Below are 144179 nucleotides of genomic sequence, written 5' to 3'. Positions count from 1 at the left end.
TTGAAAATTGAATTTTAACACACTTTGACTTTAACAATGTACTCTAAATTTTTTATGTAAAAAAATATTTAAAAAATAAAAAATACTGAACAAATAAAGATCTAAGAAAAAAGCAAACAACCTAAGTCAAATTCAAGCAGGAAAAGGAATACACAGAAACCAGCATGGCATCCAGAAAGATAAATCAATAGTCACACCCATAGCACAGTTTAAAAAACTACATGGCTGAAACCTTAGAGAAACATAAAACTGCAAACACAATATATCTAGATTCTTCCAAGTCATAGGATAGAGTAAAAAACATGGCTTCCTTATGGACAAACTCAACAACATAGGAATAAAATAGACAAGCAATCCTTTTTTCAGTAGAAATTTCCAATTACTCAAGTAAGCTACATCATACGTAGTACATAAGAAGAGCAAATTAACATCATGCAACTTCTACCTGCTGAAACAACTAAGTGAGTATAATTTATCAGAAAAATGCCTACATTTCAGCCTAATTTACCTCTACATTAATAATACTACCAGAATACTAAGGCTTCAAAAGTGAACACTAAGAATAATGTTCAGACTAAAGTATAGGGCATCTTGCAAGGGATTATTACTCCCTACATCTACAAGTCAATAACAATTATTCTAAATACTACGAACTTGGACAAAATATAGTCAAATACACAACACACGAAGGAAAATAATTACAAGTAAAACAGCAGACACTCAATATCTCAAAACAATCAGGTAAAAATATTCTACAACAAACTCCCTCATAACATAAAACTGTTAAGTCCCCAAAATATATACAAATACAAGCAATAAAAACTACTTGAAATGGGAAAACTGTCTACAGTCTCACGAAGTTGATGTGAAATAACAGCAAAACTTAGAAGCATGCACAGTCAATAGTGCTCAATTTGCATACAGTTCACATGCAAACTCTCAAGAAAAGGTTCAAAACAGTCTCCCAGCTCTGTTCTCATCTATACATGGACAACAAAATCCTGCAACAAATTCTCAGAAATCCTACCTTTCCTACCCTTGCTTGAATAGCTAAAGTGCAATCTTCATACTAAAATATTGAGAAAAAAAAGGCATATCTATGTACATAAAAGTGTGTACACATGTGTTTGTCTACGCGTACTCTTAGATAAATTGATAAAAAAAGCAATATAGTTATAAATCAAAGACTATACCTAATAATATTAATTTCAAAATAAGCTGATAGAAAAAAATATAATAACTACAGTATACGCTTTTAATTTTTGTTAATTACAAAAAATAAAAGTTAAATACAGTAAGTAAACTTGGTCCCTTACATTGAAAAAGGAACATAAATTGAGAGTATTTGAAAATAAGATCCTTAGGACAATATTTGGCCCTAAAACAGATGAGGAGACAGATGAGTGGAGAAGGTTACATAATTTAGAAGTACATAATTTGTATTCATGTCCAGATATTATTAGAATGATTAAATCAAGAAGACTTAGGTGTGTAGATCATGTGGTACGAATGGGAGAGGAAAGAAGAGTATACAGGATTCTTGTTGGGAAAACTGATGATAAAAGACCAATAGGAAGACCAAAACAAAGATGGAGGGATAATGTAGAGATGGACCTAAAGGAAATTGGTAGGGAAGGAAAGGAGTATATAGATCTTGCTCAGGACAGGGACAGATGAAAGGCATATGTTGCTGCAGCCATGAACATTCGGGTTTAAGAAGGCTAGATAGTTAGTTAGTTATACATTAAATAAGCATAATATTTGGATTGTAAGTAGAGAATATAACAAATGTACAATGCATTGTGCGAAAACTGTCAACTTTGCATTATAAGCAGAAAATTAAACCAGTTTGCCTTAGAAATACATTTTAAGAATAGCCCAAAATAGCATGCGTAATAGAAAATTAAGAAAACTTTCTGATGCATAAAAGTACTGACTAGTGCTGAATGAATCAATTACTGTAAAATATTATTCTCTGATTCAAGTAATTTAACTGTAAACATTATCTTTTGTGTGTAAAATATAATTGTTAGTTGCGCTGATAAGTACAAATATTAACTTTATACGCCTTCCTACACTCTAAATAACATAACTTTGATATATAAATGAGTAACAATTTGTTAAAAATTAAGTTAAACTGTAGAATTGTTTTCTTAAATAAATATAAAGTAGTAAAAATACTAAACAAATAATTCCTTATTTTCCTATTTAAAGGATGCCGAACAGTGTAAACCAGTTGTTAGTGGCTAAATAACATAAAATTTGAAGGCAGTAACAATATTTTTTAAAAATACTGTTTTTTACCTAACTTTGTGAATTAAATACTAGTACATTTTGTCAAATTATAAATAAAATATGCCTATTTCTTTGGTATTTGTACTAAAGTGAAGAAAATGTTACTAAAGCTTGGCTAGTACAGTAAATCTGAGAGTTTTAGCTTTATTTGTCCGTAACTGGATATAATTGTAACTTGTTAATCTCGCCAAACACAATCTTTACCTCAATTTTGGAAGCTAGCTGAAATTTAGCGTTTCGAAATACATATAGTGAAGGCCTCTATAGTGGAAAAATACACCCAGTCTGTAAAAATTTGGAAATGTTGTCTCCTTCTCTGTCGAACCAGATCAAGAGTGTTCTCAATTGTTTCAATATATTTCTTAACATAACTAACTTTTCAAGAAAAGAATACCTTGTGCCCAGATAGCTTAGTTGGTATAGCGTTAGGCTTTTAACCTATCTGTCCAGGGTTCGAGTCCCTGTCTGGGCGATTACAATTTTTAAATTTTGTCATCAGATCTTGTGCAGAATGGATATAAAATATGTTTACAGTCTAACAGATTATTATTTATCTTAAAATTTTGCAATAAGCTTTTAAGTTTCTCAAATATCAGCATCTTTAGCTAACAGTACAGCATAACCAGTATTATTATAATAGAAAAGTTCTGGTGGTAGAACCTACACCTACTGTAATATCTCTGTGGTATTAACTTACATGCAGCCCATAACTTTTGGGACTGTTTCTCCTCCATTACATTTCCTCGCCATTTACCCTTAGCGTCGCGATTAGCCTCAGAAGCAAAAAAGAAGTCAATAAAAATATACTTACATAGAAAAATCTGTTTTTCAGATACTTTAATCGGGTAATCTACTTCCTCAGAAATATACACAATCATAGTTCTTTATAAATTTAGCACCTGATATAGAATAAGTCGAAGTCTAGTTAGAGTTGGCCTGTAAGTGCTTCTGGTACATGTAGTTACTTGAAAAAGCAAATAATGGGTGTATAAAAGATAGTATTCTTGTGAAACAGTAAAAATCAACCTCATTTCCTCGTAATATTAGCTGTAAGTGCTTCTTGCAGATTAGCAAAGCTCTGGCGTCTGGTCCTACGTCGCCTACAATCCTTTGTAAGGTTTGTGTTGTCCTATAAATTGTCGATATACATACTAAATCCCTAGTTACAGCCTAAGCTTTAAGTTTCAATCTGAGGATTTCAGTGTTCAAATAGTGATTGTAGCCTTGTATAATAAACCAAATGGAAATAACCCAGGTGTTGATGCACCCAAACACCAGTAATACTTCAAAAATACCTTGAAAAAGGCTATAAGGCTAAATTATTCTTCTACCATAGAAAAAAGTTTAGCAAATGGACCTATGGTTCATATAGTCAGTCGTGTGTGAACTTCGTCTTGTCCTGTGAATTGTCAATATATTGATAAATGGTTATATTTAAAAAAGAAAAGAAACAATGTTGGTAAGCGTCCAGTTGTGGACCCCTCGGTAAAAGGATTTCAGTCTTTATAGACACACAATAATTTTCGTTACACAAAAAATTTGGCAAATAGTCGAAATGTTAAACATTTCGTGTACTTTATCCAGTAAGCCTTAGCTATAAATACAATAATAGCGTTACAGGCATTAAAATTAAGCAAGCTTAAATATTCTAGTAGCCCATAATAAGTATAAAATATCCTTTAAAATATTCTGACAAATAGTTGTGGGTTATCAGAGATCAAAATTTTCAAGCCCTCTTTCCTGCATAAATAGGCTCTAGAATTCACTAAGTCTCAAAATAATATTAGGGTACATAAGATAAAAAGCAGATGAAGAGTGGTGCTGATCCCATCATCTGCAAAATAGAAAAAAAAGGATATGGAGCCCTATCTGATATATTTAGAAAACTTTTACCTAGTACAACAGTAACAAAATACTCAGCAAACTCTAAAATAAACAAACTTTCGTTGTTATTTGAGTAATAATAAGCCTAAACTTGTAAAATAAAAGGGTAGAACTTGCCAAAACATACTTTTGCATCCAAAATATAATTGAAAACTTTTTCTTGAATAGACTAAGAGGTCTTACTTTGGTAAAATAAGCATAAAATTGAAAAATAAAGGGTAAAACTTGACGAAACACACTCCGTGTGTACAAAATTTAATTCAAAACACATTTGAATTGTGTTATTTGAGTAAACGTGGATAATAATCCTGTAAACTTGGAAAAAAATCTCTCTCTCTCTCTCTCTCTGTGTGTGTGTGTGTGGGTATGTGTGTGTGTGTGTGTGTGTGTGTGTGTAAGTGTGTGTGTGTGTCCAAAATGTAATAAAAAACACGTTCAAATCGTGTTATTTGAGTAAATATTAGAATAAACTTGTGAAATAAACAGATAAAAGTTGAGAACACACACTTTGTGAGTCCAAAATTTAATAAAAAATGTTGCCTGAATAGTATAAATAGTGTTATTTTGGTAAAAAATTAACAAAGTTGTAAAATAATAAGTTAAAAGTTTAGAAAATGTCTTTTTGTGAGTCCAAAATTTAATAAAAAATGTTGCCTGAACAGCTGAAATTGTGTTATTTGAGTAATAATAAGCCTAATAAACAGATAGAAGTTGAGAACACACACTTAGTGTGTCGAAAATGTAACTAAAAGTCTTTCCTGAATAGTACAAATAGTGTTATTTTTGTAAAAAATTAATATCAAGTTGTAAAATAATAAATTAAAAGTTGAAAAAATGTCTTTGAGAGTCCAAAATTTAATAAAAAATGTTGTCTGAATAGTACAAATACTGTTATTTAGGTTAAAAATAGGTATAAAATTGTAAAATAATAAATTAAAAAGTTGTAAAAATATCTTTGTGAGTCCAAAATTTAATAAAAAATGTTGCCTGAATAGTATAAATAGTGTTATTTTGGTAAAAAATTAACATAAAATTTTAAAATAATAAATTAAAAGTGGAAAAAATGTCTTTGCGAGTCCAAAATTTAATAAAAAATGTAGCCTGAATAGTACAAATACTGTTATTTTGATAAAAAAATTAACATAAAATTGTAAAATAATAAGTTAAAAGTTGAAAAAATTGTCTTTGTGAATCCAAAATTTAATGCAAAAATGTTGCCTGAATAGTATAAATAGTGTTATTTTGGTAAAAATTAACATTAAGTTGTAAAATAATAAGTTAAAAGTTGAAAAAAATGTCTTTGTGAATCCAAAATTAATGATGAAATGTTGCCTGAATAGTATAAATAGTGTTATTTTGGTAAAAATTAACAAAGTTGTAAAATAATAAGTTAAAAGTTGAAAAAATGTCTTTGTGAATCCAAAATTAATGAAAAAATGTTGCCTGAATAGTATAAATAGTGTTATTTTGGTAAAAATTAACAAAGTTGTAAAATAATAAGTTAAAAGTTGAAAAAAAGGTCTTTGTGATTCCAAAATTTAATAAAAAATGTTGCCTAACAAAGTTGTAAAATAATTAGTTAAAAGTTGCCAAGACACACTTTGTGTGTCCAAAACTTGAAAAATAAACAATTAAAAATTGAAGAATGCAGTTTGTGTGTTGAAAATATAATAAAAACTCTTGCTAGAATCGTTTAAATTGTGTTATTTGAATAAAAATAAGGATAGTCTGGAAAAATGTTTGACATAAAGTCAAAGTTTGGTAAAAAAATGAACTCGATATTATGTTAAATTGCACACAGTAACATACATTTACTACCTAAATCAATAATCAAAGGGTCCTAGGTTCGATACCCCGTGATAAAAGAAAATAGTGAAAACTGTAGGCCCAGACCCTGATAGCTCTCCCTTCTTCCTAGTACATATAAAAAACCCTTACGCTTCGTTCTCCTTGTTCAAAGTAAAGTTCTCGCTCCAATCTAATTGGGTATCCAAAAATCCTTTTTTCTTGTGTTCTGGGCAAACTTGGCCTACTTAGACAGAAACCTGTTCTGACATGCAAGTGTTCTAGCCCCAAACCCGCGCTAAAGCGTCCTGTGCCTTGGGGCAAACCTGAGCGGAATATTAATTGGCGGCGGAAACCGGTTCTACAAGCGACGCATAGCTTCAAAAATTTGGCCCTTGCTGCGCATTCTCAGACATCCTTTGTTGTCTGGTTGAATCCCTCCCCTGCCCTACAGTATTGCATACCTTTCCCTTGTTATTGCGTACTAGTTAACCTTGGAAAAAAAAACCGGTTCTGAAAATCTACCGACGCGTTCTCTGATTGGTCAATCAGGTTCCTTCTTTGTTCTGACGTTGTGACGTCATTTGACCTTGAACGCACTTCCCCCAAATTCCTTTCTCCTCTACCTGCGCGGAGTTCACCCTTGTCTGTCTGGCATCAGACTCAGCTCACACGTTATACATAGTTCGTCTCCGCTCAATATATTACATGCCATATAACAGTATTACATAGTACTAATTAATAACATTACATATCGCGGGTTCGAGTACCGGGACCGTCTTCTTTCGTACCATTAACACCGTTCATAGCGGTTCATAAACCATAAACTCTTATTTTCAATACTATAAACATTAATTAATAACATTTTATACATTACATACTTTGCAGTAATGAATATAAAACCATATGCATAGCGTTTAGTACCGCTAATTACTTTCTATATACATATTTTTCATAAAATAAATAATTATATATTCATAAAAGTTATAAACATGCAAATACATAAATGTAAAGTAATCTAATAATACGCTAATTAGTTCTAAGTACATGCGAATGCGTTCTAAGTACGTGCAAATAAGTTATAAGTACGTGCAAATTAAAGACCACCCATGCAGCAACATCCACTATCGTATTCTTCTACTACTACGACCATATGATAAGACGATAGTATCACCAAATTTAGAACCCATATCACCAAATTAGGTGAACAAGCAATGGAATTATATAAGCATTTACAACTGCCCTCATTTACGTTCGCATGAAATTAATTTGTAATTATTATACGCATTATATCCAAGGCTCAATACCACAACCATTATCCACCAACACTTATGATTCAGAGACCGGTAATTATCAAAATGTAAATTTATCACCAAATTAGGTCCCTTTACCCTATTTGCAAGAATTGACACTTGTTGTTTCTTCGCTTTCCATGGACGAAGTCAAGTCTGAGAAGTCTGGATGAAAAATAATAATGAACGTAAAAAAACTTGTTGATAACACGGTTGCTAAAATCTTGTATGTCCTGGATGAACTTTCGCTACAAGCATGTCTGAAGAAGGTTTCTGGTAAGTTTGAAGTCTTTACTTATTATATTGGTAGAGGTTCTGGTAACGCAGATATCACCTTTCCTGTTAGATATTTACTTTGGTGCCCTATTTCACACATCAATCAGTCATGTTAGACAGAAAGCTTTTTGTGTTACTTTTACTAGTAATTTTCACGATCAATGCACGTAAATATTCGTTATTATGCTTATCAAGCTGCATATAAATCTCTCTTCTTCGAATTTTCCCCTCTGTTAAGTTAAAAAAAATGCTACGATTAAATCTGTTAGAATTCTATTTTTCCTTCCATCTTTCGTGATATTCGTATTACTGATAAATAATTATTTTATTTATTATAACAGGTGGAAACGTGTTAGACATGGTATTCGTAAAACACGAATATATCAATTTCTAATCACGTTGGCTGTTATACGAAATTCGTCATTACTTACATTACTAGGTAATAGAGCAAATTTGTGACCTATCGCCCCTCCTCGTTGGTTCACCACGAGCCGCCCGCCACTGGTCCACTTTGTGCTCAGATAAGTTATTCGGGACTGGATACAACTTTAAAGTTGAATCCATGTGACGGTGCAATACGCCTCCATCGGGAATCAAATCTAGGACGACTTTATTATAAGGGAACAGCGTTATTACTACACCATTAGGGAAGTTCAAAATGAGCAAAAAGTCTCTGCTGCCTCCGATACCCGGTGGCGCACCGGTGGTTTGGATACCACTTTAAATTGTAGGTCCAGTCCCGATTAGCTTTTCTATGCATAAAGTGGACTTAAAACAAACAATTCAATCAATCTACGGCGTCCTAAAAAATGTCGAGGATGTACGGTGGCACGCCCCCGTTCTCCATCCGCGTGCGCGAGGGCACACACATATACCATACATACCAGAGACGTGGCGTGCATGTAGCCGGTGTTACCGCAGGTAACAGCAAAATGTAAAGAATTAAAAACTTGTTTCAATAAAATGACAAATTGTTAAATACGTTAATGAACCCCGTTGCCGTCGAGTAGATATTGCCTAGGACTTTTTTTCTGCAGATGACAGAAGCGAAGAGGGAGACCGTTCCGCTACCCTGAAGAGGCAACAAGGGAGAAGAGGGCGCCAATGCAAGGAAAGAGCGGGGAAGGACTTTATGGGGTTATTTATATACCTGTTAAGGGGCCCTGTTGCCGTTCAGACCCACCGGAGCAGCCAGTGTTGTCACATCGGATTGGCAGAAAAGAGCTAAATCCCGCCTAAATAGGATTACCATTTCTGTGAAGCAACTAGAGGTAGACTGCAGAGCCAAGGCTGGATTGAACTACAACTGAGACCAGTTAGGTAATAGACGAAAATATAGTTCCTTGGTGCGATTCGTGATTTGGACAAACCTTGCTCCAAAATACTAAGTTGGCAACAGTAGTACGTACAGCTGGGCGCTTCCATTCCACAAAGGAGCGGAGTTCTGTCGTCTGCTCAGTGCTCACCACACAAACGTCAAACTGACCCGAGAAAAGTGTGGATCTTCTTCTTCCCCTTCGCAGCTGATTGCAAAGAAACGGAGACAGATGAAGAATTGACAAGGGTCTACCACTATTCATTGGATTTTCGTGGTAACTGTCTCATGAGTGGTAGTTCTTTGTAGGAGTGTTTGTAGCTAAATCACTGTGCTGATTGCAAAACAAGAACGAAATGAACAAATATCTAGCTCGAAGAAATGTTTTCTTTACCGAAGGGGGGGGGGGTTGTAATAACGTCTAGCAGGCATAAATGTCGTACTGATAGCCGGTAACACCTTTTAAAAAGTCACGCCACGCCACTGATACATACATATATGTATATATAGGGGAAGGTTGCCGTAAATGGACCGTTGCCTAAGTTGGCGACAGTGCCATATGCAAATGACTCAGCGGTCAGTCAACTAGAGACGTTCGACAAAGTAGGAGTGCTGTTATTGTGTTTCCATTGTTAGTGTTGCAATTATTGTGCTTTGGATCTTAAGCTGTTGTGTAGAATGGAAGTAAGTAATCAAATATCCTGTAGTATATATTATAAAAGTGCCATTCATTAACCACTAACTACAACCTCTGACAATAAAGTTCGGTGAATGATCCTGAATATGGAAAGTAGACGAATTCTTAATGAAACCTACCTTACTGTCTTTCGAAGTAGTCCCCTCCCATGGCTATGCACCGTTGAGAACGGCTGTACATATCCTGGAAACTTTTAGAAAAGTCTTCTTTCGGGATGGTGTTCAAGACCCTCGTCACGTTCCGTTGTATGTCCGGAATATCCTCAAATCTCTGACCTTTCAAAGCGATTTTGAGGCGTGGGAAGAGAAAGAAATCTGGAGGATTCAGATCCAAATTTCTTGCAATGCATTGCTACAGAGGATGAGAGCTGGTGTGTGAGGTACGACCCGGAAACGAAACGCCAAAGCATGGAATGGCGTTCTCCTGCATCACTCCGTCGGAAGAAGGCCAAGGCGGAAAAATTGTTGTTCCCTCCGGCAGGAATTCCTTGTGGATCATGCCATCACTGTCAAAGAAAGTGATAAGCACCGTCTTGATGCGTGATTTTTACGCCTTGGCCTTCTTCCGATGGGGTGATGCAGGAGAACGTCATTCCATGCTTTGCAGATACGGAAAAATTATTTTTAAAGGATGAGAAAATTCTGCAATATGTTTTTCAAAGTAGAAGAAAGTTTTAGATTATATTTTATCTTAGTAACAAAATTTCGAATTAAACATTCGAATCCCATATTTGTTTGTAAGTGAAAAGTTTTGAAGGTATTAGTTTTGTCAGAGTAACTGTGTTTAGAAGATGAAAGTGTTTTCAGTTATCGAACTTGTGATATCCCAAGTTGAATTTTGTATTTGCTCTTTCCCAACAGAAGTCAGATATTGAAGATCACAAGGCCATGTTATGCAATTTTAAAGCAATGTTTACTGAAAGGAAAATGTTTGTAGAGTCGAAAGTTTTTCAAGATATTTTTGGGAGACCAGTGGGAATGTGATTTTTAAAACAAATTCGAGAACTAATGTTATAAGCAAATATTTCTGGAAGTGGAGACATGTGTCTATTATGTCGAAAATGGAAACGCTTCTAAAATGCGAAGAGATACCTGTTGTGTTTTTCTGTACAACGAAATACAGATATTGAAGGTATAATTTGTGAACGTTACACAAAGCAAAAATACACACCAAAATCGCAGTTGGTAAATTAAAATTAAAATTTTATAAAATATTTTTTCGGTACAATAATGATTATTATTCTCAATGTTACTCAAAGTGAAAAATATATTTTTATCAAACCCATTGTTTCGAAAGTCAAAAAATTTCTCAGTGTATGCGTTTCGAATTTGAGAAGTTTTGAAAGTTAGGTTTTCCTTTACTTTAGCTACAATTGTTTCGTAAAATGAAAAGTTTTTATAATCAAACTTTGATGGTTAAAGTAGAGCTTCAACACAAAACGAAAACGTTTCCCAAACCTAAGTTGTGATATTCTAAGTTGGATTTGGTTATTCGTCTCTCACGACGAAAGTCAAATATTGAAGAGCACGAGTGCTCAGTGTTATACCGAGTGAGTTTTTTAGCTTGACACAACGAAATATCTCGAAAAGTACCCATCTGATCAAAAAAAGTTCTGAATTAAATTTGTTCGACTCGAAGGGGCTCATCCAATGATGCCAAACTCCACCCCCGCCCCACCTCCTGAGGGTGGGGCGAGGGACAACTGTAAAATCTCAAATCGGAACCCCCATTTTTTTATTGCAGATTCAGATTCTCCAGCCAAAAATACGTAGTTTTGTCTGAAACTGTCTTTTTTTGGATTTATGATAGCTGGCGCTGTAATAGCAAAAAGTAAGATTTGGCGCAATTCTCGAGAACACTGTCCTCTTCGTCAGGCTTCGTGGCGGATTATGCCGTGTCTGTTTGACCAGGAAACAAGGTGTATTTGTTTGTAAGATAAAACATGCGGTCCGGAAACATGCTCGGCAATCTGTTAAAGACGAGGTTAACCAATTATAAAACTGTAAAACGTTGAAGAAAGGGAATGTAGAGGAAAGATGGGTAAGGATGTTTTAAAAAATGGAAGAAGATAAAAACAAATAGGCTTTAATGTAACGAAAGAAATGACACGAGCGTTCATGATGATAGAGGAGTTCCAAGGCGGAGGGATGACGTAATAATGCAGGAGTAGCGGGGGAAAGAAGGGGGAGGGAGGAAGCAAGTGGGCGGGGCCAGTACCAGCCATCGGCAGCACATCAGCAGCGCATCAGCATCACAACATTAGCTGTGAAGACGACTAACTCCACGATTCATTCCGCGGATGTGAGATTGTTTATTTTCACATGGTCAAAGGTTTTTACGTAAATCTTCAACGTTTTACAGTTTTATAAGTGGTTAACAACGTTTTGAACAGATTGCCGAGCATGTTTCAAGACCGCATGTTTTCACCTAAAGACCATTTGACCTTGTTTCCTAGTCAAACAGACACGGCCTGCCACGAAGCCTGAAGAAGAGGACGGAAGTAGTGTTCGTCTTCCTTGACTCCATTAGTGGTGATAGTGGTTCAAGAGAAAATTGAAATGGTGTACATTTATGGAGAAAGTGGCAGGAATATCAATGATGCTGTGATTCTTTATGCTCAACGTTTTCCAGACCGGGTGCGACCGCACGCTTCTTTTCGCAGAGTTGTTCAACAGTTCTCCACCGAGGGAACTGTACAACCAAAAAAAAAAAGGAATCGCCGAAGAACAATTGCTGTAGAAAATAATGAAATTGCGGTATTAGCTGCAGTGGCTCATAACCCCCACGTTAGTACTCGACAAATAAGTCGTGAATCGGGAATTTCGCAGACTACTGAGTGCCAAATATTGAAGCGTAGAAAATATCATCCGTTTTATGTTTCGTTGCATCAAGAACTTCATGGCGATGATTTTCAGAACCGAGTGACATTCTGTCAATGGGCGCTTCAGCAAATACAAGGAGACCCCAATTTCTTTACTCTTTTGTTGTCTCACGAGTCGACTTTTACAAACCACGGTACGATTAATCGACACAACATGCATTATTGGAGTGTCGAAAACCCGCATTGGTTACGCCAAGTTGAACATCAGCGCCCTTGGAATGTAAATGTTTGGTGTGGAATAATTGGCGATAAACTTATTGGTCCATATTTTATCGATGGGAACTTAAATGGTAAGAAATATCGAAACTTCTTACAGAACGAACTTCCAGTATTGCTTGCAGACCTTCCCTTAGACGTGCCACAAACAATGTGGTTTCAACATGATGGTTGTCCAGCATATTATTCCGTTGCAGCACGGGAAGTATTAGATTTCGTGTACAACTGTCGGTGGATCGGAAGAGGTGGACCAGTGTCTTGGTCTGCAAGATCGCCAGATCTTACTTCGCCTGACTTTTGTTTGTGGGGCTACGTGAAGAGTGAAGTTTATCATGAACTGCCAACAACGCGTGAGAACATGATTGAGCGAATCACCAATCCATGTCGAAAGATTACACCGGGCACGCTTCTCAGTTGTGTCCAATCATCGAAGTGGGTGGTGACATTTTCGAGCACTTATTGTAAAATGATTATTCAAAACAAGCACACCGATGTTGAGAGGCGAGGGAACTCACCTAATACAAGCACCCCGATGGTGAGAGGCGAGGGGACTCACCTTAAAAAAAAAAAAACACCCCGATGGGAACAAAATACTGCTACGTCCACGTCGTTGTTACTGGGTTATGCTAAATGCAGTTTCTTATAAAAATTCAACATGCCTCACGTCATTTTGCGATTACAGCGCCATCTATCACAAATCCACAAACACGTTACTAGAATGACAGCACATCGTTCCTACGCGTCAGCAAAAATTTGATGCGCCTGGTGTTATGTTACATCCGGTGGTAGCGGGCCACGAGCGGTTTTATTGTTGAGTCAGCAGAACGTGTCTGATCACCTTGAAGACATCGGAAGCGGTGGGGGGAGGGGGTCAATGGATTTGTCACGTTGTTTCTTGATGTATGCTAACCTAACACGTGCGTATGTTTGTGTGTGTGTGGAAGAAATGCGCGCGCAACAATTGCCTATGATTCAAAGACATGAAGAAATGATTTAAATATGGCGCCGAAGGTGCTTTACCCCGAAAGTTTAGCGGCTAAGGTTATTGCTCTGTAAAACAAGAGGCATCGAGGGTTCGATTCCTGGTAGAGTCAATATTGATTGATTGATAGATTGAGTTAGTTTTTTAAGTCCGTTTTATGCACGGCAAAACTAATCAGGATTGGAGCTACAGTTGAAAAGTGGTGATTCGGACCACTATGTGCCTCCACCGAGTATCGAACCTGGGACCCCTTGATTACAAGTCGACGATGTCAATATTGAATGGTCTCGATTAGCCTGTGTGTAAATAAAGGCAACAAAATGGTTGAGTTCGAAAATCGAGTTGGGTTAGTGGTTAAAGTTGTCACCTGGCAATGAAGAGGTCGCGGGTTCGATTCTCTAGGTAGTTAAATTAGGCCAATTGTTTAGTCCCGCCATTATAGGTTCCCGATTAGTCCATCTGTGCATAAATAGTGTTTGAATAAAATCAATATGGCGGCTTTGGGTTAGTGGTTATTGTTGTCGCCTGGTAATGAAGAGGTCGCGGGTTCGATTTTCTAGGTAGTTAAATGAGGCATTTGTTTTGTCCCGCCATTATAGGTCCCGATTAGTCCATCTGTGCATAAATAGTATTTCAATAAAATCAATATGGCGGCCGCGTTTTGTGTTTAGCGGCGGCGGCGGCGACCGGGGCGCGGCGCGGGCGCGGGGGGTGTTTTTTATTCCGCGAGATGTTTTAACCAAGTGGTTGAGGGTTCGATTCCCAATGTTGGTGAAAATTGGATATTCAATTGTATTTGTTTAAAAGTTCCGATTAGCTTTTTGTGCACAATGAGAAAATGAACTAATTGGAAATAGGATGTTTATGCTGTAATGAAAAGGTCCCGGGTTCGATTCACAATGTCAAATTGGCTGATAATGATGTTGTTTTTTTTTAAAAAAAAAAAAGAAGTGTGTTGAGTCCCCATTAGTATTTAGGCAGGAACAGATATTAAAAATCAAAACAAAATGCCTTTTGATTACAACGCAAAGACTTTACCGCTAATGTATAAAGATAAATTAGAATCTGTTGTTTTGCCGTGTGGGGCCCCAGTACCGATTAGCTTAAATGCATAAAGAGTAGGTAAAATAAGCAAGATGGCCGTCACTTTTGTTTTGTGATCAAAGAGGAGTCACAGGTTCGATTCAATCAAAGGAGGCAAGATTCTATGTTTCAATTCCATGTAAAAGTCTAAATTTATGTTTCGATTAACCTCAATGCATAAAGAGGAATTAAACAAAAACAAGCAAAATGGCGACAGATGTGATAAAAGAAAAATTGAATTAGTTTTTTATAGTGACAAGAAAAAATAGCGAATCATTGTTAGAAATAGAATGAAAATAAAGATACTTGCCTTTGCGTGTCCAGCGCTGTGCAGAAAAGCTCTCATGCTTTATCTCCGACAAGTCCACAATACACATTTTTTTTTATTGTATAGTTAATTATTAATGTTGTTATTAACACAGATTCTTACCAGTGTGAAGAAAAGGTCTCATGCTTTATCTCCGACAAATCCACAATACACACTTTTTCATTATATAGTTAATTATTAATGTTGTTATTAACACCGAGTTTTACCAGTGTGAAGAAAAGCTCTCATGCTTTATCTTCGACAAGTCCACAATACACACTTTTTCATTATATAGTTAATTATTAATGTTGTTATTAACGATTGTTACCAGTAAAAATATAAACCATGAGGATTTTTAAAGGGGTGATAAGTGAAAAAAAGCCAAGACATATATATTTTATCCCTGTTTATTACCAATATTTACAAAATTCAAAAGAGCCGCACACACACACACACACACACATACATATGTAAAATGTTTATATTGTGTCACCAGTTTATCAGCATGTTATTTAACAAGTTTTTATTCTTCAAGTTTGTTCACTCACCCACATAAGGAATTGTGTCACTATCATATCCATTTTCTGCTGCAACCACTGAATTAAAATGTTTCACTATTTTTTCCACAAGCATGTTCTCGCAAAAAACAAACACTTCTTTGGAAAGTCTTTTTCCGTCGATGTTTTGTATAGACAAAGGCTCAGGTTTTGTACATCCATGTAGATGGGAAAGCACAAACTTCTCCTTATTACATGCATGGACAGGGGAAATATCTGTGCAACCGAAACATTGTTCGCGAAGGTCGAGAATGCAAGATTCCACACAGTTTCCAAAATATGATTTCAGATACGGCGACACTGTTTCACACATAACTTTCGCATGCTCGATGCACACAAATATCTTCATAAAGTTCCGCCACGAACTTTCTGCGATGAACACTATCTCCAGGGAACCGTAAGCTGGTTTCTTCCTTATAATGATCTGACGGCGATTGTACAGTGTGGTTATCAGCAATTCATGTTGCTCACTTAGTGGGTAGGAAACACGAGGCTGCTCACCTGGAATAGCGATGTAATTGTCGATTACTGGAAACAATTCCTGAAGAGCGTGCCACTCCTGCAACTGTAGTTCAACACCGGCCGCCCCGCTTCTGTGTAGCCTGACCACAGGTTGGAAATCCAGATGAGAGGAAAGTCCGATTGAGATAACTTTTGTTTTCGAAGCATTCAAATAGTAGACGTGATCAAATAATATCGACTGGCGTATAAGACTAGTTACTTGTTTTTGTTCTTCAGGTAAATGCTGATCGCTCTCTTTCTGAAGAACCCCCTTGAAATTAGTGTACGGTTGAAATCTTTTTTTCAGCGGCATCGAAATAGAGGATTCCATGACTAAGAACTGCGAGATACTGCATGTCGCAGCGTGCAGGTATACATTTGAAGAAATGCGTGGGTGTGTTTTTGAGACGCATGCGCGCGTAGCAAACCAAGCATGTGCTGGGCAAAAAAGGTGGAGGGGGCGGGGCATTACAAAGATCAATGGTGAGAGAAAAATCAGCAGAATATCATAAACGTCATATTGAGGAAATATTGGATAACAAATATTAATTAATTTAATTAAAGCATCAACCGCATTGTCGATCTGAAATTAGGTTTATAGACAGGGGGCAAAATGGAAAATATCGACGATGTTCTAGTATTGGATTGTTTCTGTATTTCCATCGGTATAATCCTCCACCACATTTGAAGCATACTGTTTTATCCTCTTTTTGAATGTAAAATAATCCTGCTTCGGACAGAGCTTCTACAAACGGGAATTCTTTTGATTGCCAGTTTCTGAAAGAGGACAATCTAGCATTGAAAGATCCCATCTCTGGATATTGCGTCATTGTTCTGTAAAGACACAAAACAAGATAAATATTATAAGTAAGCTGTTGTAAACTGTAACGCTACAAAATTATTAATATACTATTAGGACTATATGTAACTTGTATAAAATTTCAAACAGTATTTACTGTCAATATTTTCTAGTATACGTACCGAGTATTATAAATTTAATGTACGAGTCAGCAAATAAGTTGTTATAATATTGTCGTTTTTTATCGGTACTGGGAATAAAATTTGAAATTTATGCATGGGTTTACCAGAGGCTCTATGGAAAAAATACAGAAAACAGTAATGCCCACAGTACACAGACCCGTAACTTTGTATCTGATGAGTGTTGTACGTATAGAATTTAGAGTTATTTTCCAAAAATCGCAAATGGTTATGCACATGTGGAGGTTTTCCGTAACTATCAAAAAATTCCCCCCGGGAGTTACTGTCTATGTAAATTGCTACCCAGTGCTTCCCGGGGCTATCTTTGGGATCTGTATTTACAATCAACGCTGCTGGTAGTTCCACATGTACAGGCAATTCATTAGCTGCGAAAACCCCAACATGATGATTGTCAAAGGCTCTATTTGATATTAACCCGTGAAGCAAATTTAAAGTCGACAGCATTGCTGGACACTAAATAGTAATATTGTGCAACTCACCTTGTTATACAATTAATCCAGATGAATATCTCTTTGATTATTAATTTCCATGAGAGCGTCAAATTCAGAGTAGATAACACAAGTCACAGTAGATTCCAAAGCCGATTTGAAGTGGACTTCCAAGCTAACAGCCCCTTGCCGTTGAAGACTGCAGTGGGATATGGCACTTGCAGCTGCGTCTGTTGTTATATCGAAAACAAGTAATGCGTATCCCTGGGGGTATTCCTCACGCGATATATTGTTTCCTTCATCCATATAATGTATCCCTGTTCCAGAGAATAATGTGTGATATGCTGTTATGTATTTGTTGTTTTCAAAGTCTGGTTGAAGTGGTTTGCCGGGAATTTGGACTCCACCAACATATAAAGTAAAGAAGTTGTAATTGGAATGTTGAAAATTGAATGGGTTTGTAGACAGAGTGCCGTTGAATGCATCGTTGGTAACAAACCCCACAACTAATCGTTTCGGAAGACGTCCAAGTATCACGTTGTCAATTGTTTTTGAAACAATATCTTTTGGAATAGTTACAGCTTTAAGTTGTACTCTTGTTAGAGGGTATTTTGCTGTATGTTTTTGCAATATGCGATTGTGACTAAGTTTGATGGATGAACTGACCGATACTTTTCTCACATATAGTGTAGCATCCAGAATTTCCACTTTGCCTTCACTGTCATCTAATCCCATCAAGCAGAAAGTGTTTTTCGAAGGAATCAGTTTTATTCGCATTTCCACTCCATTGATCAAAAATTTCTCTTGATTGAAAATATCAGAATGCAAGTAACCAAACATATCAAATGTTTTACTCTGTTTTGTTAGTTGGTTACGTTTTGTAAAGCCTTTGTTGTCTTCCGAAACGTTATCAAAAGCGCCTGCTGTATCTTTGTACCACAATGCACTTTGGAGATGAGATGATTTTGCAGATATGTCATAGTTCAGTGCTTTTTCAAAATAAGACCTGTATGGGTGCATGTGAGATGGAAACGAGATGAGTTTGTTATTTAAGTAGATTTGTACTTCGCTGAACATTGCATTGAGAAAATCATTGACAGGTCCAATTGTTTTATCTGTGGGTAGCAATAACTGACCATTCGCTTTTACAATTCTGGCATCTATATTCAACATTGTGTGTGCTAAATCCATATAATCATCACCATGTCCAGGTATTACAAACTCGGTGGGGGCATTATCTGCCAGAGAACTAACAGGTTTGTATCCGATGGTGTGGTGTTCTAAGATGCTTGTCTGAGTAGGTTTTACCGAGAAAATATCCAATTCACTTTTAAAACACTCACATGATTTCTCCCTAATTAGCGCCATATCTAATCAAAAATATCTGATGTTATTTGAATTTTCTTACGGTTGCGTTTGGTTGTTTTCTTGGTGTTTGTATTGGCACTGGATCTCTTCTTTCTCTGAGCGATCCTTCCAGTTCGCTGTCCCGAAGCAGAGTGATTCCTTTTGAAATATTTATGCCCCTGATAACCTGAACCAATCATTTCCTTTAGCTTTGTTTCAGCTTTTCTTTTAAGATTTGATCTGGCATCCGAAATTCTGGATTGTAGTGACTGTTTTAGGGGTGTTTTGTCTACAACATCACCTAACACATTTACCCCTGTTTTTAACATTTCTTTCCCTACAGCTTTCGCTCTTTTTTTGATAAGAGGCAAAGCTGACCGAAAAAGTCCTCCAAGAAAACTTCCAATGCCATGTCCTTTTTGATAGGCAGCACCGTAATATATGTTACCCACACCAGATCCAGCTTGTTGATGGTAGTATTGAAAGTATGGGTCATTCATAATCAGAGCTTTTCACCACAACGTCTAAAATGAAGTTTCAAACACACTAGTCCGAAAGAGAATGGGATGTGTGCACCCTTAAGTCAATTTCTATTTGTTCGAAATTATGTTTCTGCACTGGGATGTAATGTGGTGAATCGAAAATTTGCACACCATCACTTCCAAAAGTATGTTCCATAGGATTAATGTTTATAATACGTAATAGAGGGGCGACAGCATCTCCCACCATATGTGATTCCGCAATATCTGTGTAAATATACATCTGGGAAGGAATTTCTCTCACAACATTTGGAGGCGAGCGTCCAATTTTTACTTCTGATAGATCATCGGTCGGTTTAAAACCTAATATCCGTGCCAGTTGAGGTGACAATCGTACATTTATGTTTCTCTGCTTGGTAGATATATCAACAGTCACATGTTTGTACGCAGGATGATTTCGGAGACTAAAATTTAATGTTTCAGAATATTTATTGATTTCTTCAACAATGCTGTTTATAGATGCGTAATAGCCTTCGGATATTCGAAGTTCGCTCCATTTGACATCATCCATAGATTTATATTGAATATAGTTGTTAAATTTTGTAATGTTTAGTATTGAATAAGGATAATGCACTTCTACCAATGCCATCTCCCATTTGTTGGTGTCCAACTCCACACGGTTCTGAAGCTTTGTGGTGTAATTAGTTAGAGTATTACTTGGGAAATATTTCATGGAACTGTTACTAGGCAAAGTAAGGTAGAAAGCGTTTGCTTTTCTCATGATGTGTTATGAAGGTTATTTGTACCACTGATGAGAATACCTACAAAAATGTATGCCTCTCTCTCTCTCTTTTTTTGACTCCAAAAACGATGCGCTAATCCAACTGTCAAATAATCTGGAGTAACCTTTCCAATGAACTAACAACTTTTTACTGGCTCCTTTACCTTTGGTCGCAAGGATTTTATCAATTTCATGCATATCCGGTAAGCGGACCAATTGCAACTCTTCTGTATAAAATGTTCCATCGATTTTATGTCCTTGTAGATCTTTTAATTCATACACTTGAGGATTTCTTTTCAAAATACGTTCCACCACAAATATTTCTCTTGTCCAATTTTCCATGTAACCTTTGTCAAAGCGTTTTTTGGTTTTTGTTATTCTCACTGTATCTCCTATTTTGAATGGCATCTTCAATGACAATAGTGGAGATGAATCAGATTTGAGTTTTTTGTCATACATATTGTGCCATACTTTCAAAACCTTCTCAGGAGTAACATCTGCTGGTGCCATTTTAATACTCGAGTGAATGTTATGATTATAAGCTTTCAAAAGCTTTGGGAGTACATTAACATAACAGCTGGTTCTTTGCTTAGTAAAATACTTCCACATGCGTTCCTTTAAAGTTCTGTTGAATCTTTCAACAATACTAGCTTTAATATCAGGATTCTTTGTTGTAAAATAAATTACATTTTGTTTTTTGAGATATTCCTGCACAATACTGTTGGTAAACTCACGCCCTTTGTCAGTTTGTAATTTCAAAGGTTTTCTTTTGCTTTGTTTGAAAATTTGCTGGAAAGCCTTTTTTATACATACACCAGTTTTATTTTTTACAGGGACAGCCCAAGCATGCCTGCTAAAAATATCGATAACTGTGAGTATATATCTGTACCCTTTGTTGTGATTCCGCAAACTCTGCATGTCATTCAAGTCAGCCTGCCATTGGTCATCGATATTATGCACAAAATAAAAGTTTCTCGGAAATCGACGCTTTACAGGTCTATGCAAAGTGTATGCAGTTTGCTTTGTCAACCAATGTTTGATTGTTGACAATGGTATGGATTTTTTTACAGCTTTCCATAGTGTTGAAGCTGTAGAATAGGATGCTGGATGAGATGGATTGTACCAGATATTCTCTAATATTTTTTCGCTCATGGTTTGTATCTTGACCAAACTGAAACAGTACGTTTACGTTTGTGCCCTGGAAATGATGATACAAAAGAAATTGGTTCCTTTTCTTCTTCTTCTGCTTCTGTTAATTCTTGTGCCTCTTCTTGGTTAGCTCCGGACAGCGGAACATGGCGTCCGGGGTTGCCAAAAACAATCTGTTGAATAAACTCCTGTCTCCTGTTTCCAATATATTCTTGAGGAATATTAGATAACGCCAGAGCTCTATTGAATAGTTGCCACCCAACAGGATTGCTTGTTTTTCGTGGTCGAATTATATCCGATACTGGATCGACAATATTTGAGCCTTCAATTTTATTATTGTTAATAAAAACTGCCCCATATTTATCCCAATCAATATTACTATTATGTAAAAGACGTTCATACAACAGTTCGGCTTTTCTACGATACATGCTAGGTGTAGCAGCTAGAATTTCTTCTTTCATATCAGTCAACTTCTCAGTAGATTCTGTAATCGGTAGCGACACAGGTTCTCTTTGTTTTCGAGTAATAGACAGAAATTTTTGGAGCACAATACTGTAACGATTCCATTTTTCATCATCCGAAAGACCTTTGAGATTCAAAATTACTTGCATATCCTGATCCAATTGCGATAAGGATGTAGACGGTGCAGACATAACAGGATGTCTCATGTTATCCATAAATTCTTGAGGTATTATAACCATTTTTTTGGCATGCTCCATGTTCAGATTTTTTTTCACTTAGTAAACTTGATAACACACCTCCTATTAAAGGGGCTAATAACGCAGGTAGAAATCCTCCGTGTTGCACTAGTATCTGTTCCTTCTGCTTTGTAGAGTGTCCTTTGGCAGAGAGATTACGTATCACCTTCTTGTACCGGCTCAATCTTGTTTTCTGAGGTGTTGAAAGAGGAACATTCCCTTTTAGAACATTGTAACAACACTCACAGATTGAATTAACTAAGGGAGAATCAGCAGCTTTTAATATCGCTGTGCGAAGAGCTGGTTTAGCATCCGACAAAACTTGGAGCACTTTAGCGTGTTTCACTCTTGGAGCCATGATGACAGAATAAACGATTAGTGATTATGCTTGCTTTTTTTGTAGGAATATATACATAATTGATATCATCGTCGGGAAATATCCGCGACCGAAAACGTACTTCTTCCGGAGTGTTCTGCTTCAGATCAAACAGCAAATATCCATGGGGTTCAGCGGTGGCATTGTAATATGCATCTTTTATAAAATTTGGATTCTCCGGGTATACTTGTCTAGATAAATCATTAATTTGGGCTCTGTCTCTTGGATTTTTGAAGCATACAATATAATGACTATTTAAAGTTATATCCCTATTCCCTTTTCCCTGATGGAATAGATTTTGAGTGATAAAGAAAAGACTAATATCACGATGATGACACCCTTTTGTAAATAAATCTGTGACTCTTTGATCGCATTCCCTCATCTGATCATCGATAATAATAAGATGAGGTCCAGAATTTGGCACAAATTGGTCAATATTAGGCATTCCTTCCCGAAATTGTACAAAACCAGGGAAATCATTGTATGCAGATTGCCATTCCCCGTAGCACACCAAAATATTGTTGAATTTTACATTTACCATTTGGGGTAAACACTGGAGAAAATGCTTCACAAAATATGTCTTTCCACATCCTGATGGACCAGCCAATATTGCAGAGAACGGGTGTTTCCACAAGCACTCCATTTCTCAAACTGTGAAGAATGTTTTAAATTACATATAATATAAAAGTCGAATGTTATGAATATTTTTCTAGTTAGATTTTACTGATATGTTGTATCTTCAAATTACATATATATATATATTAATTTGTATTGTATTATATATATATATATATACACACTTCATCAATAAATAAATATGCGTGTGTGTCTGTATATATATATATATATACACACACACACATACAGACAATTTTCTTATAGTACAAAATTCATTTTACAACAGCACAACAAATGCCTGATAGCATTGTACGCATGCGCGTTTGTAAACCCCGCCTACATATTCCGAGCATCAGCGTTGTGTTAGATAGCTCTGCATTGTTTCAACAACGATAAACAGCTTGGTGGCCCAGATCAAATTGGTTCTGGAATCTACTGTGACGTGTACCGTCTACTTTGAAGTATAAAAAGGTGAGTTGCACAATATTACTATTTAGTGTCCAGCAATGCTGTCGACTTTAAATTTGCTTCACGGGTTAATATCAAATAGAGCCTTTGACAATCATCATGTTGGGGTTTTCGCAGCTAATGAATTGCCTGTACATGTGGAACTACCAGCAGCGTTGATTGTAAATACAGATCCCAAAGATAGCCCCGGGAAGCACTGGGTAGCAATTTACATAGACAGTAACTCCCGGGGGGAATTTTTTGATAGTTACGGAAAACCTCCACATGTGCATAACCATTTGCGATTTTTGGAAAATAACTCTAAATTCTATACGTACAACACTCATCAGATACAAAGTTACGGGTCTGTGTACTGTGGGCATTACTGTTTTCTGTATTTTTTCCATAGAGCCTCTGGTAAACCCATGCATAAATTTCAAATTTTATTCCCAGTACCGATAAAAAACGACAATATTATAACAACTTATTTGCTGACTCGTACATTAAATTTATAATACTCGGTACGTATACTAGAAAATATTGACAGTAAATACTGTTTGAAATTTTATACAAGTTACATATAGTCCTAATAGTATATTAATAATTTTGTAGCGTTACAGTTTACAACAGCTTACTTATAATATTTATCTTGTTTTGTGTCTTTACAGAACAATGACGCAATATCCAGAGATGGGATCTTTCAATGCTAGATTGTCCTCTTTCAGAAACTGGCAATCAAAAGAATTCCCGTTTGTAGAAGCTCTGTCCGAAGCAGGATTATTTTACATTCAAAAAGAGGATAAAACAGTATGCTTCAAATGTGGTGGAGGATTATACCGATGGAAATACAGAAACAATCCAATACTAGAACATCGTCGATATTTTCCATTTTGCCCCCTGTCTATAAACCTAATTTCAGATCGACAATGCGGTTGATGCTTTAATTAAATTAATTAATATTTGTTATCCAATATTTCCTCAATATGACGTTTATGATATTCTGCTGATTTTTCTCTCACCATTGATCTTTGTAATGCCCCGCCCCCTCCACCTTTTTTGCCCAGCACATGCTTGGTTTGCTACGCGCGCATGCGTCTCAAAAACACACCCACGCATTTCTTCAAATGTATACCTGCACGCTGCGACATGCAGTATCTCGCAGTTCTTAGTCATGGAATCCTCTATTTCGATGCCGCTGAAAAAAAGATTTCAACCGTACACTAATTTCAAGGGGGTTCTTCAGAAAGAGAGCGATCAGCATTTACCTGAAGAACAAAAACAAGTAACTAGTCTTATACGCCAGTCGATATTATTTGATCACGTCTACTATTTGAATGCTTCGAAAACAAAAGTTATCTCAATCGGACTTTCCTCTCATCTGGATTTCCAACCTGTGGTCAGGCTACACAGAAGCGGGGCGGCCGGTGTTGAACTACAGTTGCAGGAGTGGCACGCTCTTCAGGAATTGTTTCCAGTAATCGACAATTACATCGCTATTCCAGGTGAGCAGCCTCGTGTTTCCTACCCACTAAGTGAGCAACATGAATTGCTGATAACCACACTGTACAATCGCCGTCAGATCATTATAAGGAAGAAACCAGCTTACGGTTCCCTGGAGATAGTGTTCATCGCAGAAAGTTCGTGGCGGAACTTTATGAAGATATTTGTGTGCATCGAGCATGCGAAAGTTATGTGTGAAACAGTGTCGCCGTATCTGAAATCATATTTTGGAAACTGTGTGGAATCTTGCATTCTCGACCTTCGCGAACAATGTTTCGGTTGCACAGATATTTCCCCTGTCCATGCATGTAATAAGGAGAAGTTTGTGCTTTCCCATCTACATGGATGTACAAAACCTGAGCCTTTGTCTATACAAAACATCGACGGAAAAAGACTTTCCAAAGAAGTGTTTGTTTTTTGCGAGAACATGCTTGTGGAAAAAATAGTGAAACATTTTAATTCAGTGGTTGCAGCAGAAAATGGATATGATAGTGACACAATTCCTTATGTGGGTGAGTGAACAAACTTGAAGAATAAAAACTTGTTAAATAACATGCTGATAAACTGGTGACACAATATAAACATTTTACATATGTATGTGTGTGTGTGTGTGTGTGCGGCTCTTTTGAATTTTGTAAATATTGGTAATAAACAGGGATAAAATATATATGTCTTGGCTTTTTTTCACTTATCACCGCTTTAAAAATCCTCATGGTTTATATTTTTACTGGTAACAATCGTTAATAACAACATTAATAATTAACTATATAATGAAAAAGTGTGTATTGTGGACTTGTCGAAGATAAAGCATGAGAGCTTTTCTTCACACTGGTAAAACTCGGTGTTAATAACAACATTAATAATTAACTATATAATGAAAAAGTGTGTATTGTGGATTTGTCGGAGATAAAGCATGAGACCTTTTCTTCACACTGGTAAGAATCTGTGTTAATAACAACATTAATAATTAACTATACAATAAAAAAAAATGTGTATTGTGGACTTGTCGGAGATAAAGCATGAGAGCTTTTCTGCACAGCGCTGGACACGCAAAGGCAAGTATCTTTATTTTCATTCTATTTCTAACAATGATTCGCTATTTTTTCTTGTCACTATAAAAAACTAATTCAATTTTTCTTTTATCACATCTGTCGCCATTTTGCTTGTTTTTGTTTAATTCCTCTTTATGCATTGAGGTTAATCGAAACATAAATTTAGACTTTTACATGGAATTGAAACATAGAATCTTGCCTCCTTTGATTGAATCGAACCTGTGACTCCTCTTTGATCACAAAACAATAGTGACGGCCATCTTGCTTATTTTACCTACTCTTTATGCATTTAAGCTAATCGGTACTGGGGCCCCACACGGCAAAACAACAGATTCTAATTTATCTTTATACATTAGCGGTAAAGTCTTTGCGTTGTAATCAAAAGGCATTTTGTTTTGATTTTTAATATCTGTTCCTGCCTAAATACTAATGGGGACTCAACACACTTCTTTTTTTTTTTTTTAAAAAAAACAACATCATTATCAGCCAATTTGACATTGTGAATCGAACCCGGGACCTTTTCATTACAGCATAAACATCCTATTTCCAATTAGTTCATTTTCTCATTGTGCACAAAAAGCTAATCGGAACTTTTAAACAAATACAATTGAATATCCAATTTTCACCAACATTGGGAATCGAACCCTCAACCACTTGGTTAAAACATCTCGCGGAATAAAAAACACCCCCCGCGCCCGCGCCGCGCCCCGGTCGCCGCCGCCGCCGCTAAACACAAAACGCGGCCGCCATATTGATTTTATTGAAATACTATTTATGCACAGATGGACTAATCGGGACCTATAATGGCGGGACAAAACAAATGGCCTCATTTAACTACCTAGAAATTCGAACCCGCGACCTCTTCATTACCAGGCGACAACAATAACCACTAACCCAAAGCCGCCATATTGATTTTATTCAAACACTATTTATGCACAGATGGACTAATCGGGAACCTATAATGGCGGGACTAAACAATTGGCCTAATTTAACTACCTAGAGAATCGAACCCGCGACCTCTTCATTGCCAGGTGACAACATTAACCACTAACCCATCTCGATTTTCGAACTCAACCATTTTGTTGCCTTTATTTACACACAGGCTAATCGAGACCATTCAATATTGACATCGTCGACTTGTAATCAAGGGGTCCCAGGTTCGATACTCGGTGGAGGCACATAGTGGTCCGAATCACCACTTTTCAACTGTAGCTCCAATCCTGATTAGTTTTGCCGTGCATAAAACGGACTTAAAAAACTAACTCAATCTATCAATCAATCAATATTGACTCTACCAGGAATCGAACCCTCGATGCCTCTTGTTTTACAGAGCAATAACCTTAGCCGCTAAGCTTTCGGGGAGTAAAGCACCTTCGGCGCCATCTTTAAATCATTTCTTCATGTCTTTGAATCATACGCAATTGTTGCGCGCGCATTTCCTCCACACACACACAAACATACGCACGTGTTAGGTTAGCATACATCAAGAAACAACGTGACAAATCCATTGACCCCCTCCCCCCACCGCTTCCGATGTCTTCAACGTGATCAGACACGTTTTGCTGACTCAACAATAAAACAGCTCGTACACCGCTACACCGGATGTAACATAACACCAGTCGCATCGAATTTTTGCTGACGCGTAGGAACGAAGTGCTGTCATTCTACTCACGTTTAAGACAAAACCTACGTATTTTTGTCTGGAGAATCCGAATCTGCAATACAAATGGGGGTTCCTATTTGAGATTTTAAAGTTGCCCCTCGCCCAACTCCCAGGAGGTGGGGGGGGGGGGGTGGAGTTTGGCATCATTGGATAAGCCCCTTCGTGACGAACAAATTTCATTCAGAACTTTTTTTTGATCAGATGCGTACTTTTCGAGTTATTTCGTTGTGTCAAGCTAAAAACTCACCCGGTATATATGAAGCTAAAATGTTTGTGGAATCGAGAAGTAGTTTTAGTAAAAAAATACGCAATCAACGTTTTTTAAGAAATATTTACAGTTTCTAACATTTGATTGTGAGAACGTGGTTTTGTCAAGCCGAACACTTTCGAAAGTAGAAATGTTTCACAAAGATTATGTCTAAAACATGAAAAGCTTTGAAAGGTAAATATTTTTCAAGTCAGAATTATTTCAACATTTTCTCAAATTGAAACTTTAATGTGGTCAAAATATGATGTACAAGAAACGAATGTTTTCCGAAGATGGAGAAATCTATGTTGTGTTGTTTCGCACAACCCAAAACAGTTTTCGAATAGTACAAATTGCCGGTGTTATTTAATTTTCGAAATCAAAGTTTTGACGTGAAAATATTCGTAAGATAGAAATGATATACTTTTCCGAACAACGTTTCCAAAACTTAATTCGAAATGATTTCTAGATAACGTTTCAAGTATTAAAATAATCCAATCTAACTTTCTGAGAGTACATCTTACATTTCAAAGTTTATTCTCCAAGACGACATGTTTTACCGTGAATGTTTATCCCAAGCGACACGTTTTGTAACCTAAAAGTTGTTTGTCAAAGAAGAGCTTTGTAACAAAGCGAATCTTTATTGAAAATAGACAATTATAATAATTTTCTCGCATAACGAAAGAAAGATAATGAAGATAATAAGTTCCAAAGTGTTATACAATGTTCAAGGAAAAAACAAGTATCAAAATATGAAATCGATATATATGCATAGGCGCCGACTCCATGGGGCTTTGGGGGCTCGAGCCCCCCCCCCCCAATGTTGACGATGTGGGGGCAGAGCCCCCCAAATAATTTTGCTTAAGAGAATCTAATTTATTATTTTGCTTCTCTTGTAAAGTTTACTCTGAATTGTGCCATATGAATTAACTTTAAATACACATTTGAAATGTTCTAGACTAGACCATCATCTTTGGGGGGCTGAGACCGCTAAACCATCAACTTTGGGGGGGGGGCATGACCAGAGACAGCGAAACACATGACTTAACACTATATACTAAGTATGTAATTATGAGTATTGTTAACATTTTTACTAAAAAGAGTTTCAAAAGACGAACTAGGGTAGTGGATGGGACGTTCGGGCTACAAATTACTCTCACATGACATTCAGAACGAGATCATTGATATATTAGGAAGATCTGTTTTGCGCTCCGTGGTAGCAGATATTAAAAGTCGGGAATATTTTGCTATTATGGTTGACGAAACGGGTGACATATCCATTTGTTGACAATTAATATTCTGCATTCGAACTGTGAATAAAAATTTTGATATATTTGAGGAATTCATGGGCTTTTATGAGATTCCGAACACTGAGGCCAAAACTTAAAAAAAGGGAGAGAGTGAGTCATTTATTAATTTATTTCAGTGATTAGAGCCCCCAATAATTTTGACAAGTCGGCGCTCCTGTATATATGTTCTACGAACATACATATCTCAAGTTATTTCTAAAGCATAGTTTCGAAATCGAAATGTTCTGAAAGTTATTTCATAGTCAAAGTGCTGCAAATCCAGATAAGTTGTCGGTTTTTCTATACGATCTCGATCGAGGGTGAGTTATGCCACTGATTTTGGTGAGGTTCGCAACTGCATCATGTATCATGTGATCTAAATTGAGGTTAGAGAGAGAGAGAGAGAGAGAGAGAGAGAGATTAAGACGAAGTAATGAAGTAAACCCAGGTTAGAGTAATTTATGGGCGAGATTTGCAACGCAGGTCAAGACATTTCAAGTTAGGTCAATATCACGAGTCGGTGACAATACGAAACGAGAGGTTAGTTGACGAACGAAGAGCATCCACAATTTATCAGCCACGTAAGCTCGAGAGACTTCGGGTCAAGCTATTGACCTTTGTGAGGTTTGAAAAAATCACCGCGATACCTAGAGTGCCATGAAGCTAAGGAAGTGAACTCACACGAGTCTGCTCACCAGATTGAGGTTAAGTTAAGCCAGTGTAAAAGCCTGATGAGTGCCTGATTTGTGCATGCACAAATCTCACAGAAGTCATTTTCGGCTTCAAAATATTTGCTACTGCGACAAAAATAATTAACAACCGGAGACAAATTCGACATGATAGTTAATTATATAATATTACATAGTAATCTTCGGTGATGTTTAATGTCAGCTAGCTATTGTAGATAAATTTGAAAAGTTGACAAACCAGCATAATAACCGGAGATAAATTCGCCATAATTAATTGTATAATTTTACGTAGTAATCGTCGGTGATGTTTATTGTCAGCTAGCTATTTTAGATAAATTTGAAAAGTTGAAAAACCAACATGACGACCGGAAACAATTTGACCATGACAATTAATTGTATAATATTACGTACTAATCGTCGGTGATGTTTAATGTCAGTTACCTATTGCAGATAAATTTGAAAAATATAAAAACCAACATGGCGACCGGAAACAAATTCGCCATTACGATTAATTGTATAATATTACGTAGTAATCGTCGGTGATGTTTATTGTCAGATCGCTATTGTAGATAAATTTGAAAAGTTAAAAACCAACATTGCGACCGGAAACACGTTCGCCATAACAATTAATTGCATAATATTATGTAGTAATCATCCGTGATGTTTATTGTCACAAACCAACATGCCGACCGGAAACACATTCGCCATAACAATTAATGATTCTCGGATTCCCTGGGAATATTCTCAAGTGTACGTGCTTTAGCGTGGGAACTCAGCTACATAAGCATTCCCACGACTCTTCTACCCTAGCTGCTGGTACAAAGTTAACACGTAAGCGATCCCACACTGTTAGAACACCTGCATGTAGCAACCGGATGCAATATTCGTACCCCGTGGGAAGAAACGTGCCTCAACTCAAAACATATAATCTGACATTGCACAACATGACACCACATTCTTGTCGTGAACATCTGATCGAAAATGATGAGTCGGCTTCCCGTGGGAACCAACGAAGGTCGAACGTGTCTCATCTCCACCTTCTTGCACGCCCGACACATACAGTTCCCGGAATTTGATATGCTTCTCGGAATCCGTGGGAACAATTTCAAATCGTACGTGCTTTAGCGTGGGAAACAAAATTGCTGACCACGCACATTATTACAACGCCATCTGCGATGGACACCTGGTCCGCATTCTTTGTGTTCTATTTGATACTCAGGTGCGCGCGCACATGCATTCTTATTGGTTCACACAGCTGTATATTAACCCTGACATTGCACAACATCTTGCCCAACTTCCAATTTGGATATAGATCAGCACATAGCGCAACAGGACAACTGGCAAGAGTAGTGGACCATCTAACAACAAAATTCAACAGGAAGAATTACTCCATCGGAGTATTCTTAGATGTAGAAAGTGCGTTCGATAGAGTCTGGATAACAGGACTAATCAGAAAGTTATTCCAGATGCTAATCCAGGACACATACATCCATCTCCTAGCAAGCTACCTCAAAGGAAGATCATTCATCGCGACATTTCAAGGAGATACAGCCCTAGCCAGAAACATCAACGCAGGAGTTCCCCAAGGCTCCATCTTGGCTCCCATACTGTATGCCCTGTATACAGCAGATATTCCGATAGTTCCAGGATGCTTCCCAGCCCTATTTGCGGACGACTCAGCATTCTTTGCATCCAGACGACAACTAAAGTTCTGCTACGCAACATTGAGAAGACAACTAAATGAATTCGAGAACTGGACAACGAAGTGGAGAATCAAAACCAATGCGACAAAAAGCATAGCAGGAGGAGACGACAAGAGCAACAAACATTGAAACTCTTTGGACAAGAAATAACAAACGCCAGGAAGGCTAAATACTTAGGACTGACGCTTGATAGCGGACTTACGTTTAAAATCCACATAGAGGAAATGCATCATAAAGGAAATCAAAGAATAGGAGGACTATAGGCCGTACTCAGGAATTTACAACTACCACTAGAAACAAGGATAGGAATCTACAAAACGATGATAAGACCTGCATTACTCTATGCCGTACCAGCATGGCATCATGCAGCAAAAACCTACATGCAAAACTCCAGATAATCCAGAACAAAGCTACAAGGATAATAAGCGGCCACAATAGATACACAACCAATCAGCAAATCCAAGAAGATCTAGAAATTGATAGGATAGATGATGTCGTTAAGAGACTAACAACAAAGTTCTGGACAGAACTCAGAGGACACAACAACCCAGCAGTGAACCAGATTGGCACTGAGATCATCAGGCACAACACTCGCCGCACCCCACGGCCAGAGTAAACTGAAAATAAACCAAAGAAGAAGATAGATCCCTTGAGCGACAGTTGCAGAGGGAAACAACGTAAGATCGCATAAAAATCAAAGAAAATGGGGAACAATGGACATAGAAGTCAAGGAAACGGCACTTCACAAACTAATATCAAGAAAATTCAACTCAACTCAACTCAGCACAGCCAGTCTAGACACATCTACCGACTGCAAACAAGTAATCCATACATATCCAATCAATCGGTGACGTCATCGATAAACAATATCTAACACCCATCCTTTCATCACCTGTCACTCCATCGATGACCATATTTGGAAACTGACGCAGCCGCAACCAACAACAAATAATCAATCGATGACGTAATACCCAGCCACACCCTCGAATAACAAACAATCGATGACCATATTAGGAACTCCATTGTTTACCTGACGCAGCCACCAACAAACAAATATACAATACCTGACCACACCCTTTCATAACAATCAAACAATAACCCTAGTTGGAAACACTTGTTTACCTAAAATATACAAAAAAAACGATTTTTTACCTATAGCAATTAATCAATACCCATAGTTGACAACACTTTTTTACCTAAAATATAGGAAAAATTTACAAAAAAAATTGCCCCCCCCAAATTATTGATCACTTATCGATTATTGGAAAACAATTAAGGTAATCGATACTGATTGATTATCGTGGTATGGCCCCTACTATTGTCTCTCAAATGTGCACGCTCCCTTTCGTCAAAACAATTAATCATGCATTTAAAACAAAATCAGTTAAGACAAGTCTTATTTCTCTGTCTGGTAATTTACAATGCATTACAGTGAACAATGACATAATCCGAGCGAAGCGAGGAAGAAAAATTTTGGATCCAATTTTTTTGCAGGCTGAAATCAGTATTGATATAATAGGGCGCAAATAATTTCACGGGACGCCAATGCATTGTCTCTTTTACAACTTTTGTCCCTCCCCGATGGTGTAGTGGTAACATCGTCACCTTGTGATCAAGGGGTCCCGGATTTGATACCCGGTGGAGGCACATGGCACAGTGGTTCGGATCCCACTGTAAACTGTTAGGTCCAGTCCCGATTAGCCTTTCTGTGCGTAAAGTGGACTTACAATCAATCAATTTTACAACTTATTTTCATTTAGATCGTTTGGCGCTCAGGGCCGACTCCCGTCGCCCCCTAGCTACGGTTCTGAACTTGATAAGACCGAGCGATGCGAGCAAGAATATTTTACGAAAATTATTTTTATTTGCATAAAATTTTAATTTGAATTTGTGGGCGGTAATTGCCTCCTGCAGGTAGACTTGGCCGTCAAAGTTTAGCCCCCCCTCCTTGCCCCCTAGAAATCATTTTCGTCCAAGGTTGGGCGTGCAATGCCCCCCAAGACTCCTCACTTGGGCAAGAAACAAAAATCTTGAATATCCACTCAATCCCGCTCCAATGTAAAGCTTAGGGCAACCAAATGACGAACGAAATCCATGGTTGCGCCATGCACGGAAGCATAACTTATTTGTAAATTAATTAAATATACGTTGATATTCACAAAACATGGTTTGTTAAAACACGGAACAAAATTTTACATTCAAATTAAAAACATGGCATTTTTTTAACAAACTGGTAATAATAAACATCAAATTTCAAAATATAATTTTTCCATCTCTTGGCACCAATGTGAGCCTCAGCCACTGTGTCTCCCTTATCGTACAACGCTGGGATAACCTTGTGTTCTGACGTCAGATGAAAATATCCTACGATGTTAGATTAGGTCTGTCAGGTTTGGTTCTATTAGTGTAAATACACTGTAAATGTATTATTTACGATAAGAGAACTACACCTAGCTAGCTTAACCAAACAACTTAGGCACTTAGCCTAATAATAAAAATATTGCCGGTGACGTCAAAACGCAAAATTGTCCTAGCGTTGTGCGATAAGGGAGACCCCCAACCAGTGTTGCCAAGTTGGCCCTTTTGGGGCCAGAACTGGCCCTTTTGAGTACGTACTCAGCCCCAAAATTCAGCAAAAGCCCCAAGGGGCTTTTTAGCCCTACAGAGAGAAATCTTGCTACAAATCTAGCCCTTTCAGAAATGAGATGTTTTTTGGTATTTTCAGTAAAGTAAACTGCAAATAAGAATTCACTTAACCGATCCTTCTCTGCAACTGCAAGCTCGTCCTGCGACCCCTCTTGGGGAGCAGGTAGCAAGTGCACATTGTCACTTTATCCCCTTGTTTCTGGTTTTGGTATGCTGCGTAGCCCGAGGCGAGTTACAGATAGCGTCGATTCCAGAAAATGCGAATCTTTGTTCAGTTGCATTGCATCTGGTCCTTGAAAGTTCACAGAAATGCGGTGCGGAATCGACGAATCGCTCGTAACAGTGAGGCTAGGGACTAGTTCGTGCGTGCGGCCGTGTGTGTGTGCGAGTGTGTGTGTGCATATACAGTATGTAACATTGTTATTCGTACACATAGAATTTCCGAGGAAAAAATGTCATATATACTAGTAAATATAATCATTTTCATATGTACCTGGAAATTAATGTTAATGAAGGTTTCAAAAACAAATGTCAATAAAAATGTGTGTTCAAAGTATATAAACAGAGCATATAATTTGTCTGAAAAGAGAAAAACACGCTGTTTCATGCAACATTGTTATTCGTACAGTCAAGAGTTTCAATCTTCCTCGCATACAGCGCCACCGCTATTCGGGCGATTTCGTGCAGTTTGCAACTTCGTAACAAGTTTGAACATGTAGGCGCGCTCCCCGTCAAGCTGAATGCTGGCGTAGGTATTGTTGTAGGCCTATCGTCTATCTATCAGCGTGTTCGAAATGGGCAAGGTGAAGGAATTTAGTTCCGATCTGAAGGATGTTATTATAAATTTGGCCCTTAGAGGTTATTCGTTAAGAAAAAATTGGACAAACAGTCAATAAATCACACTCCACAGTTCAATACAAAGTAAACAAATTTAGAAGAAGATTCAACACAGAATGTGCCGAGAAAACCAAAAGAGAGACGGTTGAATAAACGTGATGAACGCTTTATTTTAAAAAGAGTGCGAGAAAACCACCCACTAAGTGATCCTCAGTTACGACCGTTAGTAGAAAATGTTGCTGGTAAGACGATGTCCGATCAAACTGTCCGACGTGCCTTGTGGAAGCATGGATATCATGGCAGAATACCACTACAGAGGCCGTATGTAAATAAGGTGAATCGCAGAAATAGACTTTCATTCGCGAAAGAGCACATCCACAAGGACCAGGAATTTTGGGATAGTGTCATATGGTCAGACGAGTCCAAGATTAATATATACGGGTCAGATGGGATAAATAGGGTCTGGAGAAATCAAATATAGACAATGATCACATTAGCACAGATCCAACAGTTAAACACGGTGGTGGGTCATTAATGATTTGGGGCTGTATGTCGTCCAAAGGTGTTGGTACCATCCAGTTTATTGATGGTATCATGGATGCATATGTCTAATTGGACATATCGAAGAACAATGTAAAGCAGAGTGCCCAAAAAATGGACATTCCGCCCATCTACAGATTCTAACAAGTTAATGACAGCAAGCATAAGGCGCGAGTTAACATGAATTGACTAATATGGAATGTGCCCAAACTACTACAAACACCAGCTCAAAGTCCAGACTTAAATCCCATTCAGCATTTATGGGCTATTTTGAAAAGGCGAGTCCATAAAGCAGGCGCCAAGTCCAAACAAGAGTTGAAAACTGTTGGGAAAGCCGAGTGGAATAAAATAAGCTCTGAAACATGTCGGAAACTGGTTAATTCTATGAAGAACAGGTGTGAAGCAGTAATTAAAGCCAAAGGATACGCATCAAAGTATTAGAACTGTCAGTCAATTTGCTCTGAATATACTTTTTTCTTTTATATTATTAAGTGTACGAATAGAAAAGTTGTACAAAAAATGGCATGTTTCTCTTTCAGTTTCATTTAATTTATTATTGTCATTGGTTATACAGAATGTGGGTAAGATTTTATGTTCCTAATGATATTAGTTATTGATTTGTAAAGAAACAATTTTGATAGAGTGTATTTACTTTCAGATATTAAAGCATTTTCTTTGAAAATCCGGGTGTACGAATAAGAATGTTACATACTGTATATGAACGCGGAATATGCAGCAAATGTGTAATGTTTTTGTGTAATCTACTGCACCACAATTTACGGGGTAAATAAATTATTTAAGGTAAGAAAATTTAGTTTAGTTGAGCGTATGCCCTTCATCTTGACAGTTGATTAGTTGTGGTTCTTGAGTTACAGAAATTTTGCGCCAAAACACCCAAGAATTAAGAACATTTTTTTTTCAGTACGCAGCCGCACCTTTGTGAATCTAGCCCCTTGAATGTGAATTTTAGCTCCATTTTGGGTGCGATTTAGCCCGTTTTTCTCTCGTGCTGTTGGCAACACTGCCCCCAACCATTGGGCATTATTTGGATTTTGAACAAGTTAACAAGTGTTAGTATTTTTTACGTGAGTCCGTTTTCCGTTTCGTAATTTTGTTGCAATGGAAGCTATGAAATCCTAAAATAATACATTTCTCATTTGTACCTCTTTCGTTTTATAATTAAATTTGAAATTGTCTATTTTAGAATATAGAATGCAGGAAAGTATGAAATAGTGTTCTCCCTTGCACTAGATAAATTACAACCAAAACAAATCTCTTCTTGTTGTAAGTTACATATGGATAATAATAATTTTCTAAAAATGGAATGAGTGGTGTGTGTACAAGTAAACAAGAATGCAACCCAAGTTGACTGATATAACCTACGGCAGACAAGGCTGGCAACAGGTGTTTTACCAGAGGGTCGGAGTGGGATGCAATGTTGTTTTTTTTCCCGACTAAAACCATGTGTCCACCATTTAAACGTTCCTCTTTCTTTAAACACTTCGAAATACTGACTTCTCTTCTACAGATCTGGGTAACGGTTTCGATTGTTTTATGATTTTCTTCAAATTCTCCTAGCAGGAAGACCAATTATTATCGTAGAATTTTGGCAATCATTGTCACACGAAATTTGAACCTTCCTTAAAGCACATTTATTTATTTTTACAGAAGAAACTACTTACCGTAATAAGTTCCTGTAGCATTGTCGAACATCGGGAAGGTGTTTGGTGTGATGTGGGAATGTTTCATAGCTGAAATTCATGTTGTTCGTTGAAAATTAATTCTCCAACGGAGAATAGCTAGCCCCATGAACCATTGGCACGTGGATAGGTTAGTTCTGTTAGGTTAGGAAACATAGTTAAAATTTGGTGTCGTGTTAGTATCAGGATCTAGAAATTGGAAATAATTGCGAACCATTGGCGCTAACCCCATGAACCACTGGCGTGTGGTTAGGTTAGTTCTGTTAGGTTAGGAAACATAGTTCAAATTTCATCAAAACAACGTTGATACACCTTCAGGAATGTTCCGCGAAGCAGATATGTAAGTACGAATGTCAAAAATTGACGAAACGAAAAAATTAGAGGTGTCCGAAGGATAGTAAATTTTTACCGCTATATTCACTTGCGCGAAGCCTTTGGGCTGTTCTCCTACACGGTAAAATAACACGCTAAGGTAACAGACTTGCTTTACTTCACAATAACACATTTCCAAGAGCTAAAATCAACTGAAAACGTTCATGAACAACAAAATCTTCATAAACCATGCAAAATATTTCACATTCTCCAGGGGTTACAGAGGGTCAAGGGTACCCCAATTGTTTAATTCTGAATCTATCATGGTGCACATGCATTTTTTACATGGTTCGATTTCTAATTATGTCTGTTAACACATACTTCAGTGTCTTAGTGATTACTTACTGTACGTTATGTGGAGAACAATTTTTCCCTTCATATATTCTTTTCTGAGCAGCTATTCATTTCCTGTCATCTTGATACAGACCGCTGCTGCCATCTACTTCACTTGTATGTGGTATTTCTTTGCTAGATGCTTTTCTTGTAAGGCAGACCAGGTTTATCATTAATAAAATCCCTAAATACTTTCATTGTTAGGTTACGTGGGTCAAGTTTAGGCTCTTATCATTAAAATAACTCCCATCAATGCTTTTAGTTGTTAGGTTATGCGTGACAGGTTTTGGAATCTTAATATTAAAATAGCATCCTTAAATGCTTTCAAGACTTGATTGTATATCTGATCTTGAGCTGTATCTTCTAGGCTGTATAAGATGACTATAAAAGAAGACTGGCTGTTTGCTGGCTTGTGTGGATGGTTGCATAAGCTACTTTTCACATCATTATTTCTCTTGTGAAACTTGTGAAAAATCATTAAACATTCAGAACCATTACAGAATTAACAATCTACTCAGTGGTGCGTGAATAGAAATGGCATTTGAAGAGAACTGAAGTTTGTGTCAACTGCGCATTAATTATGACAAATTGTAAATGTAATGTACACACAATAATTCCTGGACTGTTATCCTTAACTAGTAAAAGTATATTTCTCACAGCACATGTGTTCAAACCTCTCTTTCTATGCAGATTGCAGTTACCATTTATATTTGTTTTGGTAAATTTCTCGTATCGGACAAACGGATTCCTTCAAATTTACAGGAGAAATTACTTACCGAATGCAGTTTCTTTATACTTGTGGAAGTTCGGGGAAGTGTTTTCTCGCATCATTCATTGAATTTGGCCGGTAAATCATCTATTTTTCGATATAAATGTGTGACCGATGTACGAAAGCTCTTGCATCCATTTACTTCCAGGTGGATGTAGCCTGTGTGTGATGACGTAATCCCCTGAAGAAGGCACGTTTCCGCAAATGGTTTGTGGGGCTATGTGTCAATGGTTCGTGGGGCTATGTGTCAGTGGTCCGTGGGGCTATGCGAGAATGGTGTGTGGGGCTACGCATATTTTTTTCCAAACCAATTTTTCACTATTGTAACCTATACGTGACCCTACCTAACCTAACCTTACCGGAAATGGTTCGTGAGGCTATGTATGAATGGTTCGTGGGGCTATGCGTCAATGGTTTGTGGGGCTACGTAGGTATTTTTGGATGCAGTGGGGTGGACACTGCAAGCCGAGTACGATAGTGAAACTGTGACCTCAATTTTGTGTGTTACCTAAGGCAAAAAGAAACGAAGAAAACTTACTCGATATGTCGCAAATAGAGCTTATTTCCATGAAATAATTGAAATGCCACCTTCACCAATGTTTCTCAATGCAGAATACGTAAGTACGAATATTCAAATTAAATGAACTAGCAAATTTCAGCTGTTTGTCCGATACGAGAAATTTACCGTTGTAGTTAAGTTTAAGTATTTGGATAATGTACTTGGACTTACACATTTCAAAGAGCCTGCCTTGTGCTGACAGAATATCGGGTACTACTTTCGTATAGGTGTGACACCTATAAATCATTTATTTCACACTTTTTTACATTGCTAATGTACACTTCTGCATTGCGAAACATTTCATTAGGTGAAATAATGAATTTCTAACGAAAATAATGTCTATTTCTTACATTTACGAGTACTTATTGTTATTCGTTATTTTGATTCTGTAACAAACATTATGGCGATAGCGTACTGGTTCATCGCATGTTGTGCGAGTGTTTTGTCGATTTATGCAGTGTTGCAACCTTGTTCACTGAAAAATACCTATTTCATGCCCAGATTTGAAATTATGCTAATACCTCGCAAACCATTGACGTTAGCCCCACAAACCATTCATGTTAGCCCCAAAAAAACATTTTCCGTAAGGTTAGGCTAGGTTAGGTTAGGCAAGCATAGTTCAAAAACATTTTAGAAAAATTAAAAATACTCGATACGTCATGTTATAGTGAAAACACGGAGAGGTTTGAAACACTGACTACGGGGTTTACGTTATCTAACACATGGAACATTGTGCTCTCGTGCAGAAAGCAAATGGCGGCAGCAGCAACAGCATGTCGGACAGAGATTTTCGCAGAAAACAACATGCATTTGCATTAAAATGGATCAAAACTACATTCACGAACTTCCACAATGCTACAGAAAATGATTTGCGTAAGTACTTTTTCCTGTAAAAAGTAAGAAATCTGTCTCACCTATATGAAAGTGTTACCAAATATCCTTTAATGACTAGACTTATTGTGTTTTTCCTCTGTTAGTTATACAGTGCTTTTCATGGTCAAGCCACCCGTGAAGTGGCGGCTATAGATCAACCACAAGGAAAAAAACCTTGGGACGAGAAGTCCCTGCACAGCTTTCCTTTCTTCCCTCCACCTCGAGCCATAAGGAAGCATTGCCCACTCTCCCCCTCCCCTACTCACGGGGGTACGGTGCACAGGAGCCGCGGGTCTGCGCAAGTTGCTTTGCTTATGGTTCCACTATAGCACACTGGGCAGTGGGAGCGCATCTGCTGGCAAACTGCATGCAACATCTGCGTAACTTGAACCGATAGCTATGTAATGAAATAAGCTTGTACAATTTCATTGCCAGTTACAATTAAAATGAGCACATACCTTGTTAGAAGAGGTGTTGGAAATGTTTAAAAGCTTGGTAGCTTGCCAAGCAGATGTCATGGATTTTTTTGTGCAAAGTGCTGGAGGGATTTTTGAGGAGTGTGTTCCAATCATGCTCCAATGTTGTCTAGTTTCTCCTCAGTAAGCACATGCCATTTCACCCTTTGCTTCAAGTTTTTTGTTTCCCTAAATTTGTTAACAAGTTTCCTAACACACTTTCTGTGGAACAGGAACATCTGGGAATTCTGCTGCAAGATGCCTTCTAACTTCCCTACAAGAATTTGTAATGATGTAAGAGTTGTACATAAATATTCACTGTTTTAAATTGTATGGATAACGTGGCATTATTAAACTGCAGAAAAGCACAAATAATACATAAACTAAAACAAAACAATCTAAAACACTTGTTGACACCTTAACACTTCATAAACACTTTCAAACTGGACACCAGCTGTCTGGATACTGAAGCACTGATGCATCCTGTGCCAAGGTCAGCATATAACTCGATTGTGAAAAGCACTATAGTAGTTGAGTCCCGTTGTCAATTTTTCACCCTCATTTTTTGACAGGAGGGGAAAGGGCAAACAAAGACACCACAGTAACATTTTCTGCTTTTGCTCAAAACTTAGATAAAGTAACATTTAGTACATGACAGAATTGTATACGTTTTTGTTTCGCAGCATCACACTTTGTGTAGAAGACTCAGCCACCTTCTTGGTGAATGGTGACATTATCCAACACTGCTTACATTCGTCATTCTTCTCTTTGGTTTCATATTTGCAAATCTCTTAATGTATATTTTCACCCATATGTTTATAAGAACCTCAAAATTATTTTCAAATATCACTCGCATATTGTGTTATACTTTACAATTTCCTCCTTAATAGTTTTGTTAATATGTAGCATCTCATTGTAATTTTTTATTTAGCAAATGAACCAAATATTCTTTGGCATGTCTTATACTGTTATGTTACTGTCTGTTGGTCGGTAGTGTATCTGACTTCCACACAGGAGACCAATGCTTGATTCCCGGGGTGGATGATCCAAATCTGGAATTTTTTCTCAACCTTAGATTTGTTCCCACGGAGAACTTTACATTATCTCTTATACTGTGCTATGTTCTTATTTTTATTGTGCATTATTTTATGTGTGATAATAACATGTATTTATCTTATGTTTTAGGATGTAAAATGCATATCACTTTAGAGAGATTGGACCCAGTGTCCATAACGTCGTCAGAAACTGTGCAAAAGCTGGTTATCAGGAAAACAGTAAGTTGTGTCACATTGAGAAATAATAATATATTAAATTTTAGAACTATATGTGATAGTAAATTTAAGACAAATCAATGTTAGTAGAAGAATTCTTTGAAATTAATTGTATTAGGTAAAATAGTTATGATTGTAAAACAATAATGTTAACTACTAAATTTATGTAAGTGGTGTTACGTTTCTAAAATGCTTTTTGGATGTGTTTTTTTTTTTTGTAAGATCTATAGATACTCTATATGTATATTTCTGACGATTGTAATACATGTGATGTTCTCACATGTTTCTACAATAAAAATTATTATTATTATTATTATTATTATTATTAAAGTGTTAGTTCACCTTCTGAGAAATTTGCTGGATAAGCTAGCCTAGTTCATTACTTTGTAGTACATGAGAACATATGACAGCTTGTCCAATGAAATTGCTTATACATGTGTGAATTTTATCATTTGCTTATACATGTGTGAATTTTATCAATATAATGATAAAATTCACTTTGATTTGATGGGCATATATGCTCCTTTCAGTGTGCAGAATTTGTGTAAATCATTCCCTATTTGTTTCATTGTACACTTTTTCGTACACGAAAGCACCCTCCATGCAAAACCATATCTGCCCCAAGGCTAACAGTTTCCACTTTGGGCACTACTTAAATGTATTGATATTAGAGCACACATATAAGAAAATAGTGTCAATCATACAAGGTACAACTATGAGCCTTTTTAACTTAAATTTCTACTCAGTATATCTGCGTGGGTGTGTCTGATGGCATAGTGGTAACATCATCACCTTGTAATCAAGGAAACCTGTGGTGGCACATGTCATAGTGGTTCAGTCCCACTTGAAACTGTAGGTTCAGTTCCAATTAGCCCATCAGTGCAGAAAGTGGATTAAAAAAAAGAAAAACATCAAGACTTAAATTACATCTCCTATGTCAGCCTAAATACTATAAGATATTATATTGCTCCATCCTGTGTGATACTTGACACCATTCATGTATTGCTTCTAAGGCAACAGATCTTGTTGCAGCATCACTGACAGACAGTTTCCACACAGGTAAAATGGTGGAAGCGAAAAATCAAGTGAACGCACAGCTGGCTCAGAAGGTTAGTTGATATAGTACTGACAAGGTATGCCAGAGACCTGGGTTTGAGTCCTGGTCAAGCTTCACTTTTTAAATTAAATTTCTTCATAAATATTGTAACATGTTTACATTGTTTCAGACCAAAAACTTCAAGTGTTGTATCCATGAAACATGCTACTATGCTATATTTGATTAATATGTATTCACATGTTCTTTTTTTATCACATAGTTCATGCTTGTTTTACTTCTATTTTTTATTGTCAAGAAATTCAGTGCATTGGCATGCTACTGTGTTATATGTGATTATCGTATTTGCCGGCATATAAGACACCCCCTTTTTTGTACAAATATTTGAGGAAATTACTGAAAAATCACTGAATATTATAATTAATTTACAGTGTTTCAAATATAAAGTAATATGTAGGTCTACTTTCAAGAAATAACTTCCCTAATCTAACTAGGAAATAATACATTTTAATATTCTTCATCAAAACCCAGACATTTGTCTCTAGAGCTAAATGAAGAGTCACTTGTAAATATTATGTAATTTGTAAATCAGAATCTGCATAACTGAAATGCTCGAACACACACTATGGAAGCAAGAAGGAAATCGTGTAACTCATAAAAAAAATTCCAGAAATGAAGATAATCAAAATCTGAGTGTTGATATGATGCACCCTGTTTTTCACACCTATTTTTAAAGGAAGAAAGTGTGTCTTATACTCTGGCAAATATGGTAATATTATATTCACATACTATTTGATGACCAACATAATTCATGCTTGTTTTGCCTTCATTTTTCATTGACTTTCATTGCATTGTTATTTTTAGGAACCTAAGTCAGTCTTTGTAATAGCTGAATCTAAAACTGCACATGTTTATGAAGTTGATTTAGCAACAGGGTACCAAAGATCTGTTGGTTCTCTGCAAAAACACTTGAGAAATGCCGTGGCTTTTAATTGCTCGCAAAATGGTAAGGTATACAACATCTAAATTTATAGATCAGTAAATTATTGGATACCCTGCTCATGTGAATATAAATTCTGTTAGGTAGAAAGAAAATATTTGCATGATGTTAAGAATTACTACCTACTTTTGCTTCTGCACTTCAAAGCTTTCTTCGTCTTTTGATGAGAAATTATTTTATAGTAAAGAATATGTACTTGCATGTTAATCAGGATGTGAGTGAGTGCCAAAGCATTTCCCCCTCCCCCCTCCATTACATGTATTCAAATAAGAGTCATCAGTGTGTCGTTATCTTATTTACTTTCTGATATATTTAACTTATATACCTTTTTGGAGCCTCCCCGATCGCATTGTGGTAATGTCGTTACTTTGTAATCAAGGAGTCCTGGTTTTAATACCTAGTGGAGGCACACAGTGGTTCAAATTCCACTTTAAACTGTAGGACCAGTCCTGATTAGTCTGTCTATGCATAAAGTGAACTTAAAACTAGGGCTGAGCTGATACCACTTTGAACCAATACTGATGCCGATACTCTTACCAATTCCCACCGATACACATACTTGAAAATTGTATTAATTTAACCCTCCATCATCCACGCCCTCATAGTAACACAAATGTCCCACATGCAGTACTCAGTGCTGCCCTATCAAAACCAACGTTATTTACATGAATTATTGATGCAAATTGATGTTGAATAACACTAGCACTTACTGGAAATCAGGCGAAATATATATGAATGCAAACATGTTCATTTCAGACATTTTTATTAGCTATTAAAGGAAATAAAACTTACAAAATGAGAGAAAGTGTCTCATACAAATACAAGCTTATACTCTTGAAGCAAATGCACCAAAATATTATTCTAAAAATAATTAGAACTTTGCCATATAATGAAGGAACATTTTTTCCGGATGAATTTAAATTCGGTCCAGGAACCTTTTTTCCAGAATGAATTTTAATTCGGTCCAAGGAACCTTTTTTCTGGAAGAATTTTAATTCAGTCCAAGAACCTTTTTTCCCCACATCAATTTAAATATGGTACAGGAACCTTTTTTCAGGAACAATTAAAATACGGTCCAGGAACCTTTTTCAATGTAACAATGCGCAACTTGGACCTAATTTAAATTGTGCGAGAATAAAGGTTCTGGTCCTGCAGCTGAACGCAATAGAATCCATTAGAATTTATGGGTTCGTGGACCTTTAACAACCCTGATAAAAAGTAAGTTAGAATTTTGCATAATTTCCAGGATAATTAGACTCCATGAAAGTGTGGTGCAGCATTTTTATGGACACCATGAAAGATCCAAATGCTGGAAAAGTATTGTCTGGCATTGATAAATAAATTCCAACTGATACTTTCCCATACCAATACCACTGATATTGGCTGATACTGTTATATCGACATTGGCTCATCCCGATTTGAAACAAAAATTCAAACAATTCAAACTTTTTTTTGTCTCATCTGCCTAATAGTTTACCAGCATCCAAGCAAAATATAAATAGATCACAATCAACCTGTTAGGAGTAGACACCTTAGGACGTGTTCGTTGGTGACATGTGGGTAAAAATCTTATAATGTAGATTGTAAATTCTGGTATATTGATTGATCAATTGATTTGAATTTTACATAACGTTTCTGCCACTTTTGACTAATTATGATTATGTACAGTCTGACAAAATCACATAACATGTTGGTTATTTGGTGCCATTATTTTATTGTTCAGAAAAATGAGAGTTCCTTCTGTGTCTGGAATATCCATCCAGTCATATTATTTGCAGAGATTGACCGATTTCCTTAGGGATGGACCAATATGAAATTTTTCCAGCTACCAAAAAAATACTGAATTAACATATTTTTTAATACAGTGCGTCCATTTCGATCTGCAGCCGAGAGATCGGGAGAAACGTGGCGGGCGGCGCTGACGGAGATGCCGACATTTGAGGCCTGTAATGCCTGCTTATTTTTGTGGACATCTTGCAAAACGAGCACTAACCTGTGTTATAACACGCAAAAGTTCTTCTGTAATTCTTCCAAGTTCCACCCTTATATACACACAAATAAATATGCTTTAGAAATGATATTAAGAGCCACAGATAATACTCTGTAAAACATTTTAATCATAGTTTTGACCAGTAACGTCCTGCTTAAGTTTATATCCTTGAAAGAGTTTTGTGTCGATGGGGATCGTTTGGAGGTTTCGAATGTGCGACACTGTATCAAGATTACGCTGCAGACGAACCGTTAAAAGCTAATGGTGTTCGTGAGCTTCCTTGCAATCCGAAATCTCCTAGCTCAAGTTTTTTGTTCCTTCGCGACTACAGAGCTGTGAATATAGTGGCAGGCAGATGTAAACCAAGAGCGTGTTAATTTCGTACTGTGCGTAAGAGTGTTATTCTTGGTTACTTGCCGTTACTTGTTTGTGTTATTACAGTGTGTATGTGTGTTGTGTCAGTCAGATGATTGGAATGCCAGCCGCAAGGTTCACGTTAGAACAGAGAATTTTTATGTATGACACTTACGTGAAAACAGACTCGTATCGAGACGTGTGTAGGTAATTTGTACAGAAATTCCCAGGCGTTTCACCTCCACATAGAGATACGGTTAGACATCTTGTCCTTAAATTACGAGAAACTGGATCGTTAAATTTTAAAACACCTAAGCAAAAACGACGGATTCTAACCAAAGCAAAACTCGATGAAATTGGTGCAGCGTTAGAATGTTCTCCAAACAAACCTCTACGCCGTGTTTCACAGGAGATGGGCGTGTCAAAATCATCAGCACATACAGCCACTAAGCTACTAAAATTAAAACCGTACAGAGTTTCTATAGTGCAAGAATTACGGCCCCCTGACAACGTAAGTAGAGTAAATTTCTGTAATTGGGTTTTGCAGAATATTGTAGATGGTATTGTTGATCCACAGTTAATATTTTTTTCGGATGAGGCATGGTTTCACTTACGTGGTCATGTTTGTTCACAGAACAATAGATACTGGAGCACTGAAAATCCCCGAATAATACACGAAGTTCCGTTACACGATGCAAAAATTGGTGTGTGGTGTGCTGTAAGTGCCAAAAGAATAATAGGGCCTATATTTTTTGAAGACACAATAAATTCAAGAGAGGTACCGCACACAAATACTCGCGCCGTTTTTTCAGTTGTTATCAGATAATGAGAGACAATATGGGTATTTTCAACAAGATTCGGCCACAGCCCATACCACCGCTGATTCTTTGGACGCTATAAGGGAGGTGTTTGATGACAGAATAATTTCAAGAGGTTTATGGCCTTCACGTTCGCCAGATCTTACCGTATGTGACTATTATTTGTGGGGAACCTTGAAAAATAGAGTCTACCGAAATAACCCTCATAGCATCGACGAACTAAAAGACAATATAAGGGCAGAACTAGGAAGAATTACGGAAGAAGAACTTTTGCGTGTGAATCAAAATTTCATCAAACGATGGCAGGAATGTGTGAATGTAGGTGGACATCACTTTGAACAACTCTTATAACACAGGTTAGTGCTAGTTTTGCAATATTTATATAAATGTCTGCATATGTCCATAAAAATATGCGGGCATTACAGGCCGCAAATGTCGGCACCTCCGTCAGCGCCGCCCGCCACGTTTCTCCCGATCTCTCGGCTGCAGATCGAAATGGACGCACGGTACAAGTAAACTGATATTCTACCAGTCTGATATGAATATAAACTTGTATTTGTATTTTTGTTTTAGCTGTGCCACTTTTTGGTTAATCTTGAGGATGAATGATGACTAGATTAAATTGATTTGATCACTTTACACTCGTGCCCAAGCTGGAACTCGAACGTGGGAACTTCATTGGTGAAATCGAAAGTTCACCACTTAATGTACTCAGCCATTGAACTGGCAAGATTACAAATGTTCCATGAATAACTTAACCTCTTTAACCCAGGTGTGTGAATTTTACCTTTGTATTCATTTAGAGAAATAACATAACAGAATTTTGCACTGAATTACCAGCTATTTATTGAAAATCTGTCGCATCCATAATAACTAGTATAAGTCATGTTTCTGGATATTATATTACTCAATGAAGTTTTCAACACCATTTCATGTATCAATGCAGAGAGTTGAAATGTAAAGATGCTCTCATATACTAGTTATACTAATTAATATTCTAAATGATTGTGCAAGATTGTCTAATATCTGAAAAAGTGCCTGACATCTATTTTCATAATTTATTTTCTTTTAATGGGCATCTTGTTAAAATGAATTACAGATAGAGGCATGAATCTGTTATATCATAGTTGTAAGTTCAATAAATCTGCAGGCAAGAAAAGTCATAATTTTCTCACTTGTTCCACTTATACACAGGGCAACTAACAAGTAATGGAATGTAAAAGTTAAAAACAACATTTTATTGCATTCAAATGTATTTTCCTATATACTGTGAAAATTATCATTTACAGTATCTATGACTTCATTGTTGCTCAAAAGTTTGTTTCCACCGAGCTATTTTTTTCAGGTTCCAAAATAAATGGAAATGGTATGGGGCCATATTTAATCATTATTCATCCTCATCATAGCAATTGGCTTAAAGAGGCAGAAAATACAAAAAAATTACAAAATGCAAATACTTGTGTGAGTAGAAATTTCACTGAAAATATACAAGTTTGACCAGGACTCCAACCCAGGTCTCTAGCATATTGTTCCATTGCTGTACCAACTGAACTAACAAACCAGCCATGATTTCACCTGATAAAACACAAGAATGAATAATTAGGTGATAGAAGGGCTGGCATGGTACCTCAGTTGGTAGAGCAATGGCACAATATGCTAGAGACCTGGGTTGGAGTCCTGGGTTTGAGTCTTAGGCAAGCCTGCATTTTTCACTGAAATTTCTACATAGTACATCTCCTGTATATGCCAAACAGTAAGGTACTTGTGTGAGTGTGTAGTATAAATGTTGAAATTAATTTCCATCAAGTGTCTGTATTTTTTGCCAATATGTACATTTATGTGTATATTCCAGGAAATCAGATTGTGTGGCTTTTACCTGATGGGAAAGTTTTAATGTACAGTCTGGAAACAAAAGTGGTTTCAGAGTGTGTAAACAAACTAGACTTCATGAATACATGGCATGAACCATCTATTGACTCTATAGACAAGAGTAAATTGGAAAATGAATGCAATATAAGCATAACAGATGATGCACGGAAAATATTTGTTGTGGTTGGAAAAGCAATACATGTCGGAGAAATGGACTATGTATATGAATATTCGGATGTACACAGAAGCTTCTTCTCTACTGGCATGTGGTCTCTAGTTGATTGTGTTTATGATTTCGATGAACCCATTGGCACATTCTTCAAGGATGACCGATTTTGTGAGCACCAGGTAAAATTTTAAGTTCATCTTTCTCTAATTCTCACTTTTAATATATTTACTGATGATTTATCACCATGTCAACCTTTCTATCATTCAAGATGCCCTACAAGCACAACAGAAAACAGTGAAATTAAACATGCCCAATGAAAGATGTAACTAAGGCATGTATATAACTTATGTTTCAAAAGAAGTGTGAGCCTCCCTGATGGCCACCTTTTAATCAAGGGGTCCCGGGTTTGATGCCCGGTGGAGGCACAAGTGGTTCAGATCCCACTTTAAACTGTAGGTCCAGTCCCAATTAGCCTTCCTGCACATTGACTGTAAACCAAAACTCATCTCATCCGAAGAAAAAGTGTGTAGTATTGTTAATAATGATGGTGGTAAACAGGCAAAGTTAATTTTATTTATTACTATTACATTTTACAGGTGCATTTCTTAACAATGATATCAAGCAAGGGAATATGTTTTCTAGTATAAAGAAGTCTCTAATACCAACAGTTCAATCCCCCCATTCATTCCCTGGACAAATGTGAACCTCACTTCCGTTAAGTACACTCTGGACTGCATTTTGCAGACTAACAAGGCTCTGGCGTCTGGACCCATGGCCAGTATGGGACTTGTGTTGTGTGCTCTCTTTATGTGTTTCTGAGTCTCCTTTCATCTATTTCATCATATCACCATTCATCCTCATCTTCACAGCTAGTCAAAATCAAAAGTGGCAGAAATGTGAAGTGAAATAAATGAATTCATTCATTCATTCCCCCAAATGTTATGCAATTTTTGCCCCTAAAGTTACGCCTATTGGATGCAAATTGACAGATGAATTTATATTTAAATTTTTGAAATTGTACTGATTATCTATATTCTTTATTATCATATGGAATGGACAAATATGAATTTTTTGCTGATACTGATAAACATCTGATGCCAATTTTTGTGATATTCTACTGATACCATATGAAAGTGTCATTTTTTGTTGAAGAACTTGAATTTATCATTAACCTCCTTAATTAATTTTTGTACCCAGGTGATTGCAATGGATTTTGCTTTGAGAAAAGAACTTTGTATTTAGACATTTACTTTAAAAATGAGGACATTTCAGTTATATGTTATAACCGTAAAAATAGTAACAAAATGGAAGAATTTTGCACTATATGCGATAGGCATTATATATAGGTATATCAGATTGGTAAAGTGACATACCGATATGCTAACATGGCCCAAGTTTTGATTGTTTAATTCTGATTTCATCATGGTACACAGGCATTCTTTTGATGCTTAGATTTCTATTTATGTCTGTTAACACATACTCCCGAGTTTTAGTGATTACTTACTGCATGCTTACCTCAGAATGTTTTTTCACTTCTGTATACTCTTACATGATTCTTATCTTGCAACCAGCCATTCGTTTACTGTTGTCTTGGTTATGGACTGCTTCTGCCATCTACTTCATATGTGTGATGTGAAGGACTTCTTAGCCATTGCTTATGTACATATGGGACCTCCTCGATGCTGTAGTATCAATGTTGTCACCTTGTAATCAAGGGGTTCCAGGTTCAATACCCGGTGGAGACACATGGCACAGTTGTTCAGATCCCACTTTAAACAGTAGGTCCAGTCCCAATTAGCCTTTCTGTGAATAAAGTGGACTTAAAACAACAATTCAATTCAGTTCATTACATACATATGGATATTTACATATTCAGGAAGATTGGGATTCTGTTAGACATAGACCCAAGAGGAAATAAGATTTCAATGTCCTTACTGTACTAGTGTGTGGCCGTGGTGGCTCAGTTGGTAACATGTCTGACTACCATGCTATAGGTCCCGGGTTCGATCCCCGGCCGGTTCAAATCCGGGAACTTTTCTAACGTTGGAAGCGGCCCCGGCACCCACCCAGCATCGAATGACATGGGCACCAGGGGGAAACCCTGAGGGTAAAGGCAGTCAGGGGCGTGATGCTGATCACGTCACCCCCACTCGGGACCGGATCAAGAAAGTGTGGGGTGTTACCCCCACACCCCCCATACGCCTTCATGGCATGGTGCTAAGCACAGGGGAGCACTTTACCTTTACCTTTTTTTTTACTGTACTAGTGTTGGTGTACTGAAGAATCATTAACTATATGTAACTCAATCCAACATGAAAATGGAATCTAATTAGCATAAAAAGTTAGATTACAATTAGGGCTGAGCTGATACCACCATGTACCGATACCCTGACCGATTCGAACCGATACCGATACTTGTATAATTCCAGTTTCAAATAAAGGCTAGTTACTGAGTCATAACAACTCATCACACCACATTCTAATAATGACATTACATAACTCCCAAATTATTATCAGTTAGCATTACTTTCAAATGTCTTGTGACATTTATTTCCAGAGCGTTGACCACCAGGCAGTTACTTGCCTTCTATGTCATGTTTGGGTGCATGACTTTAGTTCTGCCTTTGATCTTGTCATCTGCTTCCCAGGAGGGTACAGCATTTCTCAGAAATCTACATGGAACTTCCTATGTTTGATTCCCAAGTCATGTGGAAGGGTGAACGAACTTTTTAAAAGGACAAATCATGACAAATGAGTTGTTTCTCTTGCTACCCTTCAGCCACTCATGATCATTGGTATTGGATGGTATCGCTGAAGAAAATTCAACTGATACTTACCAATATCGATACACCGGTCTTGGTATAAGCTCAGCCCTATTTAGAATTAAGGTAGAGATGTGAAAATTATAACATTAGCATGGCTTAAAGAGGAAAGTTGATTCAGAAGCTGTCTGGCATGTTTTAACATGTTATCTGTGTTAAAGCAAGTGTGCAACATTTAAAAATAAAAAAGAATCTTGTGTGTGCATTTTACAATTCACTATTTGACAACATAAGAGGAAATGTTTGCATGTAGATATTAGAACTATTTCATAGCGTTTGAGAGTGTTAATTGTGTTTATCAGCAAGCATACTGAAATATTGAAACATGCTGTCTCTGTTCTGTTTTTCAAATGTGACTTTTTTTTTTTACAGAATTTATACTTATGTTGCTTTGTAGGCTTGACAGATGACAACCTACATATTTTTATTCTAAGATTAAAATGGAGTACTAAGTCTGGTGGAAACTACACTGCTGTAAAGGACTATATTCCATGCAGTCTCCCTGGCATTAAGAAAAATGAACATTGTATTGCAAGGTATTGTTATTTTGTGTTTCTTTTTTTAGTTGAGTATTCCATATGTTTAATTTATAACCATACTTGAATAAATTTATATATTGTGTGCTACCACTTTGTATTGATGCTGCTATTAATGATAACATGCTGGTTATGCAGGAAAGACGACAGAAAAATTTTCACCTGAGATCACCCACACTGAAAATTACATGCATGTCCCCCACAAGACAGAGGAAGTGCAATAGTCTAATTGAGTAAATGCAGCAAGGGCAAAGTTTCTTTAAAGCTTAGAATATATTTACGTACCACCTCTTGCTAAGTTTAAAAGATCCATTGTGGATTTTATTATACTATAATTTATTTTCACTTGAAAAACAGATACCATATTGAAGTGTTTGTGTAATTCAGAATTGTTTAATTCAATTCAAAATAATTGAAGAGCTTGGGTGTAAAACATGGTAAGTGACATTTTTGTCATTTTTGAGTTTCAAAATAAAATGTGCCATCTTTCAATTTTCAAGTGAAATTGCCATGTCATACAATTTGCATTAGTTTCAGTGAAGCCTTTTGAAATTTGCAAACACAACACGAAAACAATGTATCTATAGTATAGCTTTTAATAACCTTTTTACTTAATGAACTCAGGAAAGACCAAAATGTCACTTACCATGTTTTACACCGAAGCCCTTCAATTAATAAGAAAAACGACATTTTTGGCACCTTGAACTTAAATAGGTTTCCCTGTCTATATATGAGGGTTAATCAGTGTATATGATGCAAAAAGGGATAGAAGAAAAACAACTGCACGTAACTTTCTGGTTTTTGGTTTATTTTTCAACATAATCTCCTGCACATTCAGACACTTATACCATCATTTGACCAGCCTTTAAAAGTGGCAGATAAAAGGTTTTCAACTATTTGTGCAGCCAACATGTGACCTCATTAACGAAAGCTTTGTTGTTGTCAAAATAGCAATCAGCCAAGTCATTTTTGAGGCACCCAAAGAGATGAAAATCACTGGGTGCTAAGTCTGGATTATAAGGAAGATGTTCCAAGCATTCCCAAGCTAAAGTGTTGAACAGTTCCTCATTTATCTGGCCTTGTGCAGGTGAGCATTGAGATCTAGCAGAATTATGCCATCACTCAGGTGACTGTGGGGTACTATGATACGAGGCAGCAATGACACTCATCATGAGGCATAGCGTTCACTAGTATGGCACCCTGTGAGTCCTAAAATATGGTTATCATAACCTTGTTCTGATAAGATAACCTTGAACTTTTTAGTGACTGGTAGAAGATATGTTTCTATTCCAGGGAGGCATGTTTCAACTCCAGTTCAAAGTACTGGGCTCATGATTCATCCCCTGTAAGAATTCATTTGATGAAGTTTGCAAGCTCCTCGGAATGACCTGGTTTTTCTTTGTTGATGCTGATCATTTGTTCATTGTTGAAGTGTTACCAGGGTGGATAAAAATAAAAAGCATGATTTTTACTTAAATCATTTTTGTTGATTTTTTGATTTAAATCTGATGTTTTGGATTTAAATCGATTTTTTTTATTTTTTAAAAGAAATATGCTTAAAATTGCTTGCATGTTTTTTAGGACCATGCAAAGAGATATTTGTTTTTTTTAGGGATGGGACCGATTAATCGGTACTCTATCGGTATTGGCCGATATAGGCATATCGGTTTATCGGTAAAATTACCGATTATTTTACCGATCCGATATATCGATAAATATCTTATAATTTAGTGCAAAATTCTGCCATTTTGTTGTAATTTTTATGGATAATCTCCATGCCCTACTTTCTGAAAAAGTAAATGTCTAAATATTCAACTTCTTTTGCATTGCAATCAGCTCTAAAAACTTATTTATTACGGAGATCAATGAAAATTTCAGGGTCTTCAAGGACCATTTCTAATTTTATATCGGATCGGTAGAATATCGGTTATCGGTATCGGTAAATTTTATATCGGTACTGTATCGGTATCGGCCAAAATTTCATATCGGCCCATCCCTAGTTTTTTTTATAGAAAGCCTTTTTCTAGTAAACAGCCCTGTAAAATATTTGAACAGTTCGATTAAAGCAAATAAAAAAAAATATATGTAAACATACATTTTTCTGTTTCTGATACTGTAACTACTATGGAAATGTTTGTTGATTTTGTTCATGAAACTAATAATAATTTCAGTAACTTTTCTTCCAGTGAAACTAAAACATTCTGGATGTACTATATAATTGTAACTTCAAATATTAACTTAAATATTTTATAGACTTCGTACCTGAATTTTGGAGATTTTTTAATGAAATATCAGCTGCCATGTTTATTTACAGTTTAATGATATTGACACTATTTATGGCTTAACATGATTAGTATTTTGTATATTTCTCTACACAAAATGTTTGCTATTTTTGGCCCATAAAATTATTGAATTTTAAATCAAGAAAATCCTGTGTTTACATTTCCTTTCGTATGAGCTTCACACTATCAGTACATATATTTTATTTCCTTTATTTTCCTATCTTAGAACCTAATAATCACCATTAAATGATTATGAGAGTAATGTACTTTCACCAAAAGTGTTTCTATCTACAACATCCTTATGTACATTATTCTAAAATTTAGTGTGATTTAAATCAGAGATTTTTTAAGAAAAAAATCACCCGATCCATCCTGTGTAATATGCACTGGTACATGGCTTTTCATGTCAGACACATATTGCTATACACTCCACATATATATATCTCTCTCTCTACGGCCAATCCTTTGACCCATAGAAACCTCACAACTTCACACTGTTCTTCTTGCATAAAACATAACACAGCCACCATGTTCAACTGACCCCACTTGACTATCCTTGGCATGCAGTGATCTTGGGTTCATGCTGCTTTTGTAGCCACTGGTGCTGCCATCTACAGATAAAACATGTGCCCTAAATTTTAGATGGTGTTCACACTGTGTGGATTTTTGCAACCTATATATTGACGTTCTCTCATGTGTGTGTATGTGTAATTTTGTAACCTCCTTTTATACCACTCAACCAGAGTTTTCTATAAATTATTAGTTTCTTGTATGTGTGAACATTGTTATATTAAAGTAGTTGTTCTTTTTCAAAAAAGTACATTTTTTGGTTCAACAGAATGTTGAACTTCCTGCATTTAACATACCTTGCAGGATATTTAGAGTCAGTGTTGATATAATATCAGAAATATATTTTTATAGTAAATTTTATCATCCATGTAAATAAGACTGTGTAGCAATACTTATATAAGGTGGATGCTCCTGTTATGGCCATGTTCTTGATATGGCCACCCCTGTATTGTGAGTTAGCTAAGAAAAAATCTGCTAGATGGCATCAGCATCCAGTGCGGGGGTCTCCTAATGTGTCACGTGATAATTTCTCATCCAGCCAGGTTGAGCAATATGGCGTCAGTTGCCTGTTTTGTGTTTTTCATGTGACCTCTTCTTGTTTTTCTTTGGTAAGTCTCCTTTGTTTTATGCATGTTTTGCAAAGACTGTTTTCATGAAAACCATCGTACTCTTTTCAGTTTTCAATGATCTTTCAATTGGTGTTGTTGTTGATGGCATATCTTTTACAAGTTGTTCATAATGAGATGATTTTCGTGAAAGCTGACCTGCTCCTGATATGGTCACAGGGACCAACCACGAAACATCCGTTGACCAACAAGCCAAAGAACAAACAGCAGCAACACAGCAAGAAAAAGACTCAGAAAACCACCGAAGCTGAAAGTTGGTACTGCAGTCTTTGTCAGGAGGACAAAGTCAAGGAAATGCGACTCTGCGTAGTCTGTGGGAATTTCTACCACACAGTGTGTATTGGACTCACTGCTGCTGACAGAGACATTTTTATTTGTCCAAATTGCGACCAGTAATTTGTTTTAACAATCTCATTTTTTGTCTTGTACTCTTCTCTTGATTGATTTCACATTTTAGTTTTTTGAAATATGTTAATTTTAATGTCAATTTTGTAAACAACTTCATTTTTAATGGAAAATCCTGTTTTAAATCTGCTTTTGATTAACAAAAAGGATTTTTTAGTATCATGTTTATTCCTTTTACACCAAAATTATTTAATTTTAGCAGAACTGCACTATGAAACTGAAACAAATCACGATTTGTACAACATCGAACAAGGGTGTCCATATCATGTGCACATGTTCCTGATATGGCCACTAGGTAGACTTTTGGAATTTAGTTTTTTTGGACCAGTAAAACTATTTTCATGGGGAATGTAAAATTTTTTTATGAAAGTCCATTAGCCTGAGAATGATTTAAAAAAAAATGGTTTGGATTTTTTCAAAATGGCAGCTAGAAAAATTCTCACACCTTAGCATGGCCATATCAGGGTCACCCACCTTGTTACATTTGTTATATTTGTACTTGGTGCAGAGTCTGAAGAAGACCTTGCTAGAAGGTTGAAATGTTACGTTTAGTTTATGTTTTATAATAAAATAAATTTCTGCCTTGGTCAGCATATTGAGTTTTTCTTATATATATAATGTTGCAGGTTAGACAGATTACTATTTATATCTGGTCTGTTAATTTCAGATTCTCAAGAGATGGAAAGTTATTAGCTGTTGCAATTAACTTTGGAGGGAAAACCTTGCCCACTGTTGCATATTTTGGAGTTGATACAAAATATCCACATTTTGTAAATTTTGGTAATGGCCAATTTGAATTTTTCAAGGAGAGGTAATTATTATAAGTTAGAATTCTGTTATTATGATGTTTGTGTGTTTTTGTAAATGTATAATTGAAACCAAATCATCACTTTTTCTAATTGAGAAGTATGATATCTGTTTCTGGTAAGAATTTAGATTTTGCTAGGGATGGACTCATGTGAAATTTTGGCTGATACCTATAAGGTACCAACATAAAATTTGCCAATAATGATAACTAATTATCTAGTGATCAAATATTAAAAGATATATGTTCCATGAAAAACCTGAATAGTTCATTCATGTCCATAAATAATGTACATATGCAGGTGACTACACTCAGTTTTGTCTTAGAATGACGAACTATGTACAGGGTATTTCATAATTCCTTCTTGGATTTCAGAAGTATGTTGCTCAGAGGCCAACTCACCCATGGGGATGAGAACATGTCAGTGAAAAGAGTAAGTATCAAAGTTTTTAACCCACCTTACAAATGTTCGACATGTCCTCCCTTGGTGACTCAACAGACACAAAGCAAATGGGTAGACTGGGGTCATTGGCTGAGACTGTGGACCACATACAAGCAAGATTACAGAATTGATGTCTGTCGATTCACCAAGGGAGACACGTAGAACATTTCTAACTTGGATATGTATTCTCATTCCTGTAGGTGAGTTGGCCTCTGAGCAACTGACTTCTCAAATTCTGGAGGGAATTATGAAACTTCTTGTATTCAGAAATTTACAAAAGAACACAGAGCTTGAGATCATGCAATTTAAAATCATGCAAGAAGGATGGAGAAATGAAAAAGGAGAGAAGAGGTGCACACATTACAACACAACACAACAAAACCTTAGCTTACCCAACCCAACCCAGTACCTCACTTTGATTTTGCACAGCACTTTCAGATTTGGGATTATCCACCAACTTTTTTTTGCCAACACTGGTAATTAATGCACATATCAGTTAATCAGTTACGTATGCCATCATTGCCCATGGACTCAACCCAGCCACCCATTAACCTGCCTCCACACAGCATGCCCAGTTTTGATTCCAAAACTAAAATAAATTAATTATTAGAACATAAACTAAAAGGGCCGCGGTGGCTCAGTCGGTAACGCGTCTGACTACCATGCTCAAGGTCCCGGGTTCGATCCCCGGCCGGTTCAAATCCGGGAACTTTTCTAACGGTGGAAGCGGCCCCGGCGCCTACCCAGCGTCGAATAACATGGGTACCTGGGGGAAACCCTGGGGGGTAAAGGCGGTCAGGGGCGTGATGCTGATCACATCACCCCCACTCACGACCGGATCAAGAAAGTGTGGGGCGTTACCCCCACACCCCCTATACGCCTTCATGGCGTGGTGCTATGCACAGGGGAACACTTTACTTTACTTTACTTCACTTTTACTTTTTTAAACTAAAAGGGAAGAATTTTGCCCTCAATTGCAAGGCATTTATAGACATATCAATAAATTTATCAACACTTGTACTGATAAATGACCAGTATATATAGAATACTGATTTATCTGCCCTGTCTATAGATTTTAGTAAGAAAAATGTGTACAGGATTCTGCTTATACAGTATGATCAGGAATACCAAAAGTTGGCAACACTGTACACCATTAGTATTGTTTGGGATGTGAGGAAGTGTAGTTGTGGTGTGACATAGGTTGTCACAGAGAACAATTAACAGTGATCCGTAATGGCCTTAAGTATTATTTTGGACATACAGAAATAGCTGTAGCAATGGGCAGAAATCTTATTAAAACATTTATAGTATTTTACAAATATGTTTTGTTTTTTTCCCCATTCTTTAGTTCGTGTTTGATATCTGACATAATGTGGAGTCCGAATGACACCTTTGTTGTCTGTATATTCAAAGAAGGATTTCTTTGCTTCCTGAAAAAATGTGGACATGCAGTTTTAATATCTTCAACATCATCTTCTCCTGCACATACATTGAAAGTGCATGACTCAAAGAGGTACGTTCTGGCTCATAATTTTTGGTTTGCTTTGGATATCTTAATTTATATGTAATCTGTGTTCTTGTACAGTTTATTTTTTTATTTATTTTGAATATGTAGACCCTTGCTGAGAGGGCATGCAAAATGTCAAACTACATGAACTGTTTGTATTTTATGTTTTACAATAATTTTCATTATTGATGCATTGTCTATGCATGTAAACTACAGCTGTAAACTAAATCTGCCTTTTTAATATAATTATATGAGGACCAACAGTTTAACCTTTTGGAGCCCAAGGCCATTTTCACATGTAACCCCCTTGATGCCCGAGCCGATTTTGAGCAAAATGCAGAGTTTCAATTAAATGAGTGTAGATCAGAGGCTAATTGCCCTAGAGAGATGAGTGATATACCGTTGTACACAGAATGAACCAGAGATTCAGACTATATAGAATTTATGCAAATTTGGCATATATGTGGTGGGGGGATGGGGAGAACTCTCAAAATTCCAAAATTTCGGAAAGAATGGGGATTAAAACTTGCATCCATTGATTTCAAGGCACTATGCCATCATGGATTTCTACATAGATTGGTCTATTCTGTACCAGAGTTTTTATTTTTTTTATATTTGCAACATACATGTCTTGCTAGAAATTTAGAATAATATTAATAAGAACAGCAACAAGGCAATACCTCATGGACACTGCACTAGTAAAGGCCATTCTGTGTGAAAGTACAATGAAACTCATATGAGTAAGAGTGAAGAGTGTAGTTGATTGGTGTGTATTGTGCTTCATTTAGAAGGATTATTTTATTGGATCCAATATGTCAGAGCAGTTTTCTAGAAAGTTCATGGCAAGTTGAATCGCATGCATGTATGTAGTATCGTAACTAACATTCTCTGCCCCCCACCCCCCTGCAACTTTCAGTTGTGTGCCCCTATACTGTTTTTTTTTTAAAAATCTCCTTTTCTAAAATATTAATTCACGCCTACATTTATGTGCATACAGATATGAAATTACACACGATTGATTGATTGAGTTGGTGTTTTATGTCCACTTTATGAACAGTAAGGCTAATTGGGACTGGACCTGCAGTTTAAAGTGGGATCCAAACCACTATGTGCCTCCACCGAGTATTGAACCCGGAAACCCTTGATTACAAGTTGACAATGCTGCCACTGCGCCATCGGGGAGGCCTAGTACACACATGAAAATACACTGTTACTACAAAATTACGATATTGTTAAATGCCAATTACCAGTCTTCTGCGTTTTTTGATGGAAGCAAATTCTGCTATTTTGGTCAAGTCCAGTTTTCGAGCCCAATCGCTTTCGATGCTTAACAGCGCCAGTCCACACAATGCCATTTCTGTCATTCTGCTTTTCAAGTAATTTTTGCTTGGAAACCAATCTCTCAGTTGATGGAGACATCACAGGTAGGGTCAAATACAGCATAGAAGTGCATACATCAGGAATGCTATTAGCTATTAGCTAGAATTTTGTTTTCCAACAAGAGAAATTCTGCAAACTTCACTGATGTTCGACATGTTTTTTCTTTTGATTTCAGTGGATACTATATTCCAAAAACAAACAATTTCTGTAGCTATAGTGCGAGATATATCGTCTTCATATTTCTTCCGGAAATTACTAGCTGATTCCACTAATCGTCTGTTGGTGTGTTCTATTAGGGCTGCGGGGCTTAAAAAGGTGAAGCTTTCTTTGATATGTTTCATACTCTGAAACATATTGTTTACTTGAGTTATTAGAATATCCAAAGCACAGTAGAAAATCTTTACTTTAAAATAATCAAGGGGGTCGAGAAACATCTTCTGTCAGTTCCTCGAAGTATTTTTATGTTTCTTTTCCGTTTGATGGAAATTGTAAATAGGGGCAGGGAGTGATAAAAGTCAGTGTTTCCAGCACAATTTCTTGCCTGGTGTCTGTCTACCCTTCGGTGACATAAAACCAATGACTTGAACTATAGAGCAAATGCAGGTTTTCTTCTAATCTGGTAATTTCTACCTCTTCTAGTGATTAACATTTTCTGTTTGCAGTTGTAGGAGCATAAAAATATTTGGTTGAAAATATATTTTAACGCCGAGAGGAAATCTTTTGTAAACTATCAGTCTTTCAAAATTTATCATTCTTACTGCACCCCGTAAGCTCTTGCACCCGTCCCCCATGCTGCGGGGGTGTTGCATGTATGTATTTACATTCAGTATAACATTGTAACTTTAGAGCAAAACAGTGTTAATGAATAATCAGGTGTGTTCATCACTGAAACACAATTTCTGGAAAATGTCTGGTTGTCATAGACATAATCATTACATAAGATATTAGAATTTAGCATTTTCAGTAATGGCCAAGTGTGCACTAGTTTAATAAAATTATGTTTTAGCTAAGTTTATTGGAAGTAACCATCTTGCACATTCATGATGATGTCAGTCTTTTCCACATTACAAGCTCTTCAGCTGTGGGTCCATATGAAATGAGAATAATAATTGAATGTAACATATTTTTATTTTGTTTTTTGTTAGTGTTGGGGATTCAACTCAGGACCCTTATCCTGGACTGGGAAAATTTACATTATTTTGGACAGATGTGCAGCCAACATTAGTTTGTTCATCTGGGCACCTGATATATCCATTTCGTCTTCCTTTTTGGGTTCTGAGGTAATGTGACAAAAGGTAGCATTGTTTAATAGATTTAAAAACGTATGGTATCTCTAAGTAAAACATGATCTTTTGATGCTAAAAAATGGAAAATATTTCTTTTTATGTGCCAAGCATATTAAAAATATGTTCTAAAATTGAAAATATCTGGTAACATATTATTAATTTCTTACTTATCTCAAACACATCTAAAAAATGCCCAAAAGTTGTTGAATTGCAGATTTTCTTTCCAGTATTCCAGATCTGTTTTGATTCTTCTTTTTTCCCCTCACCTTGTTATTTCCCCTACCTCAGTGAAATTGTCACTTATACAGAACTTACTGCTGTTATTGTGCTTAAAACATGTTTTTCATTTTTATTTTGACCTACTGCTCTTTAAATCACCATTGGCTCATTGAACATTTTCTTTTGTCACATATTCATTTAAATTCCATACAATCTGAACCTACCCTCATATGTCTGGTCATAGTCATTACCTTCCAAAACGTAGTCATGAAATGTCGTCTCAAAACTCCTCCATGTCCCTCCAATATAGATTTTCTTTACAGTTTCCACATTTACACCATCAATTCTTTTTCCTCAAGGTGTCTGTTATACATTTTACTAATGCTGGGCTACTATTGTGCCATAGCAGTAAAATCTCATGCAAGCTCATAAGCATATGCAAAACACTAATGCATTTTTTTTATCTTTGCTTCTTTTGTAATTTTTTTTCTTCTTTTTTTTCAGCCATTTAGACTTTGCTTTTCTAACAAGATTCAACCCAACTACATGTTGCAGTAGTGACACATTCTCTGAAGAAAGTGGTAGTTATCTTGAGCTGTCATGCCTCTTATCTTTCACTCCTTTTCCCAACTACAGTGATGCACGCAAATTCATCATTACATAGCAACGGAAGATATGTTCCTTTATCATAATCAGTTTCCTCCTTCAGCTAGGCCTCCCCGTAGCCTTGAAATCAAGGGGTCCTGGGTTCGATACCTGGTGGTGGCACATAGTGGTTCAGATCCCACTTTAAACTGTAGGTCTAGTCCCAATTAGCCTTACTGTGCATAAAGTGAACACCAATTCAAAATCCTCCTTCAGCTTTATTGCAGTCCAAGTGCTAATAACATTTTTGTGATATTTTCAGACCTCTGAATGTATCAGAAATATTACTACTTGAGGCGGAGCTTTACTTGAAATTCCTTAAAGGAAACGGAACACATTTGGATACAAATTTAAAATCTGATGATTCCAGTTTGCCTAAGAAGAGTATTATATCTCGACTTCTGGCTTGCATGAAAGGCATACCAAAATCTTATCCAAGAGTTGCATATTTCATTAAGTATGTAATCTTGAGTATTCAAAAAAAGCTTATTCCAAATTACGAAGAGAACCAAATATGTAAGTATATTTGATTATTTAACACTATGTATAATCTATAATTTCATAATTAATGATATGTATGTAATTGCATGATGGCTCACATATATACTCTGTAATCAGAAATATACGGACACCCACCTGAAAACACTGGCAGTCAATACGGTGTTGGCCCACCCTTAGCCTTGATGACAGCCTTCACTCTCGCAGGCATACATTCAATCAGGTGGTGGAAGGTTTCCTGGGGAATGGCAGCCCTTTCCTTGTGGAGAGCCAAAATGAGAAGAGGTATTGATGTGGGTCGGTGTGGTCTAGCACGAAGTCGGCATTCCAAAACATCCCAGAGATGTTCTATGGGATTCAAATCAGGACTCTGCACAGGTCAGTCCATTATACATGCCGCAAAATTAGTTTGGTATTGAGAGCTGAAGGAACACACATCACAGTGTTGCCATATCGTGTGGTACGGTATTCAGTGCAGCCGTCTGACACTGTGTCGAGGAAAACGTGTTATGAAAAGGAACAAAATGATGAAATGTGTTATTGTTATTGTTTTTTGAGGGAAACTGGATTCATTTACGTGTTATGAAAAGGAACAACAATGATGAAATGTGTTCTTGTTTTCTCTCTTCATTTCCATCTCCCTTACAACATGAACGAATTAACGAAATGAGCGTTGTTTATAGGTTACCTTTTCAATCCATTCTGAAAATATTGAATATATACACTTGCAAAAACCATTTCTTTCCAAAGTCGTCGTTAAAGTCTGCCCATCTTTCAATTATATCGCAACTGAAGTGCACAAAAGTGCAGTTGGTGGGCCGTCTGACTTTCATGCGGGAGACCTGCGGTGGTTTGTGGAACTTTTTTCAAATATCCCAAGCGGCAATCCCATTGTACCCTCAGATGTGTCATCAGTCCATTCTTTATTGACACTGTGAATGACATTTACCCAGGTTTCATCAAGCCAAACGATTTCCTCAAAATTTTGCTTCATAATTTTCCTATGTAAGGTTTCTCCATGAGTATTTTGCGTCCATTAATTTATTTGTACGAGAATCCCAGAGATTTTATGACTGTCCTTAAAGATGTTTCCCCACATTGAAAAAGTCCCAAATCTTTCAACGAAACGCGCAGTTTCTGAACAGTGGGATGATCTTTCCTCCTATAATAAGAGTAAATATGGTGACGAATAGCATCTTGCTGAAAGGTATCTAAATTTGTCATGCGTTTACTGATATTCCCCTGCTTTCCTGGGGTTTCCAATTTTCAAGCCTTGCATTGATTTATTTCCACCACATTATATTTTTATTTCCCTAGTTTAACAACAGTGTTCTAAGACACGCTGTCAGCAGCAGCAGTCCTGTTCAGAAGTTTATTTACAGAAATGATTGGACCCCTATTGTTTTTCTCTTGCTCAAAATATTTGCGCACAGAACAAACGATCTCCTGTGTTTTGCCTTTGAGCGGAATTCCTTTATCGAAAGCTTTCTTTCTTTTAGTGCATGGCCTCTTTGGTACATTGTCATCTCGAGTATTGTCTCCTGTGTTTGACATTCTTCACACAAGCAGAACACAGAAAATTATGTACAAAAAAAATTACACACTAAAACAACACGCTATATACAACAAAGAATACGCTAAATTCAAAACACTACACAAATGGACCGGTTAAAATATCACAGCACCACAATGCAACACAACAAACAAACAACATGTCCTCTCCCAACAACTTGAAAACTGATCACAGGAACTATCACCTGATAAGTGGCAACACTGTGATAAACATTTTCTGTTGCTAGGTAACCAGGGCTTGTGTGAAGCACTGGTAAGATTTTGATTGGCTCGCATGCCAGCAACCCACCCTCCCGCAGTGATGTAGACCCGGTTTCTCCACGTGCTTCACAAGCGTCAATACCAAACTAATTTTGCGGCAGGTATAGTGGGACGTAGTTGTCGTCAAATCACTCCTCCCAGAAGCCCTGCAGTACGGATGGGTGCTTGGTCGTGTTGAAAGACACAATGGTCATCCCCGAACTGGTCTTCGATGGTAGGCAGCATGAAAGCTGTTAAAATGTCAATGTAAGCTTGTGCCGTGACATTGCCATGTAAAGCAACAAGGGGGCCAAGCCCCCTCCAGGAGAAACATGACCACACTGTAACCCCACCACCCCTGAATCTTATTGTCGGTACTATACAGGCTGGTAGATGTAGTTCACCACACCCACACCCTACCATTGGATCGCCACATTGTGTACCATGGTTTTCCACTGTTCTACGGTCCAGTTTCAATGCTCCTTGCACCACGCGAGATGGGAGTTTGCCATTTGCCTGGGTGGTGTTTGGCTTATGGGCAGCTGCTTGGCCATGGAAACCAAGTTGCTGCACCTCGCACTGAACAGTCATGGTGCTTGGAGTAGATCCTGATGCAGTTCGGATTTTCTGTGTGATGGTAGCGATGGATGATTGATGATTACACTGTATGACCCACTTCAACACTCGACAGTCTCTGGAGGCAGTGGCAGCTGGTGGTCTGGGTCTATAGGTGTGCACCTTGGTCTCACGTCCAGAAGAAGTGTTGTTATTCCTACCAAATTATTTCTGCCCATTTGTGCTAATCGCATTTGCAACCCAAGTTATGATGCACCTTTTCCTGATACTGAGATGATAGCAGAGTTATATTTCGTGAAAATTAAAAAAAATAAGGTTTATTAAAAATTCAAAATACCCCAGTAATTTTTTTAATTGATCACGAGAGAAGATGTGTTGTTTGGTCTCTTTTGTGACCTGTAGAAAATTCAGCATTCGATGACCTGACAAAATCACTCACAAAGCTAAACTGCTATGGTTTGTAAGGGTTAATAATATTGCCAGAATTTTGTTTAATTGCCATGTTTTAATAATGTATATTATCTTTCTTCAATGTAAGTATGTCTCATCAGAAACCCAAGTCCTTTGCGTACAACAAAATATCTATATTGCAATCTAATCGTGATTTTAGTATCTCAATCAATGAGTACAAAAAAATATTAAGACAAGTGTTTACAACATAAATTATAAGATTTAGTGTTATACTTAGCAATATATCACTGCATGTGAATAAAAATGCCATGTTTTTTTTGTTTTTTTGGTCTTGTTCTTTATTGTTTTGGGTGAAGCGCTTCTAAATTGCTAATTGGGTGTTATATGATTCTATAGTATAGTTTAGTAATTTATATTACATTATATTTGTGTATGTGTTCTACCTGTGTTATGTCTCGTAAAGTAAAAAAGTAAAGTAAAGTGTTCCCCTGTGCTTAGCACCATGCCATGAAAGCGTATAGGGGGTGTGGGGGTAACGCCCCACACTTTCTTGATCCGGTCGTGAGTGGGGGTGATGTGATCAGCACCACACCCCTGACTGCCTTTACCCCCCAGGTTTCCCCAGGTACCCATGTTATTCGACGCTGGGTGGGCGCCGGGGCCGCTTCCATCGTTAGAAAAGTTCCCGGATTTGAACCGGCCGGGGATCGAACCCGGGACCTTTAGCATGGTAGTCAGACGCGTTACCGACTGAGCCACCGCGGCCACTATGTGTTATATTATGTTTTTCTCTTGTTTTTGTATTTGTATTTTTATTGACTACCTTCTGTAAAAGGAGATAATTTCTCTGTTGAAGGAAATAAATAAATAAATTAATTAATGCCACATAAACATTTCATCGTACACTTAAGTTAATTACCATTTTTAATGTACTTATTCACTTTAGTCATTGTAATGAGGATCCTCGAAACCCTAATCAAATGCAACTAGTTCTTGCCAGTACCTTTACAAAAAAATTGTTAAGTCTGAGACATAATAGTACAAGTTACAGATTCTCATATGCACTGAATAACAAATTGGATTGACTGTTCTGTGACAAAAATACAAGATTAAACTCTGATTATTTGAAATTTTCATTGAATTTCCAAATACAAGTCCGAGCGTCTAAATGCCCCAATTCCTATGACATTGTGAATGTTTTTAATTCAAACCGCTGACATTTTATAAAACTATTTTTCCAGTACCTGTATCAACGAATTCCACTCATCGCATCTGGTCTTTCATGGTTGAATACACTCATCACTACATACCACGCCCTTTCCCCTTCCTTTCCTGACCTACCCTCATTCAGATTTCAATGCTTTGCTCAGAACCGCGTGAAGTGAGAGAGATCAAAATTTCCCTTGCTGAGAAAAAATCCCTCAATTTGCAATGATGCATGGGTTGTTCTCTACTTCGTCACTCAGCAAGGAGTGGGAAGATTGCAACACTACATGAGGAAGAGGGAACAGTGCATGTCCGTAGCTACTATGTCACAATTCTTTGTGTGAACCGAGTCCGAAAGCCCTTGATCCAAGCCATAAGAGTCTTTCTGCTTCTTCGACCCATCGTCGAACACAGTGCCACTTCGATGTGCAGCTGTATGCACTTCCCAATTTAGTCATGGTTCATGCCCATTTGATGCGAGTTACTCAGCTAGAAAAGCTGACGTAAGGAAGTAAATGGAAAGTGATGTGGCCCAGGAACATTTGCTTTTGAAGAAATGGCTTTCAATGAATGAATGAATATAATAAGAACAATATATTCATCTTTCTAATATTGCATTAGACAATGACTCTGATGGGTTTTAATTTACGTAGAAACAAAAAGCTACAAATTTAGGAATTTTAGATTTTTTATATGGCTATGCTATAAGTGCCCAGATATATGGCTTTCATTTTAATATTAATTGTGTAAAATATTTTCCTCCTGTTAGTTTGTGAATGAACCATAATAAAAGTGTATTTTACATGTGAAGTTTGCTGTCCACGTTGCAAGTTTGGATGTTCTCTGACGAGATGCCACTTCAGTTAATGAAGGCAGTGGGCCTTCTAAATTAATCAGCATACATCCAAACTCGCAATGTGGAAATGCCAAACTTCACATACTAAAACCATGTTTACCGTATCCATCATGAATAATGTGTATTGTATTTCAGATCACAGGTTTCCAGATTTGACAGAAGACTGCATACTCTCGATTGTGCTACCCAGCATTTCTACTGTTGTTCAAGCTCATAGTGGAAACCATAGTAATATGGATGCATTGTCAATAGTTTTTAATGATATCTTTGAGAACATGATAGTTGCATGGATTATGGTTAATACAGAGGATGTGTGTGGAAAGAACTGGCAATTTCTTTCTTCAAAAATTGTAGAAGAATTAATAAACCTGTGTAATTTTGAATGTGGTGAGTTCTACTGTTTTATACGTTGAACGATGATTAATTTTGCTGTGGTTCTGTGACAATTGTAATTTGGGTATTTGGTATTTAATACTGAAAATTGATTATGATTTGTTTGCAAGAAAACAACATTTCAGCTGCATGGAACATGAAACAAACACAAATGTCCACAGTCTCTGGTATCTGTAGTGCTCAAGTTGGTTGCAATATTGTCATTTTAGTGTAATTTTTTTCAGCCAGGCATGCAAGCACACGTACCAGAACATCACAAAACAAAACAACACAAGACAACCTAACCTAACCTAACACAACACCTCACTTTGATTGACTTTGCACAACACTTTCAGATTTGGGATTATCCACCAACTCTTTGTGCCAACACTGGTAATGAACGCACATATCAGTTATGCATTCCACCATAGCCTGTGGACTTAGCCTAGCCATTCAGTAACCTACATCTACCAACCTCCACACAGAGTGCTTTAGCCCCAGGTTTGATTCCCACCCTGGGCATATACGTGAAATATAATATACCAATTCAATCAAACCTACATTCATGCTTACGATCCCAAACACATATTTATGATATTTTCCATCCCAAATGCTGTCCAATGCCTGTTGTCTGTCATATTCCCTCACTGGCTACACTGCAGTATAATGCCAATACCATCTTTCTTTCTCAAGTGAAATAAAATAAGAGGCAGCCCATGAAATTTGGAAACTTTCATTTGTTTTGTAAGCGTTTACTGATTCCATCTACCCTTCTCAGCCAGCAGGATGATCTTTTGGCAATTTTCATGACATTGACACAGCTTGGGAAAATGTATGAAGTGAGAAACGAGAGTTACGGTAAATGTAAGACTGAGGTAAACATCCTTTTATTATGTAATCTTATTGTCTTATTATTATGTAATCTTATTGTCGTATTATTATGTAATTATTATGCAATGGCCTCTCTCTGGGACGTGGCTAGCTGATTGGAGGGAAAAAAAATGTAAAATCAGGGTTCCACTGTATTCATATGTTGAGTGTCCCACATGCTATAGTATTTTCTTCTTTAGTATTTTGTTATCAAATATTGCAACATCCAGAGAACTGTTTATTTTTAATTAAGATTATACTATCATAGAAACATAGCAATGTACTAACCACCAGGACTCTGTGGCATGTAGTACCATTACTCTATCCCTGAGCTAGTGAGGCAGCTTCACTTATTTCTGCCTTACAAAGGTCCAATACAGATCAATTGTTAAGTTAAAGATATATCTGTGCTAAAATATAATTTACTTTTCCTGCACACTACTAACAACAGTTGACCATACCATTTTAAACAATGTAACAATCTGCAATGCCTTCTAAATGTGTTCAAGCAATAAGTTGGTAAATATTTGCAATGAAATTATAGTGCCTGTTTCTTGTTTTTCTCCAGAATTTAATAATATTTTATATTTTTCCATTTATTTTAGAATCTCAGAAGTTATCTTTACATAAAGCACAGGCAATATCCACAACATATGCTACTTTTTTGGATCGGACAAATTGCCTCATCCCAACAGCTCATATGATAAGCTATACCCTTATGCTGCTAGACAAAATAGTAGAGATTATAACATCAGTATTCGCCAGTGAGCCTAGATGGACATTAAAGTTCAAATTATTGCTCAAAGAATTTAGATGCATAAAATTATCAGAGAAAATACTTGGAATGTATAAGTTACCAATAAACGAAAATATCCCCTCCAATGTAATGGTTGATTTTGCTGTTCATAAGCAGCAATCTGTATGTATATCTGATGACCAAGGAGCAGTAGTTTTACCATCTGCACCCTACATGCTTGCTTATCGCATGGTGACATTTTGGAGGAATTTGCTTGTCAAACTGAAGTATTGGTACGAAGCTTGTAAGGATAACATGACTTGTGAGGACTTAGTGGATAAATGTGATGAATGCATTAAGTTTTTAACAGAAAAGTTGAAAGAGTCAGCAGATTTAAATGTTCCGACTTGCAGACAGGAGGCAGAACTCATGTATGCTAATGGAAATGTAAAAGAGGCAGTTCACATGTGGTTGGTCGAAATTGAGAGGCTGATGAAGAAACAAGACTTGACTAAGGTTGAACTGAAGACCCTTATAATTCTTCAACACTCAGTTTTATATAGTTGTGTGTTTATGAAGAAACTGTTTGGTATGTCCTTGTTCATAGACTGGGTTCTGTTTTTTCATGCCAGCAAGATGAATGGAACCAATTCAGGTGACGAAATTTTATCTGCCAATGAAGAGTCATACATGAACACTTTGAGACCTGATGTTGATTTACTGTTATTAAGTGTTGCAAGAATAATTGCTACTTATTGTGCTTCTCTACCTGTGTGCATTTCATCACCTTTAAAAGTTCGATTGCAGACATCTTTACTTGATCAGAATATGGGACAAGGTTAGTTTTTAATTTTTAGATTACTAAAATTAATGCTAATTAGAAAGAATTTAACCATAAATACAGAGAAACGTACTACTCACTAGTTTCTCTGTATTCATTAATTAACACGTCTTGCATTTCCCAAAACTTGACCAATTATGTTTCTTAATTAATTTTCAAGCAATTTTGAAAACTTAAGCTTAAGAATAATTTTTCATGTTTTCTCTCCCATTATTTGATAATAAACTTGACAGAAGGTGATAATGTATGGTATCACATTGTGATAAAACCAGCTGTACTGGTACACAGTAATGCATACTTGTTTTTAAATTACAACTATTTAATATTCCTGATTAGTTAGTTGGTTTTCATTGGTTAGTGATTATTAAATGTTGTGTTCAAAGTTTATGTTAAATGTTATTTTCATGTAATAGATTGTTGATTCTTTGCAATAGCAACAACAGTATGTGCTAAATTTTAGTATATAGTACATTATATTATATTAGTATACATGTGTGTGTTGTAATTGTAATGATTGTCTGTGCCATATTTTAACTTGAGATATTGAAGAAGAATGATTGCCAATAAATTAACATGATGTAACACAATACTAATCAAACAACACATTAAATATTACTCATGGATTAATGAAAACCACATTTTCCGTGTCAACTTTTTCCCATCTCAGTATAATTTTTGTATAATTCAAATTGAAGTTATTCTTCACACTAATATAGTATACAAAGCTTACTGGTAATGTAATTATCTGATATGCAATGTCACTGGAAAAAATGCCAGTACTGGTGAATCTGACTTAATGTGGTGCAAATTGAGCCAATTTTACCATAAAAGCTCATAAACCCATAAATACCACAATATATTATTCTTCTCCCATTATTAACTTTCTCTTGCATTCATGAATCCCAGTAGTAAATGGTGCTTTGAATTAATATATCTAGATATTTGGGGAAAAAATTCCCATCTTTTAAGTAGACTATATTCTCTCTTCCATTTATCTTGTACTTTCATGTTTGACCACTCTCATCTTTGAACACTCCAATCTTACATACTTCTCTCATATGCATTGTACACATGTAAGCCATTATCAACCTTCACAACATTTTTTTTTTTTAATGAGTACAAAGAAAGGTCTCTTTCTTTCACCCCACACTTGTTGCTAATTTGGATACATGTAACTTTGATGCTTTCAGATTGATTTTAATTTATTATGAGAACTGTGTAAAGCTGAATATTTCTGTGTATGAATATATATATTTGATACTCAACATGTTCAACTGTGCTTTTATGTAGGCACAAGGCTTGAATCACTTTTGCCTGAATATTTTACTAACTTAATCATGGACCAAGATATGGAATGCACATGGACTCCAAGCACTGTTTTATTTCTCTTTCTTCTAACTGGATCTTTTGAGGAGGGAGCATGGTTTGCAAATAAAGTAGGCCAATGGAAGTCTTCCATTTTAATTGGAATTTTGAGTAATGTAGCATCCACTTCCTCTGGGTGAGTAATTTGCACAAATGTCATACAAATCATAAATTATAGTTTATTATAGGAATAGACCAATATGAAGTTCTTATTGATAGCAATAAACCACTAATATAAAATTTACTAGGGCTAAGTGTATCAATATTGGCTGATACCAGTATCAAATAGTATCTTTTTCAATTTATTTCAAATACTGGCATAAACATCTGTGAAGTTTGTGTATTTTAAAGGTCCACTAAAATGTCATGCAACACTTTTGCAGATTCAAATTATCAGAAAATTATTCATAATTTGAAGTTTTCATTGATTTTGCACAGTTTTGTGTGAGAAATGGATTTTGTGATCAAATGGCATCTCTTAATATCCAGATGTAATTATTGAATAACTTATAAAAACAAAACTCTGGTAAATTGATGCATATAATTACAGTGGAATACTTACATGTTAATATTAATCAATATTTTCATCAACTTTTAATTGCTACATTTTTCAAACATCTGTGTGAATGATAATCTGCAATCAGCATCAGTATTTGTTCAAAATGGTATCAACTCAGCCCTAAAATTTTGACATTGTACCAATCTGATATAAAATTTCAAATGTTCCATGAATCAATCATCCTGGTTATTCACCATCTCATTTGATGTATATAACCAAGTAACTGCAATAGGCTTTGCCTTAGGATTACAAACTGTGTAGACATCTACTTTAGCCTCTCCAATGGCGTAGTTGTAACATCATCACCTTGTCCCGGGTTCGAACCCGGTGGAGTCACATGATGGTTCGGATCCAACTTTAAACTGTAGGTCCAGTCTCAATTAGCCTTTCTGTGCATAAAGTGGACTTGAAACCAAAACTCAAACTCAGACATTTACTTTACAAATCCAGGGTATATAATATTCATAAGAAATAACAAAATGGCAGTTTCGATTAATATGTCTCTCCTCTGGTTTATTGATTAGACAATGTTTTCACAGTATTGAGTTTTTACTCTTTCACTATGCTGAAATTGCAATGAAAACCTTGAATAATTCATTCACCTATTGATAATTGTAAGTGACTATGATTCTGATGGGTTTTGACTTACAAAACAAACTGGATATTTATAATCGTTTAAAATAAAATCAAGGTACACAGATTATATATTTATACTCACAATAGCAAACAACAATAACCAAATTATGCATTCAATAAAGACTATTTAAAGACAGATCAGTAAAATTATGGGCAAGTATATCACTATAACATTAAACAATTATTTCTCTATTAAAAATTATAGTTATGTTTTCTTTATATTTTAAGAATGCTTGTGTTCTTTTTTTACCTGTAGATGTTGTTATTTTCCATCAGATAATAAATAATACATTGGATTTCAGTGTATACTCTTATGGTATGAAAATAGTTTAATGGATAACATCTGATTGCCAAGGAATGGATTGTTTGATTTCCTCAAATCTTAAGATATATAGTCAAGTTTATTTTAATTTTATATTCCACATACTCCTAACCTTCAGTTTTTACTCCAAAAAAATTGTGTGAACCTTACTTTCTTATCAATTATGTGGCACATTCTTTTTTGTCAAATGGTGGTGCATATGTATTATGAAGTGCTCACTAAAATGCCAGATTTTTCCATGGCAAATTTAAAATGAAAATATAGTTTAAGATAAACTTCAGTGTTATATGGAATTTGGCTTCTCTGATCACATAGTGGTCACCTTGTAGTTAAGGGGTCCCAGATTTGATCCCAAGCAACCTATCTGAGCATAAAATTAACTTGAAAGAAACTTGGATTTTTTGCAGCATAAGATGGATTTGAAATAATAATTTACATATTTTTCATTGATATGTAATTATGCTAACAACTAAATTTTCTGTGTACTTCATGTTTAGGGGGTTGTACCAGTTTCCAGAGGATTTAACACCTCAAGCAGTACTGAACGCAAAGTTCAATGGGCTTAAATTTGCACCACTCGAAGATCTAAGCATCATGGAGAGAGGCCTTCCAGATGTTCTGATTGCCAGTTTGTTACTGAATGTCAATGAAGTTCCTTCTATGCTACATCATCTGGTGAAAAACTTAAAGGAGAATGTGTCATCTTTGACAATGCTTGTTGATGAGGACTTATATTTACCTGCTTCACCTATTTATTCCAAACACAAATCTAATGTTACCAACCATGCAGATGCTTTGAAGAGTAAAAATATGGAAGGTGAATCTCTAGTGCGAAGAAATATATGTGATACAGTTCAGCGCATACTGACTCTTCTTCGTGGATCAAGATTGATGTGGTTGTTCTCAGTATGGTATTACACTCTTTTAAAAGGGTGTAACCGGGTTAAGAAACACATTGTAAGTTAGATTTTTGTAATATTTTTGTAGGGGTGGACTAATAATTTTTTTGCTGGTAGCGATTAAGTAGCAATATAAACTAGAAGTAATTTTACCAATAAACTGATATATCTATGTCGGCAAATACTGATAGATATTTTTATATATTCTGTTTTCCTGGATTTTGGTGTAAAATAGGCATAAAATATAAGTATACTTTCGACTGTAAGAGAGGAGAGAAAATTCATACTTCTATTGTGAGATGAAAAATATTGCCAGTTCATTTCAGTTGTGATGTCCAGTTATATTTACTAGGGATAAGACAGATTAATTGGTACTCTCTCAATATCGGCTGATGTAGGCATACCGGTATATCGATTTATCAGTAAAATTTTCAAATTTTTTTACCGATCCGATATACATATCTATAAATATCTTACAATTTAGTGCAAAATTCTGCCATTTTGTTATAATTTTTATGGATAATCTCCTTGCCCTACTTTTTTTAAAGAAGTGTCTAAATATGCAACAGTCACCTCGAAACACACATTTATTAAGGAGGCCATTGAACCATTCAGATCTTCAATGACCATTTTGAATTTCATATTGGATCGATAAAATGTCGGTTATTGGTTTCGGTAAATTTTATATCAGTATTTTAAATGTATCAGCCAAAATTTCATTTCCCAAATATTTATATTGCATCTAGTGATGGGTATAGGAAATATGAATTTTTCATTTTGGTTACAATTAATGCAGCTGTCTGTTGATATGCTATCATTCTGTTCACCAACCCTTCCGTCTCCCCGATGGCGTAGTGGTAACATCATCGCCTTGTAATCAAGGGGTCCTGAGTTTGATACCTGGTGGAGAGACAATTAGTTCAGATCCCACTTATACAGCCCATGGCCAAATTATTAGACGCACCTCCAAATTGTATGCAAAATTTTAAGGATCTTATTATCTTGTCTATTTTTTGGTTTTTCTCTATTTATTTTATTTATGTTTTATTACATGAAATATTACATTGATTTCATGTGAACCTTAATAAAAAACAACAATTACTTGATAAATTAATAGTTACAAATATAATTTCTTACTGTGTTTCTTGAATATTAGCTATATAATATGTACATATGACTGGAAGTCAATTTTAATATTTGGTTTAGCCGCCTTTGGTCTTTATCAGTGCTTGGATTAATTTTGCCATACTATCAATACATGCTTGCTCTGTCTCTTTCATATGAGGATGGTGAATCCACACTTGAATTATTTTTTCAATTAGGCCAATTCTCGTCGTAATTGTTTGCTTTGCCACTTCTTTTTTCACTAGGTACCAAACATTTTCAATTGGTTAAATATCTGGAGAGTTTCCCGGCCAGGACAAGAGAGGAACATTTTCACTCTGTAGAAACTGTTTTATTGATTTATTTATTTTATTATGAGGCTCCATCCTGCATGAATACGAAAGGTTTTTCATTTGGGAACCATTCCCTTGCTTGAGGTTGCAACTTTCTTCTAAGCACTTCCCTATACTGTTCTTGCCTCATTGTTCCTTGAATGAAATACAGACGTCCTGTACCTTTGCCACAAATGACTGACCAAATCATAACTTTTATCGGATGTTTGATAGTCTGCACAACACAATCAGGATTGTATTTTCCACCTGGATGTCTTCTCACAAACAGATTTATTCCCCAAGATTTCAAACGTGCAATCGTCACTAAAGCAAACAGATCTCCAAAAGTTCAAATCTTTTTCTTTGCGAGCTTTTGCCCAACGAAAACGTTTATGAATCATAGCAGGAGTTAATTTTGGCTTCTTAGTAGGTCTGAGTGCCTTCAGGTTCATATCAGGGAGCTTACGCCTTACTGTTCTTTGAGATGCACGAACACCACTCTTTTCAAGTTTATCTTTAAGTTCCTTTGTACTCGCAGATCTATTCATGAGGCAAATGTTCTTCAAACAGCGTAAGGATCTTGGAGTAAAACTTGTTTTACATCCACATCTGTCCTTTTGTGGCTCACACTGTCCACCATATTAAATTTTCTTCTTTATTTGCCTCACCGATGCTTCAGACACATCAGATCGTCGAGAAATCTCACGATTGGAGAACATTTTTGTCTTTATTAGTGCCTTAATTTCAGCCATCTTTCTCGGTGTCAAGTCACTTTTTTACCCATGACTCCCTAAAGTTAATAATTAAATTAAAAAAATATATACTGACAGTGTACAAAAACAATATCACTGCAAAATTTAGAACAAATACGATTCACAATTCTCAAGACGTCCTCCTCTCAACTCAGCTTGAATTGAACTGCGGCATGTTCGTTCAACAACGACGACGCTTGGTGTTGGTGGTATTGTTTGTAACAACAGAACCTCCTCTTTTCATATTGTTCATTACAATAATCAAAGTTCAGCCACAAAGAAACCTATTGCAACATTTTACATGTGAAAAGTAAGCGAACTGTTAAAATTGTCCACTGTGTCGAATTACATTACTATGTATTATTATTACTATTACAATTATTGTTATCAATGTTGTGCAAGAAAGTGCATTTGTACGTATTACTCATATTTGCCAGAGTTCAAATAACATACAGGAAATTTTTCAGACAACTAATGTTGAATTTTGCATAATTTTCCCCTTCAAAACTATTATTTTCAAAAAAAATTGTGGTGCGTCTAATAATATGGCCAGGGGCTGTACTAGTTCCAGTCCTGATTAGCCTTCCTGTGCATAAAGTGGACTTTAAACCTAAACTGAAAACTCAAACTAACCCTTAGAAAGCACAACTGAGGATTTTATTTCAAGCAGTTTTTACTTTCATTCTTGAATTTGCTTTTGGATTTTATTTCTTACATTATCAGTCTTGTTACTTGTTCTGGGATATTATCATGGGTTTGATTCCTGGTGGGAGTCCCCAGTGGAGCCCAGTGACTCAGTTGACCCACTTTAAGCTGTCAGACCAACTGAGTCATTACCACCCATAACAATGCTTGAACATTGTAACAATTAAAGAGTTCAGAATATTGATTAATTTCTCAAGTGAACATGTGACCAAGCTGCGAAATATAGAAATTTTAATTTTGTGTGGTAAGTGTTTATTGCCTCCTTTCATTTTTTATTTATACATGCATATGGCATCTCTATCCAGGCTTGTTGAAATGTGTGACCATTGGAGTGAGACTGCTAGTGGTGGTGGTGGGGGAGTGAAGGGTACAGATAGATGTTTTGGGGGCTGGTATTTTAGTAGGGGAAGTTACGGAGTAGCCTTGTTCAGGTTTCATTCAAACACATTCACTCACACTCTCTTTTCTTTGGTTATCTTTCTTGGGTCTCACCTGTTTGTACAAGGGGGTATCAGAAAGTTTTGCCTGTAGTGTCCTCTACTCAGAGTTACCCTTCCACATAGTTGCCATCACATTCAATGCATTTGTGCCAGCATTTTATCCAGCCCTCAAAACCAGTTTGGAAAGATTCCACAGAACACTCCCTGCCCAACTGTTCAGAGCTGTTTTAACCTCCTGTAGGTCATCGAATCTCATGCCATGAAGCACAGACATTAGTCAGACTTTATGGTATCCCATACTCTCAATCATTGCATGTGCTGACCCATAGGACATGTGCACTGCATCAGAAATTTCGTGGATGGTGATGTGTCTATCTCCTCGAATGAGCTCATCATCCCTGTAGTGGTTATCGTCGGTCAACAATGTTGATGGCCTGCCACTCCTCGTCATGTCTACACTTTCGGTTTCTCCCACTTTGAACTTAACTACTTAAGTCTGAGCTAAGTCTGTGCTCTGTAGCATGAGATTCGATGACCTACAGCAGGTTAAAACAGCTCTGAACAATGGGGCAGGGAGTGTTCTGTGGAATTTTTCCAAACTGGTTTTGAGGGCTGGATAAAACACTGGCACAAATGCATCGAATGTGATGGCAACTATGTGGAAGGGTAACTCTGAGTAGAGGACACTACAGGCAAACTATATGTATGTTCATTGTTTCAATCTTTCCATTATTAAACAAATTATACCTCAACAGGCAAAACTTTTTGATACCTCCTCGTATATACAGGGTGTGGCAACTGAACTTGATGGTTTTTAATCTATCAATATATGTATAAAAAAAGTGTGTGTGTGTGTTTGTGTTTGTTTGTTCCGGCATTAACTCTCGAACACCTGGAGCAATTTCAACCAAACTTGGTACATGTATCACTTGTAATCTGGAAAGAATATTTTTGAGGTAAGACACCCCTGACATCCCTAGGGTTTGGTTCGGAAGGGGTGACATGTAAAAATAATCTAAAATCACCGATATTAAATTCAGCACAAACAGACATTCGTGACTATGCAATCCGCACAACGATACTGTTTCTCGGGTTGTCTAACATTCAGGCTGATATGACTTTGTGTTCCGAAAATGACCGATATTATAACTTGACAAGTTTAAAAACAAGACGCTGCAATCCATTGTTGCGTACCTCACATCACATTTCCCCACTCCATTGTCTGCGGCGATGTTCGTTCGCAGTGTTGCAACCTGGAGGGAGCGGAATAGTCTGAGAATTTTCAACGAAACTTGAATTTGAAAGGCATGAATTAGTATCCCGTCACCTATGATACCTATTGATTATGCTAAATTCTAAATACATTTTGATATTTTCCCTTTAAACCTTAAATGAATTAAGTTATATTAGGGATATTTCTTACCAGCATAAGAAATGTATGAAATAAAACGATAGAAAAATGAAGAATGAAACCTTCTAAATGTTTTCCAGTTCTCCTTCTTCAGTTTCACTCTCCCACTCATCCGAATTTGTGTCTACCGATGAATCTGTGTCCGTGTCTGAATCGGCTTCACCAAGTCTAATTAACAGTTCATCTACACGCTCGTCCATAAGTCCATCTGTTTCAAAGTAAGAATCTTGCAGCCAAGAGTAAAGAGCATGAACATTTCAATGCTTTAGAAAAGAACACAGGCAAGCGTGTTATCAGCTTGCGTTCTCGTAGTGATTGTTGTACGATAAACAAACGAACCACCACTCCACTCAGTTTAAATAAATAAATAAAAAAAAAACCTGCCCACTGCTCGATGTTGCATTCAGAAAATGAAGTCATTCGCCCTGTAGTTTCTCTTCGTTATAAACCTTAACGCATGTGCGTAATACTACAGTTTACGATCGGCGCACCGCATGCATTTTCAAAGGCCAGGTTAAATAAAATGAACCACTGATATAATAGGAGCCTGCATGCACTGTCATGCTAAACAGTGAAAATTGTTTGTCATATTTGTTTTAGCTTAATATTGCTGAGTTGGCAACACTGGTACTCTCAACGCCAGACCAGTGAGTAGAAGAGTGGTGGGGAGGATGACGTAATAGGAAGTGCTCAGTGCTCAGTGCAGTGATCTGCGGATATCGGGACTTAACTTGTCAGGCTATAGTGTGGAATCCATAGTTTACGTGATTGCTAAGATGAATAGTGACACTCCCAATGCCGTTCTACTCCAAGACACCCCTGACACCTTTAGGGGTGGGGGTGGGAAGGGGGTGATATGTAAAACGACCGATATTAGTGTGGAATCCATAGTTTACGGGGTCGCTAAGATGAATACTGACACTCCCAATGCTGTTCAACTCCAAGACACCCCTGGCACCCCAAGGGGTGGTGGTGGGAAGGGCGTGACATGTAAAATGACTGATATTAGTGTGGAATCCATAGTTTTCGGGGTCGCTAAGATGAATAGTGACACTCATTTTACACTATAGTTAGAATTCATTATTTTCCTGTCCAATACAAGATTTGGATAAGTAAATACTACGGCAACATCAGGCAATCAGCTAGTTAGAAATAAAGACAAAACTCTTTCATGCAAGTAAGTCAATTTAATACATGTTGTACCACATCTGAAAGCATTTTACGAAAATAGCACGAGTGGGAGTTTCATGCAGTTTCTTGACAAGGACAATTCATTTTTTGAATAACGCACCTGTGAGGTGGCCACCATTATTGCAAACACATTCGTGTAGATATTCTCTGAAGCTTAGCATAACTCAGGTCAGAGTTGCCTGAGGAATCCCAGCTGCCATAATCTGGATGATGTTCTTCAACATGGCGATGTTGATGTCCTGAGGATGGTTTGATGGTTCTTTGACCATCAGTTTCATTTGCCTCACCTCACAGGTGTGCTATTCACAAAATGAACTGTTCTTGTCAAGAAACTTCATGAAACTGCCACTCATGCTAATTTCCTGAAATGCTTTGAGTTGTAGAACAACATGTATTAAATCGACTTTGTTGCCCGAAAGAGTTTTGTTTTTAGTTGCCACACCCTGTATGTGTATGTTTTTGTATAGCAGAAAGTAACACCCTAACCTAAATCTTTTTCTTTAAAGGTTCAAGATGACATAGCTGCAAGTCTTGAAAATCTTCGAATTAAAATTGAACCATGCGTTGCTGATGCACCAGATTTATCTGAATTACCACATTCCGTTACAGAAACATTCCTCAAAATTAGAACATTTATTGAAATCCTGTGGATTTTACATGTCAGGGACAAATTATCTCTCTTAACAAGAACCTGTCAAGGAAGTCATAATAAGGTAGGATAATGTATTTGTTAGACTAAAAGGTAACAGTAAGTACTGAAAGAACTCTGCAATTTATAGTGTATTGATCTGCAAAGCTGAAAAGAAAGGTACCCTTGTGTGCCCATCACATTCTGTGTTTGTGAAAGCAAATCATGAAATGTTTTGTACCTACTTGGAAAAGTTAATGGGACTTCTGAAAATACAGTGAAATCTCGATTTTATGTTTTTCAGGGGACCACATTGAAAAAAGAACTTAAAATGCGAGAAAATGTAAAAATTCAGGAAAATTTTATAGTATTTTACTTTATTGGCACCATGAACATTGAATGTTATAATGTGGGAAAACATAAACATTTCCTGTGTTAGTTCTGGTGTTATTTTGCTCTGTCTTCTTTTCTTTCCCATTCTCTCTCTCTCTCTCTCTCTCTCTCTCTCTTTTATTACTGTTTTTTTTTTCAAGAGCGCAGACACATTGGTGCCATCACCTGTGGCTAGAATAAGAAGTAAGAACTAATTCAAACATAGCTTGTCAGTGCTAAATGTAACATGTACCACCTGAGAATATGTCATTGTTGTTGTCACTTTTCTAATATGGCAGTGGTTCTGAGTTAATAGTCCACAGGTCAACATTTTCTTAAAAAGGTAAAGAATGCAAAATGGCTTGACTTGGACAAGTTTAGTTGCTTGGGAATCACTGCTCTACACTGCTTCTTTTCCCTGATGTCAACAAATCTTAAGTTTTCAAAATAATATATTTTGAAAACTACATATACCTTTTTGTATTTGGTTTATGTCACGTTTGTTCCACTCTATATTTCTACTTTACCAACAGCTATGCAGAAGTGCTTTTTTATACTAAATTTATCTGCAAATGCAAACTATTACACACAAAAATAAAGTATGTTAGAAAAATTTAACATTGTGACAACTATAGGTGTAACCCAGGTTAAAAATGAGCACTTTTCGAGGATTTTTGAAGAACTGTGCTGAACTTTTCATTATAAATAAATGCTGTCTCAAAATTTAAATTCCCATTTTTGTATGGGAGCTTTTATTGGTCATCAGAAGAAAAGTAATTTAATCTTTTCCCATAAATATCTGTGTGATTGGATATTTTATCGGACATTTTGCTTCGAATTACTGTTAGTCAATTTGATTACTAGGAACGGATTTTAAGATGCAGCACCTTTCCAAAAATATAGCTGTTTTCATACCGATCATTTGAGATATGTATTTTATGACATGAAATCAAGTACAATAAACACAATTTGTTGCACCTTTTTGGACCTTTTCATATGATTAGCACATTTATCCTCTTTTTACCCCTCTCTGATGCTTCAGCACCTTTTTTCGTTCTTTTCTTTCATGTTTTGTTAAAAAAAATGGACAGAAAAGTAAATGATTTTCACTCTTCTTGAACAGTTACATAAAATTCTATAGTCTCATTTTGTAGAGCAGAACGAGAGCTATAAAATTGTATTGCAATCCCATTAGTTCCCAAGATAATGTAGCAAAACCCACAGGAGAAAACACGAACTTCAACAAAATCTATTCGGCAGAACCTCAGTTCTCTATGCAGTCCATGCAGAAGGTGCAGAAAAAGATAGCATTGAATAAAGGCTTTTTATCAGCACCTTTTTAAAAACATTTTTAGAACTTTTTTTTAAAAATTTTTCCTGACCATAATTTTGAACCTTAAAATCCTTTCCCTATTCCTATTTCCTGATGATATCTTTACCTCAACATAATTTTTCCAAATTTGATATTTGTGCCTGAAGTGTGATTGCTTATGTATATATTGCTATTCTTCTAATTACAAATGTTAACTGATGTTTTGGAGAACGAACGACGTGGTAGCAAATTATTATACTGAAATGAAGTGCTCACTTATCCGTGAAGTTCTATTAATTTCGATGGTCACTGTCACCATCTTCTTGAGAACTTGTAGTGCTGCTTGGTGAGCATGTGTTGTTTTTAGTTTTGCCACACAAGCTTCTGAAGAGGATGGTGGCAGTGGCCACTGAAATTAATAGAACTTCTTAAAAAACAGTTTCATGGATAAGTGAGTACTTCATATTGGTATAATAATAAATATTTTACAGTGTAAACATTGCCTTTACCTTGACAAGGTTTCTGTCGGAATATATGAAGTGTAAATTCTGTTGTACTTGCAATTAAATTTTGTTTTTCATATTTTCTGCCTCTGTAGGCAAATGGTGAATGATGATTAGATGTAATTGATGAAGTGACACAAAGGAACATCTTGGACCTCCCTGGTGGCATAGTGGTAACACCGTTGCCTTGTTATCAAGGATTCCCGGGTTCAATTCCCAGTGGAGGCCCATACTGGTTCGGATTACACTTTAAACTGTAGGTCCAGTCCCGGTTAGCCTATCTGTGCATAAAGTCAACTCAACAAAGGAACATCCATGCTCTGGTTGAGATTCAAAGTCGCAACCTTCAGTAGGAAGACTGTGAATCTACCATGCAATGTGCTTGTCCATTGAGGTGGCTGCAATGTGCTTGTCCATTGAGGTGGCAGAAAATAATAGTTAAAATTGAAATGCAATTTTTAAAATTTGAAATTTTTTCCATGTGTTTTTCAGATGTCACTAGCACACGAAAAGCTTACTTCAACTGCATTATTGTGGGTGTACTTTGCTCAGGAATTTGCTGAAAACCATGAATGGAAAGAAGAATTGCAGATATTGGCTGTTTCTCTGGCTGCTGAATGTAAACCATCGATTACCGTAGCTAATGCTCTGGCAAAAATTTTTCCAGACTTGAAACATTTATCATGTGAGGTTCAAAATGTGCTTGATAAATTATTTATGAGTTGGAGAAATATTAAATTTCCTGTTGATAACATTACCAAATACAGAAGCAAGAAACAAGAAAGCCACGCAGAAACTAAACCTAAAAGTCCACGTGAAGTATCTGGGTTGACAAACAAGTCTAGTCAGTCTCTGTACATGTACTTTGTGGATAGCTGTAAGAGCCAACTTATGCTGAGAAAGAAAGTAAAACAAGTATTTATGGATGTCTTGCAAGCAAAACAGTCTTCTAGTGATTCACGCACCCCAAACTGTGTACAAAATATTTCAGACATTATTGCCAGTATTGATTCCACCACTATGAGTGTTGTTCAAAGCATGGAAACTGTGAAAGAGTATGAAACTTACTACAGTTTTTCATGTTTTGTTTCGGATTTTTTACATGATGCTTTCTTTGATAATTTCCAGTATGATCCTGCACAGCTTCCATTAATAAGTTGTTTTCAAGAAAACATCATCACTAAAGAATTGAATAAAATCAAAGAGGACATTTTTTTAAATGAATTCAGTAAAAGCAAAATCTATGATGGCAACGCGAGTGCAATCCAGGAGATTACTATTGAAATGCTTATCAAGGAAATAAATAGTAAGCAAATTCCATGGAAACATTCCAAAGAATATGATTTTTCAAATACAAGAGGTGTACCTTCAATTAATAGAGAAAAGCTGGATTTTATATGCATTGAAACTCCAGATTTCTTAAGAATGCAGATGAAGTATTTAATATGGTGGTATATTTGGCATAAAGGCAGTAGTTCATTTTGTCTTACTAGAGAGAAAGAGAAGACAACTTACATTACATTTAAGGAAGTGTTGCTTTCTTTAATTTTAGAACACCAAAGAATCAGGAAAAACAATGTGAGAAATGATTTTACAATATATACTCCATCTTTGGATAATATTCATAAAAAATTTCAAGATGCTAATTTATTGCTTGATGGCGGTGGTAGTGAAGGAAGTCAAGAAATTGATTTAAGAAAATGTGGTGATGGATATGCAAGAAATATAGCATCTGAATTACAGAAATCATGTACCCGTAATGAGCAAATTGAAATATTTGGTGTAACTGAATCAGATTGTGAAATCGATGGAAGTAGAATTCTTGATGTGTGTGAAGATATTGACTATTTGAATGACATACATATAGGCACATCAACAGTAACAACATTAGATCATCCAATAATACAATCAGGAAATATTTCCTCACAGGAGGTAGATAATGCTTCAACAGAAAGGACAACTTCCTCCACAGAGAAAATAACACCAGAAGCTGAAATGACAAAAGTAAGTTCTATTTTTTCTCCGTTTAGTTATATAATGTATGTATGTGTGTGTGCTAACTCCCAGCGCAGGACCCACATTTCTGGCAGTGACCAGCTGTTGCCATGTTTACCTATGAAGAAACTTGGCAGTCAAACAGCTGATTAGGACTTTGTCCTACCTTTGTCTGCCTCTTTGTGCAACAAGTGGCAAACTTAAGAATCCCTCCTTCCTGAATTGGGCAGCAGGGAAACAGGATTTTGTCAACAACCATTCTGTGCTGTGAATGGGGGCTGGGAGTTAGCTTGACTCTTGTATAATGTTTAATAGAGTGAAATGAGACTTGGTTGCCATCAAATTGCCATTGGAAGAAAAAGTCAAATGTGTGTTGTGGATGTGCCTGTCTTCAAACAAAAATGTGGTGTGAATATTTGTAAAAATTCAAGTTCTATAAGTTTTTTTAAGTGTTCCAAATCTCGCGACTTCATGGCAAAAATTTGTCTTGAATTCCCCACATGTTGAAATCACAAGGTGTTAAGTCCGGAGATCTTGCAGACCACTCCATGGTACCTTTTCTTCGTATCCACTCCCTGAATTGCTCATTTAAATCAAAATGGTTAGTCTGTGTTTACCAGGATTAGAGATTCAATCACAACATCTTGACACCAAACCCAAGAACAGGAAACAGGACAAAACTGGTCATTGCTAGTGGAGGGGCATCATAGAATGGAGGGGATCATGAAGGTCTGTCGTGTCATAGGATGCAGTGGTAAACTGACTTATGCTGACCCCTGTATATGCTATTACAGTTTGATCTTTTAGATTTTTGACCAACCCTATTGACCACATATATCACAATGAAAAGTCACTTGAAAGGTCTGTTATGCCATAGAGTTCAGTTTTAGTTTTAACACAACTCTGATATTTTATTTCTCATTTTCTTTTACATAGTTGTTGTATAAAAGTGATTTTTACACAGACTATTATGCTCATATATATAAAACGTAACATAAACTTCATTACAGGGAGATGCAAGTGCTGAGCCTGAGCTAGATGACATTAATTGCAAGAAACCAAACTGTGCATTTGTGGTTCATAAGTCAAGTCCATTTCACAGTCAGGATGAAAATGTGTTGAACTATGATAAATATGAGACTTCCAGTGAACTACTCTATGCTGAACACAATGAAGCTTTCTGCCAAGAAGAAAAACCTGACAGTTGTGTTAGTTTTTTGTCATTGTTAATATTACTAGCATGCAATGTTAATTGGACATTATACATTATCTAGTGCTTCTGCTACTTATATGTATTCAAAGCACTAGACAATTAGACAATTTTCAATTATCATTATCTGATAGAGAACTATTGTCACTAACATTCATAAAATTATTAATGTTACTAATGAATACTCATATTAGGGTAACAGATATGTCGTAAATAAGAATTGGGAGCACATACGTAATGCAATAGAATCAGCAGCTAAAGAAAGTATAGGATACCATAAACCGAGAAAAAGTAAGCCATGGTTTGATAATGAATGTCATAATCTAATAGAAATATGAAATCAGGCTAGACTTAGGTGGTTAAATAACTCTGATGATACAAATCTAAACAATTATAATAGAATAAAGCGAGAAGTTAACCGCACATTTAGAAGTAAAAAAAGAGATTACTTGAAAAGCAAAATTAACGAAATTGAAACAAACAGCAAAAATAAAAATATCAGAGATTTATATGAAGGTGTAAATGAGTTTAGAAAGGGGTGGCAACCTAAAGTAAACTTGATAAAAGATAAAGACGGTGATTTTCTAGCTGACCCAAGGGATATTCTAAATAGATGGAAGAACTACTTTAATGACCTTTTAAATGTCCATGTAGGAGATAAATCAGAAGTAAATGAAGTACACACAGCAGAACCTTTAGTTCCAGAACCTAACTTGACTGAAGTTAAAGATGCTATTAAAAGGCTAAAGAATAACAAAGCACCTGGCATTGATTTAATACCAGCCGAGTTAATTAAATATGGTGGAAATTCATTAATATGTCAAATTCATAAATTAATTTGTTTAATATGGAATAAAGAAGAAATCCCTCAACAGTGGAAAGAATCCATAACTGTTCCTGTGTTTAAAAAAGGTGATAAAATGAACTGCAATAATTACCGTGGAATTTCTCTACTCTCAACAACATATAAAATATTATCTAACATTCTTTTAACAAGACTAACCCCATATGCTAATGAAATTATAGGTGATTATCAATGTGGATTTAAATGTAACAGATCAACTACAGATCAAATTTTTCACATCAGACAGACACTTGAAAAAAAGTGGGAATATAATCAAAATGTCCATCAGCTATTCATTGATTTCAAAAAAGCATATGATTCGGTCAAAAGAGATAAACTATATAATATATTAGTAGAGTTTGGAATACCTAAGAAGCTTGTTAATATGATAAAAGTATGCACCAGTGAAACAGAAAGTAAAATTCGTGTGGGTATTAATATGTCTGACAAATTTACAATTCATGATGGGTTAAAACAAGGAGATGCATTATCTCCATTGCTCTTTAATTTTGCCTTAGAATATGCTGTTAGGAAGGTAAAAGAAACTAAAGAAGGACTATAATTAAATGGTGTGACTCAGTTGTTAGCATATGCAGATGATGTAGACTTACTGGGGGATGATGTGAATACAATTAAGAATAATGCTAAAATATTTTTCAAAACTGCTAAAGAGATAGGTTTGGAAGTTAACAAAGAGAAAACTAAATATATGCTTACAGGCCGAAACCAAGTGTTAGGTAATAATCAAAATCTAATTATTGATAACAACTCGTTTGAACCAGTTTCCAAATTCAAATACTTAGGAGTAATATTAACAAATGAAAATTATATTAAAGAGGAAATAAAAAGTAGACTTAATTCAGGAAATGCATGTTACTTCTCTCTTCATAAACTTTTATCTTCTCGTTTAATATCTAAGAAACTAAAAGTTAAAATATACAAAACAGTAATTTTGCCTGTAGTATTATATGGATGTGAAACTTGGTCCCTTACATTGAAAGAGGAACATAAATTGAGAGTATTTGAAAATAAGATCCTTAGGAAAATCTTTGGACCTAAAAGGGATGAGGAGACAGGTGAGTGGAGAAGGTTACATAATTTAGAACTACATAATTTGTATTCATGTCCAGATATTATTAGAATAATTAAATCAAGAAGACTTAGGTGGGCAGGCCATGTGGCACGAATGGGAGAGGAAAGAGGAGTTTACAGGATTCTTGTTGGGAAACCTGATGGTAAGAGACCTGTAGGAAGGCCAAGACGAAGATGGAGGGACAACGTTGAGATGGACCTAAAGGAAGTCGGTAGGGATGGAAAAGAGTATATAGATCTTGCTCAAGATAGGGACAGATGGAAGGCCTGTGTTGCTGCAGCCATGAACCTTCGGGTTTAAGAAGGCTAGAGAGTTAGTTAGTTAGTTAGGGTAACAGATGCTCTGTAGTTAAAGTTGGACAGGGGGGAAGCTTTATGAAAATTTCCTTGACTTGAGGGGGGGGTAGCATTCCCCCATCTTCCCCCACTTCGATCATTACCCATAACAATATAATAGTCACATTTGTAACACAAATTTTCCCCTATGCAAAGTGGAAGTACAAATGTGATGATTACAATTGACATGGAAACTTCTGCCATTTCTTTTTCTTTGCCACATTACTTTCTTAACCACACTTGCAAATACATCTGAAAAGCCAAGAAATACCTCATCAAGTCTGTTTTATTTTACGTTCTTTCATTCTCTAAATTTCAAATCTCATTTTGTGTGAATCTTATTTCAATTAATTTTGGTAGCAGCATTCATGAACAAGTAGATAAATCATGACTGATATGCATTGTGTACCTGAAGGAAAAATTGGGCATGTGTAAATATTTTCATAACTCAAAAAAAGTCAACTTGACAAACTTGAAGCCAATTGAGCTACAAGCCTATTATGGAAATCAGTACAATATTATTACTGGAAGGTAAACACTTCTTTCAATTTGGGATAGGTAGGGAACTACTTCGCATTTTTCACAATATTGGGGGAAATTTGTGACAGGATTGGTATACTTGCAACATTAAAATTTTAAAAAAAGGATGCTATGAGAGAAATGGTCCATCAGTTTTCCCAACATATAAATATGTTCTATGTGTGCATGTTTCAGTTTATAAGAATCAAATGAAAAGTAGGTATTTGTGCTGAAATTTTATTCAGCAAAGTGTTTTGAGTACCAAATGGTAAATATGCAGATGATGTAGACTTACTGGGGGATGATGTGAATACAATTAAGAATAATGCTAAAATATTTTTCAAAACTGCTAAAGAGATAGGTTTGGAAGTTAACAAAGAGAAAACTAAATATATGCTTACAGGCCGAAACCAAGTGTTAGGTAATAATCAAAATCTAATTATTGATAACAACTCGTTTGAACCAGTTTCCAAATTCAAATACTTAGGAGTAATATTAACAAATGAAAATTATATTAAAGAGGAAATAAAAAGTAGGCTTAATTCAGGAAATGCATGTTACTTCTCTCTTCATAAACTTTTATCTTCTCGTTTAATATCTAAGAAACTAAAAGTTAAAATATACAAAACAGTAATTTTGCCTGTAGTATTATATGGATGTGAAACTTGGTCCCTTACATTGAAAGAGGAACATAAATTGAGAGTATTTGAAAATAAGATCCTTAGGAAAATCTTTGGACCTAAAAGGGATGAGGAGACAGGTGAGTGGAGAAGGTTACATAATTTAGAACTACATAATTTGTATTCATGTCCAGATATTATTAGAATAATTAAATCAAGAAGACTTAGGTGGGCAGGCCATGTGGCACGAATGGGAGAGGAAAGAGGAGTTTACAGGATTCTTGTTGGGAAACCTGATGGTAAGAGACCTGTAGGAAGGCCAAGACGAAGATGGAGGGACAACGTTGAGATGGACCTAAAGGAAGTCGGTAGGGATGGAAAAGAGTATATAGATCTTGCTCAAGATAGGGACAGATGGAAGGCCTGTGTTGCTGCAGCCATGAACCTTCGGGTTTAAGAAGGCTAGAGAGTTAGTTAGTTAGTTAGGGTAACAGATGCTCTGTAGTTAAAGTTGGACAGGGGGGAAGCTTTATGAAAATTTCCTTGACTTGAGGGGGGGGGTAGCATTCCCCCATCTTCCCCCACTTCGATCATTACCCATAACAATATAATAGTCACATTTGTAACACAAATTTTCCCCTATGCAAAGTGGAAGTACAAATGTGATGATTACAATTGACATGGAAACTTCTGCCATTTCTTTTTCTTTGCCACATTACTTTCTTAACCACACTTGCAAATACATCTGAAAAGCCAAGAAATACCTCATCAAGTCTGTTTTATTTTACGTTCTTTCATTCTCTAAATTTCAAATCTCATTTTGTGTGAATCTTATTTCAATTAATTTTGGTAGCAGCATTCATGAACAAGTAGATAAATCATGACTGATATGCATTGTGTACCTGAAGGAAAAATTGGGCATGTGTAAATATTTTCATAACTCAAAAAAAGTCAACTTGACAAACTTGAAGCCAATTGAGCTACAAGCCTATTATGGAAATCAGTACAATATTATTACTGGAAGGTAAACACTTCTTTCAATTTGGGATAGGTAGGGTACTACTTCGCATTTTTCACAATATTGGGGGAAATTTGTGACAGGATTGGTATACTTGCAACATTAAAATTTTAAAAAAAGGATGCTATGAGAGAAATGGTCCATCAGTTTTCCCAACATATAAATATGTTCTATGTGTGCATGTTTCAGTTTATAAGAATCAAATGAAAAGTAGGTATTTGTGCTGAAATTTTATTCAGCAAAGTGTTTTGAGTACCAAATGGTAAATCTTTATATTATGCATTAATGATCCTGTATGCTTGCATATGATTATTATTTTAGTAAATATTATGTCACTATTGTACAATTCCAGCCCTGGTGGTCTAGTTCGTAGGGTGTATGACTGTCATGCAGGAGACCCAGGTTTGTTTCCTGGGGTGGGTTATCTAATGTCGGAATTTTTCCAGCCTTGTCCCCGCATAAAGTGGCTCCGAGGCTTACTCAGACTCAAATCAATGGGTACCTGGGGGCAACCCTTGGGGGGTAAAGGTGGCCAGAGTGTGGTGCTGATCACATCACCTCCAAAATAGTCGAGATCAAGAATATGTGGGGCCCTACCCCTGGATTCCCTAAAATGTGCCTGCATGGCATGGTGTTATATGCATGGGGAACCATACAATTTTTTACCTTTACCGTAAACATAGTTAACTGTTGTATGTGTTTTGCTGATTTACTTTTTGTTTTTCTTCCAGCTGACTTCCAAAGAAGCTAGGATAGACTCCCCTATAGTGTGTAATGCCAAAATTGAGTGCGAAAAGACTGACTTCATAGAAGGGAAATACAAAACTGAACAACCTATGCTGCTGCACTTACAAGGAGATCATGCTTGTTCAAGTTTCATGACACATGAAGTAAGTGTTAATGATTGATTGACTGACTGACATAAAATTACAGGCACATCAGTGCTAAGAGTATTTGCAAGCAGAGGTTCATACAGGGACAAGCTAAAACAGAGGGCAGGTTGAGCTCCTTATCAAAACCATAAGCAGTAAAAGTGTTGGAGGGATGTAAAGGGTGACCTTGCTGAAGGAACCAAAATGTCAATATTTCTTCCTTGTAGTACAACCTGGACTGCATTTTGCAGACTAATGAGTAGGGAGCGGAAGTTGATGACCTAAAAAATATAGGTATATGACCTATAGAATGTCGTAAAAAATGCAAAAAATGACCATTAAATTTGTTAGTTTTGGGTTAAAAATTTAAATGAAAAGGAAATTAAACAAAATGCAATCTCCTTATCTGATCTTAAATTTGAGTTTGTCCCAGGCGGACACCTGGTGGTTTCCCCTGACACAACAAAGACTGTCACCAGTTCAGCATTTGTTTTGCTCATAAATTGCAATCCTGCGAGAATATTACCAAAATGAAAGAAGTGACAAAATTTGATGAAATAATACACTGAATATTGCGAAAAATGACGGAAAAATGCCGAAAATCGGGAAAATGACCTAAAACCTGAAAATTGGCAAAAAATGCAGAAAAATGCACTTTAAAATTACTTTTTTTTTTGGCTTCTAGACGAAGTGTAATATTGTTTATATTTAATGGGAATTGTGTCCGAGATGTCAGAAAATAGGTGACATTTCATCAACTTCCGCTCCCTACTAATGAGGCTGTGGCATCTGGACTTACAGCCAATATAATCTCTTGAGGCTCATGTTGTGTTTTCCATACATATTTGTGATTGTCCTTTCATCCTTTTAATTTTATAACAATTCATCCCCATTGTTGTGATTAGCCAAAAGTTGCAGAAAGGCAACATAAAATAAACTAAATGAATCAAAAGTATGGGGGGACTAAAATCTCCATACTTATGATGCAGACTAAGACTGTATAGGGACACTCAACACTCATAATAATATAAAATGGACAACACACAACCCCAGAGAGAATTATGCTGGCTGTGGGTCCAGGCAAGGGCCTTGTTAGAAGATAAAATTATCTCCTGTACATTGCACCATGCCAAGAAGGCACATAGTGGGTGTGGGAATAAGACTTCACACATTCTCGATCTTGGTTATAGTGGTGGTGATGTGATCAGCACCATGCTTCTGCTGTCTTTACTCCTGAGCTACCCATTGCTTAGTGTCTGGGTGAGCCCCAGAGCTGCTTTATGTAGGTGCATTATCAGAAAAAATCCCACTCTGGGAATTGAACCGTGGTCTTCTGTGCGACAGTCAGACCAAAGTCTTGGTAGCTTGCTTGTTGCCTCCCTGATGGTGTAGTTGTAAGGTTGTCACCTTGTAGCGATGCCAAGGGTCCCGGGTTCAAATCCTGCCACTCAGGCTTGGTTGTTTGTGAATGTCCATTCATCAATTTCATCATTTCATCACTCATCCCTATCTTCGCAAATTAGCCAAGAGGCACAAAACACGAAGTAAAATAAACTAAATCAATCAATTGTCACCTTGTAATTAAGGTGTACAAGTACATACTATTTTGGATTCCACTTTAAACTGTAGGTCAAGTCTCGATTAGCCTATCTGTGCATGAAGTGGACATGAAAATTCAGTAACTAATAATGCATTATAATGTAACACTCGGAATGAGTATCAGTGCAAAATAATTTAAATTCAACTGAAAACAGACATCATGGCCCATTCATTAGAACATGTGCCAGGCTTGCAGGAGACTTGGTTCAGTTCCCTGGATACTTATGATCTCAGGCAAGACCTTTTACAGATATATCTGCATAAACAACTCCTGCATTTCAACATTTGCTACCTGAGGATCATCTTGAAAGTAAAGGTTGGGGTGCTTGATGAAGGCCTACCCACCAATCCCTGACTGATTAATAAATGTTGAAGTATTGCCTTTGCACCATGCATCCAAAGATTCATGGCTACAAACAATTGAGAACTTGCATCATTGAACATTGCTGTATTTGTGCATATGTGTCTTTGTTTCATCACAGTTACATAAACTATTGTGGAAATAATTAAATGTTATGTTCCTTTTGCCAATTGTAATTTTGTTTGCTTTCAGTTGATTCCAAAAGAACCTAGGACAGATTCTACTATACTTCATCATGCTAAACCTAAATGTGAAAAAGCTGACTCTGCAGAAAGGAAATATAATACTGAAGAACCTAAGTTGTTGTGTTTTCAAGAAGATCATGCTTGTGCAAGTTTCATAACCCATTCTGTAAGTATTAGTCAGAATGTGGTAAAAAAATATTATCATGGTGCTCAAGTTGGATGGTTCTTATGCACACATTATTTATGTAAATGTCATTTGAGGAATTCCAAAACTTGCAAACTGAAAATTGCTTGGTAACCTTTTGGGGGTGGGGGTCTGCAGTCCGGTTACAGCAGTGTTCGATGAACCGTGTCCTGTGAAACATTTTCCTGGTCACCACTGTTGTACTTGTGGGTGATTTCTCGCACTGTGGCCCTGCAGTCGCTCCAAACAAGCCACGCCGTTTCAGAGATGCTGGTACCAAGGTGCTGTGCCATCACAATTTGACCTCTATAAAACTGGGAGAGATCGGCTGCTTTTCCCATTCTGATGCCGGAGACACTACTAACAGCGAGCCTGTAGACCTGACCAATATATACCATGCTGCCATCATGTCACTTACAGCAGTTACTCTTCATTATCCAGGTGTGCTAAGGCTTGATTCACATCTACGCTTAAGCAACTCTCAGGTCACTCTCCCCTAATGCTCTGCTCATGGCCAGGGGGTATTCACACTAGCGGTCAAGCTTCACCCCGGTCAAGGTACGATCAACGTGAGTCTGGTGTCAGTTTCTTCACAGAGTACACCAATTTTTCTTTATAAAAAGCCTGCTGATTGTGCAATGTTTAAGATATTTTCAACGATGGACTTGGCTGTTGGAGCACTGGCGTTAAGTAGAAGAAAATGACAAAGAAGAAAAAGAATTGCGAAAGCGGGGATTCATTGACTTATTTTGCTTTTATGACAGTTTTGACTAATCTTGACGATGAGAATGAGTGGTAATATGATTAAATTGATGAAGGAACATCACAATAAAGATCCATGCCCAGGCCAGGATTCGAACTTGGTGTCGTAGCACACTGTGCTAACCAGTTGGACAGGTGGTCAGCTATTATAAATATAGTAAAGTAAAGTAAAGTGTTCCCCTGTGCTTAGCACCATGCCATGAAGGCGTATAGGGGGTGTGGGTGTAACGCCCCACACTTTCTTGATCCGGTCGTGAGTGGGGGTGATGTGATCAGCATCATGCCCCTGACCGCCTTTACCCCCCAGGGTTTCCCCCAGGTACCCATGTTATTCGACGCTGGGTGGGCGCCGGGGCTGCTTCCATCGTTAGAAAAGTTCCCGGATTTGAACCGGCCGGGGATCGAACCCGGGACCTTTAGCATGGTAGTCAGACGTGTTACCGACTGAGCCACCGCGGCCATTATAAATATAATGTTGTTTATTGATGTCATGCTTTTAGTTTGAAATTAGCAAACATTTATTTGCAACTACAATGTGCAAAACTGTAAATGTCAACAATGGTAACGCTACTTTGTCAGTCTAGGTTTGACATGAAAATTATCGGGCTCATTGTTTCATATCGACATTGTTGACCATTTCTTTTATTAAAAAGTTTCCGACACAACATGTGACAAATATAGAGCAGGTTGTAAGCCTAGTTTCAAGGACCCGATTGTTACGCACATCGTGTGAAAAGTGGCCTCCCTCGACTTACAAAATTAGTCCCTATTTTTTTATTTTTTTTATTATTATTATTATTTTTTTTTATCGTTTTCCGTAAACGAAGAACAAGTTCGTTGTTAATCTTGATTCGGGGCTAGATGTCAAGAATGATTTTTCCCTTGGCAGAGGGTCGACCACCACCTCCTTTCCCTTTGCGCACACAAAAATGACAATTTGTTTGTCCGGGAAATTATGACCGCCAATAGGTTAGCTTTTTGATTTAAGGATTTTAATTGATGCAACGGGTTTGAAAAAGGTTGTTACAACTAGTGTTTATGGATCATATTTTTGGTTAGTCCCCTATTTAATTTTTTCATTTGCTAATTGTAATTGGGTTGTTTTGGTCAGTTTTTTTCTTAAATATCTTTTACTGGGGTTCATGAAATTGCATATGTTGACCGATGTTTTACAAACAAAATTGAGAGGAAAATATTGTGGGATTTTTTTGCTCAATGCCCCCATCAATCAATTTTATCATTATACTCGCCTTTTCCTGTGTTTCAATAGGTCTTTGCCCTCTGACAGCTCATCTTCATCTTCAGGGTTATGTATCCCCTGCAATGGACCTGAAGACTGCTACTGAACCTTATCAGACATTTACATCAACGATTGATAGAGGCACGTTTTTGGTAAATAAAAAAGCAAAATTTCGGTACAAAAACAGAGTCGATATCGGGTTCAAAAGTGGTAAATAAAAAAAAATTTCGCAGTTATAGTGGTGAATAATTACATCAAAAGTGCATTTTGGTTTTAAAATTGTGAATATAATCCTAAATTTGATTTAAAAACTGCACTTATTACACAAAATAAACTTATCCCTTCTAATAGCACATTTATATAGTTACCAGAGTATTAAGTCTATTCCTGTATAAAGGGGTCCATTTTTGCTTCTCAAATATTTACAGCAGAATTAATCAATTTTCCGTGAATTGCATAACTCACAGGATACTTCAGACTTCAGAAAGTGTTGTGTCGGTATATAAACGGTAAATTTCGTGTTTAAGAGTATATTTCGCATTTTGCAGTTTATTTCGCATTATTTCGTGACAAAACAGGGTAGAAAATGCACCTCACACCTTTCAGAAACATGAAAAATGAACATTACAGCATGTTTATTTCGTGTTTTCGTCAAAAACGAAATTTGCAAGCCTCTAACGATCGAGCTTTGCAAAGTGAAGCTCCGCCCCCTCATGCTCCGGTCAAATATTCTTTCAATTCGATCGTGACTGTACCCCAAACTGAGCGCGATCAAACAAACCTTGACGGGAGCACCAGGTGTGAATGCTTCTTTTTTAAAAAAAACATTCAACGATATTTGACTGGACCATGGGGGGAGGGTGATTCGAGCATTACTGGAGCGCAGGTGTGAATCAAGCTTAAATGTTCACAGGTTGGGATGGTCATAATGTAATGGCTTATCGGTGTATATCTTTGTGTAAAGTGCAACAGTCCTTCAATTGAAAGATATTTTGCAATTATATATTGTTATTTTCTATTTTGCTTAATCTGAGAAGAAAGAAAATTCTGTTGAAATTTTTTTATTGAGTATTGATGGTATTTTGTCTTGTTACTGGTAATTTCAGTAAAATGGTGAATACAGTGTCAGGTTAAGTGACATTTGTAGATTTCTTTTTATTTAATATAAAAATAATTATTGCAACAAACTGCCCACACCTAGGATAGTTGCAGTAAAGTGGCAACCTAGAGCCAGGATTAAAAAATTGTAAGTTGATTAGGACTAATTTGGAATGTAGATGTGTGGATTCAATCATGGAAGAAATGGGCACATGTAAGTTTTTCACTGTAGCCACTTTTTATGTTATGATTAAGTAACTTACATTCAGCATTTGTAGTAACTGAAAAGCGGAAGTGAATACAAGAGAGATAAAATGTTCAGCACCAAATGTCCATACACCAAAGTGTGTTGCACCATAATTACATAGCACCAAAATGTCCTAGATTAGCCTATATGTATATAAAATGGACTCAAAACACACTTTTTGGCATGTTGAAACACTGAAACTTCAGTGCCTCTTGTTGAACTTAACCACTCAAAAGTTTGGTGTGTGTGTTGTCTGCTGTAGTTTGGCAAGAAATCTTTCTAGTCCTCAGTTTAGCACAGTGTGATAGATTAGCTCAAGCATGCCATACCCACATATGAATGAGAAAAATCTACCCAATCACACATCGATGGTAAGGCATATGTTTTATGCATATCACATGAATATGTTACTTGGTTTTGCACTATGCATTCAAAAGTTCATGGCTGCAAGCAATTTACCACTGATACATGTTACTTATTTTGAATTACTGTGGTAAACTTTTTTGAAAATAATTTGATGTAGCATGCACATTTGGTGTTTTTCTAATCATATTTTCTTTCCTTTCAGCTGATTAGTAAACATGAAACATATGCTGCTCTACTGAGTGATAATGCATTCAAGTATGAAGGAGGCGATTTTCATCCAACCAAGTCTTATGATAGAAAATGTGATAAGAAATTACCTATGCTATTGCACTTTCAAGAACCTCATGCTTGTACAAGTTCTGTGGAGCATAGAGTAAGTTGTAATTAAAACAAAGTAAAAACTTTTGGTACCATGTATTAAGAAAGATCATATCAGTATGAAATAATTAAAACACAGTTATTCTTGTGAAAATTATAATACTAATTATCATCGTTGTAATTTGAATACAAATCTTTGTTGGTGCATCCATTTATATTATACTCTGTCCCAGGTATCTCTGGAGCAAGGCCACGCATAGTGGCAGAGAAGGAGGAATTGAGTGGGCAGAGCAAAACAGTACACACTGCTTCAAAGTCACTTTCCACTCCTCCATGCAATCCCATTCCCTCTCACATGTTCATTGGTGAAGCCATCTTGCATCACTACTTGCACAGAGACTTGTTTTTGTTAATTGGGACAGAGTATAGTGGACTCTAGGAAATGTAAGTGGGTTGACTTTGCAGTTGTGAACATGTTTTTGAGGTGGTAGTTGAAAGTTGAAATCATCTGCTCAGATTATGTGTAGACAGTGCAATAAATTTCCAATTTTGTTTTGTAACAAACAAACTTTATAGATACACACATAAAATTCAAACTATGTAGCAAGTTATCATTACTCGTTGTGTTATGTTTTAATACATAGAGGTGGAAAAATGACATAAAATAACTAAAGCAATACAACACTGCCAAACATTTTCTGACATGCTAAGAAAACTTCTTGATGCCTAAAAACTATTTAGTGCAAGCACTGATACGTTTTATTTTCTTTTAGATGATTTGCAAAGAAGTTGAAAGAGGAGATTACCAGCCACAAGACTTGATAAGAAAGAAATCCGATAATGGAGGAATAACACTGTTGCACTTCTATGAAAAGGAAACTGTTAGTTATTATAGTAATTTGTATGGAAAACATTCTGTTGCCAGAAGAGATCCTAAATGTAAAAATCATATGATGCATTCAGTAAGTAATTATTTGAATATTGTGGAGGTTAAGTTTTTTGTATTTACTGTAACCGGATTTATTGATACTAAAGTAAAGTGTTTTTATAAAGTGTTATATATATATTCTAATGTGTTTTTACACTGAGTATTGACAATAGTTAAACATGATTATTAAAATAGAAGTAATATTACATTGTGTGAGTAATTGTCTAAGATTGTTCAGTTCAGTAGTATAATTATGATTTAAAAATGATGTTAGAGTTGCTCGCTAGATGGTAGTGTGATCTGCCATGTGAAGCACGTGTCATATGCATGACGTAATAGGACTGAACTCAGTGTCTTCATGTGTGTGAGAGCGAGCGCGGCGCGGCCATAAATGGTGGTACTCCGTCGTTGTATAAACTGTGTTTTTGTCTGTAATATCCATTGTTATTGTGTTCATAAGCCATGAGAGAGAATTCATTCACCCAACATGGGATCAACACACTCCTGGACTTGGGAAAGTTACGTCAAGAGTTTTAATGATGTAACACCACTACAAAGATCTAAGGATAGTACTGTATTTACGTGTGTATAATGCATGTGCACACGCACCCTGATTTTTGATGGGGGAAAAGTGACAAAAGTTACATCTCATATATAATGCGCAGTACAATCCAGGTTCAAGAAATGGCTTTCTTAGTTGTAGGCCATAAAGCTGTTGGCTACTATGCTGATCAAGAGTAAATGACATCACACCTATTCAATGAGTCACCTGTTGCTACAGGGTGACAATTAATGAACTATATGAAATAAAACCGTCATAATTTCTGAATGGTTCGTGTGATGACGTCCAAACTGAGTGGATGGCCACAGGGCATGATGGGAATTCGTATGCGTATGCGCACGCAATGTGTTGATGTTGGCCATTTGCAAGTGAAAATGTCCTGGAGGAGTATTTTGGGGACCGCATTCTGGCTCTGGGGTACCCAGAGGCCACTGGAAGGGGGCTATGTTAAGGACAAGGTGTACAGAAATAACCTCAAAACGATTGCCGAGCTGAAAACTGCCATTCAGGAGGTCATCGACAGCATCGATGTTTCGACACTTCAGCAGGTCATGCAGAATTTTGCTGTTAGTCTGCCCCACATCATCGCCAGAGATGGCAGACATATCAAACATGTCATAACCTAAATCCGAATGTCTGTAGTGCCGTTTACATGTGCAATACAGTTTGTGTACTACGTGGTTTGTCACTAATTTCTGTTTTATTTCATATAGTTCATTAATTGTCACCCTGTATGTTGACCAAGAGGAGAATATCTTCTTGTGTGAACAAGTCCCCAACCTAGGACTCCCCCCTCTTCCTGTATTTAGCATCCCAAAGCTTTCACTCTTTTAACCACCTTATTTATTCTGTAATAGTATAAAGCTAGATCAAAATTACCTTATGGATTTGCAGTGCTCAAGAAGTTATTTTCAATTATTTCTCGCCCAACAAATACCACCAATATGCATCCCATGTGATGGGAGGTGCATGCTCGAATTCTGCCAGAATGGCACTGCTTTTCTTGGTGTCACAGAACATTGCATTGCAAAGTGAAAAATCGTGGAAAATGGCCTTTAAACATTTGTACATTGTTGTGCTCATTCCTTCTTTACTTTTTCTAAAAAAAACAACAACTTCAAAATATATACTTTTTTCTGTGATTAACGTAACATTTAAATGAGGCACATTCAGGACCTTCAAACTAGCAGTTAGCAGCGCAAGAATTGTTCCATTAAGACATTTACATACTCCATATCATATTATTTAGCCAGTAATACATTTTAATTAGTATTTTATTTTTCATAATCTTTTCTTTCATCCAAAGTACCATAAAAATCAGAACGTTCCTTCATTTTGCGATGAGCTTATTTCAACTGCATTGCACATTAGTGTCACCATCTTGAATATAATACTGTTGCCATACTCAGAAACTGCAGTTACATTCTTTACAATGATATATAACATGATAGGGTTCCATAAACATGAAAAATCAATGCAAGTGTCACAAAATCATGGAATGACCCTGTATGGTTTCATGTTGGCTGTCCGAATTATTCCATGCATAATACATGCTACAGTTTTAGGGGCAAACATTTTGGAAAAAAGTGTGCATTATACATGAGTAAATACGGTATATGGTAAAATGCAAAATTACAAAGACTTATCATATTTTTCACAATATTGAAACATATGAAAAATTAACTGATTGCATTATAGATTTTTGAAGAAAAGATAGATATATATTCTAATGGTATGTAACAATTTTCTGGTATTTTAAATTTTATTGTACATGAGAAGTATGTGTGTTGTTTCCCAGAAATATGTCCTGGAAGCGAAGGTTTCATAACTAGATTGCAATATAGAAGAAATGTACAGAGCGTTCGAAAAGTCCCCCACACTCAGAGTTTGAGAATTTTATGCTTATAATTTATTGAACTTGTCAATGTAATGAATACATACGTACATTTGTTAACTATATCTTGAAATACACAAAAAATAATTTGTAAATTAAATGTAAGTAATACAGCAATTTTTGAGGTCAATAACACAATGACAAGATGGCAAACCACTTTCCACATGTTGAAATACACAAACAGAATATTGAAACTAAATTTGAGTAAACATACACTGCACTTTTACCTGAATCATCGGGAAATAGACTTCTTCATTTGTCCACACACCTTTCATGTAACTTAAACTCAAAATATGCTTCCAAGAAAGCGATTTGCTGTCCACGCGTAAAAGGCATTGTTGACAAACTGTGATTGTATGTCTCACCCTGAGAATTGTAACAGAGGCACTGCTCTAAACATAATATAAACTCATATTTATTAGGTATTTATAGGCTGCAATGGTCATATCCCTTTCCTGTAGCTGATTAGAACACTCATTTGTTTCTGAATGTACAACTGTATTTAACTGTATTTAAAAAATAATTAAAACCAGAAAAGTAAATATGAAGTCATCAGAAAAAAGGCAATCACTGCAGAATAGATAAGTTTTGTGTTTCTTCTCATCAATTTAAGGTGTAGAAGTAATTGACTACATATGTAATTTGATGATTTGTTTAAACCATAAGTGTATTCATGTGAATGTACATACACACAATAGGAATGCCTATTTTAAAGTATTGCTTCCCAAAGTGAGGTGTCCCATTTTTCTAGAGAGCATTGAATTTATTTTGGAGGTATCAGAATCAGTATAAATTATCATCTAATATTGGTCAAAGGAGACCCAAGAAAGTTAACAAGCTTTCACCAAATTTGGTGCATGTACAGTCACACACTTCTGGATTGTAACGATTCCATTAAAAGCAAATTAGGTCATTACAACCCAGAAGTGTCCACGACTGCACCAGTATATGCTTTATATGCACAGGGCAACATGCCCCATGGGATGATTTATCTCACCTGCTAGTTCTATAGATAGTCCACATCTGCTTTCACAGTTCTTTCATTTTTTTAAATTCTTTGACAAATGCCAAGGCAAGATTCACATTCATGTGTGAATTTTTCAATGCAAGTTTATTCTTGAGGAAAATATGTCTAAAAATTTAAATATCATAAGGTATCACAATCTATTCAGAAATTATAATTACCAGGATTATTGTTGCAATATTTTACAGGACAAGAAGCCCTACCTTTTACATTTCAATTAACATGAACATATTGACACACAGAAATGAGCGATAGGGTGGAGAGAAGGCATGAATTTGAAAATTGAGAAAATTCTTCTGCAGATAGCAAGGGATGGAAACCATGTCACAGACAAGGTAGGATAATTTTATTTTTGTGTTTGTATATGTAGACAAATTTGTAATAAATTTAGTTTATAAAGAGAGAGACTTGCTGGTGCAGTGTTCCCATTGATATGGGCAACCTGGAAAAGACAGAGAATATTAAATATATTTATCTGAAATTGAACATACACTTTAATGTCATGATCAGTTAGTAGACATACTTTTTTTTTTTTACTGTAAATGACACACTGGCTTGTTAGATAAATTTCCAATAATTTAGTTCTGATATTTCTGTAACATGTGTAACTTGGTTACACAATTCTATCATTTTGTTAATTTCCATATGAATATAAAAGTAATATTCACATTTGCTGTTTTTTAAATGAATTTCTAAATGCTGTATGTATTTTTTTATTCATTAAGGGGTGATTTATATCTTTAAAATTCTGCAGAAAATTCTCGCCATTTTATCACTATTGGTTATTGGTGTAAATATGTAATATAGAAGTAAATTATGGGAAACAGTTGAGTATATCTGTTACTTAATACAATCCTGACAATATGCATGGATTCTATTTTAATTTTTGATCACTAAGCAATGAAAAGCAACTAATGGAACTGACATACTATTTTTATTAGAAGGCCTCCACATAGTTTCTGGTCCTGTTTTACACCCACTTCCAAAATTTCCTACAGGCATCTGTCATCATCAGCAACATCATTGTCATGGAGAGAACACAGCTAGACTGTAATCTTATCGAGAAACAACATTAGCTGTTTACTTTGCCTGTAATTATCATCATTAATTCTTAATTTACCCTGTACTGTATAGTATCGCGATGCCATGCAGTATTTCAGGTCAAAGATGTGCCATTTTTGACTACCAATGAGGCTCGTACCAGTGTACAGCCTGAATGGTGCATGATAGTTTGAAAAGTCAAGCACTTTAGATTGAAACTCACCTATTTCCAACAACTTTCCCCTCTTTCCATTTTTCACTATGTGCAATAATAACTGAGTTGCCTATGGGACTGGGCTTTTAAATCACCCTGTATTTCTAATAACTAGGAATTTAAACATCAGATACATGTACGTTAATTCAAACAATATTGTATTTCATTTCTGTTAGACTTTTACTTTTGAATATTAGGAATTTGTCTATCAAAATATGTTATCATGCATTACTTAACCTACTCTACCGTACACTAACCTAACCTAAATGTAACAAAACTCTGGATCCCATTGGCGTCCCATTTTTAAATTTTGTACAGTTATTGATTAATAGTCTTATGTATGACACACAGTTTTTTGATAAAATTAAAAGACCCATTTTTGAGAAAATGGCTACCAAAGTTTTCTTTACACCACCTTCAATTGTTTTTTTTTTTTTTACCCTGACATAGGCATGCTGTATCTTGTGTGAAAGAGCCCTTCAAGACCTTTCCAACGCTGTCCAAATCATTTCTATAGGTGCCCTGATTGCTGAAATATTCCAATTTAAAGTTAACAAGATATTGGAAAAAATGGTCAAAATCGTTCAGTCTAACAATTGAATGGTCAGCATTGCCAAAACGACAACTTTACGTGATTTTTAGAAAACGTTGCAATTCGACACCTTTCACTAATCGCGACACTCAACTTTTATACACGTCCAACAACCTATTTTTTTACGAAGAGATTCTAGAGCAACGTTTTTAGAGTAACAATCAAAACACATGTCACCGATAGATTGTTATCTCTTCTAATTTCAGTTCACACACAAATTACCAAACAAAGTACATACCTCAAACAAGTGGTCCCTTCTAATCGCCAAATGGAATATCAATTCTGGGAGAGCAAAACACATGCATTCCTTCCTTGTCATCTTATTCTCCATGAAGCCCTTCCTTCTTACTGACTAGATAGTTCAATCTGGTTCTGGTAAATTGGGTTACCAAACTTCCAAATCAGGGAGTTCCGACTACGACTACTCAAGTTGATCCCGACGTGATGTATCTCAACCAACACGTTCTCAGATTCCTAAACGTCACAGGTATTTGTCTTTCCGTGCAGCATTCAAACATTCGTTCTCGTAAAATTGGGTCACCACAGAAGGTATTTTTAATTCTTCATAGTAGCAATCGTCATCGCCATCCGTAGTTACTTCTCTCCTAATGTTCCTTTACAAAACGAGAACATATTCCTACCTTCTTCATAACTTCAGGTTGCAATTTCGTCAAATTCAAATGGCTCGAGTTAAACACTTCAAACAGTATTTTTCCTTCGTACTACCGGTGTCTGTGGTAATAGTACATTCACTCGAAAATATCACAATGTAGAAATTCCTTCCTTTCTTAACACCACCGAAAACTTCATGCTAATCGTAGAAGCTAAAACTGTAGCTTGCGAAAGGGAAAGTTCTTCCACGTCATGTCAGGCAACATGAACAGACACGTTTGCAGCAGTACTAGGTCACAAACACGAAGCGATGATCCAACCGTGTCTGAAGGGTCGTGAGACTCGATGCGTTGTGTTTTCAACCAATTCACATAAGTGAGGAAGAGAGTTCGAGACCTCTAACGGCGACTGGAGTAACCAATATACCAAGACAAAGACATGATGCATTAGCATACCAAAGAGATGAGGAAATATTGTGAGATTTTTATACGTGTCAAGAAAAATGTCACATTTCTTAGATACTACATGAGAAGATAAAAGTTTGTGAAGAGAAAAGTAACATGCATTTCCTGAATTAAGCCTGCTTTTTATTTCCTCTTTAATATCATTTTCATTTGTTAGTATTACTCCTAAGTACTTGAATTTGGAAACGGGTTCAAACGTGTACTTACATATAATTGCAAATTGCAAGTATTACTGTGAAATGTGATTTCACTGCTCTTGACCATATTTAATCCATTTTCTTTCTAGGGGACAAGTGAAACAGAATGTGTTGGAAGTAATGAAGAAACAAGGAACCAAGTGTCTGAGGAATAGGTTTTATCTGAAGTCATTGGTTCTAAAAGTAACTTCTTCTTTGTTAGGAAGATTTATGAATTGCAGTTTTCCACACAAGGATTTCATTACATTGTTCTTCATATGGGTGCATACGTTACTAAGAGAGAATTGAAATTCTAATTATATGTATTGAGCATCTAGATGTATTATTTCCATAAGTTGTTTTTCAATAAAGGTTGCCATATGTGATTATTTTTTTTCATTTCGTGGAAGGCATAGGGGCCACAACAAACCTATGTGGAAAGTAAAACAGCAAGAGTGAAAAATCAGGGCTGGCTTGGTAGTGTATGGTATGCCAGAGACTCTGGTTGTGTCCTGCATTTTTCACTGAAAGTTCTACATAGTGTTTCTCCTGTGTGTGCCGAACAGTAAGGTAAGGGAGGGATTGGCTGTGTGGCACCACTTTTTTCCTATTATCTTTTCTACATATTAGGAGCCTAAATAAATAATAAACTGCTTCAAATTTTCACACTGAAGTCAAACATGTTCACAGTGCTTTTCACAGTCAAGTCGTCCGTGAAGTGGCGGCTAGCATGCTGGGAAGTAAGAGTGCCTCTGCTGGCAAACTGGATGCAACATGCACATAACTGGAATCGCTAACTATGTAATGGAATAAGCTCGTACAATTACATTGACAGTTACATTTAAAATGAGCATGTACCTTGTTACAAGAGGAGTTGGAAATGTTGTCCTCTTGCATTCACACATTTACGTCATCTTTTTAGGAAATTTTCACTAACACGTATCAGTACCTTTTCCGAAATTGCTTCAATTTTTCTCCTGATATATTCTTTCAATTCTTCTAATGCATGGCTTCAGGTTTAAAAGCTTGGTATCTTACCACGTAGATGTCACGGAAATGTCTCTTTCTTGTGCAATGCGCCGGAGGTATTTTTGAAGAGTTCCAATTGTGCTCCAATGTTGTCTACTTTCTACTCAGTCAGCACATGTCCTTTCACCCTTCTCTTTTTATCAAAAACAGACCCTGTTTCCCTAAATTTGTTCACAAGTTGTCGAACACTGTCTTTGCGTGGAACAGGAACACCTTGGAATTCTGCTGCAAAACACCTTCTAACTCCTCTACAAGAATTCGTAATGACATAAGAGTCGTTCATAAAAAATTGTTGTTTTAAATTGTACATAGCAGCGTGGCAATATTAGAGTGCAGAAAAGCACCAGCAATACTTAAACTATAACACCTATTAACACCTTAACACTTCACAAATACTTGCAAATTGGACACCTGCTCTCTGGATACTGAAGCACTGATGTGCTCTCACTGCCCGGCATGCTATCTGTCGCTTCACAAACGACTCAATCACGAAAAGCACTCTAAAAGTGCCTTTACAATTTGTTAATAATAATAATAATAAATTTCTTTATTAAGCGGGCGAGGTTCAGCCTATAGGCTTCTCTGCCACCTAACCCTTGTCAATGTAATGTTACATATATAATAAACTGCATATGGAGCAGTGAGCTATGAGTAAAATAATACATATATACTTGTAAGAGATACACAAAATTAAATGAATACACAAAGTGATTAACTACAAATACAAAAGACAAAATAATAAGTAATAATAAAAGACAAAAGTAATACATAATAATAAAAATACAATTTCATGTAGTGACTTGATACCTTCAATATGTGCCACAACTCTGCCATTGTTCCATTAACAGTATATCTTTTACTTTACCTCTGAAATTTACGAGGTTCTTTATACATGTGATGTTTGCAGGCAATGCATTCCATGCTTTGGGAGCCGAAAAGGAGAAAGATGATTTGTAAGTCGTGGTAGAATGATGGGGTAAATCGAAATTGTTCCGCTTACGGATAGCATATTCATGGATATCCCTACAAGAATGCATTTTTTCGAACAGATACTGCGGTTTACCTGTAATCTGTATTGCATGCTCAGCTGTGAGCAGTGCCAGCTGGTGGTCTGGCTCTATGGGTGTGCACTTCAGCCTCACATCCAGAAGAAGTGTTATTACCCATTTTTGTGTACATAATGATGCTAAATGTATTGGCAACCCAAGTTATGATCAATTTGCACTAATAATCAGGCTAAACCAGAGTTGTATTTTATGAAAAATATTAAAAATATGAATATTTTACAAATTTGAAATACATTGGTGATTTTTTCCATTGGTCACAAGAAGAGCAATGTTATTGGGCTACAGATAATTCAGCATTTGATAACCTGAAAAAATCACTCAAATTTATAGAAATACCGATCTACAATTATTGTCAATTTGCAAAATACACTCCTCACAAAAGGTTTGGAATGTTGTTATATTAGGCACAACAAGTTTGGAATATTATTATATTAGGCAATAGATGATAGGCACAGTGACATATGTTGGCGAAGAGACAAGAACGTCCACCAGACAGATACCATGTGGTGGTGTATTCCAAGGCTGTGTCTATCACCTATTCTCTAATGTAACAATATTCCAAACTTTTTGTGAGCAGAGTATTTAGTAAAAGCTTCCTCCCTCGCTCCACTGATAATAGTGAACAAGGATTATTATAACTAGGGAGTTGATTTTTAGGTGCTAAAAAACTGAAAATATTTATTTTTTATGTTCTAAAAACAGTGGAAATATGTGGCTAAAAGTAAAAAAAAAACATATTTCCATTCAAATAAATAGATACTCACAAGTGACAGCAGGATGTTAGAGGCTTGTTGTACTCTGTTTATTACAATCTTGAAGTATTGAGATGGACAACACATTAGTTTTTGTCAAACTCATTCACAACATAGGCTTTTTTTTTGTTCTGGAGTCCCTAATACAATAACAATTTACTAATTTACAGTGTGTTTCATCTATTTTATGTATTAACTCCAAAATATGGTTTCACAAAGAATTTGGAAACTTTATTTTGTCTGGAATGTATAAAATATGTACATTTTATGTTCTTTCCCTAGAAATATGTGTTTTATGTGCTGAAGGTAACATTATGCATTTTTATGTGAACTAAGACTTCCCAGGTTACATTGCAACTATGTGGTCAGCACTCCTACCAAGCTTGGCAGACTTCTGACGCAACAGAAAAAATATGTTTTTACCTAAAAATGTGCTCCATAATAATAACATTTGCATACAATAAACAATGATGCTGATCTGACTACCACATGCAGGAAATCAATTATAATCTATCTAGCAGTGTCATCTAAAGATATCAGTTTGGTGCAGCAAGACTGTTCATGCCTGAGGAAGCCACCAGACGAGTGCCGAAATCGATCGCTGAAAAAAAAAAAAAAAAAAAAAAAAAAAAACAACCTTTCGCGGAAAAATGAATAGTAAGTGTATCAATGTTAATTATCTAGCAGTTGTTTATTTCTAATGACCGACTGACCAAACCAACAAAATCAGGTGAAATCAACACAATAATAAATGAAGGGTTCAGGTGTAAATCATGGTTAGTGACATTTTGGTCATTTTTGAGTTACAAAGTAAAATGTGCCATCTTTCAATTTCCGAGTGAAATAGCTATGTCATACAATTTGCACTGGACTTGGTGAAGCCTTCTGAAATTGGTAAACACAAGACAAAAACAATTTATGTACAGTATAGCTTCTAATAACACCAGATCGTGCAAAAGGTCTCTGCTCTCCATTCCACTCCACAAATCCAACTTTTATGCAAATTCTTTTACTGTTACGTCAGCAGGCCTTTGGAACAAGTTGCCACCTGAAATTCATGTCTCTTCTTCAATTGTGACATTAAAAAAATTGTTAAAGTTACACATATTATATAATGAAAATTAAATGTTTGACTTCCCTAATAATGTGGTGGGTGCAGAGAATGATAGAAGGACGTAAGGCACAAAAATGATTTAACGTAATAGTTAAGATGAATTATCGTCAAAGTATACCATTTTGGATTGTGCTTAAGTAAGTGTAATGTTATGTATTTGCTTGTACAGTGTCTCTCAAAAGTTTTAGGACAACGACATTTTAAACTAGGCAACCCAATTTACACAAGCCGTTGGTGGGTTGCGTGCAGATTTAGGCTCAATTTCAGGGTTGCCAAATGCACAATAGATATTTATATAACACGCAAAAGAAATATAAACAAGTATTATTGTATAAAATTATTAAAAATATCACTATTATATCGCAAATGACAAAATTCTTTCTGAAAGAAAAAAAATAGGTTTTCTAGTATTTCATCGCTGATGAGTCTACAGTAAGGAAAAGAGGTGAGAGGAAACGAAAGGTCACAAAGGAGAGGAGAAAGAGAAAGCGAGAGGAGAAGAGGAAAAGTAGAGGAGAGAAGAAAGATAGGATAGACGAAGAGAGGAGATGTAGTGAGGAGAATGGAAAAAGATTCGAGGAGAGATGAGGAAAAAAGAACAAAGAAGAGAAAAGAGGAGGAAAACGAGAGGAGAGGATAGGAGGAGACGAGAAGAGGGAAGTGGAGAGTAGAGTAAAGGAAAGAAAAAGAGAAGAACGAAAAAAGAGAGAATAGTGGAGTGGAGTCGGAAATCTAAGACAGGAAAGGAGATAAGAGGAGTGGAGAAGAGTGGGATGGAGTTAAGATGCGAGAAAAGTAGGGAAGGCGATATGAGATAAAAGCAGAACGGAAAGAGGGGAGAGAAGAAGGAGAAGGAACTGGAGAGAAGAGGTAGTTGCAGAAAATATCGTCTGAGCGTCAAGAATGGACGCATTGGTCAAATTATCGACATGAAACATTCAATAACATTTTGAAATGTATTGGAGAATATATTAGATCGGTGCGAAATGCCTTTTGGCTGAGTTCAGAGCAAATTAAAATCATCCATGCAAGATCTTTGATTTTACCTGCGATTACACCACTAAAAAAATTAACGTAATTTTTAATATTTATAAGAATTATTCAATTTTTCTCCGCTTCTCGGTTCGTTGAAATGGAGATTTTGTAATTCAATATTTCCCCTCCCCCCATCGTTAATTCCAAACTGAATCATTCCGTTTCACACGGCGTGGACAATGAACACAATGGGATATGTCTAAAACTTACGAAAACTTTCTGCCAGCGGAAGGGTTTGAACCTACGACCATCAGATTGACAATCCTGAACGGTAACCACTACCCTACAACCTTTAGCTCCTTACACCAGGTAGAAGAACCACTACACTACGCCTTTACCTTCGAATGAAACAATAATTTGTTTTAAGTATTCTGTCCCTCCAAATTGTAAATGTCGTTTGGTATACGTGTAGTTGAACTTTTACTTTAATTTTGATTTGCGTTCTTGTAGTGTAACCGATATCTTCGAGAAATAATTTTCGAAGTAATTAAAAACGAGAATATTGGTAGTTGTGAAAATGCGAGTTATTTCTTCTAACTTATTATTGTGATTAGACATTACGTACTAATGGAAAATATCTAGAGGCTTGAATATTACAGGACGATGTTCTTTTCCTGTGATACTGTAACAGACAAAATGCTTGTTTGCTGATGCAAGTCTTGTGTCCAGAACAGTCTTATGAAATGTATTTGCTGTTGCGTAAGATAACACGAAATAATTACACCGTTTGCGAACTACCAAATCTGTGCAACGTTATACGTAAACAGGCGGAAAATTTTATTCATAAAATCACTTCACATTTGACAATGTTAGTCAAGAGAGACTCGTGGGACACTGTGTTAAGGTGCTGGACTAAATCCTTCTAATTTTTCTTCCTTGAAGAACAACAATTTCTAAGGAAGAGCAACAGTGATGATCTTTCTTATTTCTTTTAAATGCTTACACTTTCCTTTAATTGGGTTAAAAATAAATAAGAACATTGCTTGTATTTCTGTCATTGACGTAGACTAGAGAGAGAGACAGACAGATATTACAAAATAGTTCAAATAGTGCGAACGCCATTAAAAAGTCATGATAATTCTATGTTGCGTACTTAGAATTATTCATACAATAATGAGCATGTCTAATTGTGAGTTAACAAAAAAAAAAAACAATAATAAAAAGACATTTTCGCATCACGATTGCAGTTCGAAAAAGTCGGGACAGGGATTGAAAGTATCGCACTGTCCTGACTAAATCGGTGAATCGGACGTCTGGTAGCCTTGCATCAATGATTATAAAACTAAAACCACCCAATATTGCAGCTTGAAGACTTTTGCGCAAGAAACAGATTCATTTATACAAGAGGAAAATTGAAATTTTTACACATTTCAAAAATCGACGATGTTATTTTCGTATTTATTTATTTATAGGTTCACAGTTAAATATTTTAGGGTTCGAGGGGGAAGCATGGCCCACATGGCCCCTCCCCTGGGTACTGACCTTACGTAGACAGTGGAAGAGAAATTTTGGAGAACCTTTCTATTAAATTTAGTATTTACATTCACCTTATGCTCAGATAGGTTAAACCGTTTATTGACAATCGTGAACTTTTCGTTTAATAGATAATATTTTGTTTTAAACGACGGGAGAACATTGGTCGAATTTCCTTTCTTGCTCTTTTGAGAGAATATATACTTCTACAATAGCAATCGCGTTCGGAAACCGTGAAAAAAAAATGACTTGGTTTTCAAAGGCAGACAAGCTTGGTAGTCTAGCTTGCTCGCGATCAAAGTGACTCACTCACGCTATTCAAGGCCGCTTCTTATCGCAAAACACTCTGCTTCGATGCACAGTGTCTGCACCCAGCACGTTACAAGTGACCAGAGTCGAATTGTAAAGAGAATCTGAAGAATGGTAGATTTCATCAGAGGCGGCTAGGTAGGCACCAGCTCAACATGCAATAGTTTAAGTGATAATTCCTGACAAACAAAAAACCGTATTGAATAAGTATTGGGATAGTAATACGTGTATCCGCTCTTTTTTAACAATGTAAGCTCGAAGACAATCTATATTCCATTTATTTATATTGGCAACTTGGTCAACCGGAGGTTATTTTATCGCCTTCGATAATCGAATTGTCTGATTGATTATTTTTTGTTTACCCAGGAACATGCCCCATAGGAGATTTCCGAGACCGGGTTACGCTACTCACTCGTAGCTCCCCAATTTCTTCACGATGGTGGGTTGCCACCGGTCCCATACACAGGCCGAGAACCTAGAGAGTGAGCATAGGCGGACTCGAATCCATGCCGTCCTGCAGTCGGAGGTCACGGAGGAGGACTTTTCTTATTTTACCTTTGGCTAATCGCGACGATGAGGATTAATAATGAATAGAAAATTAAAGAAGGTCAGGCAAAATTGAAATTTTTACACATCCTTGCATCCTTGCATTCAACTCAAGTGGGAAAAGGGGTAATATTTGCATGTCCTGAATTGCCACACATATAAATAGTTATTTCATTAATATTTGTCAATGTCTTTGAAGCAGTACACAATTATCGTCAGAGTATCATAATTCATGATCTTATATATAAAAATATCCCGTTGAACGTGTGTCAATTCATTTATTTGTTTATTTTTTTTTATAAATTCCATATGCAGAACAATGTAGCCACTAGGCTATATACTGCTATTACAAATAATGTTACCATGCTCTTGTTTAATGGAAGGGATTCTTTTTTAAGGAACATCTAGTATGGAGGATCGAACGTGTGACCGCAATGCTTTCAAGAACTCTAACCAATACATTACGCCCTTTGTTTTGTTGGAGCTACTGTTCCTAATTATTCTGTCGCCTCAATATTGTAAACGTTATCTGCAAAAAAGAAGTTAAATACTCAGATATAGCTCTGTACTTCTTCGTATTAGTATATCTAAGCTTGTGAATATATTTTATTTGTAATTTTATAACGGTTTCATGAACATCTACGATATGAAATGTCTTGAAATTAATTTTCGACCACTAGATTTTGGCATGGGAATTATATGTGATCAGGTGAACGAAAACAAGTATCTTAGCAGCGATGAACACGTGAGAGGAATGGGATTGCGTGGAGGGAGGAAAGCCACTGCAGTTACCAGCCTGCCCAGCAGCGTGCACTGATTCGCTCTGTCCACTCGATCCCCTCTCCCCTCTCTCCACTTCTCTTCCGCTATGCGCGGCTTTGCTCCAGAGATGCTGGGACAGGGTACAGTTAATTGTTTCTCAAAAGGTATCATCTATCTCTTTATGCCACACATTTAATTCTTACTCACATGGAAAAAAATGTAAATTTGTATTCAGGGGTAGTTTCACAGTTACAAACTCTTTTGGCCTTGATGAGAAGTTTAGTTTAAGTAGGCATTTTGTTTATAATTTTGAAATTGAGGTCGTCTAAGGTTGAAATCCTCATATTTAAGGCTTGAACTCGTCACCTAAGAGGTTGAAGATCGTCCTCTACTTTGTGCGTGGCCTTCTTTATTTTTCTATTCATTATTAATCCTCATCGTCGCGATTAGCCAAAGGTAAAATAAGAAAAGTCCTCCTCCGTGACCTCCGACTGCAGGACGGCATGGATTCGAGTCCGCCTATGCTCACTCTCTAGGTTCTCGGCCTGTGTATGGGACCGGTGGCAACCCACCATCGTGAAGAAATTGGGGAGCTACGAGTGAGTAGCGTAACCCGGTCTCGGAAATCTCCTATGGGGCATGTTCCTGGGTAAACAAAAAATAATCAATCAGACAATTCGATTATCGAAGGCGATAAAATAACCTCCGGTTGACCAAGTTGCCAATATAAATAAATGGAATATAGATTGTCTTCGAGCTTACATTGTTAAAAAAGAGCGGATACACGTATTACTATCCCAATACTTATTCAATACGGTTTTTTGTTTGTCAGGAATTATCACTTAAACTATTGCATGTTGAGCTGGTGCCTACCTAGCCGCCTCTGATGAAATCTACCATTCTTCAGATTCTCTTTACAATTCGACTCTGGTCACTTGTAACGTGCTGGGTGCAGACACTGTGCATCGAAGCAGAGTGTTTTGCGATAAGAAGCGGCCTTGAATAGCGTGAGTGAGTCACTTTGATCGCGAGCAAGCTAGACTACCAAGCTTGTCTGCCTTTGAAAACCAAGTCATTTTTTTTTCACGGTTTCCGAACGCGATTGCTATTGTAGAAGTATATATTCTCTCAAAAGAGCAAGAAAGGAAATTCGACCAATGTTCTCCCGTCGTTTAAAACAAAATATTATCTATTAAACGAAAAGTTCACGATTGTCAATAAACGGTTTAACCTATCTGAGCATAAGGTGAATGTAAATACTAAATTTAATAGAAAGGTTCTCCAAAATTTCTCTTCCACTGTCTACGTAAGGTCAGTACCCAGGGGAGGGGCCATGTGGGCCATGCTTCCCCCTCGAACCCTAAAATATTTAACTGTGAACCTATAAATAAATAAATACGAAAATAACATCGTCGATTTTTGAAATGTGTAAAAATTTCAATTTTCCTCTTGTATAAATGAATCTGTTTCTTGCGCAAAAGTCTTCAAGCTGCAATATTGGGTGGTTTTAGTTTTATAATCATTGATGCAAGGCTACCAGACGTCCGATTCACCGATTTAGTCAGGACAGTGCGATACTTTCAATCCCTGTCCCGACTTTTTCGAACTGCAATCGTGATGCGAAAATGTCTTTTTATTATTGTTTTTTTTTTTTGTTAACTCACAATTAGACATGCTCATTATTGTATGAATAATTCTAAGTACGCAACATAGAATTATCATGACTTTTTAATGGCGTTCGCACTATTTGAACTATTTTGTAATATCTGTCTGTCTCTCTCTCTAGTCTACGTCAATGACAGAAATACAAGCAATGTTCTTATTTATTTTTAACCCAATTAAAGGAAAGTGTAAGCATTTAAAAGAAATAAGAAAGATCATCACTGTTGCTCTTCCTTAGAAATTGTTGTTCTTCAAGGAAGAAAAATTAGAAGGATTTAGTCCAGCACCTTAACACAGTGTCCCACGAGTCTCTCTTGACTAACATTGTCAAATGTGAAGTGATTTTATGAATAAAATTTTCCGCCTGTTTACGTATAACGTTGCACAGATTTGGTAGTTCGCAAACGGTGTAATTATTTCGTGTTATCTTACGCAACAGCAAATACATTTCATAAGACTGTTCTGGACACAAGACTTGCATCAGCAAACAAGCATTTTGTCTGTTACAGTATCACAGGAAAAGAACATCGTCCTGTAATATTCAAGCCTCTAGATATTTTCCATTAGTACGTAATGTCTAATCACAATAATAAGTTAGAAGAAATAACTCGCATTTTCACAACTACCAATATTCTCGTTTTTAATTACTTCGAAAATTATTTCTCGAAGATATCGGTTACACTACAAGAACGCAAATCAAAATTAAAGTAAAAGTTCAACTACACGTATACCAAACGACATTTACAATTTGGAGGGACAGAATACTTAAAACAAATTATTGTTTCATTCGAAGGTAAAGGCGTAGTGTAGTGGTTCTTCTACCTGGTGTAAGGAGCTAAAGGTTGTAGGGTAGTGGTTACCGTTCAGGATTGTCAATCTGATGGTCGTAGGTTCAAACCCTTCCGCTGGCAGAAAGTTTTCGTAAGTTTTAGACATATCCCATTGTGTTCATTGTCCACGCCGTGTGAAACGGAATGATTCAATTTGGAATTAACGATGGGGGGAGGGGAAATATTGAATTACAAAATCTCCATTTCAACGAACCGAGAAGTGGAGAAAAATTGAATAATTCTTATAAATATTAAAAATTACGTTAATTTTTTTAGTGGTGTAATCGCAGGTAAAATCAAAGATCTTGCATGGATGATTTTAATTTGCTCTGAACTCAGCCAAAAGGCATTTCGCACCGATCTAATATATTCTCCAATACATTTCAAAATGTTATTGAATGTTTCATGTCGATAATTTGACCAATGCGTCCATTCTTGACGCTCAGACGATATTTTCTGCAACTACCTCTTCTCTCCAGTTCCTTCTCCTTCTTCTCTCCCCTCTTTCCGTTCTGCTTTTATCTCATATCGCCTTCCCTACTTTTCTCGCATCTTAACTCCATCCCACTCTTCTCCACTCCTCTTATCTCCTTTCCTGTCTTAGATTTCCGACTCCACTCCACTATTCTCTCTTTTTTCGTTCTTCTCTTTTTCTTTCCTTTACTCTACTCTCCACTTCCCTCTTCTCGTCTCCTCCTATCCTCTCCTCTCGTTTTCCTCCTCTTTTCTCTTCTTTGTTCTTTTTCCTCATCTCTCCTCGAATCTTTTTCCATTCTCCTCACTACATCTCCTCTCTTCGTCTATCCTATCTTTCTTCTCTCCTCTACTTTTCCTCTTCTCCTTTCGCTTTCTCTTTCTCCTCTCCTTTGTGACCTTTCGTTTCCTCTCACCTCTTTTCCTTACTGTAGACTCATCAGCGATGAAATACTAGAAAACCTATTTTTTTTCTTTCAGAAAGAATTTTGTCATTTGCGATATAATAGTGATATTTTTAATAATTTTATACAATAATACTTGTTTATATTTCTTTTGCGTGTTTTATAAATATCTATTGTGCATGTGGCAACCCTGAAATTGAGCCTAAATCTGCACGCAACCCACCAATGGCTTGTGTAAATTGGGTTGCCTAGTTTGAAATGTCGTTGTCCTAAAACTTTTGAGAGACACTGTACGTGTGCAAGGGCAAAAATGTGTATGTGTGAGTGTGTGTGCCCATATCTATAGGTTAGATTACCATTCTTATATGTATTTTTTATTTCTCTGTAATTTTTATATATTTTTCTTTCTTTCTTTCTTTTTCATTATTTTAATTATTCCACATTCAAATTTTTTTGTAAACATGGTCAAGTGAAAGAAAAGGCTCCACAACCTTAACTTCGCCATGTAAAAGAAGACTAAATAAATAAATAAAATAATAACCTTTTTCTTGATGAACTCAGAAATGACCAAATTGTTACTTACCATGTTTTACACCCGAGCCCTTCAAATATAAAAAGAATAACAGTTATCACTCAGTCCGCACTGTCCTGCATTCTGCTTCAGAATTTTTCTTTCCCTTCCACCATATCTGTATTATTACTGCAGTCTCTGCACTCTTTGTAGCTAACTTCCTTCCATTGCTTCTTCATCAAAAACTTCGACAACATTAAATATTAAGTCTGCTTTCGCTATGTACAGATTTTCATTTCATGATGAAATAAAATACTTCACACTGAAACAGCAACAAGCTTTTGAGATTGCTGAACAATTTTGCAATGAAGGAACAGGCATACAATGGAAACAGGTGACTGATCTGCACTTCCTCCATGTCGGATGATAATTAGACTACAGTGCCACAGGGGCATTTTTTTTTTTTTGGCCAATCTGTACTAAGCAATGGCAATGCACAATGTTATTTAAATCACTAATTTTGTTGCCCCTTCCCCTTTCATTCTTGCCACTGCTATGCTTGGAATATGGTGAGAAGGGCAAGATACCATCAAGATTTCCTTTTACTTATACATACTTTAAGGTTGACATTCATTCATTTTCCAGGAGGGGGCATGGACCCCTTCCTCCCTTTCTGGACATCCATGAAAGTATGATAAATATTTGGTCTAGGAATTAATTCGTGTGGTTGTTACGCACACATTGAAGCTGTAGTTCAAACACAAAATACATAAATACCTTAAGAAAAATATTGTCCATTGTGAGCCACCACTTTCGCCCATCTGTCAGGCAAGTTACGGATTCCGTGGTGAAAGAAGTCCTCATCCTTTGAAGCCATCCAGTCAGAGACCCATTTTTCGATATCTTCTGAAGAAGTGAACCGCTGTCCAATCAAATTGTTATTCATGCAATCGAACAAGTAGTAGTCCGAAGGAGCAACGTCTGGTGAATACGGCGGGTGGGGTAAAACTTCCCATCCGACATTTTCTAAATAGGTTTTGACCGGTTTTGCGACATGTGGCCGAGCGTTATCATGTTAAAAAATAAGTTTATCATGTCTGTTCTCCCATTCTGGTAGTTTCCTGGCCAGAGCTTGATTCAAACGCATTAATTGTCGTCGATAACGTTCTCCATTAATAGTTTCACCCGGTTGCAGCAGCTCATAGTGCACCACACCTTTCATATCCAACCATATGCACAGCATAACCTTTGCACAGTGAATATCTCGTTTCGGTTGTGATGGACCTGGTTCACCTGGCTTCACCCAGGCCTTTTTTCGTTTCGGGTTCTCGTAATGGATCCATTTCTCATCGCCAGTAACAATGCGATACAAAAACCCCTTTCTTTTCTATCTTTGAAGCAGCAATTCGCAAATGGTTTTTCGTCTTTCAACGTCTCTGTCTTTCAATTCATGTAGAACCCAATGTGACATCTTTTGAATCATTCCCATGGCTTTGAGGCGTTTGGAAACTGTTGTTTGATCAACGCCTAATGCTTCTGCAAGTTCTTCCTGCGTTTGACACGAATCCTGATCGAGCAATGCTCTCAATTCTTCGTCTTCAATTTTTTTTGGCTGTCCAGGTCGCTCTTGGTCTTCCAGGCCGAAATCACCACTTCTAAACCGTGCAAACCACTTCTGACACGTTCGCTCAGCTAGCGCGTGGTCACCATACACTTCCACCAAAATACGATGACTTTCGGTAGCACTTTTCTGCATGTTAAAGTAATGAAGCAGAACACCCCGCAAAAACACTTTATCTGGCACGAACTGCGCCATGTTCAGTTGACTACAAAATGCTGTTGTTGACGCGTCAATCAACTGCCCTATACAACGAACAATGCGCTCTCACAGGAGTTTTCAACACATGTGTGGCTACACGGAACTGTGGGACGATATGCTCATTACGCCATCTCTTGTCCAGGTGCACGAATTAATTCCTAGACCAAATAGTTTCCCATTGTAAATACCGTATTCTCGCGTCTATTAGCCGCACGCGTGTATAAGCCGCACCCCCTTTTTTGGCCTTAGATTTCAGGAAAATAAAATTTCTCGTGTATAAGCCGCACGATTGACTTTTTTTTTTTTTTTTTTTTGCGTAGGTAGCCAATTTCAAGTAAGTATTTTAAAAGTATTTTAACCTTTATTTTAGCGCAATGATCCACATATTAATACCGTATCATTCAGTTTGAGTCCTCAAAGCCCTTATTCACTGTCGTTGCTGCTACTCGTTGAAATATTTTCTGCACAAGAGGTATTGTCATCTTCATCACTAACATCATCATCCCACAACATTTCATCCTGGGTACCATCTAGGGCATTGGATATACCGCACTTCAGAAAACCCTTCACAATTGTCTCCGACTTTACACTTTCCCATGCTGCCAGAATCCATTCACACACTTGCTTGACAGTCGGACGTTTGATCTTTCCTGTTGCTGTAAGCTCGTGGTTTCCTGCACTAATCCAGTCATTATACAGACGCCGGAACGCAGCTTTAAACGAGCGAATTACACAAACGTCTAGGGTCTGCAGTACAGACGTTAGACTACCAGGAATCACAGCTACATCCGTTTTCAACTGTTGCAATTTTGTCTGTATTCTGTCTGTTAGGTGACCACGAAAGCTGTCCCTCACCAGCAAACTCTTTTGCTTCAGCAATGCACCAGACCTTCCATTCCACACTTTGTCTATCCAGTCCAATACCAGTTCTTCTTCCATCCATCCTTTCTGCTGGGCACGTATGATAATACCCGGCGGAAATGCCTCCTTTGGCACATTCTTACGCTTCAGCACAACATACGGTGGCAGTTTCCTTCCATCCGCAAGAACACCCAACATTACAGTGCATCGTTGTTTCTCTCCACCCGTGGTCTTGATCGATACGGTGTGCGAGCCTCTCGGTGCAACTGTGCTGGACATAGGCATGTCCCAGTAAATAGGTGTTTCGTCCGCGTTGCCGATCTGAGACAAGCTATAATCATTGGACTTTCGCATTCGAATCACGTATTTGTGAAATTTAACAATTTTCTGATCAAAGTCTGCAGGGAAATGTTGCGCAATTGTTGTCCTACGGCGAAGCGATAAACTTTTCCTACGCATAAAACGTGAACACCATCCCGCACTAGCTCGGAAAGCTTGACGACTGATATCTAACTTTGAAGCTACTTCACGAGCTTCAAAACGTATCATGTCTACGGTTACAGCATAGCCAGCACTTCTTCTCTCATTTACAAAGGCCAAAACTTCTTCTTCTAACTGTGGAAATTTGGCTCCTTTTCCACGAAATGTCTTTCTCTTGCCACTTGTTGCAGCAAGTTGTTCCTTCTGATTTCTCCATCGACGAATGTTAGACTCGTCCACATCGTAATATCGCGCTGCAGATCTGTTGCCGTTTCCTTCAGCATATTGTATCGCTTGAAGTTTAAAATGAGCATCGTAGCTGATTCTTCTGCCAGACATCCTCCCTTTGATAGTACCAAGCTTGACCTCAGGCCCACAGCCTTCTTTAACAACTTCACTTTACTGAATGGTTTCCAGATCAATACGACAGTAAGGATGATTCATGTTCAAAGATAAGATATTATCATATTGTTGGAAAAAATATTTAAAGATAAGATATCATATTGTTGCAAAGCCTGCTACAGATGCATTGTTGTTGGATTTGCTGTTAATGAATCCGTTATGTGATAAAGATAACAAATCAACGTACGTATTTTAGTATCCTAGCAGCAGCTGCACTTTCTTTCATTCGCGTGTATAAGCCGCACATGCTTTTCTTATCATTCGCGTGTATAAGCCGCACCCCATTTTTTGGTCCACTTTTCGGGGGAAAAAAGTGCGGTTATAGACGCGAGAATACGGTACGTAGTACTAACTTTACCTAAAAACTGCCTGATACGTAAGTAGTAACATTCACAAATTATAGGAAATCACACCTTTTAGAAAGTATGAAAGTTGAGCACAGTCCCTAGCTTCCTTGTGGTATTGTGATAACACTGTTACCTAGTAATAAAGGAGTCCCGGGTTTAATCCATGGTGGAGTAGTGGTTCAGATTAAACTAAATCCAACTGTAATCAGGATTGGTCCTGATTAGCCTATCTGGGTATAAAAGATGGACTTAAGGAAACTTGACTTTGTTTACATCAGTGGCATGTTGAAGAGGGAGCTGGTGGGGGTCATAACTCCCCACCCCCCTTTTGGCCCAGTATTCCTAAAAAAAATAGGAATGTCAAAGCTGGAAAAGGTGCCAAAATGAGGACTGACTACAAAAAATAGTGTATGCAACCCCCCTCCCCTTTCCAAAAATCCTGGGCATGCCACTATTTACATTGTGATGTGGTTTTGACCAAAAATATTATGTCCAAAAGCTAAAAAAATCACATTTTTTTCTAGAAGTGTCATGAAAGCAATAATGCAGTTGTAACCCAAAAATTACAACATGCACCGAATTTTCAATCTTCTTCATTAGGCAAGGACAAATGTGCAACAAAGGTGCATTTGGGGGGATACTGCAGCCCCCAAATGGATGAAGATAATTTTTTTTAAAAAAAGAAAAAAGTGCAAAATTAATAACTATTTTCCTGAAGCAAAACTTCTGTTCAAATTGATCAGTCAACTTGCATATTACTTTCAAAAATATATTTTTTCTAGTTAGTAACATGGAAGTGGAGCCTTGGTGGTCCCTTTGGCATGGATATGTTCCTAGGGAGTGTTCCCCTAGATGGAGTAGCTCTGGGATTCACCCTTTCTCTAATAAATGGGTACCTTGGCTAACCTTGGGAGAGTAAAGGCCGCAAATGGCACAGATCGTGAATATGTGGGGCCCTGCCTCTACATCCCCTCATATATCTTCACAGCATGTTGCAATGTGCAGGAGGTAGCTTCACCTTTTTTTGGTAGCATAGGCATTGAGAATGAGATGGAAAGGAGAGCATGTTCCCTGGAAAATAGCCTAAAATTATGTATTTTACACATTTAATTACATTTCAGTTTTTGTTAATTATAAGTAGGGACTTTGATTTTTCGGAAAGGTGATAATGCCGAAAATTGTTAATTGTTGCAAGAAAGTGTTCATGTTTGTGCAGTGACTTGTTCTAAACACATTTTTCATGCATTCGAAATGAAGAAATAATGCAAATTTGAAATGTGGCCTTTTACATGAATGTCCGGGAATTCTGCGCGATTTTTTCTCTGTAGACGTGAAAAATTGCAACTTTTATTAATCCAAATCCCATTCTACACGTATTTATAATAATAATCCTTTGCGCAACAGCCCTGAAGGGCCTTGGCTTACCAACCGACTGCCGGTCTCCCTCCCACGCTTTCCTTCGTTACCTCTAAGCGTGGAGATCTGCAACCAGTATTGGAATAGTCGGGGGGTTAGCCCGATGTATCCCTAGCCATTATAGTAGGTTTCCGGGACCGGATTACGCTTACTCATTCGAAGCTCCCCAATTTCCTCACGATGGTGGGTTGCCACCGGCCCTATACGTAGGCCGAATAAATTCCGACCAGAGCCGGATTCGAACCTACGCCGTCCCGCAGCGAACGAACTTAAGACGAGTGAATGCCTTAACCTGCTCGGCTACGGAGGAGGACACACGTATTTATACATATTTATAAATGGCCTGAAGCAAATTTTTCACTTCTTCTTCCTCTTCGTGCTGTTAGGTGTCGGGGTCCTTCAACAATCTGCTAAAACTCTTCCTATCTTGTGCCATTCTCTTAACTTCCATTAGTGCCTTTCCTTTTTTAGTAACCATCTCTGACAGGTATTGCTCCCATTCTATCCGAGGTCTTCCTCTTTCTCTCCTTCCTTCTGGTCTTGGTTCCATTACATGTTTTCGATTTCTTTCTTCTCCTATTCTCATGACATGAGTAGAACACTGAGCTGATATGGTCATGTGATTCTACTTGAACTTGTTCCCTGATTTTAGTTTTCCTGATTCTATCTCGTCTGGTTTTCCTTATGACTATTCTGAGGAATTTCATCTCTGTTGCTGTTAATCTACTTTTATGCTTAGTTTGGAGCATTAAGCTTTCTATGTCATAGAGCATTGTTGGTGTAATTATGGTTTTATAAATCCTTAATTTAGTATTTTCTTGTACCTCCTTATTTCCTACTATTGTATTACTTATTTGGTAATATATTTTATTTGTTTTTAGAACTCTGTTTTTTATTTCTTCTATTTTTCCATCGCCTGTTATTATTGTTCCCAAATATTCATATCTATTCACTTGTTCTATCTGTTCTCCTTGCCAATTTATTTCCAATCTCTCTTCATTTCCATGCTTTGATATATGCATTACTTTACTCTTCTTTGGGTTCACTATCTATCATTTCTCTATCCTGTATGAACTGGCCCATTCTATTACTGTATGTTGTAGTTCCTGTTTAGTTGATGTTATTAATGCTATATCAGCAGCATGCAGAAGTGATTGTATATAAACTGGTTTCAGTTTCCTATTCCCAACCTTACATTTTTGGGTTCTTCTTCTACATTGTTTATGTATTTGATCCATTAGTATTATAAATGGTAAGGGGCTGAGGCTATCTCCTTGTTTAACTCCTTTGTTAATTTTAAATTATTTTGATTTCTCGCCTCCTATTCTCACTATTCCTTTAACTGTCTTGTAGACACTTTGTATTCTTCTTACTAGTTTTTCCGGTTCCTATTTTCTGTAGTGCTGACCATAATTGTTGTCGTGGTACTATATCGAAAGCTGCCTTTAAATCCAAAAAGGCAACAAATAGTTCTTTCTCTCTGCTAAGGAATTTATCTATGACTTGTCGTAGCGTGAAAATGTGATCTTGCATTTGTCTTCCTCTCTGAAGGCTGCTTGTTCTTCTAACTCCTCCTCTACTTCATCTCTTAGCCTTCTTTCTAAGATTCTTGTGTATATTTTTAGAGCTACTGAAGATAGACAGATTGCTCTAAATTTTCACATTTTACAGTGCTACCCTTTTTGTGGATTGGTATGATCATGTTTCTTTCCCAATCTTTGGATATTTTAATTCTCTTCCATGCTTCAGCCAGACCCTGTGGCCGAGTGGTTAGCACATCACTCTGCGAAGCCAAGGGTCCCAATGGAAATGTTTAGCATTCATTTGAAAACTCTTAACATCGAATGGTCTCTGGACAAAATTATTTTAAAATGTTTATCAGCATTCTCAAGATGTAATAAACAGTGGTCTGAATTATTAATCGGCACTGTTACGTCAGTAGAGTGTACGATGTTTGGATCATCCACTCTGCTTTGCACAGTGCGCCAAGACGACAGAGGTCCCTTGTTCGAATCCCGGTGTGAGCACGGGTGTTCTTTGTCAGTGTCCCTTCATCACTCATATTCATATTCGCAATTAACCAAAAGTGGTAGGAAAGCGAAATAAAATAAACCAAATCAATCAGTAGTTGGATCATCCACAACAATGACGTCTACTGTTGTGCAGAGGCACTTATGATTCAGGTAGGTTTTTAATGACTTGCGTCATGCAGAAAGGTATTAAAAAAAAGTATAAAACACCAGAGTTCAAAACATTTGTGGCATAGTGAGGCATCTAATTTTCTAGCTAAAACCATAGAAAAGTTAGGTTTTCTATGCTAAAACATACATTAAAAAAATCCGTCGCGCAACCGCCCATGAAGGGCCTAGGCATACCTACCGACTGCCGGTCTCCCTCCCACGCTTTCCTTCGTCACCTCTAAGCGTAGAGATCTTCAACAAGTATTGGAAAAGTCGGGGGGTCAGCCCGACGTATCCCCAGCCGTTATAGTAGGTCTGAAAACCCAGCTGACTTCAGGCAAATAAACAATACCTGTGGCGACTAATACCATAAGTAAATTATTAAGCAAGAAAGTGCCGACCCTTCCTTCGGACTTGGCGTTCCCACCCGAAATGTCCATGCTACGCCACTGGAGATTAGGAAACTATAGACTTACTACACTCAAAACTATCACTACGTCGCAATTAAACTTTAGCACATAGCCAGGCGCGGTTGGCCTTATAGCGCACAGGATCAGTGAACTCCCAGTAATATACGGCATTTACCTCGAGAATGGACAATTTTTCGCTAAAATTTCTGCACAAGAAGTTATGTATTTGTGTCCGTAACACGGCAAATTCTTTTGCTGAGAAAGAGAAACCGCCAATCGGCCGCCCTCGTGCAGACCCTCAGCTGAACCCCCACAGGAGAGCCCCTGCCATAGTGAAGGTTTGGCGGCAGGCAGAAGCTCGGGGTAGCTATATGAGCAAAATATATGGCAAAGGATACTGAGGAACCTCGATCTCCAACCAACGGTCATGCGCAGTTCGTGCTCTCTCAGAAGCAGCAGCAGAAGCCAGAAGGCACCGTCCTTGCTGCGAGTGAGGCCCAGCTGGTTCCTCCCTTCCAGTGTTGCCCTGTGAGGTTCAAGTTTGAAGCGCATTCGTTACATATTCTATCTTCTCTGTTGAATAATTTTTGTGCCGAACTTCTTGGCATAAATGCAAAATTGTGGCAGAGAAGGATGAGTAGAAATGAATGAAAGCTGGAATTAGACACGATGAATTAAAATAAAAGGAATACATTACTAAAATATAACTCGTGCATGCATTCAGACTTTTTCCTTGAAGATGGAAACACTTCGGATATGTGAAAGTAAAAGAATGGCGCGATCTTAGACAAGAAAGGAAGAGGTGACAAACCATGTCGGTGTCAATGTTTCAAGGTTGTAAGTTTTCGAAGTGCTTGGATAGTTGTTGCAAAGTATTGATGCTCCAAAGGATGGACTATATTATGTCATTTGATGCAGTGTAGTTGTTGCTGTCTGCGCAGGTAAGAAATGACCGCTAAAATGCATACAATTAACGGAATCATACCTTCTCGTCTGTTGAAAGAAAATTAGAGATAAAGCGTGTGCTGGTCGACCAACTCCAAATTTGAAGAAAGAAAAAAAAGCTGTAGCGTTCCAATGAAAGGGTCTCAGGTTTCTAGTACGTACATGCCATTGGTTGCCATTTCCTTTTAATAATTGTAGGACCATTGTGATTAGTCGTTTTATAATTTTATAATTTATGGACTTCCGGAAGGGGAAAAGGGGCCACACTCGCCTGGAAAATTAATGTCACCCTAAAACTATTTATTACACACATATAATTTCATTTCAGTCACAGTAATTTATGATGATTATTAATTATTAAGACGTTGCAGGGACTGAAGGAGTGTTTTTGAGAGAACAGCACTATTACAAGGAAAAATGTGCCTCGTTTGTCCCCCCCTGGAAAAAAAAATGATCTTGCTTCCCATCCCTGGAACAAATCCTGAGGACGTCCATAAAACCCGAAATTTATTTCATAGATGCACAATTTATTGTACTTAGTTTTAGCCCTAAATTTATACGCACACCTCTACTATGAACCCTCATTATATGAAAAAAAAAATATGTACAAATCTTCTAAGCCCCCCCCCCCCATCCCTTTGTTTCCCGAAGAAAGTATATTTGCGGAAACTGAATATGTGTCATATGACTTCGGTGAACCCCCAGGAAAATAATGCACGAGCCGCGCCTGGGCAGAAACTAAAATAGATTGGCCACAAATGTCGATTTAAAAAGAAAATCTGGCTTTATGGCAGTAAATGTTTTTGTTTGTTTAATTAAGTCTACTTGATGCTCAGACACATTAATTGGGTTTTGACCTACAGCTTAAAATGGAACCTGAATCACTGTGTCTTTATTGGGGATTGAACCTGGAATCCTTTGATTACAAGATGTCAACATTACTTTATGTCATCGGCAGGCCTATACCCAGGGGAGAGACAATGTAGGCCATGGCCTCCCTCGATCTATGAAATATTTAAATGTGAGTCTATAAAAAGCCAGAAAAATAACCGACGATTTTTCACATTTGTAATAAAATTCGATTTTGTCCTTGCATAAGTGAATAGGTTTGTTGTGTAGAGAGGCAGGTTCCAGAAGTCTGCAGTCTAGAATATTGGTTATGCACGCTACTATTTGAAGGACAGTATCAGATTTGTCATCTCCAAACTGATCGAAATTGAGAATGTGTGGGGCCCTACCTTCACATCCCCTAAATGGCACGGTGCTATATGCACGAGGAACTTAATATTTTTTTTTGTTATCTTACATTTAGACATGTTCTATGTTCTAAACAAAGAATTATCATGGCTTTTCAATGATAGTGGTATAAAAAATTAAGGAAATTTAAAACCATTGTGGAACACAGTACTCTTTGAAAACTACTGACAATTGAATGTAAACAATAAGCACCAAGCTGTACGCCATGTGACAGCCGTTGTCAGTAAGCAACTGTATGTTGCTGATTGTTGGGTTGGTTAGGAGGGGGGAGGGTATCGATATTTTCAGTTTCTTTGGTCCATAATACTGCAACTCTACAATTTTATGTTTAACTCTAGTACCTACTCCAACAGCATTTTGCTGACCACTGAGGCAGAGTAGTTAACAAAGTATGATACGATGCCAGGGGGTCCCATGTTCGAATCCCGGCCTGGGCATGAGTGTTCTTTGTGAGTATGTTCCTTCATCAATTTCATCATATCATCACTCAACCTCATCGTCACGATTAGACTTGGCAGAAAAAATGATGTAATATAACCTAATTCAATCAAATCTACAGAATTTTGGATCTTCTCTTTCTTCCACATTTTCAGATCCCCACCCTCCCCCAAGGACATATTTCGGATCCGTGGACTCCACCAACTCCCAAAAGACTTACCAAATTCGAAAGTGAAATAATGAAAATATACTTGTTTAGCATTTGTTGTATAATTGAGGGTTATTTACTTCCGTTGAATTTATTGGAAGGCAAGGATTATATTGAGATCATACGGCTTTGAAGAACAGTATCAGATTTATGCATGCTACTATTTATGCACAAAATATTAATCAGCAACTTTACTTTCGTCAACTGGATCTAACATCCTTTTTTGTTATTCAATAAATATACAATTCTATGTCTTTTTGACATTGAATTTCTTAACTGTGCTGTTGTTTTATACAAATTTTGGTTGTCTTAACTACACATAAGGTAGATAATGAATATGTACTGTTATATCTCTATTCTTATACCTTCTTTTTACCTATTCACATAATAATAATACAGTGTTAATTAATTTATGCATTATGAATAGACCAATAAATTATGTTAGCTCATTAATTTAATGTTTAACTTTCAATAAAAATCTGGCCATTTTCCAACAACAGTACATGCATTTATAAGTAACTTTGGGGTCTAAATCTCTCTTGTAGTAGCATACTGATGTTAAATATTAAATGGAGTGTATATGCATGTAGTAATTCTGCATACATATTGTGAATAGTAAAGTTTTTCTTTATAATTGTCCTGAAACATCTAACAGTTTAGCATTAGCATTTGCTTCATTTTTATGACATCACAGGAATGCAACTTGAGTATAACCAAATCATTTTCAGTTTCTAAATGGTCCATGATATGATGACAATGGCACAAACACACGTGAAAGTTTGTATTAAGTTCATTTTGTACTCAGATAGGTTAATAAGGACTGTGCCTACAGTTTTAAAATGGAATCCGAATCACTATGTAATATATCTCTACTGATGATGAAACTTGGTACCCCCTGATTATAAGACAGTGTTACCACTATGCCATTGGGTAGGTTATACACAAACTCGCATATGGTAAAAACAGATTAGTAACTATCAGAAATGGCCAATGTGTCTCTCTTGGATGTAAAATTATTTAGGTAGTTCCAAAATATAACATTAGGAACCTCTTAAGACTCTTAACTGACATTGCAAGTGAAATAGATTAGCCATAATTAGTAAAAAGCCAAAAAAGCCAAAATTTCCAGTTTCTTTCCCAAAAAGCCAGCTTTTTATCGAAAAAAACCCGTCCATTCAAAAGAGTCGACTTTTTTGCAATTCTACACCTTCTTCTGCTCTAGCTTTCTTATCTACTGAGAATATTAAGGTATATCCCTTATTCATCAACATCTCTCCTGATCCTTTCCTTTTGGTATTGCTGGTGCCTAGGATTTTAATCTTGTATGTTTCCATTTCTTCTATTATCTCCCATTCTTTTTCTGTCAGAGAGGTTATATTCCATGTTCCAATAATCATTTTCCTTTTCTTGCCTTGTCGTTTCCATTTGATCTGTCGGGCATCTACCTTATGTCTTCTCTGAATAAAATGAATTTCGACGCCACTTGGGTTATTAGCCCTAAGGTGAGTCTAGCCGAATGAAGGGGCTGCCTTCTTATGACTTTCCGGCCTGCCAGTTTGGAGGGTTTACTCCCTCGCAGTGTCACAGCCATTCTGTTGCTCCAACTCCGCCTGTGACTGTCTGGTTCTAGACTCTTTTGGACTGGTGTTCTCATCGACTCTAGGCCAGTTCTGAAGAGACTGCTGCCCCTCTTCAGGGATTTTTATGGACTTTCCAGTCTAGATCCACAGTGTTTAGCGAAAACAGGGACGGACACCTCGAAGGATGTGTTCATCAAACACGCACTGCGGTCTTGGCAAGGAAGAGGTTACATGTTCACTTCACCTTACCCTGGGTTGCCCCTCGACCCCAAATTTTTCAGTTTAGTATATTTGTGTGTGTATGGGTGGAAAGAGGCGGTAGTACATAAAGTTGAAATAGAGAAAACATCTGCTTGTACCCTTGAATTTTTGGAAAGTTCGCCTTAAAAACCTGTCCTAGAGTGAACACCCTGAATTCAAAACAATCGTTTTTATTGAAGATTAGGCAGACACAGGAGAAGTAATACGTATAAATTTTCAGCGACAAATGTAGGCTCGACCATGACTCGAACCAGGGTCTCTGGCATACCATGCCATTGCTCTACCACTTTTTTATTATTCTTTTATTTTTAGAAATACCCCAAGCGGTAGCATTCCCCGTTTTTTTTTTCACTTTTTCTCAATTTTTACGTTTCCCGGATTTTCTCAATTCTCAGTTTTTCTCATTAGGACAAATACAATGTAACCATGTCTTACCCGGGATTCGAACCCGGAACCCCTGGCGTCGCAGAGCGCTTTGCTAACCACTCCGCCACGGAGGTCGACACCACTGAGCTACCGAGCCGGCCTGGCCTGGCCTCGCCTGATTTTTCGCTGTTGCTGTTTTACCTGCGTGGAATCGTCTCTGCCAGTGCTACCGCAACGGGATCTGTTGCCTTTGAAACACAATAGACTTCGACGTTGCCTGGTTCCTCGGCATGCATGCGACACAGATAATTAAGAACTCATTACTGGGACCGAATAAAAAACGACAGATATCCGATTCCCTTGAGTTAAACATCAAAGAGTTGCCAGTAAAAAGCAATGGTAGAGCGGGAATAACAGAAATGTTGTTTAGATTACTTACAACACTGGTTGAATTTAAATTGTTAAAACAATATATCTTAGTAATTTAAATGTAATAGGTTTTTAAGACACAGTAAATAAATGTTCGAGCCCATTCACCAAACTCCCCCTTGGTTGAGAAACGATGCTCTAGACACTCAAGTACCGTGCATTAATTTTTCATGAGATTATCAATATCAACACACGTGTGTATTTCGTCGCCTGTGATGAAAAGTAACCAGTAATACGTGATCCTACAAGTTGGTAGCAATTTTATTAAGAATAAAATTATAATATTAACCAAAGCACCCGTTCATGAGGTAGCCTTTTGCCTTGTTCGTCGGTATTAACCAAAAGCTGTAGGAAAACATCGTTATATTACATCGCAAATACAGAGCATTCCCTGACATTCGCTACGAGACTCGGCGGAAAGCGGCCCAGCGCCAGCGCTTGTCTTTCCCGGTGAACGGGGTCCGCGACAGTCGCACGCTACAGTCTGTTTATTTTTTTCGCTCCCCTGCCTTTGCTCTCTTTCCCTATCTGTTGACGTTGCAGACTGACGCCAGTATAATCCTCCCTCGGAAGTTGTGTTGTCGTGTCCGTGTGTTGAAGATTTTGGCACCACAAAAGTTGACATTACAACAAAGGATTTATCTTGTCGAGTGTTATTTCGGAAAGAGGAATTGTGGACAAGTGCGACGACGTTTTGCAACGAAATTTTCTGGTGTTCCAGTTCCTCATAGAACCACTATATTAAACCTCGTAAAAAAGTTTAGAGTAACAGGGTCAGTTCTGAATAAAAAATAAAGTATACAAAGACAATCCGCACATCATCCGTGAGTTAAAAGAGAGTATTGTACGAGAAATTGGGAGAATTACAGTAGACGAACTTGCACGTGTAAATGCCAATTTCCTTCGGAGATGCCAGGAATGTGTTGCATCAGAGGGACAACATTTTCAACACCTTCTGTAGTCAAGATTAGTACACTATGTGAAAACTGTAATTTTAATAGCCGACTCTACCGACTGTCGCGGACCCCGTTCGCCGGGAAAGACAAGCGCTGACGCCGGGCCGCTTGCCGCCGAGTTTCGTAGCGAATGTCAGGGAATGCTCTGTAGTTGTTCGTGAAACTTGCCTTGCTTTCGGAAGAAACGAGGAAGCTTCCTTCAGTTCTTGTTGCTTCCGTGACCTTGATGTGTATCAAGGTACGTTGCAGCTTGCGTCAGTAAGCAACTTGGCGCTGGGAGTCAGTGTAGTCGTCAGGGACGTCGTTAGGGGGGGGGGCCTGGGGGGGCTTTGGCCCCGGCAGTTGTAACTCTGGCCCCCGCAAACAAAATTTTGATCGATTAAAAATTATCCTAAATTAATACTACATATTATTTTCTGGTAAATTTGTAGCAGAGTTGGAAACACTGTTCCGAAGAAACGGAAGCAAATGTAGGACAGCAAAATTCCATCCTTTCCTTGCTTACCAGATTATAACCAAGGTCATAAAATCTGCCTGCTTAGAGGTTATTACCCTTGCCCTAAGTTCCTGGAAACCAGAGATCCGACCCTTTTGTTGCAAATGACCCTTCCAATACAGATGGAATCAAAGACTCCGCCGTGGCGGAGCGGTCAACAGTAGGTGGTAGAGCGACATAGGCTATGGAGTGAGTTCTCCAGTACTGGCATTGTTCTGAGATTTAAAATTGCTCTATGCTTCAGCTTCAGAGCCACAGATTAGCTTTGTGTTCTTGCTTGCGAGGAAGGTCTGCTATCGAGTTCCTACGGTCACTGTGTATTTGTTCGTGTGTGGGAAGAGTTCTAGCGTTGTTGTGCATTTCCATCTTGAATGGATAAATTTATCAAAACCGGATATTTGAAAACTATCTCAAAACATGTGGAAGATGACGGCAATGAAGAGGGTGTTGGTCCAAGTTCTGACGTTCGAAAGTTAGACGAAACAAGTGAATGTACTAATGTGAAAACAATTACTGATCTTGGGGTAGATAATCCTAGGCAACCACTTTTGCAAAACTATCCAAATACTACGTTCGGAAAGCGAAAGCAGTCATTTCAAAAACACTGGTTTGCATCTGCGCCGTGGCTAGAATATAGTGTGGAACTTGACGCATGCTTTTGTTTTCCATGCCGTAAATTTGGCACAGATTCAGGATATGCAGAACCAAATTTCAGGAAAATAATGATGCGCAACTGGAAGAAAGCATGTGAAAAAATCAAGGAACACAAAGGAACGTCATACCATCTAAAATGCATGGAACTGTGGGCGAATTACAAAGTGAGTACCAATTAGTTTTGTAAAACAATTATATATATGTGTGTGTGTGTGTGTGTGTGTGTGTGTGTGTGTGTGTGTATGTTCGTAGATTAAATTTAAAAAATGAAATATGTGTATGTCTGTATCCAGTGTTCAAATTGAAAAAATGCTGAGGGAAAAATTTCACAGCTTCCCTATTCTAATTTTGAGAATTGTACCTGATAGAAAGCCAACTGCGTTGGCCAGAAATTTCTCTAGGGGAGGGATTTCAAGAATCCCGTATCTAAAACATACGGACTGATTTATATAAATTTCTTGGGTTCAAAGTAAATAACACAAATTTTCCAATTAGTGTACAAGGTTTCAGTAATCACTGATCTCGTCTCAGTGGACTTTTATTTAATATCAGAATGGACATTTCCACTTTGACATGAAAAACGTTTTAAATCCATTCATTTTACAGATAATAACACAAACATAAGATGTGCAAAATATCTCGGCGATATTTGTTTCGGTTCTCGAGAAACACGCCTTCAAACACCGCTGAAATTCACCTCCTACGTCACAGATTTGAAAACGTTCTCTCCACAGACACGAGGTCCTCTGACGTCATCACTTAGAAATGCGTGGAGGCGGGGCTTCTGCTCGTCCCGTCAACTTAGCATGAGCCACGGAAGCGACAGAAAATTCACTTGTTACTGTGTAAAACAAGTATCTTGTAACTTCCAGTGCAAAAATCTGTGCTCCATTTCTTGGAGATGAATTATGCCCTAGCAGTATAGCATGGCCGTATTTAGAGGGGGGGTTTCTAGGGTTCAAACCCCCCCCGAAACTTCTGACATGTTGGATTAATGGAAGTTCAGAGACCAAAATCTGTAACAAATTTTCAATTTTTTTTTTCGAAGCATCACAAAAATACATGGAGACAATGTTGAAACGATCGAGCTAGAATTTTCATACATTTGGAATTCTGGAACTTGAGTGAAACAGGATTTATTCTCAGAATCGTAGCCCACCCGCGACCCCTCCATTATCACTTCTCCTGTCATCTTTCCAGTGTTGCTCCTGCGTCACAAGGAATATAGACTGAAGATTCCCTTATGATTGTCCCAAAATTCCCTTTCCAGCTTTTAAATTCCCTGTCCGATAAAGTCGAAAATTCCCCTTGATAGGAGTTCAAACCTAGGATCTCCATTTTTTGTAGCGCATTACGTTCGCGATTGAGGTCACAATCCATGCACCAGGCTAAGTTTTTAAAAATAATAACTGGTTCCACACTTTTCAAAATTCCAAAAAATTAATTTTAAAGTCAAACAACAAAAGCTTTATGACTAAAATTTCCATCTAACTTTTAAAGCTTTTCTCTTGAAGGTATCTAAAGTTTAATGATGAAGTATAATAATTGTGCATTTCAGTACACAAAACGTAAAAAAAAAACAAAAAGAAACTTGTGCTGGTTATTCACTCATCTGCTGGATTGAGTAAGCCCCCTCAAGGATATAACAATAATATAATAATAATTATTATTAGTATTATTATTATGGAATAAAATTGTTTTATTATTATGAAATTTTAATTATTATTGTACAATTATTGTTATTATTTCTATTATTCAAATTTCTGGCGACGCCCATGGGAACAATTATGAATGAACCCCCCCCGAAATTTTTTCCTGCCTACGGCCATGCAGTATAGCAGTATTTACTATAATTCAGCCACTCGGTAGAGGGTTTTCCCATTAGGGTGACAAAGCAAACCTTGTAACAGTCAATGGCTGAACACGTGAACAGCCTTGTTCATTGCGAATACATAGGTTAGTTCTGACTGGCAAGAACTTAATGTTATAGGAATGCCTTTTCTGGAATTACAATTATTTTCGTCATAATATTTTCTTCACAAATTTTAAGATAATACTTTTAGAACACACTTGTTTACACGCCAATTTCTGCAATATAAGAGGTGATACGGTATAAAAAGATACGGTGAGTTTTTAAATTTCCTGCAGTAAATGACAGTTTTCTTCAGTTAATATATATTGCAAATTTTTGTATTTAGCCTACTTTTACGTCGCTTTTCCGTTCACTTTGTTTAACCGCAACGATGAGAACGCATGGTTAATTTATTATGTATCATTTCTAACATCACATTTCTTCCCACTTTTGGCTAATCGCTACAATGAAGATGAATAACTACAAGCAGTATTCGAAGTCGGAGTGCAGGAGTACACCCCCCCCCCCCCAACACACACACACACTACCACCAACTGCACAATCTAAGTATCACCCAACCTGCCACGATAAGAGACGAACTTTTTCTTCTGTCCCATCTCATTTCGAAAACATTCACTTGTCCTATCTCCTTTTATGAGACGAGACGGAACATGCCTCGTCTCGTAAGCAACACTAACATTAACAATAGAAGCATCCCCCTAGCAGTCCCCAAAGTCTCGAGCAAACATCCTCCCATGTAACAATTTCCAGTTCAATGAAATGTCACTCACAAGGAAACAGTCATGCCCAGGTCGAGTCAAACCTGGAACATGCGACTTCCTCAGATAGGCATGCATTTTGTGTATAATAATTACAACGCCAGTTCATTCCTGGTAATTCTGAATCTCTAGTTTGGTTTGCATATATGAGCAGGATAATATTTAGTTTTCGAGGGTTGTACCGTCGAAACGAGGAGTCTAATATATATATATATATATATATATATATATATATATATATATATATATATGACTTGAGACGAGAACGAGAATTGCCCTCCCAAACCGAGACGGATGTTTATAAATTGAGACGAGACTGTCAATGAGACATTTACAAATAAACACGAGACAGACATTTACAACTCTCAACGAGAACGAGACCAAGGCTGCCATGTCTCGTCTCGATAGGATCCTTAGTGGTGAAGTTGTGAACCAACCAATTAATGCGTTAGAGGTAACGAGATGAGGCGGCTTTTTTCGCAGTACAAAATTCAAAATAATTATATCGTACCATTTCAGTATGGGATATTGTTATACACATGGGCGTATATATAGTTCACGGGGGGGAGGGATGGATCAACTTTTGGTATGATTAGGATTGCTTTATTTCGTAAGTGAAAATCCAGGACACTGCTGGCCGGAAGCTTGTTGGGGAGCAGGGAGGGGGGAAGGGGTGCTGGACCCGACAAAGTTGTGTGTATGTAGTCACACTACTTATTAGTATTGATACTTTTATGTTCATCTTGTGTCACTACGTTTTTAAGAACCAAATTTCTTTAATATGATTCGAGGGGGGAAAATAACTGATTTGACAGTCTCAATGTAGTTTCTTATCGCAGAAATTCCGAAACTATCAGGAAATTGCAGATATTGGTCTGCAGTCCCATCTGGTGTGTGGAATTACGAAATTTCCTTCCCATCCGTATCCCGTCCTATACGTATCTAATTTAAGAGAATGAAATAAGTCCGAAGGAATTTTTCATGAACAAGCGGATAGAACAAGGAAACTGGTAATTTTAGTGAACCAAAAAAAGAGAGAGGGGTTGGACCCGTTGAATCTCCCTTAAATACGCCCATGGTTATACACATTATTTCCTTGTAACAATTATACATAAACTAAGTATAGATATGTACTGTGCAACTAATGTAATCTTCTCAGTGTATTTTCTCTTATCTGCACGAAAATATTTGATCATAATATGCGCAACAGAAATGGAACACAAACTGAAATTGCTTTATGGAAAAGAAAGTTAAATAGGTTTTATAAATAAAGTGAAGAATGTGAAAATTCCTATTTTGCACTACATAGGTTACGGTAAATATAAGTTTAAAAAAAAATATTTTTGAGTGTCTGGTCAGAAACCAATTTTATAAAAGCAATATTTTTAGCATGGCCTGAGAACACACACGCAGCTGAACCCTTTCATTTATTTTGCACGTGAGCAGCACGGATATTTCATAGAAGAATGATCATTACAAAGCATAGCTTTCCTTTCTCCTATCGCTCCTTCTTCCATTATTTAAATCGGGACAGATTTGTAAAACTGCTGCACGTATTCGCTCACCGTGGGCTACCCATCCGGAACTGAACGCTCGAAGCAGACGACAAACGAGCTCTCCCTAAGGAGTGACGTAGTAACATGGCGGCGACGTGTTTTCAGCGCAACGCTAGCCTCGCAACTTTGGAAGTCTCGTTTCTGCCTTAAACTGGACGCAGAGAAACGCGAGAACTTGCAGGGGTCATTTTTCCAGGGTGTAGTTTTTAAAATTGTTGTAAAAAAAATTGAGTGGAAATGTCCATTATTTTTCTTAGAGGAAGGCAAATTAATCAGGAAATATTTTCTCATTAAATATATATTGTAATTTGCAAACCTACAACAGTATTAATTTTAATGTAAAATTTAGTTCAGAAACTGACAATATATATGTTGATATTAATGTAACATTTACTTGAAATTGAAAGAAATGATTGCGTCAAATTCTGAGCAATGGCAAAATATGATCTAGAATATACTTACGAGGGTAAATTCTTTACATGGTCAGGAGTTAAATTAAAAACTCCCCCCCCATTTTAATTCGAACACTGGATGTACTTTGATTTTCGTCAAAGATATGCAACGGTGATACAAGAAATTAATGAATGGACAGTAACAAAAGACACGCCTGACTGTCCAGGGGAGGACATCGTGTAGTGGTAATGTCGTCACCATATAATTCCATATATATCCTTGGTTCGATATCTAGTGGACGCACATAGTGGTTCGGATCAAACTTTAAACTGTACGTCCAGTCCCGATTGGCCTCCTATTTGTGCATGAAGAGGACATAGAACATTTGGGGACAAAATCGTAATTCGGGAGCTAACGTGCTCAGCCACTGAGGCGGCTAAAATTCAATAGGTTTCCATTTTGGCTATTTTACCTTTTTTCCTACCTCGTAGGTTAATTTTTACGACAAGTCGATGTGGATTGATGAATGATGGACGGATGGAAAAGTGATGGGAGCATAGACAAACAGAATGAGTCACCAATGGCTGGTGGAGGTTTGAACATGGGATCTCTGATTTCGTAGCCCTTTACGCTTACCACTCCGCCACGAACACTGGAATAAATTAAATAAGTAATGCCATGGTTTAGAATGAATGTCGGAGAGAGTGGAAGCCGAGATAATAACTTGTACACTAATGCATTGTTGGCATTGCTAGCAGATGTTAACGGTCTACCGATACCTCGCAGAACGGAGAAATAATTTTTACCTATATTTGCATTGTTTTAAAAAATATATACAGCACTGACGAACGAAGGAACAAAGCTAATCTCCACTGTCTAGAGCAGGGGTTCCCAAACATTTTCGTTTCACGGCGCCCTTCGTGTTTCAAGATTTTTCCACAGCTCCTACGTCATGAATGTAGGCCTATCTAGTACTTGCTTTGATTGACTGAATTGATGTTTTAAGTCCATGCATAGTAAGGCTAATTGGGACTGGACCTACAGTTTAAAGTGGGATCCGAACCACTATGTGACTCCACCGGGTAACGAACCCGGGACCCCTTAATTACAAGGTGGCGAACTCTAACACTACGCCACCGGGGAGGCCCTATCTAACACTTGTAACGCTCTGTTAGTGTGCTTACGTTGCTTGCCTTAAGTTAAAAAATAAACATATTTAAAATTCAGAAACATTTTTTATGTAACAAGTACAAAATAAGAACATGTATTTGGAACAATCATATCGATGACTGAATTTCATTGAAAATATTGGAACATCACGCGGCGGTCCCGTAAGCCTACCAGGGCGCCGCGGCGCACACTTTGGGAACCACTGGTCTAGAGATTACAATTTCTGTAAAACTGAGTCCTAGGTTTGAATCCTGAAGGAGATATTATTTTCTTTCATTATTACAATAACTTGTCATCGTAATCAAAAATAGTTTAAAGTCCATTTTATGCTCAAAAATTTATTAATTGGAACTGGATTTGTAATGTCAATTGGACTCCGACCCATTGTGTAATGTGCCTCCACCGGGACTTGAACCTGGCACTCTTTGGTTATAAGGGAACGTGGTAAACCACACCTGGGAGGCCCGCCGTGGTGAACGTGTCGTTATAAGAAATATGCAATATAAGGCAAAAATGTGAATTTATTCTTGAGAATGTTAAAAAAACAACAAGAAAAACCAGAATATTTGAGTCGCTAATAATATTCTGCATATTACATAATTGTGATGGCCGTTTGCGAGTTTCCCTTCATTAATTGCCATTCATAATCGTCAACATTGCGATTAACTAAAAGTAACAAAAAAGCGGTACAAAATTTGAAAAATAAAATATACATAGAATAAAAGTAAATGGCAATTAATGAAGGAAAACTCACAAATGAACTGAAAAGAAAGGTAATAACAAGTTGATATTCACTACCTACTTTTGGGCTTTTTGAAGTTGTCATTTTTGGCGCCAATTTACCTGTCTATTTAGCATGGTTTGTGGCTATTATAAACGCGCTCCCTACTGATAACACGAACTGAGACAGAAATAAACAAAGTGTGACAATACCTAAGTCAGTGTCTTCATGACACTTGTACAAACCACCAACGTCGTTTTGCGATAATGCAGGGTGCAAGTTTAGAGGTGCACAATTTTCGAAAGAAAAGTGGCACGCGTCCTATTTTTCCTATTACATCTCGAGGCATTGGTGTACACATGGGGGAGCTGATGAGGCTACAACTCTCCCGAAACTTTGAGAAAAACAAAATTTTGAAATGAAATCTGTAAAGAACTCGGGGAAAAAAACAAATTGGTAAGTGCAACCCCCACACCCCCTAAAATGACCCTAGATACCATTTCTCTCTTTAAAAAACTTTAAAAAGGAATCCCAAAAGTGGTAATTACCAAATATTTTATATTGTCTCTCTCCACCTCCCCTCCGAAAGAAAATCCTGCGTACGTTTGTGTCTGGAGGAGAGTTACAAATCACTCGCGTAATGTAAAGTGCTGCTTGCGCTGGAATACTGCTAGAATTTAAATTTGAAAATAATTTCAATATTAAAGGCGTCATCATTATTAGTATTATTAATATGATTTTGTAACGTCCTATTATTGTTATCATTACGTCCCTGCCTAAATTCGCAGCCAGATATACGATTGATTGATTGAGTTATTGTTTTAAGTCCACTTTATGCACAGTAAGGCTAATGGGGACTGGGCCTACAGTTTAAAGTGGGGTCCGAACCACTATGTGCCTCCACCGGGTATCGAACCCGGGACCCCTTAATTACAAGGCAACGACGCTACCACTGCGCCATCGAGGAGGCCCAGAAATACGAATAAAACTCGATCTTCTATCTTCAGGAAAGCAACGTCTTGACAAGGCACAAGGCGGTCCTAAGACCAGCACAAAGCTTGAATGGAGACAATACAACAAGCTTGTTCAACAAATGTTGGCGCGAAGGTTGCGGACAACCAAAGGCGGCACTGCGTCCCAAATACTCTCTGAACTGCCTGTCATAAAATATTCCTGCGAGAGGACAGTCGTCACCTGTCGAACCTGACAAATTGCAAGGAGCGGTCTTTCTTGCTTTAAGGGAACAAGGGAAAGATGGAGAAGATAAAGGGAAGGAAATGACATTCAAATGGTAGAGAAGACTTATCCCTGGGTTGTACCCCTGCTGTTTGAGAGCACAGTTTCTGAAAGGCAACACGCAAATATGGTTAAATTTTCCCTTCCCCAGTAAATCTTTGTTTCCGATTCATTTTGTTCATTCTGCTAGATTTTGCTTCTATCCAGGGTGCCAAGTACCAGAACGGTCCAATGACCTCGGTGCCCTCGAGCAAGGAATAACTTGAGTGAGAAGGCAGGAGGGCTTTGGGGAAGGGAGGCGGGGCAGATGCAAGAGGACGAAAAAAATGTAGCAGTTTACTTACATGATGACTCGTGAAAGTAAAATTGTTATTGCTTGCTCGAAAGAATGAAAGATATGAAATTAGTAATATTTTTCTAGTTTGCTTCGCTCTCAATATAAGCGTTTCTAATAAGTAACATATTATAATTGTTATCCCAAAAAACTGTGTATGTGTGTGTGCGTGTATGTAATAAGTTTTGTTAATGATGACATACTGGATACCAAATAATGTAAAAAGTAAAGTGCTCCCCTGTGCTTTTCACCACGCCATGTAGGCGTATAGAGAGTGTGGAGTTTGGGCTCCATACTTTCTTGATCACGGCCGAAGGTGGCCGCCTTTACCCGCCAGAGTTCCCTCCATGTACCCACTTTATACGACGCTGGGTGGGCGCCCGTGCCGCTTGAACAGATGGGAAAAAATCCCGGTTCACCTCCGCCGGGGATCGAACCCGGGTCTTTCTCATGGTAGTCAGACGCCCTAACTATTGAGTTCTAGGACACCAAATAATGACTAAAACTATATGCGGGAGTGCTCTGAAAATACTAAATAGTTAAAATCTGAAAATGTGTTGTGCTTATTGATACATATAAATTATTCTCAGTTGTAATCAATAATGGTAATTATGAAAATATTTCGTTGTGGAATTGTATTACAATTAAAGAACAGGTATAACAGTTTTTTCAGTGATTTTATAGTAAAAACAGTATGCTATTCAGCGCAGCTTTGTGTTTGTGTGAATTCACTGAAAACCGCAAAAGTAGCTTCTCTACGCCTAGCTGTATCTTTTCTTCGTGTTATTATTGCTGGAGCCAGAAGTTTTTTTTTGCATGTCTCAGCAGAGAGGAATTTTCAAAAACATCTCTCCTCTGAAAGTGCTAAGCAGATTTCGTAAATTCTGAAAAATGAATATGTGTAAGATTTCATCTTAGGTTTGTTTGTTTGATTTGTTGTCTTCACTTTATGCACAGAAAGGCTAATCAGGACTGGACCTACAGTTTAAAGTGGGATCCGAACCACTGTGCCATTATCTCCACCGGATATTGAACCCGGGACCCATTGATTACAAGGCGACGACCTTACCACTACACCATCGGCGAGGCCCTTTCACCTGTAGGTTTGGAAGAATCCTCATGATGGTTGCATTTGTAGCTGTGTTGAAAATAAATGTAGTAGTTTTGTCTTTCCGGAAACTAAATATCAAATATCTTGACAGACAATAATGCAATCCACAGGAGGATTCTCCAGAATAGCTAAATAGGAAAAATCTGCACAGAATAATTTATCAGATGTCAAGAAATCAGCTTAGCACTTCCACAGTAGTTTCGATAAAAAAGAAGAAGTTGTCATTGAGACAGGCAGAAAGTAAAATACATTAAGAAAACTGTAAAGTAATAGTTTAATAGTAGTACTTTCATAAATTGATTTGCTTCCTGAAAATTCTTGAACTCTAATGTTTATTTGACCTCCAGTATTCACATATATATTATATACACTTCGTAGTAGTTTTATATACCAATGCACTATATATGTAGCAATATTATAATGTAATATAATGTACATATAAAACATTATATATATATATATATATATATATATGTGTGTGTGTGTGTGTGTGTGTGTGTGTGTGTGTGTGTGTGTGTGTGTGTGTGTATCACACAGAGTTATTTAACTTTACTGTCTGGTAATATTTGCATAGGAACAAATTTTAGATTTGGCCCCCCCGAACTGATCAACCTAGCTACGTCCCTGGTAGTCGTAGTATGTACCTCGTGTTGTCTGCAGTGCTTCAAGTTGCCCGGGAACACGGAAATACCCAGGCTTGTTTGACCGTTCACGTTCTAGCACATTATTGTGCACTGTGGTCGATGTTTATTGAGTTTTGGCATGGTGTCATGTCATTCAAAAAACTACAGACTTCCAGGGAAGTGGAGTGTTAAATTCAGTTTCTCGAGTTTTTCAGAAGTATGGGCGAGTCGTGTGTTTTTCGATCGAGAAGTGCCATCTTGATAGCTGTGGGTCAGCCTTTGCGTTTTCTACATGCAAGGTATGTTGATAGTTTGTATTGTTTGTAAATGTAGTGTATTTTCCGATGGTGAAATCTTATCTGCAGACCGCGTTTTAACGCGTTGAAACTTGAAAATGGTCACAGTAGCAACGTATTCCCATATTTTCAAAACTCTGTGTAGGCTACATTTTTTGGACTTGTGGAACGGAACTTACAGGACTGTAAAAGGCTTAATGTGTTCTGCAACTTGACAATAACATATTTAATGTACAGTACGTGACTAACGAATGACGCTGGGCGGGGAATGTGAAAAGAGGGGCTGTCATCGGTTTTGGGGCTAGGAAAACTGTCATAAGTTAAGCCCCTATCGCACGGAACTGGATTTCTAGTAGGAATGCCCTAGTTGGCGCTGAACTGACTTTCTAGGTAGAAATCATGGCCGCCTGGCTGACTGCTTGACTGGTTTGGAGGAATAGGATATGTTCTAACTACTACTAGCTGTCCTCGACAGGATTCTGTGGAACAGCCAATCAGAGCAAAGTTTGGCCATGTGAAGATAATCTGTGAGTTTGCAAAGCAGCGTTTTTTGTTTGTGGTTTCCGAGCGCTGGCTGTTTATGTTACAGTTTTTCCGTTTCTCGATAAAAAAAAGGTAAAGAGATGACGTGCAGTGCATTCGTGTTCAGTTCATTAATATTTACGTACTTATGCAAAGCGATGAGATGTGTACGTGACAAATATGATTAGCTGAAAATGAAAATTCTTATTATTACAAGTGTATTAAAAAATGTTTGACTTTTTTTGTGAATGAATCCTGCGAATCTCATGTATGAATAATGCAAACCCAAGTTAAAAAGCTTTTTCGGTACGCATTGATTACCATATTTTTTTTTTCGAGCCAATCTCTAGTTCATAGTTTT

The 144179-nt window shown here is 37.0% G+C and overlaps 2 protein-coding genes across 2 annotated transcripts; both read left to right on the top strand.

Moving 5' to 3' along the window:
• The first annotated feature begins 36613 nt into the window (after nucleotides 1-36613).
• Nucleotides 36614-58999, top strand: LOC145981504 (uncharacterized). Its single transcript, XM_083114791.1, has 8 exons — nucleotides 36614-36644; nucleotides 41806-41894; nucleotides 43810-43951; nucleotides 48960-49324; nucleotides 52340-52503; nucleotides 57054-57197; nucleotides 57567-57624; nucleotides 58982-58999. Exons 2-8 carry the CDS (start codon nucleotides 41814-41816, stop codon nucleotides 58997-58999), a joined length of 972 nt encoding a protein of 323 aa, XP_082970917.1. The 5' UTR covers nucleotides 36614-36644; nucleotides 41806-41813.
• On the top strand, nucleotides 57565-106132 carry LOC145981499 (uncharacterized). Its single transcript, XM_083114779.1, has 17 exons — nucleotides 57565-57624; nucleotides 58982-59146; nucleotides 61666-61800; nucleotides 62933-63186; nucleotides 68165-68416; nucleotides 69877-70845; nucleotides 72139-72349; nucleotides 74228-74687; nucleotides 81071-81277; nucleotides 83872-85383; nucleotides 86385-86582; nucleotides 91745-91903; nucleotides 94038-94196; nucleotides 98130-98300; nucleotides 99019-99207; nucleotides 102842-102988; nucleotides 105863-106132. The coding sequence occupies exons 2-16, from the start codon at nucleotides 59004-59006 to the stop codon at nucleotides 102872-102874; spliced, it is 5052 nt and encodes a 1683-aa protein (XP_082970905.1). The 5' UTR covers nucleotides 57565-57624; nucleotides 58982-59003; the 3' UTR covers nucleotides 102875-102988; nucleotides 105863-106132.
• The last annotated feature ends 38047 nt before the right edge of the window (nucleotides 106133-144179 follow it).

The sequence above is a fragment of the Lepisma saccharinum genome, chromosome 2 (genome assembly GCF_977018435.1).
Source record: "Lepisma saccharinum chromosome 2, izLepSacc3.1, whole genome shotgun sequence".
NCBI lineage: Eukaryota > Metazoa > Arthropoda > Insecta > Zygentoma > Lepismatidae > Lepisma > Lepisma saccharinum.
The sequence above is the reverse complement of the archived record's forward strand: the minus strand, read 5'-3'. Positions and strand labels throughout refer to the sequence as shown.

What these genes read in the sequence shown, in the direction of transcription:
- LOC145981504 (XM_083114791.1), top strand. Translation starts at nt 41,814, where the DNA reads ATGCATATCACTTTAGAGAGATTGGACCCAGTGTCCATAACGTCGTCA. An exon ending in AGCTGGTTATCAGGAAAACA is followed by an intron (nt 41,895 to 43,809) that starts GTAAGTTGTGTC and finishes TGTTATTTTTAG; the next exon opens with GAACCTAAGTCAGTCTTTGT. An exon ending in TTTGAATTTTTCAAGGAGAG is followed by an intron (nt 57,198 to 57,566) that starts GTAATTATTATA and finishes CTTGGATTTCAG; the next exon opens with AAGTATGTTGCTCAGAGGCC.
- LOC145981499 (XM_083114779.1), top strand. Translation starts at nt 59,004, where the DNA reads ATGTGGAGTCCGAATGACACCTTTGTTGTCTGTATATTCAAAGAAGGA. An exon ending in TTACGAAGAGAACCAAATAT is followed by an intron (nt 63,187 to 68,164) that starts GTAAGTATATTT and finishes ATTGTATTTCAG; the next exon opens with ATCACAGGTTTCCAGATTTG. An exon ending in CAAGTTTCATAACCCATTCT is followed by an intron (nt 94,197 to 98,129) that starts GTAAGTATTAGT and finishes CTTTCCTTTCAG; the next exon opens with CTGATTAGTAAACATGAAAC.